The following is a 138,649-nucleotide window of genomic DNA, read 5'->3' as shown; positions in this document are numbered from 1 at the left end:
CCTCGCCAGTCTGTGGTGTGGATCACAGCCATGTGTACCTGGAAAGCGAAGCAGCGCTCATCCACTGGGGAGGGGGCCAGGCACTGCTGGGCAGACACCCTCTCAGGACAGCAGCTCTGTCTGTTCAACCACCAGCCCACCCGCAGTCCCCGCAGCCAAACTGGGAGCAGCCACGTCGGCAGCTCTTCAGTGTGCTAGCCCTGCCTGGCTACCAGGGAGGCCCCTCACTTGTCTTGGCTTCTTCCTGGGGTCTCATCTGTGAGCGGGGTGAAGTGACCTGTGCCAGCGATCCTGTGTTGGGCCACACCATGAGGTCAGGCAGCCTCAGCGCCCCTGCGGGTGGCTCTGTGCAGGGTGCCCCTCCAACTTCAGTGCACGTCCCAGTCATAGAGGCCTGTGCTTACGGTGCGGGTCCTGGCCAGCAGGTCCTGGGCAGGGCCCCTGCCAGGGGAGGCCTGAATGCCTACAACACCCACCCCATTCTACAGATTGAGAAGCTGAGGCTCACAAAAAGCAAGCCAGGCCAGTGCCACCCGGCTGAGGGACAGAGTGGGCGGGTACTCAGATCCTGTGGACGCCACTCTGGAACCCTAGGTGAGCGAGCTCCGCTCAGCCCTGTCCCATCCCTTCTCTGAGCCTCATCTTCCTCTGTGAGATGCAATGATGAAGGGTGTCACTTTTTAGCGTAAGTATGTCCTGTGCAGTATTTGTGATACACTAAAAAATTATTCATTGTTTATCTGAAATTGAAATCTGGATGGGTGATCTGCTTCTTGGCTAAATTTGTACGCTCTCTTGCTGGGGTGTGGCCTCCTCCAGCGAGTCTTGCTGACTCCCCGCCTGGGCTGGACACCCTCTTCTTTGTGTCCGTAATACTGCCTTGACCCCACGACGCTCGTCTCTGGGCTGCTGTCCACCCTGGCCGGCGAGGCCTGGAGGCAGGGGCCATGCCAAGTGCCTTGCTGCCCAGCCGGGACTCCTAAAAGGATCAAGCTCTTCCCTGAGACTATCCCTGGTGCCTGAGGCTCTTAACTATTTCCAGTTAAGAGGAAAAAGATGAAAAGGATGTACTGACCAGGCTGGACTCTGCCCCCTGACACAACAGCCTGGACGCACCCTACATGTCCCCTCTGTGACTCAGAGTGGAGACTGTGGGGCTGCCCCAGGCTGGGGCTGGTTGCCAAGGTTGTTGGTTTCTGGTGAAGTCAGAGGCCCATCCCTTCCTACACTCATCTGCTCCCTGGACAGGGGCGGTTCCCCCACCTGTGGACCCTGCTTCCGACCCCTTCTTGGGGCTCCTTTGGGTCCTACAGCTCACCATCTGACTCATCGGCCCCAGATTAGGAAGTGCAGAGGTGGTGGTGCCCAGAGGGACCACCATGGACAGGGGCCCCCATGAAGACACCCACCCAACTCACAGGGCTGGTAAGAACATGAGGAGCCACATGATGCTTGTCAAGTAGAGAATAAGCATCTAGGTTCAGCTTTCCAGACCTTGTCCCCACTTGGCCTGGACACCTGGCTCCAATCCTGACAGCCCCCACTTGGTGGTCTGGCCTCTGTGTTCTTAGCCCTGCCCACATCTTGGCGTATTGAGATCTAAGATCTTTTCTGGGTCCTGGAGGTGGGCCAGAGGTGCTTAGGGAGGCAGCAGTGAGGGGCAGATTGGGCTGCCCACCTGTCCCTTCCAGGGAGCCCTTGGGAGTGATCTGGGGTCTTGTCCATGGAGGAGTTCTATAAAGCAGACTGCTGGCCTCAGGCCTGGGTCACCCTCTCCATGGGCCTGCAGGCCCTTCCCCACCTCAGCAGGGCCTGGAGAAGCAGCTTCCCAAGATGTCCCCACCAAGAAGCAGGGACAAAGGACCCGACAGCCTGAGTGCTGCTGAGCTCCAGGGACAAACAATCTAATGTGTTCACTGAAATGTGTAGATTGGACCCTTCTATGTATTAAGGATCCCTGCCCCCTGGAACCAGGAACTTAGCCTCCAGGAGCAAAACACACAGAAGGCAACAGGTGAAGTGCCGTGATGGCTGGAGCAGGGGAAGCCATCTGGGCTCTGGGGTGGTGATTGAGGTCCCCGCCCTCCCCCCACTGATGGAGGATTTGGCGTGAGCGGTGAAGGACTGGCAGGATTTGGGAAAACTTGGTGGGGGTCACAGCAAAGCTGGGAGGAAGGGACCAGCAGGGTTGCATGGAGAGCAGTGAGCAGATTAGTGGGCTTAGCAAACACTTCCATAGGCCTGTGGTTCTTGGGACGCCCGGGGGCCTCAGGGGGTTAAGCATCTGCTTTCAGCTCAGGTCATCATCCCAGGGTCCTGGGATGGAGCAGGGGGCCCGCTTCTCCCTCTGCCTGTGGCTCCCCCTGCTTGTGTGTGCGCGCTCTCTCTGGCAAATCAATCAGTAAAATCTTAAAAAAAAGTGGGAGGACAGTGCTTCTCAACCAGGGGTGTTACGCGTTTGCAGGGCATCTGGCAAGGAGCGGAGGCAATTTAGGTGGTCCCTCTGGGGGGCGGTGCCACCGACGTGTACTGGGCAGAAGCCAGGGATGCTGCTAAAACCCTCTGGATGCCCAGAGCAAGCCCCGCGCAGGGACACCTGGCTGGGGAGGTTGAGGGCCTGCAGAGCAATGGTAGCGGGTGCGCTGGAAGCCAGGCGGGAGGGGGCGGCGGTCTCCCCGCATGTGACTTCGGAGTGCACACAGCTGCAGTGACAGACGCCAGATGGCAGGCGGACACGAGGGCTGGCTTCTTTCTCAGGTGTCCGGAAGGCTGCAGACCGTCACTATGCCATCAGAGGCCCAAGTTCTTCCATCTCCTTTGCCATCTTTTTTTTTTTTTAAAGTGGTAAAATATATATAAAATAAAATGTATTGTCTTTTATCATTTTAAGTGTGCGGTTCCGTGGCATTAAGCACACTCACGTCGCTGTGCGGCCTCACCGTCTGTGTCTAGAATGTTCTCATCTCCCCAAACAAGCTCTGTCCCCTTGAAACACTAGCTCCCCGTGCCAACCCCTGGCACCCCCCACTCTGCTCTCTCTGTGGATCTGACCGCTCTGGGGACCTCATGCACATGGAGTGTCCTTCTGTGACCTGCTCTTTGCACTCAGCCTCACGTCTTTGAGGTCCATCCGTGTAGGAGCTTGTGTCAGAACTTCATTCTGTTTTGTGGCTGGGTAGTAGTCCGTGGCATGTGTACGCCACATTTTATCCCCTCAACTGTTGACAGCCACCTGGCTTGTCTCTGGCTTTCGGCTGTTGTGAATAATGCTGCCACGAATGTTCTATGTTGAACCTTTTAAGGACCTGCCACACTGCGTTGCCACCAGCAGTGCGTGAGGGCTCCCCTTTCTCCACGTCCTTGACAACGCTTAGTATCTTCCATTGCTTTAGTAACAGCCGGCCTGATGGGTGTGAGGCAGTGTCGCCCTGTGATTTGATTTGCATTATCCTCATGACTAATGATGCTGAGCAACATTTCACATGCTCACTGTCTTCTCTGGCAAGAAGTCTGTTCAAGTCTTTTGCCCGTTTTTAAACTGAGTGGGTTGTTTGGCTGTTGAATTTCAGGTCTTCTTTATATATTCTGGATATTAATCCCTTATCAGATAAGTGTTTTGCAAATGTTTTCTCCCGTTTTGTGGGTTACCTTTGCATTTTCTTGATGGTGTCGTCTGATGCACAAAGCACTTCAACTTTGATGAATTCTAATTTATTTTTTCTTTTGCCTGTGCTTTTGATATCCTAGCATAGAAACTATTGCTAAATTCAGCATCATGAAGACATCCCTTAGGTTTTCTTCTCAGAGTTTTATAGTTTTACCTCTTTCATTTAGATCTTGATCTGTTTTGAGGTAGATTTTGTCTGGGCTGAGAGGTAACAATCCAACCTCATTCTTCTGTATATGAACATCCAGTTTTCCCAGCACCTTGTGTTGAAAAGCCCATCCCTGGTCTATATGTCTGTCCTTCCAGTGCCACACTAATTTTGAGAACTGTAACTTTGTAGTAATTGTTGAAACAGGAAGTATGAGTTTTCCAACTTTGTTCTCGTTTGTCAAGATTGTTTTGGATGTTTGGGGCACCTCAGGTTTCCATATGCATTTCTGCAAAAGTGTCCTTGGGATTCTGAAAGGAACGGCATTGAATCTGTAGATCACTTTGGGTGTCTGGACATCTTAACAATAGGTCTTCCAGTCAAGGAACATGAGATGTCTTTCCATCATTTGTGCCTTCTTTAATTTCTTTCGTGATGTTTTGTAGTTTTCAGTGTATAAGTAATTTACCTCCTTGAATTTATTCCTAAGTATTTGATTCTCTTTGATGCTATTGCAGATGGAATTCTGTTCTTTTTTTTTTTTTTAAGATTTTATTTATTTGACAGAGACATAGCGGGAGAGGGGAACACAAGCAGAGGGAGTGGGAGAGGGAGAAGCAGGCTTCCCGCTGAGCAGGGAGCCCGATGTGGGACTCAATCCCAGGACCCCGGGATCATGACCTGAGCCGAAGGCAGACGCTCAACGACTGGGCCACCCAGGTGCCCCTGGAATTCTGCTCTTAACTTTCTTTTCAGATTGTTTACTGTTGGTGTATAAAAACGCAACTGATTTTTGTGCAACTGATATTTTCAGTACAGCTTCGCTGCATTTGTTTATTAGCTCTGGTAACTTTCTTGTAGGTTATTTGAGATTTTTCTATATATAGGATCATGTCATCCGTGAATAGAGATAGTTTTACTTCGTTTTTTCCAGTTTGGATGCCTTCTGTTTCTTATCTACCTGATCTGGCTGGAACATCCAGTACAATGTCAAATAGCAGTGCTGAAAGGCATCTTTGTCTTGTTCCTTATCTTCGGGGGAAACTCCCAGCCTCTCACCATTACGATGTTTGCTGTGGGATTTTCATAGATGTCCTTTATCATGTTGAGGAAGTTCCCTTCTATTTCTAATGTGTGGGGTTTTTTAAAAAGGTTTATTTATTTATTTATTTATTTATTTATTTTAGAGTGAGTGAGAGAGAGAGAGTGTGTGTGTGTGTGTGATGGGGGAGGAGAGGGAGAGGGAGGAGGAAAGAATCTCAAGAGGGAGTCTTCCTCTCTGAGCGTGGAGCCCAACATGGGGCTTGATCTCATGACCCTGAGATCATGACCTGAGCTGAAATCAAGCGTCAGATGCTTAACCAACTGAGCCACCCAGATGCCCCCTATTTCCTGGTGTTTTTGATGATGAAAGGGTCTTTGATTCTGTCAAATACCTTGTATGCATCAGTTGAAATAACTATGTGACTTTTCCCCTTTATTCTATCAATGTGATATATTATACCGATTGATTTTCTTATGTTGAACCACCTGTGCATTCATGGGATAAGTTTCACTTGGTCATGATGTAACAATCCTCTTATGTGCTGTTGGATTTGGTTTGCTAGTGTTTTGTTGATAACTTTTGCATTTGTATTTATAAGGGATATTGGCCTAATGTTCTTTTCTTGTGATGCCATTGTTTGGCTTTATTATCAAGGTAATGCTGAACTCATAGAATGAGTTAGAAAGTGTTCCCTCCTCTTTGGTTTGTTTGAAGAGTTTAAGTAGGATTGGTTATAATTCTTCTTTAAATATTTTTTAGAGTTCGACAGTAAAGCCATCTGGTCCTGGGCTTTTATTTGTTGGAAAGGCTCTGGTTACTGATCCAATCTCTTAACTAGTTGTAAGTTTGTTCAGATTTTCTATTTCTTCATGATTTAATCTGGCAGGCTATGTGTTTCTATGAATTTATCTATTTCATGGAGGTCATCTAATCTGTTGTTTGTAGTATGCTCATATTACCCATTTTATTTCCCTAAAATTTGTTGTAATGTTTTCTCTCATTTTTGACTTAATTAATTATTTGAGTCATCTTTTTTTCCTAGTCTGCCTAAACTTGTATCAATTTTATTGTTCTTTTTGAAGACCTAACTCAGTTTCATTGATTTTCTCTACTGTTTTCTGTTCTCTATCTTATTTGTTTCTGCTCTAATCTTTATTATTTCCTTCCTTCTGCCCGTTTTGGGTTTAGTTTGTTCTTGCTTTTTTTTTCTTTTCTTTTCTTTTTTTTTTTGTTCTTGCTTTTCTAGTTCCATAAGGTATACAACTAAGCTATGGATTTGAGATGTTTTTTTCTTTTGAAATCTTTTTCTTTTTTTTTTTTTTGGTATGCATTTATAGCTATAAAATTTCCTCTCGGCACTGGTTTCCCGTAAGGTTTGGTATATTGTGTGTTCATGATGTGGGTCTCTGTATTTATCCTACTTGAAATTCATTGAGCATCTTGGATTTATACATTCACATCTTTCATCAAATTTGGGGGAGTTTTCAGTCATTTTCCTTTGAATAGCCTTTCTGTCCCCCTTCTCCTTCCTCAACTCCCATGATGCATATGTTACTTTACTTGATGGTGTTCTGAAGTCCCTTAGACTGTGTTCACTTTTTTTCATGCCTTTTTTTTTTTTTTCCAATTTCTGCTCCTCATGACTTGTTTGGTTCAATTGTTCTGTCTTTGAGCTCATGGATTCTTTGCTCTGCCTGCTCATACCTGCTGTTGAACCCTGTAGTGAAGGTTTCATTCCAGGTGTTGTATTTTTCAGCTTTAGAATTTCTTTTTGGTTTCTCTCTAGGTTTTCTATCTTTTGTTGATAACATCATTTCATTTATATGTGGTTTTCTTGGCTTCCTTTAGTCTTTGCACCTTTTTCCTTTGCCTCATTGAGTGTATTTTAGATGACTGTTTTAAGTCTTTGTCTATGGGCTTCCTTGGGAATAGTTTCTATCAAGTTATTTCTTTTCCTTTGAATGGGCATATTTTCTTTATTTCTTTGCAGTCATTTTTTTTTTTTTTGAGAACTGGACATTTGACTATTATAATGTGGTAAGTCTGAAAATAAGATTATTCTTCTCCAGCATTTGCTTTGTGTTTGTTTTTATTGTTGAAGGCTGCAGTAGTCTGTTAATTTTGATACTTTTCCAAATTGCGTTTGCAAAGACTTTTCCTTGTGTGTGCTCACTGTAGTCTCTGCTCCTTTAACTCATATTCAGCCAATATTTGGCAGAGGTTTCCTTAAGTACCAGGAACTGAACAAACAAAATGTGTGCATACACGCGTGCACACACACACACACAGGAAAACAAACAAACCCCTTCTTTCCCATCCTTTTCAGATTGGCTCAGTGCTGGAGCTCTCCTTTAACATTTAGTGAGGCTTGCTCTGAGCCTCAGGATCAGCCAAGGTGAAAGCTCTAGGTCTTTGCAGGTCTTTGCTGAGTATTTGTCTTTTGCTGTGCGTGCATGAGGCTTTCTAAATACCCCTGTATACACAGCTGCTTTTGAATGTCCTAACTGTCCAAGCTTCTCCTCTGGGCTTTAGATAATCCACTGTATGTCTCCACCCATAATCCCTTGCCCCAGGTGTCTTTTATGAACAGCGGCTGCTGCTTTGCCCACTTGAGTCCTGCATCAGGTAAAAAAGAGATGAGTGCCTTGCATCAGTCCTTTAGGTTACTGCGACAGGGGAGAACATATGTACACAATAATGTGCAAAGAAGGCTGTCTCTGCTCCCTCTGATTAGAAGGAGGGAATTAGATAATTGTGCTGCCATCAAAACCAAGGCCTCCACCAAGCCAGGGAGGGACTGGGGCAAGGCTGAGCAAAAACACCACAAACTTTCCCACTGTTTTGAAGATGTTATTTTTCTAGGTTGAGCCTTTGCTTTTTGCTTAGACTTTTGATTGTTTTTCAGAGCTCCTGTGAGGGTGGTTCTGACAGTTCTTATTGTCTTTTGAGGGGAGAAGGGGCAGAGGGAGAGAGAGTGAGAGAGAATCTTAAACAGGTTCCATGCTGAACATGGGCTCGATCTCACAACCCAGAGATCATGAGCTGATGTGAAATCAAGAGTTGGGTGCTTAACCGACTGAGCCACTCATGTGCCCCAACTCTGTTTTTTGTTTTTTTTTCTTTTTTTCTTTTTCTTTTTCAATGTTTCTGTGGGGAAACAAGAGCTTGGAGCTTCCTAGTCCACCACTTTGCTGATGTCACTCCCTCTGCAATCTTCTACGTTCTGCCATTTTCTTCATATTTGATGCCTCAGGACCACAAGACGGTTGCTATTGCTCCAGACATCCCATCTATGTGTAGGGCTGTGAGAAGGGAGGAAGGCTAGAGTACTGGGCCAGCTGCATACATACCTTTTAGTGAGGAAAACAAAAGCCTTCACATTGGGCAAAGAGGACTCTGGGAAGATGGTGCAATTGGACAGTTGCACTGGCAGAATCTTTCCGATGTAACTTCCGTAACTCTGGACTTGGTTGAAAGCTTGCAACTTCCAGAGGAAATTTGCAGTTAATTTGGTCAATTTCAGCTCTCAGCACAGTAGCATCTACCCATCTTGCACTCCTAGACCCCTGGCAGGCATTATGCACACAATCCGGGAGCAGCTTGCACACAGCTTGTGGGAGCCACAGTGGGCAAAAAGAACCCTGTCCTCCAAATATCAGGGATCTCTGCTCTGACAGCTATTGCTGCTTTGGATCATGGCCGGTTATCGCTGTTGCCACCCCTCCCCCATTGTTGAGAGCCTCTCCTGTCCAGCTGAAGTGACTTCCAGGGGATCTAGAGGGCCAGGGCACCTTCATTCCTCCACTTCATTTTTTGCTTTTTCCCCTTTCAAGAGCTAGATGTTAAGAATTGGGACATTCAAAAACAAGTGCATATACAGTGCACATGCCCAGGGAAAGCCTCAGAAAAGACCTGAGCAGACATTACATTCTTGCCTCAGGCTGATCCTTGACACAGAGACAGACTACAGTAATCAAACAAACCAACCCCAATAAAAAGAATAACAAACCCAATAAACTCTGTAGAAGGGAAAGAAGCTGATTTCCAGAGTTATCTGATTATTAGAGTCAAATGTCCAGTGTGCAACTACAACAAAAATCACAAGGCATACAAAGAAACAGGAAAGGATGGCCCATTCAAAGAAGAAAAAATCAACAGAAACTGTCTCTGAAAAAGACCTAATGGAAGACATACTAAGCAAATACTTTAAAACAACTGTCTTAAAGATGTTCAAAGAACTAAAGGAAGATGTAGAGAAAGTCAAGGAAATATTGTGTGAACAAAATGGAAATACCAATAAAGAAATAGAGAACCTAGAAAATAATTCTGGAGCTGAAAAGTACAGTAACTGGAATGAAAAATTCACTAGTGGAATTCAAGGCAGAAGAAAGAATCAGTGAACTTAAAGACAGGACAATGGGATTTACTGTGTCTGAGGAAGAGAAAGAAAAAGGATTGAAGAAAAGCAGGTGGAACCTAAAGGACCTGTAGGACACCAACAAGCATACTAACACACCCATCATGGCAGTCCCAAAAGGGGAAGAGAGAAAGGTACAGAGAGAATATTTGAATAATGGCTGAAAACTTCCCAGACTTGATGAAAGGCATGAATGTAAACATCCAAGAAACTCAGTGAACTCCAAGTAAGATGAACTCAAAGAGACACACACCAGGACATGTTACAATCAAATTTACAAAAGCCAAAGAGATAATCTTGAAAGCAGCAAGAGAAAAGAAAATCATCTCATACAAGGGATCCTCAAAAAGATTATCAGCAAATTTCACATCAGAAACTTTGGAGGCCAGAAGACAGTGGGCAGGTATATTCAAAATGCAAAAGAAAACCAAGTAGGAACAAGAATCATATCTGGAAAAACTGTCCTTCAAAAGTAAGGGAGAAATTAAGACATTCTCAGATAAACAAACCCTGATGGAGTTTGTAACCACTAGACCTGCCCTGTGAGAAATGCTCAGTAAAGTTCTGCAAAGTGAAGTGAGGTCACTAGACAGTAACTTAAAGCCATGAGGAGAAATAAAGGTCTCAATAAAGGTAAATACAGGGGTAATTATAAAAGCTATTTCATTGTAACAATGGTTTGTACCTTCACTTTTTGTTTTCTACGTGATTTAATAACTAATAAATTTAAATTAAAAAACAATTATTAACAATTAAAAGTCAGAATATCTTGTCAACACAAATCTTGTTTTCTGCATAATTTAAGAGACTAAGGCATTTTATTTTATTTTTTTAAAAGATTTTATTTGGGAGAGCGCATGTGAGAGCAAAAGCAGGGGGAGGGGCAGACAGAGCGAGAGGGAGAAGCAGACCCCCCACCGAGCAGGGAGCCAAACCCGGGACTCGATCCCAGGACCCCGAGATCATGACCCGAGCCGAAGGCAGATGCCCAACGGACTGAGCCACCAGGCGTCCCTAGAGACTAAGGCATTTTAAAGAATGATAAGCTTATGTTTTGGGCACATGACATATAAAGGTGTAATTTTGTGATATCAGGAACTGAAAGAAGTGGGGGAGAGCTGCAAAGAAGCAGAGTTTGTATATTATTGAAATTAATCTGGTATAAATTCAAATCAGAGTGTTATAACTTCAGAATGTTAAGTGTAATCCCCATGGCAACCACAAAGAAAATAGCTATAGAATATACAGAAAAGGAAACGAGAGATGAATTTAAACATGTCACTATAAAATAAAACCTAAACACAAAAGAAGACAGGGATGCAGAAAATGAGGACAAAAAGCTATAGGGTATATTGAAAACAAATGACATGAAGTCAGAATGCACAGTGACAGACGTAAGTCCCTCCTTTTTTTTTTTTTTAATTTATTTGAGAGAGAGCATGAGCTGGAGGTGCAGAGGGAAAGGAAGGGAGAGAATCCCAAGCAGACTCCATGCAGAGCATAGAGCCGGACACGGGGCTTGATCTCATGACCCTGAGATTGGGACTTGAGCTGAAACCAAGAGTCGGACGCTTAACCAACTGCACCACCCTGGTGCCCAGTCCCTCCTTTTTAAGTTACTACATTTAAAGTACTTACTTTAAATGTAAATGAATTAAACTGTCCAATAAAAAGTCAAGAGTTGACAGAATGGGTAAGAAAACATCCAACTCTGCTGTCCAGAAGAGACTCATTTAAGATCCAAATAAACCCACAGGTTGATAGTGAAAGGATGGAGAAAGATATTTTATGCAAATGTTACCAAAAGAGTTGAGGGGTAGACATACTAATATCGGACAAAATAGACTTTAAATCAAAAAGATTACAAGAGGGACGCCTGGGTGGCTCAGTTGGTTAAGCGGCTACCTTTGGCTCAGGTCATGATCCCAGGGTTCTGAGATCGAGCTCCTCGTCAGGCTCCCTGCTCAGTGGAGAGTCTCTGTCTCCCTCTGCCTCCGATCCTCCCCCTTGCTCGTGCTCTCTTTCTCTCTGACAAATAAATAAATAAAATCTTTAAAAAAAAGATTACAAGAGACAAGGAAGGACATTATATATTAATACAAGGTTCAGCGCAGGAAAGATTAGTGTGTATAAACATTTATACACCTAATGACAGACCATCAAGATCTATGAAGCAAAAATTAAAACTGAAGGGAGAAATAGGAAATTCTATAACAATAGTAAAAGAGTCCAAGACCCCCTCTTAATAATGGGTAGAATATCCAGACATACAGTAAGAAAGGAAATAGAGAATGTGAACAACACAATAAACCAATTAGATCTGACATACAAAGCACTCTGCCCACCAGCAACAAAATACACATTCTTCTCAAATATACATGCAATCAGGTCACAAATTAAGTCCCAACATTTATTTACTTTTTTTTAAAGATTTTTTTATTTACTTGTCAGAGAGAGACACAGCGAGAGAGGGAACACAAGCAGGGGGAGTGGGAGAGAGAGAAGCAGGCTTCCCGCCGAGCAGGGAGCCCGATGTGGAGCTCCATCCCAGGACCCTGGGATCATGACCTGAGCCGAAGGCAGACGCTTAGCAACTGAGCCACCCAGGCGCCCAAATCCCAACATTTAAAAGGATAGGTATTATATGATATATCTTCTCTGACTACAACTGGCTAAAGTTAGAAACAGAAGGAAAACTGGAAAATTCAAACTTGCGGAAATTATACTTCACACTCATAAACAACCAATGGCTCAAGGAACAAATCACAAAGTTAGAAAATACTTAAAGATTGGTCACTCAGTCACTTAAGAGTATGACTTCTTGATTTAGGCTGTGGTCATGATCGTGGTCATGGGGTTGAGCCCCGTGTCAGGCTCTGTGCTTAGCAGGGAGTCTGCTAGAGATTCTCTCTCTCCTTCTCCCTCTGCCCCTCCCTCAACCCTCTCAAAAAAGAAAGGAAACGGGGCACCTGGGTGGCTCAGTTGGTTAAACATCTGCCTTCGGCTCAGGTCATGATCCCAGGGTCCTGGAATCGAGCCCCGCGTCAGGCTCTCTGCTCAGCAGGGAGCCTCCTTCACCTTCTCCCTCTGCCTGCCTCTCTGCCTACTTGTGCTCTCTCTGTCAAATAAATAAAATCTTAAAAAAAAAAGGAAGGAAGGAAAGAAGAAAGAAAAAGAAAGAAAGAAAGAAAAAAGGAAAAGAAAGAAAGAAAGAAAGAGAAAGAAAAGAAAGAAGAAAATACTTAAAGATAAATGAAAATAAAAATACAGCATTGCTAAGGGGGAAATTTTCAACTATAAATGTTTACGTTAGAAAAAAAAGATCTGAAATCATCATCCTAACTTTACAATTTAAGGAACTAGAAAAAGAGGAACAGACTAAACCCAAAGTTAGTAGGAGAAAGGAAATAATAAAGATAAGAGCAGAGATCAATGAAATAGAGAGTAGGAAAATAGTATAGAAAATGAATGAACCCTAGGGACGCCTGAGTGGCTCAGTCAGTTAAGCGTCTGCCTTCGGCTCAGGTCATAATCCCAGGGTCCTGGGATCGAGTCCCACATCGGGCTCCCTGCTCAGCGGGGAGCCTGCTTCTCTCTTGCCTCTCCCTGCCTCTCTCTCTGTCTCTGTCTCTGTCTCTCTCTCTCTCTGTCAAATGAATAAATAAAATCTTTAAAATAATTGAAGTGGAGAAAACACTTTTAACTTACCTTAAAAGGCTAGCATTCCCCTGATGCCAAAGCCAGACAAAGACACTACTCGAAAAGGAAACTACAGACAAATATTCCTTGTGAATACTGATGCAAAAATCCTCAACAAAATACTAGTGAACAGAGTTCAGCACATATTAACAGGATTAAACACCATGACTAAGTAGGATTTATTAAACAAATGCAAGGATGGTTCAACATGCAAAGTCAATTGGTGTAATACGCCACATCAACAAAATGTAGGGGGAAAGCCCATCAAGTTTCCTATTTATAACATCTCAGTTGATGGAGAAAAAGCATGTGACAAAATCCAACATGCTTTCATGATAAAAATACTCAAAAGACAATGAGTAGAAGGAATATCTCAACAAATAAAAGTCATCTAAGAACAACCCACAGCAAACGTCATACTCAGTGGTGCAAGACTGAGAGATTTTCCTCTAAGATCAAGAATAAGATAGTGATGCCCACGTCACCACTCCCATCGAGCGTAGTACAACCAGAACAGTTAGGGGAGAAGGAGAAAAAAAAGGAATCCAAACTGGAAAGGAAGAAGTGAGATGATCTCTGTTTGCAGATGATATGGTCTTATATGTAAAAAACCCTAAAGACTTCACAAAAATACCTGTTAGAACAAATAAATTTATGGGGCACCTGGGTGGCTCAGTCGTTGGCCGTCTGCCTTCAGCTCGGGTCCTGATCTCAGAGTCCTGGGATCGAGCTCTGCATTGGGCTCCCTGCTCCGCGGGAAGCCTGCTTCTCCCTCTCCCACTCCCCCTGCTTTTGTTCCCTCTCTGTGTCTCGCTCTGTCAAATAAATAAATAAAATCTTTGAAAGAAAAAAATAAATGTATTTAGCAAAGTTGCAAAGTCAACACACAAAAATCAGTTGCATTTCTGTACAAGAACAATGAACAAACTGATAAGGAAATTGAGGAAAAAATTCCATTTGCAATAGCACCAAAATGAATAAAATACTTAGGAATTAACTGCACCAAGGAAGTGAAAGATCTATACACTGAAAATGAGAAGACATTGCTGAAAGAAATTAAAGGAAATGTAACTGGAACAGAACCCCATGTTCATGGACAGGTTGGAATAGTTGATATTATTATCCAAAGTGAGCTACTGATTTAATGCAATCCCTATCAAAATCCCAATGTCATTGTTTGCAGAAATGGAAAAAATCTATCCTAAAATTCATATTGGAATCTTAAGGGACCTCAAATAGTAAAAAACAAACAAACAAACAAAAAAACCCCAAATTCTTGAGAAAAGAACAAAGTTGGAAGACATCACATTTCCTGACTTCAAAACTTACCACAAAATAATAGTAATCAGGGGCTCAGTTAGTTAAGCATCTGATTCTTGATTTTGGCTCAGGTCATGATCTCAGGGTCTTGAGATCAAACCCTGCATCAGGCTCTGTGCTGGTTGTGGAATCTGCTTTAGAGTCTCTCTCTCCCTCTGCCCCTCCCCCTGTTCTCTCCCTCTCTAAAAAAAAATATAGCAATGAAGACAATGGTGCTGGCATAAGACAGTCTTATGGACCAATGGGATGGCACAGAATAAGCAGCCTCTAAGCAAACCCTTGCATATACGGTTAAATGACTTTCGACAAGGCTGCCAAGACTGTTCAATGGAGAGAGGACAGTCTTTTCATGAAATGTTTGGAAAAGTGGATATCCATTTTGTGAAATAATGAAGCTGGACGCTTACTAACACCATATGCAAAAATTAACTCAAACTGGATCATAGATTGTAGGGGTGTCCAGCTGGCTCAGTTGGTGGAGCACACAACTCTCAATCTCAGGATCATGAGTTCAAGCTCCACATTAGGCATGGGACCTACTTAAAAAAAAAAAAAAAAGCTAAAACTATAAACTCTTAGAAGAAACCAGGACAAAAACTTCGGGCCATGGGATTTGTCAGTGAGTCATTGTCTATGACATCAAAGGCACAGTTAGCAAATCAGCAAATTTGACATCGTGAAAGTTTTAAAATTTTGTGCATCCAAGGTCACTGTCAATAGCATAAAAAGGCAACCTACAGAACAGGAGAAAACATTTGCAAGCCACATAACTGATAAAGGATCAATATCCAGATTTTATAGACAATGCCTAAACGCAACAGCAAGAAATAATCGAACAAAACACCCAGTCTGATTACAAAGTGGACAAGGATCTTGAATAGACATTCCTCCAGGGAAGATGTATGAATGGCCAGTGAGCATGTGAAAGATGCTCAACATCGCTGATCATCAGGGAACTGCAGATGAGAACATCACGATGGCTGCCACCGAAACAGCAGCAAGCCGCCTGTGGAAGGTGTGAAAAGGTGGGGGTGGGAAAGGGTGCAACCACTGTGGGACACAGTATGCTGGCTCCCCAAAAAGTTAAAAATAGAGTTGCCAATTGACCTGGCAATCCCACGTCTAGATACATACCCCAGAGATCTGCAGCAGGGTCTGGAAGGCAAGCTGCACACCCGTGGTCATGACATTACTCACAGTAGAGAAGCAGTGGAAGCGCTCAGGCGTTCATCGGCACCATGTGGTCTGTCCACACCACGGACTAGCATTCAGCCTTAGGAAAGGAATTTCTTTTTTAAAGATTTCATTTATTTTGACAGAGAGCGAGACAGCAAGAGCAGGAACACAAGCAGGGGGAGCGGGAGAGGGAGAAGGAGGCTTCCTGCTGAGCAGGGAGCCCGATGCGGGGCTCGATCCCAGGACCTTGGGGTCATGACCTGAGCCGAAGGTGGGCACTTAATGACTGAGCCACCCAGGCGCCCCAGGAAAGGAATTTCTGACGCCCGCTCCAGCAGGGATAAAGCGCGAGGACCTTCTGTCCGTTCACAAGAAGGATGAGGACGATTTCAGCGAATGGGCCCCACTGATGCAAGAGGTTAGTACCGGGGGCTGTGGGCACATGACGGAGTGTATGGGAACTCCTGTAAACAGAAGACTGCTCCAAAAAAAAAAAAAAAAGACATTTAAAAAAAAAAAAGCCTTCACACTGTCCAGAACCAGATCACAGGGCCACAGGCAGCTGCAAAGGAGGCTGGGAGGGTAGAGAAGCATCTCTTGCCTGCACTGCAGACACAGGCCTTCGGCAAATAGCATCAGGGTTCCAGACCCTAAATCTCACCCTGTAGGCTGGCGCCCAGGGAGTCCCAACAGTGCACCCGGGCTGGTCAGAGTGTCTCACGCACACCCAGCCAGGTGTTGTGCCCGGGCCACCTCTGGCTGAGTGCCACAGCCTGACCCCTACCTCTCAGCCCAGACTTCGGACTCTTCAAAGGCCCCCCTGGGGTGGGCAGGACTTGCCTGGGGCGGACTGCCCGGCATCCGCCAACCTGGACCCCAGCAGGCTTCTCTCCCTGCCGTCTCCTGAGCTGGGAGACTGGCTCCCGTTCAATCCTCTCTGGGCCGGAGCGGGCATACCCCATCTCCCTCGTCACGAAGGAAAAGGGAAACTGAGTCCTCCAGTCTGACAACAGAGACAGTGCACTGTGAAGGCGAGGCTGCTGACCAGGGCGCTTGGGTATTGCTGGTGTCAGCGGAAAGCATTTCAGTCCAGGGGCGTCAATCGTCTGAGCCCTTCACCCGACACTGTGAGCCGTGCACTTAGGGCGTAAGCCTGGCGCCTTTTGGCACACTGATCTCCTCTCTAGGATCTCGGGTCTGAATCAATGCAAGATCGAGGAACTACAGTTGGGCACAAAGACACAAACCCAAAACTAAGGCATCATAATGACATGCTGGCACTGGCTGGCCTCTGGCTCCAGGAGCTGGATCTGTCTCTCTGCAGGACACGGCCTGGCGGGAAGCGCACAGATTGTGGGGAGCATGTCCATCTTCTGCTCAGGGTCCAGGTGCTGCTCTCAGCCTGGCTGAGTCTCAGCTAAGACCCCGGAGACCACACAGTCTTCTTTCCATTCCCTGGCTCATCCCCGCTCCCCCGCTGGGGTCATCTGGGATCACCTGTGATAAACTATGTGCAGTGAAATCCCCATCTCAGGCTCTGCTTCAGGGGGAAGATCCTGGAGCAGGGACAGAAACCCTGAGTGGGGGCTGGAGTCTCCGCATGGGCCAGCCAGGTGTATGGGGGCGGGGCCTGGAGGGGACCAGATGGTGGCACACAGGCAGCCCTGGGCCCTTGACTCTTCTCCCCACCCACGGCTGACTCAGAGCTGACTCAGGGTGGGCCTGAGCCCCCTCGGCTTCTGTCTTCCCTGGCACGTCTAGGGTGGCTCTTCTGAGTCAGGCCAGGGTCCATGAGACACAGGATCTGAGAGATAGCAGGCTTCTTCCTGCAGTTGCCTTGGGTAGGCGGCCACACGGAAGGTGCTCCCCACAGTCTCCCTTATCAGCTCAGCCTTGGCGTGGGGGCCAAGGTCTGGTCCATCCGGTGATAGGGAGAGCCCAAGGGAGGGAGCAGAAGGTGAGTACCGTGCACCTGTGCTGTTTGCGTGGGGCTCCCAGTCTCACTGCCCCTGCAGGGTTGGCAGGGACAGGCCTGGCCCGGGAGGGGGACAGGGTGGGAGAGCCAGGTGGGCAGAGGAGGCTGTGGCTCTCGCATCTGGGATCTCTGTGCACTGTCAGGCCTCGGGGGGCTGATCTTCCCCTCCACCCAGAGGAGGAGATTTGTCACTGGTCACTCCACCCCTAACTGTCCCCTCTGTTATCAGGTTGTTAATATTAATTAACAACTGTTGCTAAGGTTGACAGTGCTAGGGTGTATCCCAGCCACAGCTGGCTTGGTCTTGAGAGAGGGCTGGGCAGAGAGGGGGTCTGAGGCTGGGCAGGGTGAGGGTGGGCAGGGTGGGTGGCTGGGGGTTTGGAGGGCCAACTCTGGCTCTGGGAAGTGGGCCAAGGGGAGACCCCAGCACCTCACCAGGAGGCTCACTGAGAGAGTGGGACAAAGGCAGGAGGGCAGAAGAAGGTGGATCATTAACTAGTTGGGAGCCGGGGGAGGTGTGAGGCTCAGCCCCATTGGCCCCAGCTGAGTCAGGCCAGGCTGTCCGTAACGGGGAGGCTGCCTAGCTGTACACCCCCAGTTTCAGCACATGAGCCATCCAGACAAGCCCTGTGTGTCTCCAAGAGCCGGCCCTCGGCTGTCCCCGGCTGTGCCTGTGGCCTAGCCCCACTGCCCTCGGACCCCTTCCCCTGCGCTGGGATGGCGGAGGCCGGCCTGAGGGGCTGGCTGCTACGGGCACTGGTCCTGCACTTGGTGAGTCTGGGTGCTGGCGGCCCCTCCGCCACTGCCTGCCCGGGGGGTGCTGTGGGGGGGGCGGCGTGGCCACGGCGAGGAGGGCCTGGAGTCTGAGGCGCTGGTCTGTGGACGGATGAGGGATCCCAGGTGGCCCCAGCAGGGGTGCAGGTAGGGGTCCCGGGGACCGGGGATGACGGGGTGCCTCCCCTCGCTGGTGCGCCATGGACGTCCTGGCCTGAGGTGGGAGCGCAGGGGTGAGGGAGGGGCCCGTCCTGGGCTGCTGTGGGGTGGGCTCAGGGGGGGGTCACCTGACGAGGATTTAGCATCTGGAGGCCGGGGGAGTTCTGGTGCTCTTGCCTCGAGTTTCTCCGTCGCTCGCATGTCCCTGAGGACGGGCGAAGGCTTTCGGCCCCAAGCAGGTGAGGGCAGGGCAAGCTCTGCACAGAATCTCCAAGAGGGGCCCTGGGCCTCCGAGCGCGGGCTGCAGCTCCGGCAGATGGCGGGACCTTTGAAGGCACAGGGCCACTTGGATTCAGCCCCCGACCTGCCGGGCCACCGGGTCCCGGCAGGACCACGCCACAGCCTCCAGGGTTCTCCCAGCCCAGTCCGTTCTCCCCACCTGCCCCCTCACCCTCCGCCGTGACCTTGCTAAATGCAGGTCTGTCCAGCCACCTCCCTCTCCAGTGACCCCCGCCACTCAGGATGAAGGCCCGGCTGTGCCTGCCCACCCATCGCCCCCAGACACAGTGGGAGGCACCCCACCTCTCCCTGGGTCCCCCAGCGGTCCACCCCACGCGTGCCCCTGCCCTGGGTCCTCCCGCCCGCACTGCCCGCCAGCCTCCCGAGGCGCTGCCTGGTGCTGGGGCCCGTGGTGACGTAGCCCTGCCCCGTAGGCCCAGGGAGTGCTGTACACGCCGATCCACCAGGCTGGCTACTGCGCTTTCTATGATGAGTGTGGGAAGAACCCGGAGCTGTCCGGGGGCCTGGCCCCTCTGTCGAACGTGTCCTGCCTGTCCAATACGCCCGCCGTCCACGTCACAGGTGACCACCTGGCCCTCCTGCAGCGCATCTGCCCCGGCCTCTACACGGGCCCCAACACCACCTACGCCTGCTGCTCCTCCAAGCAGCTGGTGTCCCTGGAGGTGAGCCTGACGGTCACCAAGGCCCTCCTCACCCGCTGCCCTGCCTGCTCCGACAACTTCGTGAACCTACACTGCCACAATACCTGCAGCCCCGACCAGAGCCTCTTCATCAACGTGACCCGCGTGGTGGGGGGCGGGGGCAGCCGGCCCCAGGCCGTGGTGGCCTACGAGGCTTTCTACCAGAACAGCTTCGCCCAGCGGACCTACGACTCCTGCAGCCGGGTGCGCATCCCCTCGGCTGCCACACTGGCCGTGGGCACCATGTGCGGCGTGTACGGCTCCGCCCTCTGCAACGCTCAGCGCTGGCTCAATTTCCAGGGGGACACAGGGAACGGCCTGGCCCCCCTGGACATCACCTTCCACCTGCTGGAGCCGGGCCAGGCCCCCGGGAGCGGGATGCAGCCTCTGAACACAGAGGTCAGGCCCTGTAACGAGTCCCAGGGGAATGGCATGGAGGCCTGCTCCTGCCAGGACTGCGCTGCGTCCTGCCCGGTCATCCCCCGGCCCCAGGCCCTGGACGCCACCTTCTACCTGGGCCGGATGGCGGGCGGGCTGGCCCTCGTCATCATCCTCTGCTCTGCGCTCGCCCTGCTCACGGCCTTCCTGGTGGGGACCTGCCTGGCCTCGGCCCGCCGCCGGGAAAAGACGCCGGGCCCCAAGGCGGGCATAAGCCTGTCTGACAGACTCAGTCTCACCACCCACACCGTCCTTAGCCGGTGCTTCCAGGGCTGGGGCACGTGGGTGGCCTCGTGGCCGCTGACCGTCCTCTTCCTGTCCATCGCAGTGGTGGTGGCCTTGTCGGGAGGCCTGGCCTTTGTGGAGCTGACCACGGACCCCGTGGAGCTGTGGTCGGCCCCCAGCAGCCAAGCCCGCAGTGAGAAGGCGTTCCACGACCAGCATTTCGGCCCCTTCTTCCGGACCAACCAGGTGATCCTGCGGGCCCCCAACCAGCCCAGCTACCGCTACGACTCCCTGCTGCTTGGGCCCAAGAACTTCAGCGGGATCCTGGTCTCGGACCTCCTGCTGGAGCTACTGGAGCTGCAGGAGAGGCTGCGGCACCTGCAGGTGTGGTCGCCCGCGGAGCAGCGCAACATCTCGCTGCAGGACATCTGCTTCGCGCCCCTCAACCCGCACAACGCCAGTCTCTCCGACTGCTGTGTCAACAGCCTCCTGCAGTATTTCCAGAACAACCGCACACGCTTGCTGCTCACCGCCAACCAGACGCTCATGGGGCACACCTCCCAGGTGGACTGGAGGGACCACTTCCTCTACTGCGCCAAGTGAGTGCCCAGCCGGGGCTGTGGTGGGCGCCAGGGCCTCGCAGCCCCTGGGCTGCCGCGTGGCTCAGCGTCTCGGTCTCAGGGGCTGCACCACACCCTCTCCCCCCAAGCCTCCCCCACGGGCCCCACTCGCTGTTGCAGATTTGCAGGGGGCCATCTCGGCCTCCCTGGTTCCGACTCCACTCGGACATAGCAGTGGCACCCTTGCGCGTCCTTGCTTTGTGTGTTACAGAGCAATGTGACAGCCCCACACGTGCGTGGGCTTCTGTGCGGGCCCCTGAGGCCAGCAGGGTCCCCCGCAAGGTGCTCTCGGGCCAGGGCAGGGGCTGGGGCTCATCTCAGGTTCCACGCACCTGGGCTGGGTGCCCCTGTGCAGGAGGCAGCCACACAGCCTGGTGCTTTCTGGGTTCGGTCCCCAGCGGCCTCCACTCTGCCGCAGTGTGAACCAGGATGCTGAGGCCTCTGGGCCTCGGGGCTGGGAGTGGGGACTCCCGGGCCACCACGGCCTGGAGGGCAGCAGGTGGGCAGGCAGTGGCTGAGGCTCTCTGAGGCTGCAGCAGGCAGAGGTTCTCAGCGTCTGGAGAGACCCAAGTCCCCACAGAGCTCTAGACAGAACACAGGTTCTATCTACTGACACCTCCCACACGAGAAAGCAAAACTGAGAAATGAAAAAATCTGTATTAGTTCTTTACAAATCACAGTAATGAGCCCATTGCATGTCCACAGAGGTAGCATAGTGTCTCACTTAATAGAAGACAGCTGGATCCTGGCATCTGCATGTGGTCTGTGGGTCGGAGGCAAGTGAGAACACTTGACCTCGCCCCTGTGTGGCCAGATGAGGGAGGCATGTTGCGACAGCCTTCGACATACCTGGGGTTACCTTTGATACTATGCCAGAGTCAGCAGGTGGTTGTTTTCTAGACGTTAGTTGCAATATGGAGTCTGAAGCCATGTTGGTGAACCGTCTGTACCCCTTATATCCGAGGGCAAATGAGGGGGAAAGGCAAAGAGCATCGTAGTGTTATCATGAAAATAGGTTTGGCCTTGCAGACCCTGGGCCCTGACGCCACACTGAGAACCACTGGATTAGAGGAGAGAGACCCAGGGCTCCACCCCCTGGGGAAGCCCATGGTTTGGGCCACTTCCCAGAGTCTGTGCCTCGGCCCCAGCTGGCCCTCAGAACTAGCGGGTCAGGGTGGAAGCTCTGGCCCCAGGCGCAGTCCTCATGTTGGCTTTATTTTGGTGTTGGATGCTCACAACAGCTCTTGGGTGGCCTGATGATCCCCATTCGAGACAGGAAAATGGGCCCAGGGGTGTAGTGAGCTGCTCCAGGTTACAGGGCAACCAGCACGCCCAGGACAGCTGGTGCCCGACGTGGTCACTTGCAAAGAGCACTTTGTCCAGGTGCCCAAGGTATGCTTGCAGGAAGGCTTAGTAGAGACGTGCCCAAGGTCCTGGGCTGGTCACCTGTCCGCAGAAAGAAGGATCTGAACTCAGGGCCTGGAGGGTTCCAGGCTGGCGAGGGAAGAGGCTGAGCAGTGCGAGGCCCGGGCAGCTGTCTTGTGCTGACTCCAGGGGCGAAGTCCTGGGGTCCCCCCAGGGGGCCATGTATGTGATGCCCACCCACCTTGTCTGGGCTGTGTCCCTGAGCCCGGAGCCTCGGGCAGGTGTGTGGGGAGAGGGTCCACCGTGGGCTGGGCCGCATGAAGTCCTTTGAGAGAAATGGTTCTGACCACGGGGGCAGGTGCCGGTGCTAACAGCCTGGGGCTGGGTGCCGGGTCTGTCAGCGGGCACAGGGCCGGGAAAGATCCTTCCTTCTGCCCCCAGCGCCCCGCTCACCTTCAAGGATGGCACGGCCCTAGCCCTGAGCTGCATAGCTGACTACGGGGGCCCGGTCTTCCCCTTCCTTGCCGTGGGGGGTTACAAAGGTAAGCCTCTTGGCCCCAGGGCAGGCCAGCGAGGGGGCAGTATGGGGCAGGAGGAGTGGTGGGAAGGAATGGTGATGGGATCTTGCTGCTTGGGGGTGGCCACCTGCTCTTGGCCGAGAGAGGGGGGTCGGGGGAGGGGTTAGACAATGACTTGGACACGCAAGGTTGGGGAGGGGAGCAGGGGTGAGGCTGGAGTGGGGAGGGGAGCAGGGGTGGGGCTGGAGTGGGGAGGGGAGCAGGGGTGAGGCTGGAGTGGGGAGGGGAGCAGGGGTGGGGCTGGAGTGGGGAGGGGAGCAGGGGTGAGGCTGGAGTGGGGAGGGGAGCAGGGGTGGGGCTGGAGTGGGGAGGGGAGCAGGGGTGAGGCTGGAGTGGGGAGGGGAGCAGGGGTGAGGCTGGAGTCGGGGAAGGGAGCAGGGGTGAGGAAGGAGGGTGGCTGAGCATTTCTCATCCCAGGGAAGGACTACTCTGAGGCAGAGGCCCTGTTCATGACCTTCTCCCTCAACAACTATGCCCCTGGGGACCCCCGGCTGGAGAGCGCCAAGCTCTGGGAGGCGGCCTTCTTGAAGGAGGTGAAGGCCTTCCAGCAGAGTTCAGCTGGCAGGTTCCAGGTCGCGTTCATGGCGGAGGTAGGTTTCGGGGTCCCTGGCTCTGCGGGGGCGGAGGACCCCGGTGTGGGGGGTACCTCAGGTGGGTTCCTCCCCGTCCCGCAGCCCCACTGGGTCAGTGCTGTCGGGCTGTGTGTCCGCAGCGCTCCCTGGAGGACGAGATCAACCGCACCACGGCCCAGGACCTGCCCATCTTCGGGATCAGCTACATCGTCATCTTCCTGTACATCTCCCTGGCCCTGGGCAGATACTCCAGCTGGCGCCGGGTGCTGGTGAGAACTCGGGGGGGCGGGGGCACGGCGGGGTGGCTTGTCCAGACATCCAGAACCTTCCCCACAGGGGCTTCCCGAAGGGTAATGCTTTTTGGAGGTGTCCTGCTCTCAGACAGGCCGCCCTGGAGCAGACGCAGAGCTGAGCTTTAGAACACCCAACAAGGCGTGCTGCGGGAGAGGCGCAGGCTCCCGCGGGGTGCAGCCCGGAGGCTGAGCCTGGTCCCGTTGCAGGTGGACTCCAAGGTCACGCTGGGCCTGGGCGGGGTGGCGGTGGTGCTGGGAGCAGTCACGGCGGCCATGGGCTTCTTCTCCTACCTGGGCGTGCCCTCCTCCCTGGTGATCCTTCAGGTGGTGCCTTTCCTGGTGCTTGCCGTGGGGGCCGACAACATCTTCATTTTTGTTCTGGAGTACCAGGTGAGAGGGCGGGGGGGCGGTCTCCCCCTCTCGCAGGGGCGGCCCTGCACCCCCCGGGCTTCTGGCCAGCTCTGCTCGTGCATGCATGTCCCAGGTTCCTGTAGAGATCAGAGGGTTCCGGGTCACTTCACGGCGCCTGTGTCCCCTGCACTCGCTCTCCCTCGAGCCATCATGCCCTCTATGAGCGTCACGGCCTCCTCCGTGGCATGCCACGGACGCACAGTCTGAGTTGATCTAGGCTCTCCTGTCGGTAGACATTGAGGGACCTGCGGATATGTTGGAACAAGCTATGGACGTCCCCAAACGTGCCAAGCGTGTCTCTGGGCCAGACCCCGCAAAGTGGATAAGGCAGAGAGCAGAGCATTCGAGGGATCTGCTCCTGACGGGGGTGGGGTGGGGTGGAGCACGGGCACGGGCCAGCTCCCTGCCCATGGCCGGCTCTGGACCCTGTCCCTGATGTGCCCACTCAGAGGCTGCCTCGGAGGCCTGGAGAGCGGCGAGAGGAGCACACTGGCCGCGCGCTGGGCAGAGTGGCCCCCAGCATGCTGCTCTGCAGCCTGTCTGAGGCCATCTGCTTCTTTCTTGGTGAGCCTGGGCAGCCCCTCCCCGCCAGGCCACAGGAGGGCTGGGGGCACTAGGTGTGGGCAGCCCCCTTCCCTCCACTGCTCTGAGCAGACGCCTCGCCCTGAGACTCACCCCTGCACCCCCAGGGGCCCTGACCCCCATGCCAGCTGTGAGAACCTTTGCCCTGACCTCCGGCTTTGCGATCATCCTCGACTTCCTGCTCCAGGTGTCCGCCTTCGTGGCCCTGTTTTCCCTGGACAGCAGGAGGCAGGAGGTAGGGGTGGTGCAGGACCCAGGGGCCTGCCTGGCCTCATCTCTGTGGGGATGGGGGGCAGGGATCAGAGAGTGGGGCTGGATGCAGGGAGAGCATGCTGGGATGTGTGGGCCACGAAGCCCCCAGGGCCCCAGAGAAAAGGTGATTTAGGGGAATATGATCAAACCTGCAAAGTACAAAAGGTCTAGAAAAAAATGGAAGTGAGATGTTGACGGGGAGCTAGTGTTTCTGCGACAGTGCAAAGTTTAGAGGTGTTTAATCAAGAGAGAAAAACAAACAACACAGCACTCTGGCACATCCCCTTGCAAGGCACTTCCACGGGGCGGGGGTGGGGGTGGGGGGAGGCAGTGCCCGGGGCTGCTTTGGGGCCACCCCGAGGGACTGCTTCGCTCTAGGCCTCCCGGTTGGATGTCTGCCCCTGCGTTGGTGCCCCGAAGCTGCCCCCACCTGACCAAAGCGAGGGGCTCCTGCTCCGATTCTTCCGGAAGTTCTATGTCCCACTCCTGCTGCACAGGGTCACGCGCGTGGTTGTGGTGAGTGGGGTGGGAGGCGCGGCTTGGGGGTCCTCCCACCCCTGGGGCAGCGGGGATGGGAGGGTCTGCTCAGCCTGGCCCCTGGTCCTGCCTGCCTGCGAAGGGGTCGACAGCTTGCCCAGGCCCCGGGGCTCAAGCACAGGGGTGGCTGGGATTCAAGTCTGCCCAGCTCCAGAATATCCCCCTACCTCCTCAGCTACTGCTGTTCATGGGCCTGTTTGGAGTGGGGCTCTATTTCATGTGCCACATCAGCGTGGGACTGGATCAGGAGCTGGCCCTGCCCAAGGTGAGCTGCGCCTGGTGACCTCTAGTTGGTGGCCTTGCTCCCCTGGGGTTCAGGAGGGTCAGCGCACATGGCTGGTGGACGGCAGGGGCCAGGGGCTTGGTGGGCGGTACAGGGCTGTTCACAGTGCTGACCTGGGGAGGGAAGCTGAATCAGTTCGTGAATGCCCAGGCCCCATGGGGCTCTGTGGGAGGCAAGACTCTGTGGCTCAAGGAGTTGGAGAGCCTCGTGGGTAGAAGAGAGGTGTGAGGGGCTGGAGCACATGTAGGATCTGAGGGGGACAGCATCGAGGATGATCCCACCTGCCTGTGGACACCCACCAACCCCCCTGTGGTCCCCCTGCACTGGTGCCCACCGTCTCCTCTCCGTCTCTGTGGATTGGACGCCTCTCAGATGGACATCTGAGCTCCCAGAATGGGAACCCTACAGTGTGTCCTGTGTGTGTGGCTCATTCCACTCAGCATCGCGTCCTCCAGGTTCATCCACGCTGGAGTAGGTGTCAAGAGTGTCCTTCCTCTTCCAGGCTGAGGATTTTCATACACACGCCCCACATTTTGTTTATCCATCATTTGTCTGCTACGGACACGGTTCCTTCCGGGTCTGAGCGGCTGGGAATGACGCTGCCGTGAACACGGGTGCACAGCTGTCTCTTCCAGAACCTGCTTTGGGATGTGTTCCCAGAGGTGGAACTGCTGGAACAGATCATAATTCTAATTTTAGTTTTTTGAGTACCACCATACTGTTTTCCACGTAGCTGTTCTGTTTTATGATCCCCTCTATGGCTCTCCAGGAGTCCGATGTCTCCCTGTCCATGCCAACACTTGTTTCTGGCTTTTTTCTTTTTCTGTTTCAATGGCAGCTGTCCTGACGGGTGTGAAGGGGCATCTCATTGAGGTTTTGATCTGCTTTCCCTGATGAGCAGTGATATCGAGCATCTTTTCATGTGCTCATTGGCCATTTGTGTGTCTTCTTTGGAGAAATGTCTGTTCAAGTGTTTTGCCCATTTTACAGCTTGCTTTATTGTTGTTGTTTTGTTTCTTTGTTGAATTTTGGGAGTTCTCTAGATATTCTGGGTAGTAATCCCTTATCAGATACATGATTTGCAGATGTTTTCTTCATTTCTATCGGTTGCCTTTCTACTCTATCAGTAGTGTGCTCTGATAAACAAAAGTTTTTAAGTTTTGTGGTGCCTGGCTGGCTCAGTGGGAAGAGCATGTGACTCCTGATCTCAGGGTTGTTGAGTTCAGGCCCCACGTTGGGTGTAGCAATGACTTAAAAATAAAATCTTTAAAAAAAAGTTTTTCATTTTCATAAAGTACAATTTGCCTATTTTTCTGTTTGTTAACTGGGCTTTTGGTGTCATTCAAGAAATAATCACCAAATCCAGTATCTTGAAGCTTTTCTCCTATGTTTCCTCTAAGGGTATTACAAATTCAACTCTTAAGTGTTGGATCCATTTTGAGTTAATTTTTGTACATAGTTACATATATTTTTTTCTTTCCTTTTTTTTTAAGTAGGCTCCAAACCCAGTGTGGAACCCAGCATGGGGCTTGAACTCATAACCCCGAGATCAAGACCTGACCTGAGGTCAAGAGTCAGATGCTCAACTGACCAAGCCACCCAGGTGCCCCAGAGTTGTGTATAATTTTTGTATTGTGATTACATTTTTAATGTAAAAAATTATCATACCTGTGTCACAAACACTTCCTTATATAACTGTTTTTCTTATAGATTGCATAGTTGCTTCATTATCTGACTAGGATGAGGCACACAGAAATCAAAGCAAGTTTTACATTAGTAAAAGTTGATCACAGAAGAAAATGTACTTACATAAATGAGATAACACATTAGAAAGAGTACAGATCTATATTTGTAAAGAGATATAGATATTTTGATAATCATTTAATAGTATATAGCCAAAATTATGTATATGTAATTATATACATATATATAACATATACATATATATATTTTTTTAATTTAAGCTCGATTTGGTTAACATACAGTGCATTAGTTTCAGAGATAGAGTTCAGTGATTCATCAATTGCATATGATACCCAGTGCTCATTACATCACGTGCCCTCCTTAATGCCTATCACCCAGTTACCCCATCACCCCACCCACCTCCCTTCCAGCAACCCTCAGTTTGATTTCTAGGTTAAGAGTCTCTTATGGTTTGTCTCCCTCTCTGATTTCATCTTGTTTTATTTTTCCCTCCCTTCTCCCGTGATCCTTTGTTTTGTTTCTTATAATCCACATGTGAGTGAGATCATATGGTATTTGTCTTGCTCTGATTGACTTATTTCATTTAGCATAATACTCTCCAGTTCCATCCATGTTGTTGCAAGTGGTAAGATTTCCTTCTTTTTGATGGCTGCATAATATTCCATTGTATATATGTACCACATCTTCTTTATCCATTCATCTGTTGATGGACATCTGAGCTCTTTCCACAGTCTGGCTCTTGTGGACATTGCTGCTATAGTTGTGTATATTTTTGAAGGTCCAACTTCATTCTTTTGTGTGTGGATGTCCCAATGTCCCAGCACCATCTGTTGAGGAGACTTCTTTTCCCCACTGAATGGCCTGGGCTTCTTTGTCAAATTCCATGTCGCCATATATGCCCAGGTTTATGTCTGGGCTTGCTCTTCCATTTGGTTGTTCTATGTGTCTGTCTTCATGCTGGCACCTCACTGCTTTGATTACTGTATTTTTGTGGCAAGTTTTGAAATCAGGAAATGTGAGTCCTCCAACTTTTTTAAAAAAATTATTTATTTATTTATTTATTTGAGAGAAAGAGAGAGAGCGAGCGAACGTGGGGAAGAGCAGAGGGAGAGGGAGAATCCCAAGCAGAGTGCCCATTGAGTGTGGAGCCCAATGGAAGGCTGGATCCCATGACCCTGAGATCATGACCTGAGCCAAAATCAAGAGTCAGACTCCCAACTGACTGAGCCACCCAGGCGCCCTGAGTCCTCCAACTTTATTCTTCTTTTAAAGATTGTTTGGGCTATTTGGAGTCCCTTGTGGATTTTAGGATGGATTTTTCTATTTCTGCAAGAAAGGTCATTGGGATCTGGACAGGATTGCACTGAATCTGGAGACTCTGTAGCGGACCATAGTCAGTTTTCTGGCCCATGAACGCAGATGTCTTCCCACTTATTTGTGTGTTCTTTAATTTCTTTCGGCGATGCTGTGTGGTTGCCAGCGTGCAGTCCATTCACCCCTTGGGCAACATTAATTCCTAAGTACCTTATTCTTTTTATGCTATTGTTAACTAGGCTTTCCCTAGTTTCCTGTTTGGGTTAGTCAGTGCTCGTGTATAGAGATGCGACTGATTTTTATGTTTGATCTTGTAACTTGCAATCTTGCTCAATTTATTTACTAGTTTTAAGGGGTTTGGGGTGGAATTTTAGAGTTTCATGTATGTAAGATCATGTAATCTATGACCAGAAATTTTCATGTAGTCCTCGTACTTTCCAGCTCCAAGATTCCTTTCTGGATTCTGTTTTATTTTTTCTATTGGTTGATCATTCCATTTTGTCCATACTTTCTTTTCTTGGCTTTGTCTGGATGCTCTTTGAGCATCCCTAAGATAGGTGTTTTAAAGTGTCTGATGAGTGTCTGGGATGGTTGTTGTTGAGAAATGGACAGTTGAGTCTTATCGTATGGTAACTCTAAAGATCAGATTCTCCCCCTTCCCAGGGGGTTTGCTTTAAAAAAAGAAATGTGATTGTTGCTGGTGTCTCTGTTTTGAAGATTAGCCTGAGGAGTAAAATTAAAGACTTATCAGACCTTTTCTGAGCCTGAGCCTTTCCCTGGTACTGTAACATGCGGTGACTTCTCTTGTATTTGTGGTTGCTTCTGAATGTCCCATTCCTTCTACATCTGCCTGCCAAAAGGGAGAAAAGGGAAAACATGGTGAGGAAAATTAATAAACCTATCACTAGTCACTTAAACATCTCAGCAGGCTTGCCAGCTCGAGGAGGGGGCTGACGGCGGCAGCCCGACTCTGCACCACTGAAATCAGAGCAGCACTCAGCAATCAGAGTGCAAACCCGTGATCTTTAGGGGCCGGGGTGCTCCTGTCCCATGCTGGGCCCCGCAAGCCGTGTGCAAAGTGCCCGTGTGTGGCCGGGCAGCCGCTACCATGCTGAGCGCTGAAGGCAACTGGCATTGACCACTATTCAGCTTCTGGGCCTTTCCCTGGGAGCTGCAAGCCCTCAGCAGACCCCTGAGCTCCAAACTATGTCTATCAGACAGGTGCCTCTGGCGCAGGGGTGTCCAGGTGGGGGGATGGGTGCCTGGTACCTTCTACTCCGTCCCCTCAGGATTCATACCTGCTGGACTATTTCTTCAATCTGAACCACTACTTTGAGGTGGGAGCTCCAGTCTACTTTGTCACCACGGGGGGCTACGACTTCTCCAGCAAGGCGGGTATGAATGCCATTTGCTCTAGTGCGGGATGCGACAGCTACTCCTTAACCCAGAAGATACAGTATGCCACCGAGTTCCCTGAGGAGTGAGTGCCCCAGCCAAGCCCTGTCTGTGCCCCCCACCCCCCCTTCCAGACTCCTTGACCTCACCCACCTGTCTTCCCACTGCCCTGTGCCTGGGGGGGGGGTGGGCCCCGGGAAGGACTCACTGCCTGCCCAGCAGGTCCTGCCCCCCCAGCGTCCTCTCCCCTGACCCTCAGGTCTTACCTGGCCATCCCTGCCTCCTCCTGGGTGGATGACTTCATAGACTGGCTGACGCCATCCTCCTGCTGCCGCCTTTATGCCTTTGGTGCTCATAAAGGCGAATTCTGCCCCTCGACCGTCAGTGAGTCAGGGCCTCTGGGGGCTTCCGGCCTACCACAGCTTGGGGAAACTGAGGCAAGCGAGGGGAGCATGGCTAGGCCCTCTTAGCCCCTCCCGCACTCTCGCAGGGTCAGTGAGGGTGGGGGCACAGGCTTGGGGCACCTGTGGGGGTGAGCACCCCCCGAGTTGTGATCTCACGGGTGGTAGAAGGGGGAGAGCCGAGTGTAGCATGTGGCTCTGGCCCCGAGTAGCTGCATTTGTCGGTGGAGTGGGGAGGCCGAAGGGGGTCGTTTCTTTGCCCTACACTTGGCTTCCTCACCTGCTATAGTTGCTGGTGGTTTCCATGACCGAGAGGGGAACCCCTCCTCCTCCAGAGCACATGTGCCACATGCGTGCTGCATGTTTCGGGGGCGGCAGTGCCTGGGCACCTGGATGGCAATGGGGGGCTGCCCAGCCCGGGGGGGGCACTGCCCAGAGCCCCCGCTGTCTTTGCAGACTCCCTGGCCTGCTTGAAGAACTGCATGAACTTCACGCTGGGCCCTCTCCGGCCCTCAGAGGAGCAGTTTCACAAGTACCTTCCCTGGTTCCTCAGTGACCCGCCCAACATCCGGTGTCCCAAAGGGTAAGCCTGGGGTGGGAAGCACAGACGGTCTGCGAGGGTGGCCGAGGTCCCTGATTAAGCCTTTGCTCCGGCCTTGCAGGGGATTGGCAGCGTATAACACCTCCGTGCATTTGGGACCCAATGGCCAGATTTTAGGTAAGTGTGGCCTCACCCGGCAGGGAAGGTCAGAGTTAGCGGCCCTGGGGGTCACCACAAGCCCCAGGGAAGAGCCTCTCAATCTGCAATCTTCTCCCCTTCCTCCTTCATTGGGAGCCTTCCACCTGCCCTGGCCCTGTCCTCAGAGGCCATGTTACCCAGCTCCCCGTTCTCAGACTTCACCCCTGTCTGCCCTGCTTCCTTCTCCCGCCCCCAAATCCTCAGTCAGGGAGACACTCCTGGACGCTTCCAGTGCTGGGGGGTTAGCCACACCCCTTACTCACATGCACAAATCACCGCAAATGTGGGCAGCTGGCTAAACGGAGGACGATTGCCCCTGCCCTGCAGTCACCCTATCCGCTGAACCGCTCCTGCATTTCTGCCTCTCCTTCTGGATCTTCCCTCTAGGAAGATGCACATTGGAAAAGTAATTGACTTAATTTGAAAAAATCCAATGCGTGTTTTGAAACCCTAGAGCACAGCAGCATCTGGGTTTATCTGGGCGGTGTCTTTAGGGGTCCCCCCGGCAGAGGCCGGCTGGGCCCGGGGCTCCCGCGGGGGCAGGACCGGCTGCAGGGCTGCAGTGTGAATCCCGCAGGCTGGGCCCCTTGCTCACAATGGAAGAATATTCCATCGGGGTGGCCTCCCCACCCTGGTCGCAGTCGGGTGTGCCCCAGGGTCTGAGGGTGCCTGCAGGGGGCTCTGACCTTGCCCTTCCTGTGTTCTTCCCCCCCCCCCCCCCCCCCCCCCCCCGCGCGGGCGCAGCCTCGCGGTTCATGGCCTACCACAAGCCGCTGCGGAATTCGCAGGATTACACGGAGGCTCTGCGGGCGTCGCGCGCGCTGGCGGCCAACATCACCGCCCACCTGCGGCAGGTGCCGGGCACCGACCCGGCCTTCGAAGTTTTCCCCTACACGTGAGGCCCGGCGGTGGGGGCGGCGAGGGCAGCGGGAGCAGAGAGGGTCCCCGGGGCGCGCGGAGCCCAACACGGAGGCCACGCGCCCCAGCGGTGACAGCGCTCCGCCCCCAACAGGATCACCAACGTGTTCTACGAGCAGTACCTGAACGTGGTCCCCGAGGGCCTCTTCATGCTGGCCATCTGCCTGCTGCCCACCTTCATCGTCTGCTACCTGCTGCTGGGCATGGACCTGCGCTCGGGCCTCCTCAACCTGTTCTCCATTATCATGATCCTCGTGGACACTGTGGGCTTCATGGCCCTGTGGGGCATCAGCTACAACGCCGTGTCCCTCATCAACCTGGTCACGGTAACCCGTCTTCACTCGACACTCTGCTGCCTTCCGGGGCCCGCGCGCTCCGGCCCTTGCCTAACGCCCCCCCTCTGCCCCCAGGCGGTGGGCATCTCCGCGCTCCGGCCCTTGCCTAACGCGCCCCCCTCTGCCCCCAGGCGGTGGGCATCTCCGCGCTCCGGCCCTTGCCTAACGCCCCCCCCTCTGCCCCCAGGCGGTGGGCATCTCCGCGCTCCGGCCCTTGCCTAACGCCCCCCCCTCTGCCCCCAGGCGGTGGGCATCTCCGCGCTCCGGCCCTTGCGTAACGCCCCCCCTCTGCCCCCAGGCGGTGGGCATCTCCGTGCTCTGGCCCTTGCCTAACGCCCCCCCCTCTGCCCCCAGGCGGTGGGCATCTCCGTGGAGTTCGTGTCGCACATCACCCGCGCCTTTGCGGTCAGCACCCAGCCCACGCGGCTGGAGAGGGCCAAGGAGGCCACCGTCTTCATGGGCAGCGCGGTGAGTGGGCCCGCCGCCCCCCTACACCCCTCCGCCCGTCGCCCCGGGCCCGGCCTCACGCCTGCCTGTGACCCCCCAGGTGTTCGCTGGCGTGGCCATGACCAACCTGCCCGGCATCCTCGTCCTGGGCCTGGCCAAGGCGCAGCTCATCCAGATCTTCTTCTTCCGCCTCAACCTCCTCATCACCGTGCTCGGCCTGCTGCACGGCCTGGTCCTCCTGCCAGTGGTCCTCAGCTACCTGGGTGAGTGCCCAGGCGCCTGCGCACGGGGGCAGGGCCTGCCGCACCCCTGCACCCAGCAGGGCGCCTCCCACACGGCGGCCCCGCCCCCTGCCCCCCCCCCCCGCCCCAGCCCAGCAGGGCGCCTCCCACACAGCCGGCCGCGCCCCTCCTATCGCCCCCCACATCTGTCTTGCAGAGCGGATCCCCGCCCGCCTGCGAACCCCTCTCTCCTTTCTTCCTGGAACGTCCGGTGGCAGCACCCAGCAAACCCTCCTTGCTAAGAGAAGCCGTTCCTCCTGCCGCTGACAGACTCAGGGCAGGGAGGAGCCTCCTGCTCAGCGCATGGCCCCCTGACCGCCGTCCTCTGTGGCTGTTCCCCTGCAGGGCCTGATGTCAACGCAGCTCTAGTGCTGGAGCAGAAGCAGATGGAAGAGGCTGCCAGGGCCAGGATGGCCTCCTGCCCGAGCCACCCGAGCCCGACATCCACGGCCAGCAGCACCTACGTCAACTACGGCTTCGAACCTCCCGCCAAGAGCGGCCTTTACGGTTTTCTGCCCCGCAGTGGACACGAGTTCTGATGACAGCGGGGGCCACCCGGGTCCCCTCGTGGGGGCCTCTTGACTTGTTCTCCCACACAGGGTCTGGGAGAGGCTGTCCCCACGGGGGTGCCTGTGGTGGGACCTTCTCTGGCCACCGGGTTGTACCCATGAGGACACGATTATGCTGAAGGTGGCCAGCGGCAGCGTGGGGGTGACCGGTTCCTGTCTCTCGAACTTGGCGTGTGTCCAGACCCCACAGTGGTGGAGCGTCCTCTTCTCAGCAGACCCTTCCTCCTGCGAGTTTTTAAACTTTAATTCCATATATCTGTATGTAAACAATATATAGTATTATTTCACATTTTAAAATGTTTCATAAGTGGAAGCATACTTGGCGTCCACTTTCACAGCGCGTTTCCCAGGCCACACGCATGTTAGATTTATTCACAGGGGGCCCGTAGACCTTGCCCAGTGGTCGCGGTGGCCCCACCGGACTCCCCTGTGTGAACCCACACGGTGGTTTTATCCCTCCCTCTGCTGGTGGGCACAACGCCCCCAATCACTTTTCCACTACACCTCGATAATCACTCATATGGAATTTCCAAATCCCCAAATCTCTGAAAATCTAGTTTGTTGTCTTTTTCCTTTGTTAGTTTGGGACAAACTCATTTGGTGGCAAAAACTGACCAGACAAGATGTGTCTATTTATATGTTTCATGAATGGGCTATTTATACCCTTTGCTGTCCTTGATGGGAGTGGCCAGACATTTGGCCCGTTGATGAGTCTGATTACATTGTGTGCAGGCACAGGCACTGATGGGGTGTATTATCTAAAACAGCATAAGCATCATATTACTTTTCTAAAAACCTAATTCCTGAAATTTATCTCACGTATGGGATTTCAGGTACAGAGCAGGAAACTCTATGAGGCTGAGCATGTATTTACAGGTCTCCTGGTGTATATGTGGGAGAGCTACCTGGAGGTGGTGTTGGCAAGGTAATGTACGGGTACAAACAAAGACTCCCCAGAGCTGCTCCCCTCTTCACACTCCTGCCAGCAGTGGATGAGGGGGCCTCCCTCCCTGGACCAACACCAACACAGTACATCTCACTTGCTCTTTGGGGGAAAGGGTAGGATTATGGATGATTATCATTTTTTTTTTAAAGATTTTATTTATTTGACAGAGAGAGACACAGCGAGAGAGGGAACACAAGCCGGGGGGAGTGGGAGAGGGAGAAGCAGGCTTCCCGGGGAGCAGGGAGCCCGACGCGGGGCTCGATCCCAGGACCCTGGGATCATGACCTGAGCCGAAGGCAGACGCTTAACGACTGAGCCACCCAGGCGCCCCTGATTATCATTTTTTTAAAATACATTTTTAAAAAGCAAACTTTTTAAAATTTTAGAATAGTTTTAGATTTACAGAAAAATTGCGAAGATAGTACAGAGTTCCTATAGACCTCACACCCATTTTACCCGATGAACATATTATATCAGCCTAGTACATCATCAATGCACTGTTCATAAACCAGTATTGATAATGACTACTCAAGCCCATGCTTTATTTAGATTTCCTTAGAGTCTACCTGGCATCCCTCTTTCTGTCCCAGGATCCCATGCAGGATAGCACGGGACACTGTTGTTATGTCTACTCAGGCTCTTAGCTGTGACAGTTTGTCAGACTTCCCTTGTTTGCGATGACCTTGACAGTTTCCAGGAGGACTGGTCAGGCATTTGGTAGAACGTCCCTCAAATGAGGTTTGTCTGGTGTTCTTCTCCTAACTAGACTGAAGTTATGGGTTTTTGGCCGAGACCCCACAGAGGTGGAGCGTCCTTCTCAGCAGATCCTATAAAGGGTGCATGCTATCCCCCTGATTTCCCACTGCTGGCATGGACTCTTGTCGCCTGGCCGAGGTCATGTCTGTCACGCGTCTCCTCGGTACAGTTACGCTCCCACCTTCCATGCTGTTCACGTGGTGCTATTTGGAGGGAAGTCACTATGTGTGGCCTACACTTAGGGAGTGGGGAGCTATGCTCCACGTCCTGGAGGGCAGAGTACTTACATAAATTACTTGGAATTCTTCTCAACAGGAAAATAGTCTATTTCCCTCCGTATGTTTATTCCTTCAGTATGATATGTACTGTATGGACCCATGGATATTCATTTTGTAGTTTGGGTTCTAATATGATACTACTTCATTGTGTTGCTCAGATTGTTCCAGCTTGGGCCATTGGGAGCTCTCTCTGTTGGCTCCTATGTCCCTTTGTCATACTCCCATCATGGAATGTTTTTCCTTTTTTCCTTGCTCCTTGGTGCTACTATCAAGTTGGTCCAGGTTCAGCTTGTATATTTTCTGTCCCAGTCCGAGAATCGGCCATTTCTCCAAGAAGTCCTGGCCCTTCAGTTGGAGATGGGATTCAAACCCAGGATCTGGCACTCCGTGTGCACTTTGCTGCTGGGGCATTGCTGCTCTTGGGCTCTCTCAGCCGGGAGAGCACTGAAATATATGTGTGTAAACTGACACACGTATGTATGTGCCCATTTCTATAAATATCTATACACATAGCCATCTGTAGCTAGAGGAAGCTTAACTTAGGTTCATGCTGATGCTTCCAGCTCTAATTCATCGCCGCACGGAATCATACTGGACTCCTCCCTGGCTTCTCTGTAAGTAAGCTCCCATGCCAGTAGTGAGAAGCCTCATTCCACCACCCGCACAACTTGCTTGATTGCTCACCTCCCTTGTATGTGGGTAGTATTTTCACAGATGATAGCCCACACCCCCACGGGAAACAACTTTAGGATGAAGCATCTCTTTTTAGCTTCTTTTGCCTTTAGTCTTAGACTCCGTTCATTTCCAGACGTACTTAGGTCAGGCTTTTATCTCCCAGACCCTTCAGTGAGGCTGCTTCACACATTTGTGATGCGATTTGTTTTGCTACATTCTGCATTCCAGTCTGGTGTTACAAAATCATGCCTGTGAAAGATCCATTCAAAGTCAGGACAGACCAATGGGTATTAATGTTACAATTATGAAACACTGATTGATGTTTCAGGTTCCATATTACAGCTCTTAAGAAACTACCACCTGTTCAACTTTGGTTACAAAAAATAATGCTTTTATTTGAAAAGACAATGCAAATACTCCTCTCATTTCCAACTACAATCTGTTTAAGATGGGGTTTCTTCATGCATTTCCATCAAAACAACATATTGCAATGCAGTGAACGCAAAAGATGCGAGAATCTTGCTATCTTCAATGAAGCCCAACATTAAAGGGATTTGCAGAAGTGTAAAACTATGCTACTCTTCTCAGTAATCTTAATTGCTTTGTTTTTTTTTTTTAAAGATTTTATTTATTTGAGAGAGAGAGAATGAGAGATAGAGAGCACGAGAGGGAAGAGGGTCAGAGGGAGAAGCAGATTCCCTGCTGAGCAGGGAGCCCGATGTGGGACTCGATCCCGGGACTCCAGGATCATGACCCGAGCCGAAGGCAGTCGCTTAACCAACTGAGCCACCCAGGCGCCCCAATCTTAATTGCTTTGAAGAACATTATTCCTTCATAAAAATGTTAATATGTAATGTGCTTTTCATGGTTATTTAAAAATGAATAAGTATGTAAACATTTTGTCAGTTTTAATATCTGATATGGTAACTATAAGAACGACCCACATAAAAGGTCTTCGCAGTCTTCAATAAATGTTAAAGTGAAAATGACTCCAAGAAGTTTCAGAACCACTGCCCTACGGCAATTCATCTGGTTCTGACTTTATTTACAATTAATTAGAGCCCCTAGGTTATGAAGATACCTGTTCATTGGTAGATCCTAGTCCAGTCGAGATGCAAAGCATTTCTATCCACTAGAGAAGTTAACGTACAGTTTTATCATTTTGTAGGACACCAGCCAGCTTTGTACAACCTAACAATCTTACTGTTTGTCCAAGTGTGTATAAATACCCAGTTCCTCCAAATGCTCTCGGACCCAGTCCTGCTATGTCACTGCTTCCTTCATTAATTCAGCCTCGTTGAACGGCATCTTTGGCATGTGTTCACTCGGTGTCTGAACGGGCGTTCCGTTTGCACCTGGGCGGACACCGAGGCTATCACGTGCGCCGTGCGTCATGTAGGCAGACGACGCACACGCCAGAGCACGCTACCCACGCGTACAGGTGTGTAGCTCACGACGATGGCACGGCAGAGTCTCCACTCTGCGCCGAGCTCTTTCCGCTGAGTATTCGTGCCCTCGTCACCGTGCATTCACTCCCGGCGCCGTGAACCGGACACACACCGCCCGCTGCGGGGACCCGGGCCCCCGGGCCCCCAAGACCGGCTCTCTACCCAGAAAGGGGCGGAGCTCCTCCCACCACGTGACAACACCGGGGCTCCCGTGACGCGGCCCGAGCCGCCCCTTCCGCCCGTTTGCAACATGGTTGCTGGGCGCTCTCGGTCCCGCCGTCCCGGGCCTTCTCGCGCCTAGGAGCCACTTAGGGGCTGGCGTGGGGTTCTCCGCGAGGCTGCCCGGGAAAGCCGGCGCGGGGCGGGGGCGGGGCTCGCGGCACGGGCGCCCCGGTGCCTCCCGGCCGGGCCCGACGGGCGGCGGCCGGGCGGGCGCGGACCGGAAGTTGCGCTGGCGGCGGAGCCGTTACCGCAGCGTGCCGGAAGTGGCCGTGGGCCGGCGTCCGGGCCGCGCCCGCAGTGAGCAGCGCCTCTGCGGCCGGCGACGCCATGGAGCCCGGGGCGGCCGAGCTGTACGACCAGGCCCTGCTGGGCATCCTGCAGCACGTGGGCAACGTCCAGGACTTCCTGCGCGTGCTCTTCGGCTTCCTCTACCGCAAGACCGACTTCTACCGCCTGCTGCGCCACCCGTCCGACCGCATGGGCTTCCCGCCCGGGGCGGCGCAGGCCCTGGTGCTGCAGGTAGCGCGCGGCGGGCGGGCGGCCCCGGGCTCGGGGTGCAGGGCAGGGGGAGCCCTCCTCTCCCGGCCTCAGTTTCCCCCTCCGACGCTCCCCCGGCCCCGCCTCCCGCGGCCGCGCCCGCGAGCTCGCCGTGGCGCCGCTGGAGTTCCTGGCCTGCGGGAGCGGGAGCGGCCGGCGCGCGGGGCGCTCGGGTGTGGGCGGGAGCCCGTGGGCGGGCGGGGAGGTCAGGGGTCCGGCCGTGGGTGCGAGGCCAGGTCACAGCCGTCCCCGCGGGGCGCGCTGCCTCCGCGCTGGGGACGGGGGAGCGGGCAGGGTGCAGCGAGCAGGTGTTTACCGACGGTGTGTGCGTCGTCAGCCGCCGCACGCATCGGCCGAGCACCGGCGATGAGCCTGCTCGGGGACGAGTCTCTTCTTGGGACGTGGTCGCCGCGCGTGGTCCCGACACGGTGACGGAACCGCGCAGGGCCGGCCAGGGAACGGGGTAGAAGCGGTGGTTTGGAAGTCACAGAAACGTCTTGCGGGGCAGGTGGGGTTGAGCCTGTCGGTAGGAACCTGAGAAGATAGAACTGCTGGTGGCACCTCGCACAGCTCCGTAGCGCTTTATAGTTTGTTGGGCGCTAGCCGATGGTGTCTCCTGAGGTCTTGCCGCAAGCTGCGGTTGGTCGGGTGTCACGTTCCTCAGTGCTTGTGTGTGGAGACGCAGAAGCTCGGGGTGTTGGAGGGACCACCAGAGATGATAGGCTCCGTTCCGGTGCTTCAGCGGCCGAGTGCCATCCCAGTGGTCGCAAAGTGTCGGAGGGCTTCTCAAAGGCCCTTAGGGAGGTCCCGGTGAAATAGATATGGTCCAGCCTTCTGTGGCAGATGAAGTGCCTTTTCAGCAGGGTTAGGTGATTTCACCAAACTGCTCACGGAGCTGGAACGCAGAACCTCATCTTTAGGATTCCGGATCTTTCCGCCCTATTATTTCGTCCATAGCAGGGTGGGAGAACATCAGTAGCTTGCAGGAAAGATGTGGAGAAGCAGAAAGAAGGTTACTGAGCACCTAGTATGTACTAGTTGCCACCTCAGGTGTTACTGTATTTAATCCCACGAACCTGAAAGGTTGGTCTTTGCCCTTGTTTTACAGATGATCTGGTCACAGTGTATGAAATGGCTGTTATGTCTCAGGCTTGGTGACCAGTTTAACGAAGGCATGAGTCGGAGATGACCTGTGGTTTCAAACCTGGGTGACTGAAATAATGATAATGTCACTGAACTGTGCCCCGAGTTGAGGGGGAGAAGCTTAGTGTTAGACAAGTTAGAAAAGCAGACGGAAGTCCCTGCTCGTGGGCTGTTGGAACCATGGGACAGGGTGCTGTGGGAGATGAGGAACCAGAGTGGTTTCAGGGGAAGAAGAGCTGACCGTGGAGGGCAGCACCTAGGGGATGATCCAGTGGAGGGATGGGAGAAGCAGGGGGCTGCATGCGCGGCTGGGGTTGGAGGGAGTGGGCAGGGCAGAAGGGTGCACAGAAGCCCCGGGGCCGCTTTCCAGCGTTTCTGGAGTTGGTTCTCCGCAGTCTGCGGTGCCTGAGGACCTTTAAGAGAGCAGACGTGCCCCGGATGTTTTGTTGGGCAGCTGAGGGCGAGTCCCGGGGAGCTGTTGTTCTCTGTTTGATACCCTGTGCTCGTCCTGGGTCCGGTTTGAGAAGCCTGCTTAGTGAGGCCTGTTGCCCAAGAATCAGGAAAGATGGCTCCATCTGGGCCTCATTGAACCTGCTGGGAGAGTCCTCTGTGTCAGCAGAGAAGGTCGACCGGAGGTCACAGACATCTCTGTCAGCCCCACAGAGCTGTGGTTGCAGAGCGTGGAGCCACGGGAGAGGCAAAGCAGGCGGCAGGTTAGAGGATAGAGGAGGGTGGAGGGGGGCAGAGTCGGCAGATGCCGTGGAGCGTCGGGCCCTGCGTCCAGGGAGCTCCCGGGGCTGAGGGGACAGAGTTAGGATGAGTGGCTCTGCGGGTGCAGTCAGGTGCTATAAACACGGGGCTGGGAGGTGTCGTGTCCGGGGCTCAGGTTCCCGGAGGGAGTAGACACGGGTCTGGGATCAATGCCTGGTTTCCGCCTTAGCATCACATGGGTCTTCCTCTGCGTGTGTGGCCTTTCTGTGGAGTGCCACTTGGATGACTTCTTGTATTCCTCTTTGGCCGGCGGGACCTCCGGCGGTTCCTTAGCTTCTCTGGGCTTAGTTTTTCTTCATCTTTGAAACATCAGTGCTGCCTCGCTCACAGCATCTTCCTGAAGGTTTTGAGAGAACATGATAGCATTTGGCGTAGTTCAGTAGTTCGTGACCTTTTGTTTTGTCTTCCTGCTCTGTGCAGGGAATGGGACTATTTGATAGATGTGTGCATTCTAGCCTCTTGGAACGGGGCTCCTACCCACCTGTCACCGTTTTTTTAGAGCAGTTTTAGGTTCAGGGCACAACGGAGGGGCAGGTACAGAGTTCCCGAGCACCTTCTGTCTCCACCAGAGGGGGCCTTTGCTACAGTCCATGAAACCGCGCACCTTCCACCCCGGAACACCCAAGCCCTGGTTGGCTTTAGCGTTCTCTCTTAGTGATGCGCATTTTCTGCGGTTTGGACAAACATATGACGACAGGTATGCACCACACAGAGTATGTTCCACTGCTGAAAAAGTCTCCCGTGCTCCACTTACGCATTCCTTCCCCCCACCCCACCCTGGCCACCGTGGATCTTTACCATCTCCGTCGTTTCACCTTTTCCAGAATGTCCTAGAACTGGAGTCATGCAGAATACGTATAGACTTTTTTGATTGGCTTCTTTGACTTAGTAACATGATTTCAGTTTCCTCCAGGTCTTTTCACGGCGTGATAGCTCATTCCATTTTAGCAGAGAGTGATAAATATTCCCTTGTCTGGATGGACCGTTCACCCACAGACAGACACCTTGGTTGCTACCGACCTGGGGCATTTATGAATGACGCTGCTGTAACACCCGTGAGCACGTTTCTGTATGGATGTGTTTTCAACTCCTTTGGGGACATAGCAGGGAGCAAGGTTGCTAGATGGGGTGTAACACTTGTCCCCCCCCAGCCCCCCAAGGAGGCTCTCCCAGCCTTCCTGCCTCCAGCTACCGTAGATGGCCCCACGTCTCAGAGCTGCGGCATTTCCTCCGGTAGTCTTCTGGGGAACATGCGCCTTTCTTCATGGTCTGCTGCAGAGCCCCTTCCTCCCAAGGAACTTTCTTAGATTTCCGGGACTGGAGTGTGCATCTGTATGCTCATCGTGAGGGACCACAGCTGCTCCTCACGCCCTTCCTGTTGGCACTGCCGCGAGTGGGTCTGTGTCCGTGAAAGGTGCACACAAAACGCCATGCTTCCAGTGTCCTTTGTGAGTGGAGAGTCCCAGCGCTTGTATGGATGTCACTGTGTCTCAGGAAAGGGTAAGGGCTGGTCCTCACACCACAATGTCGAGTTCTTCGAGGGTGGGAGCTGTCGTTTGGATTTTTTGTGTTCCTTGCCCGCTGTAGGCACATGGTTGTTTGTGGAATTGATTGCCAAGTTCTCTTTCTTTTTTTAAAGATTACATATTTATTTATTTGTCAGAGAGAGAGAGCGCATTAGCAGGGGAGAGGCAGAGGGAGAAGCAGACTCCCTGCTGAGCAGGGAGCCTGATGCGGGACTCGATCCCAGGACCCTGGGATCATGACCTGAGCCGAAGGCAGACGGTTAACTGACGGAGCCTCCCCAGGCGCCCCCGTTGCCAGGTTTCTGAGAGCCACATGTCCCCTGCACCTGTGCAGTGTGGGGAGACAGCAGCAGCCTGGTTCTCCATGCTTTGTGGGTTCAACTCGATTCTCATCTTGAGCCTGAATTGTTGGCACCTTTACAGCTCTTGGTACCAGGACGGTGTGTTCTTTCCGTGGCACACGAGTCTTACTGGGCGCTGTGAATAAAAGGAGGACAGAGAGACCACATAGTGACGCGTCCTTTGGTCCCCGGAGTTGGGCTCGTGGGCATGTAGGTATCATGGCTTACAGGGGTTCACTTCTGCTGATACTGGAACGCCTGTTAAAGATTGCTTGGGAGCAGCTGCAGGTGAAGCTGAAGTGTGTTTGCGTTGTGCTAGTGGGAACGCGTTGTGGTCTCCTGTTTTGTCATTCTCTTCTGAGCTGCGGCACGTGTGGGCTAGTACTGGGCAGCCGAACTCATTGCTGGATTGCTGTTTGATTTTAGGTATTCACAGCCTTTGACCACATGGCCCGTCAGGACGACGAGAAGAGGAGGAAGGAGCTGGAGGAGAAGGCCAGGAGGAAGGAGGCAGAGGAGGCTGTGGCGGCTGCCGCCGAGCAAGAGCCAGTCCCAGCCCCGGGACAGGAGGTGGAGGTCGGCCCCGGCGCAGACTCGGGCGGGCCTCAGGGACCACCGGGCCCACGGGGTGCCGGGCCGGAGGTGGTCCCCAGCTCGGGGGAGGCAGAGCCTCCGGGAGCTCAGGCGGGTGCCGCCGAACTTCCGAAGGAACCCCCAGGTCTTCCCAAGTAAGAATTTCTACTTTGCAGTTCCTTTCTTGCTTGGCAGCTGGTGGTTGGGTTGGTCCATTAGTGGTTCTCACGTGGTACCACTCCGACTCTGTGTCTGCATTTATGTTTGTAAACCACGTTACGGTGCTTTGGTCACACGGGACGGGAGGTCAGTTGGCTGCTGTCTTTTCCTCCCTCTAAGGCAAGGTAGTAAGCTGCCTGTCGTACGGCCAGTTCAGAGCCACAGTTAGAGCCCTGGGCGCCCAGAGGCCTTCCCTGAGACCCGCCTGCCTGTGTGGCGGCTGTGGCTCGGGGTTTCGGCTCTGTCCTTTCTCGCTAGAGCACTGCTGGGGCCTCCAGTCCTGTCGGTGGGATGGGTGACCGTGGGCCCAGAGTCCCCTTGGAGACTGCCCCTTAGTAAATGGATTACCTGCCACGCAGTGTTACCTGTGGCTTGGTTTTGTCCTTCGTAAAGTGGAGGTGAGAGCACCGGCACCTGCCTCAGGCTGCTGCCGCTGTCACTGGGCCCAAGGCCGTGCGGCTGGCGCGGCACCCTGGTTGCCGGTCCTTCACTGCCCCGCGTGGGCGCGCAGGTATCCTGCTCGCTCCCTGTGCGGGTGCCGTGGCGGGCTCTGAAAGGCAGCCTGATGCTCCCGGCCTGCTCCGTTCTAGCACAGTCCACCGTCTTCCGTCTCGGGTAGGACTGCGCCCGCCGTTGTCCCCGTCTTAACTTCCCTGTGGGTCTTCCTTCTCTGCGCACTGTCTCTGACTGACCCCTTCTCGTGTTTCTCTGGTTCCTGGACGGCGCAGCAAAGCTGACAGCCTGCAGCGACATAACACGCAGAGTGGAGGGGGGCTACATTTTGTGAAGCTGATGTGAGGCAGAAGTGCAGAGGCGAGAGGCCAGGCTGGACCGAGGGGCTCAGAGACCGCGGTGTCGGGTGCACGAGTCGGCCGGTGCCGAAGAGCAGGGCGTGGATATGGAGCTCGGGGCAGGAAGGGGCAGAGTAGGGTCGGGGGCCTGGGTGTGGGCCGGCTCTTGGGCAGAAGGCAGAGATCCGACAGTTTCTTTCAGCCCAAAGAAGTTTTTCCGACGTTTCCTGTAGTGTAGTGTGGGTCTGCTTCTGAGGCGTTCTTTCAGCTTTCGGTTGTCTGAAAATGTTTATTTGATCCTCGTTTCTGAGAATGTGTTTGCTGTCTCTAGAATTCTAGGCTGACGCTTCTTTTTCAACACCTTAAAGAATTCTGTTGTCTTCTGATAAGAAGTGAATGTTCTTTGTTCCCCTTTATGGGTCCCCCGGGTGCTTGTAAGGTATTTATGATTAGTTTCAGCGATCTGGTTACCACCGGTTTCGGGGTGGTGTTCTCCAAGTATGTACCGCTGGGGTTTCTGGGCTTTGTTCTGCCCCTGTTGTGTGTACCCCTTTTTAAGACTCTCTTTGTGCCTTCTTTGGAGCAGTTTTTATTGCCCTGTCGTCATCTTTATTATCTTTTCTCCTTTAGTGTCCAATCCTCAGTTAAACTCCTCAGTATGATTTTATTTCATATAATGGAAATTTTGGCTTTGCATTTCCTGTTGGTTCTCTTCTATGGCTTTGATCTCTATCTTCATCCTTTCCCTTGAAGTTGTTTAATATGTTTATAATAGCTGTTTAAAGTCTTGATCTGCCAGTTCCATCATTTCTGTAATGTTTTGTTTTGTTGGCTGTTTTCTCCTGATTTTGGGTCACATTTCCCTCCTTTACATATCTGGTAATTTTTTTTTTTTTAAAGATTTTATTTAACTTGAGAGTGAGCCAGTGTGTGCGTGTGCAAGTAGGGGGAGAGGGACAGAGAGAATCTCAAGCAGACTCTGTGCTGAGCGAGGAGCCTGACTCGGGGCTTGATCTCAGGACCCCGGGATCACAACCTGAACTCAAATCAAGAGTCAGACACTTAACCCCACTGAGCAACCCAGAAGACCCATATTTGGTAATTTTTTATTGGATGCCTGCCATTGTGGATGCTATGTAGCTGCATCTCTGGGTTTTGTTTTCTTCCTTTAAAGAGTTTTGTTCTCAAAGGTAGTTATTTGCGGATCAATACGATCTTTCAGAAGCTTGTTTTTAAACTTGTGGGGGTGTGTCCAGGGCAACTTTAATTCTACAGCTAGTTCTCCTTGTTCTAGAACATGGCCCTGTTGGCTTCTCCAGAATGTTCTGTTGTTGCTGCTTGAGACGGGAACACCTTCCACCCCTTTGTTAGCTTTGGGGTCATGCGGGCTAGTTCCCAGGAGTGCCTGCCCTCCCCGTTGCGTCACACTCACATGGGGACAGTTGACTGCAAAGACCCAGAGACGCTGTGCAGTTTTCTGAGTTCTTTCTGTGTGTAGCTGCCCTCTTCCAGGGGTCTTTGTGTAAAATATTTAGATATCAGAATGAAGACTGAGCATACAGTTACTCACTTTAGTTTTATTTATTCTAGCATTATTTGTTTCAGCACTATTTTGGAAGAAGTGCTGCATTTTCATTTGGGGAATGGTTATGGACATTTATAAACTGTTTTAAAAAAGCTGACCGATGTGGGGATTGTGACGGTCCATTTTCTGTGGCAGCCTGGCCGGGCCCCATCCCTGGGTGTTGCTGTGAGGGTGTTTGGTGGAGGTGCTCAGCGTCCACGACCAGGTGGCTTCAGGTAAGGGTCATCATCCTAGGTGACCCGAGTGGGTCTTAACCGTCAGTTGAAGGGCACTGAAAGCAGAGCCAGGGCTTCCCCGAAGCAGAAGAAATCCACGCCGTGGATGGCAGCTTCACGCCCCTCTGGCCTGCCCTGTGGATTTTAGAGTGGCTCAGCTTTGTCCACCACGGCTACGTGAGCCTGTTGCCGACGTGAGTCTCTGAATGTGTGTGCGGGTATGCTGCCGGTTCTGTCTCTGGGTGAGCCCTGATGTACGCAGATACTCTTGTCCTGGAATGTTGTCTGACCACTGCAGTTTTCAAAGTGATGATGAATTTGAAAACATTTGAGGTTGTAGGCCTGCAGAGGAGAAGGCCAGCAGGAAATCGGTGACGAGCAGTGGTTGTCAGGACGTGGTGGGTTTGGGTCTCATTGTCCTCTCCCCCCCAGTACTCTGTTTCCTAATTTTCCTGCAGTGAACATACAGTTTATTTTACTGATTTTTTTTTCATTTTTTTATTATTATTATTTTTCAAGATTTTATTTATTTATTTGACGTGGGGAGGGGGGAGAGCGAGCACAAGCAGGGGGGAGCGGCAGGCTCCCCGCCGAGCAAGGAGCCCGATGTGAGACTTGATCCCAGGACCCTGAGATCATGACCTGAGCTGAAGGCAGACGCTTAAGTGAGTCACCGAGGTGCTCCCCCCTTTTTTTTGCATGTTAAAAATAATTCCTGCTGGAGCAGAGAAGAGCAAACGGTCTTCGTCTCGGAGCGTTGACCCCCTTGCCTTCTCTCTTTCACGGCAAAGTTCAGGGTCATCTTTCACCCGTTGGTAAAAGGATGGCTGGCCGTTCCCGGCACGAGAGTGGATCTTGTGAGACAGTCATATGTCCCCATTACGTTACAGAGGAGATTGGCTTATCATCCAAGGTCTTATCTTGTCTCATGGAAGAGGAAAGGAAAGTGAGCAAATTATTGAAAAAATGGAAGAGTGGCTTAAGGCTCTATGCCCAGCATGGAGCCCAGTGCACGGCTTGAACTCATGACCTTAAGATCAAGACCTGAACTGAGATCAAGAGTCAGACACTGAATCAGCTGAGTCACCCAGGCGCCCCAAGAGTGACAAGAATTTTCAACAATGAGATTATTTTCTGACAAAACTAATAACTGTACTTTGACATGTATACATAATTTTTAAAATCGTTTCTCATCAATTATGTTTGCTGTTCATGAAGTCATGGCTTTCTTACTGCTCCCCGATGCTACCTCTAGGGCATGGGAAACAGGCCTAAAATGACATTAAAGAATTTACATCAGTAGGAATAATTTTTATTACAAAATTTTTATTTTCTTGATGATATTAAAAAGTCAAGTCTTTGGGGCGCCTGGGTGGCTCAGTTGGTTAAGCGACTGCCTTCGGCTCAGGTCATGATTCTGGAGTCCCGGGATCGAGTCCCGCATCGGGCTCCCTGCTCAGCGGGGAGTCTGCTTCTCCCTCTCACTCCCTCTTGTACTCTCTGTTTCTCATTCTCTCTCTCTCAAATAAACAAATAAAATCTTTAAAAAAAAAAAAAAGTCAAGTCTTTGTCAAAAAAAAAGAATTCCTACAGTCCTTCTTCGAAGAGAGGATGTGGTTTTGGTTCCCGGGTTAGGAATGGCTGCCTGTTGTTTCATGGGGACCTGGTTTTTCTATTCTTGAACCAACAAGTTGTGTCCTGGGCTAGAATCAGAGCGAGCGGCATGTGTTTGGTGCCAGCGTGGGTCCAGAGTGACGGGGTGTGTTCCGGGAAATCTGGTGCCACAGGACTGACCCTTCCCAGCACGGGCACCTTCTTTGCCTTCTGGTTGTCACTGGCTTCCTGTGAACACGGCAGGAAGTCGTGCCTCCCATGTCTCGTTGCAGCGGCTGGGCGGTGTCGTGCAGGGTCTGGAGACTGGTGCTCCCTTTAGTGGTACCCTCATGCCTCCCGTCCGTGCCCAGGATCGTGTGTCCTATAAACTGTAGCTCTCTGGGGCCCCGCTGACTGAATGACGTAACGGGGGGGCTCTGTATGTGAGCACACAGAAGCCCTGCCTCTCCTGCCCCCCCGCCCCCCCATCCAGAAGCGGCTTACCTGCAGTCTGGGCCTGAGCTGGCTGATTGCTGCTACTCCTGTTTGCCACCCCCCTGCTGGTGGTCCTGCCCCGTCAGCCGGGAGAGTCGCACGTACGCTTCTTGGATCTAAACAGGTTCAGCCTGCACACCAGGGAACGAAGTCAGACAGTGCAGGTGTAGGTTTCTGTGTCCTCTGCGTGCGTCTGTCATCGGCTGTTTGTTGTGTGCAGTGCGGTAATGGGGCGTACTTAAGCGTGGCGTGCCTGTCTCCAGACAGACGGGGCTCCGTAGGCCAGGGTCCTGCTTGCCTCTTTGGAGTCACCCTGTCCCCCATCCAGGCCTTGCCAGCCATAGCTCTGTTTTCTTCCCCAGAGTTGGTGCAGGGTACACTTTCTTTTGTACGTAATTATATACTGATTTTTATATTAAAACCACACGTACTAGTATTTTGGGGGTCATTGAGGGGATATTTGAGGGAAACTTGAATTGGGTCTAATTTTCCCATCACTGTGAATTTCATTCTGCGTCCTGCCCTGCTGTCATTGTCAGGACCTTTCCAGGGAAGATGGGGAATGGGGCCCGCCCCACTGCTTCAAGTGCTCAGTTTTATTTCTTAGAGAGGAGATGGAGTTTGGGCACACAGAGTTCCCTGTGCACACAGGGTGGCGTTTGAGGACGTTATCTGCATGGAGTCGTCCACAGCACACACCCCCACCAGGTGCTGCCTCGAGTCCCAGGCCACAGGCTCAGAGGACTCCTGGGGTGCTCGGACGCTTCCAGAACTGCTGCTCAGCATCACTAGTACCGTGAAAGGAGAGGGGGACAGAAGCCAACAGCATCAGAGGCCCCGTCAGGCCCCTGTCAGAGCTCGGTGGGGCTCCCCTCTTGTGTTCCATGCTGGGGTTCTTGTTCTGCACGGTGGTGGTGGGGGGGCGCTCCTCCCTGGCCTGGGGTCCGGTCCGCGCCGTGGCCGTCGGAGTTCCTGCAGCCCGCCTCTAGGCCGGAAGGTGTCGCTGTAGGTAACGCGGTGATAACTGCACTTGCTGGTGCCGGCCTGTCTGCCTGAATCCCCAGAGGCTGTTGTGCCTTGTCTGGCTTTTGCCTTCGTAAGTCACAAACAGAATTCTTTAAAAGAGAAGAAAGAGAAAGGAGAAGCAGCAGAGAGTACATTATGACGTGGAGGTGGTGTCTTTGCCCTGGGAGCTGTGCTGGACGAGGGGCAGGTGCTCCCATGCTGCTGGTGTTGAGCAGCGGTGTGTGCTGGGTATACCCGGGCTGTCCGCCCCCTGCACAGGATGGGGTGTCGGGGAACCGCTGGCGTGCTGACCCCCTCCCGGAGGCCTGGGAGAGCACAGGGTGCCAGGCCGCTGCTTGGTGCTTTCTCTGGTTTTGGTGGCATGGCCTTTGTGTGCAGCTGCTGGAGGGGTATGGCTGCTTCCTGGGCAGGGGCGGCGTGGTTTGGAGGGGAGGCTTCGGGCTTCCCAGTCGTACCCTCCGCAGAGGCTTGGTCCTCGTCTCCTCCTCCCCGGGCCCACTGCCTCGCTCCGCAGTGCTCCTGTCCGCGCCCACCCCTCAGCAGAGCCTTGCAGCGCCTCCAGCCCGCCCTTCTCCTGCAGGTCGCTGGGCCTCCCCCGAGCCCGTGTCGCATCTCGCCGTCCGCTTGCGCTGCCCGTTCCCACGTGTTTCAGTGCTGGGGCCGAGAGCTCCTCTGCCCTGTGTGAGGGGGGCCCCTGATGGGTGCTCAGCACCTCTCCCTCGGTTCTGGGCCCTCGATGGCCCTAGGGAGGCTGCCAGGAGAGCAGAAGGTGCTGCTCCCTGCCGGGGCATCTGCTGCCTAAGAGCTGGGTTCTTGGGTTTGTCTCTCAGCGGGTCCTTTGCTTGTTGGTCCTGGCCTTTTCAGGTGCCTGTGGCAGGAGGCCCCTTGATAGAGTCACGCGGACATACCGAAGCGCCACCCCGGATTCCCACCGCATCGGCTGATGCAGAGGATTGGCTGAGGTCCGTGCGTCACGCCGGCGGAGCGTGGTTCCTGGTGCGCAGGGAGCACTCACGTGGGTGCGGGCTGCTGTTAACAGTACTACTGCTCTTGAACGAAAACAAGCCGTCCATTTCTTTTCTAGTTATGCACAAGGGAGATTATTTGGAAAATACAGACAGGTGTCTAAAGAATAAGAGCACCCCGCTGTTCCCTGTTAACGTTCTGGGAGATTTTCTAGTTTCTTCTGTGCGTGTGAACATGTGTGTGTGTTAGCGTACACACACGCACACATAGGAGTTTACACGGTCGTATTACGCTGGCTTCTTTCTTGCTGAACCTTGTATGCCGAGCCTCCCTGCCTCCCTGTTGCTGATCTGAATTCGTGTCATCCACTGTCGAGCGTTGTGCCGTGAGGAGGCTGTTGTGCTCACACGAGGGTGTTGGCTGTCATCCTGCGCTCGGAGAGCAGTGGCCAGGAAGCCAGGACCGTGGGCATGTCTGCCCGCCTTCCCTGTGGAGGCACTCTTGCCTGCTCAGGGGTCAGTGACCTGTGGCCTCTGGGGTAGCAGCTGCTGCCTGGCCCTCTGAGCACTCGCTCTGAAACTGCCCCTTCTCTACGAACTTTGGACCTCCGAGCCCTCCACAAGCTGTGATCTAGATCCCGAGGCAGGAAATCCGATTTCGGTTGTCTGTTACGAGTACTTACTTTCTTTCTAGAAGCTGCGTTTTTTTAATTCTGCAATGCATTTATAGCTGACAGACTTCGTTTTTAGAAGGGGTTCGCCTGCACATCTTACAACAGTGACTTCTGTTGCCTGTATTCAATACTGAAAGTGTGTGGGAGCAATGACCTGGCGTCCTAGCCTGTAGGGTGGAGGGCTGCGGGGGGTGCGCGTGTGCGTCGGAGGGAGGGGTGTGGGAAACCTGGGGAGCTCGTCCCCCTGGAAGTGTGTATTTCAAGATGGAGGACCCAGTGTGCTGCTTTTTACAGGGGAAGAGATTTGCTTAAAATCATACAGTTAGGAGTTAGGGCCAGGGTTATGGGGACTCAAGCAAGAGTTCGTGTGCTCAGAGGCCTGAACTTGGATATGTTTGCTTCGCTGTGTTAAGAGAAAAGCAACTATTACCAGAACTATCTGACAGATGCTTTTTAGAAGTAACAGGACCTGCTTGTAGTTAAATGTTTTTCTAGAACGTTAGAGAATGTAACTTTGTATGCTAGCTTGTTTCTTTTTCATTGAAAAAGACATATATGCATCTTTCAAAAAATGCATTAGGTAGAATTTAAATACAGAGGAGAGCAGTGCTCTGTGAACCCCCATGTGCTCGCGTCAATATTTAAAACCAGTGTTTAGGGGCGCCTGCGTGGCTCGGTTGGTTAAGTGTCTGCCTTTGGCTCAGGTCATGATCCCAGGGTCTTGGGATCAAGCCCCATGTCAGGCTCCCTACTTGGCGGGGAGCCTGCTTCTCACTCTGCCTCTACTCTTCCCCCTGCTTGTGCTCTCTCTCTCTCTGTCAAATAAATAAATAAAATCTTAAAAAAAAAAAAGTAAGCTTCCAGTTTTTTTTCTGTATCCTACTTAAATAGTAATAAAGATTTGTTGAAATCTACAAGTAAGGCTCCAGCCACACATCATTTATTTCTCTTTTATTTTCTCACAATGTATTTGTTTAAAAAAAACCCCAAAAAACAAAAGAACAAACCCGGGGCGTCTGGCTGGCTCAGTTGGTGGAGCATGTGAATTTCGATCTCGGGGTCGTGAGTTCAGGCCCGATGTCGGCATGCAGCTCACCTGAAAGAACATCATGCTGTGGTATGTTGAGTTTCCCACTATCTGATTCTTATACGGTGAAGTAAATTGGCAGTTAAATTTAGGGTATTTTTGAAAGTTACAAGAGAGTGTAGTGGAAGTGAGTTCTCCCTAAAGGGGACCATTGTGCATGCTTTCTTTTGCAAATGTTATGTCTTATACAAATTTTATTTTTCATATTTGCATGTATAGTCTCTCTCCTGTCCCCCGTTCTGTACACTGTGTTGTGTGTGGACTTCCTGTTACACCTCCGAGGGTGCTGGGGGGTGTCCTGGTGCATCTGCTTTGTTGTGTCCCCCGGTGCCCTGGTCAGGTCCCCATGCTGCAGTGAAGGACCCGGCCTGGCTGTGTTGGAGAATGTTGGAGAGGAGCAGTGGAACCGGGGTTGGCCTTGAAATCACTGGGGCTTTACAGTGCTGATTCCTGCCCCCCCCCCACCCCCCCCGCAGCAGTCTGATTGCATTGTCCTGGGTAGGCCATGGGTCAGGATTTTCAGAAGCTTTCCAGGTGACTCTGTAGTGAGATTCCTCCCAACAGCCTCCCAGTATCCCTTGGGCTGTGGCGTCACTGTTTAGAGTGTGATTAGGTTGTTTCCGGGCTGCTGCCGTCACAAATGATGCTGCACGTGTGTCTTGGACAATGTGTGTGAGTATCTGGGGAACAAATTCCCGGGGCAGGAGTGACTGTTTACCAGGGCTTTATTGTAATGTGGTGGTGGCTGTTTTGTTTTGTTTTTTAATATCTTTTTTATTTATTTGGGAGAGAGTGAGAGAGCACAAGCAGGGGAACCTCAGAGGGAGAGGGAGAAGCAGACTCCCCGCTGAGCAGGGAGCCTGCTGTGGGACTCGATCCCAGGATGCTGGGATCTTGACCTGAGCTGAAGGCAGACGCTTAACCGACTGAGCCCCCAGGCGCCCCAGGGGTGCACGTATCTTTTCAAATTAGCATTTTCATATTCTCTGGGTAAATAACCCAGTAGTGGAATTACTGGATCATATGGTAGTTCTGTTTTTAACTTTTTGAGGAACCTCCATACCGTTTTCCACAATGGCTGCACCAGTTTGCATTCCCACCAACAGTGCACAAGGGTTCCTTTTTCCCCATATTCTCACCATATTTCTTGTCATTTTCATTTTAGCCATTCTGACAGGTGTAAGGTGGTATCTCATTGTGGTTTTGATTTGCATTTCCCTGATGATCAGTGATGTGGCGCATCTTTTCATGTGTCTGTTGGCCATCTGGTTGTCTTCTTTGGAGAAATGTCTGTTCCATGTCTCCTGCCCATTTTTAAACAGGATTACTTGGTTTTTGGGTGTTCACTTGTATAAGTCCTTTATATATAGATTTTGGATACTAACCCTTTATCAGGTATGTTTGCAAACATCTCTCATTCCATCGGCTGCCTTTTATTTTGTTGACTGTTCCCTTCGCTGTGCAGAAGATTTTTATTTTGATTGAAGCCCCAATAGTTTATTTTGCTTTTATTTCCCTTGCCTCCGGAGACATATCTAGAAGAATGTTGCTGTAGCCGACGTCAGACATTACTGCCGGTGCTCTCTTTCTAGGATTTTTCTGGTTTTAGGTCTCACATTTAGGTCTTTCATCCATTTTTGAGTTTATCTTTGTATGTGGTGTAAGAAAGTGGTTCAGTCATTCTTGTGCATGTTGCCATCCAGTTTTCCCAACACCATTTGTTGGAGAGACTTTTTCCCGTTGGATATTCTTTTCTGCTTTGTCGAAGATTAGTTGACCATAGAGTTGTGGGTCCATTTCTGGGGTCTCTGTTCTGTTCTATTGATCTATGTGTCTATTTTTGTGCCAGTACCATACTGTTTTGATCACTACAGCTTTGTAATAGAGCTGGAAGTCCAGAATCGTGACGCCACCAACTGTACTTTTTCAAGATTTCTTTGGCTATTTGGAGGTCTTTTCTGGTTCTGTACAAATTTTAGGATTGTTTGTTCTAGGTCTGTGAAAAACACTCTTGGTATTTTGATAGGGATTGCATTAAATCTGTAGATTGTTTTGGATATGTAGACATTTTAACAATATTCATTCTTCCAACCCCACGAGCATGGAATGTCTTCCCATTTTTTGATGTCCTCTTCAGTTTCTTTCATGAGTGTTTTATAGTCTCCAGAGCGCCGGTCTTTCACCTCCTTGGTTAAGTTTATTCCTAGGTATTTTATTATTTTTGGTGCAGTTGTAAATGGGATTGTTGTCGTAAGTTCTCTTTCTGCTGCTTCATTATTAGTGCATAGAAATGTAACAGATTTCTGTATGGTGATTTTGTATCCTGCAACTTTACTGAATTTGCCAGTTCTAGTAGCTTTTTGGTGGAGCCTTTAGGGTTTTCTATATCTAGTGTCATGTCATGTGCAAATAGAGTTTTATTTCTTCCTTACCAGTTTGGATGCCCTTTATTCCTTTCTCTTGTCTGATTGCTGTGGCTAGGACTTCCAGTACTACGATGAATAAAAATGGTGAGAGTGGACTTCCCTATCTTGTTCCTGACCTTAGGGAGAAAGCTCTCAGTTTTTTCCCATTGGGTAGGATATTGTAGGTTTTTCATATAAGGCCTTTATTATATTGAGGTTTATTCCCTCTAAGCCTACTTTGTTGAGGGTCTTTATTGTGAATTGATGTTATACTTTGTCAAATGCTTTTTCTGCATCCCTTGAAATAATCATGGTTTTTATCTTTTCTCTTACTGATGTGATGAATCACATTGATTGAGTTGCAAATTATTGAACCACCCTTGCATCCTGGGAATAAGTCCCACTTGATCATGGTGAATGATGCTTTTAATGTATTGCTACATTCGGTTTGCTAGTATTTTATTGAGAAGTTTTGCATCCGTGTTCATCAGCGATATTGGCCTGTAGTTCTCTTTTTCAGTGGAGTCTGTCTGAATTTGGTATTAGGGCAATGCTTTTGGCCCTGTTTATCTTGTTCACCCTACATCCCAGCGCCTGGAACGTGCCTGGCACATAGTTGGCACTTGGTGCCAGCTGAGTGCATGAATGATTCAGGTTTAAAGTCGGGTCAAAAAATAACCCTTTGAACTTGAGCACACCTAAGGAAGGCTGTGACCTAGTAACATTCTGCGCCCCTTGAGTTTTCAGAGTACTGCCTTTCACACTGGCATCTGTTTTGCTTGTCCCTGTCGCCTTTTGGGGCAACTCCATGTTCTTCACACTCCCTAGCCGGGCCCTGAAGCTGCTGTGGCATTTCCCTGAGAGGTCAGTTGCTCGGGCTCCCTGGCAGCATGAGCCCCAGCGGGACAGAGCCCAGGACTGCGTGCCAGGGCCCTGCTCCACACAGGCCTCGGGCTTGCGAGCCAGATCGAGGCGGTGGGAGTAATGTGGACTACGCACCTTGTGCCTAGAAGTGGAACCCTCTGGGACGCCTCCAGTGTATGACAGGCAGAGTTTGGGCGTCTGCCTGATGGAGGGCTGGGGCCTCAAGCAGGGCCTGGGTGCTCGAAGCTTGCTGTGAGGACCCTGGGAATCACATGACTGTGCGTCGGCGTGTCTGCTTGGCCATGAGCCGAGGAGCCAGGTGTGGAGGCCTGGATTTGATCTGCTGAGCAAGGCCGTTATGTACTCTGTCTTGTTCCTCTCAGCTTCTTTTTGTTTGTGCTCTCTTAAAAAACTTCTTGTTTGTAGATAACTCAGGTCTGCAAAGAAAAATGTTGCAAAGATCATACAAAGAATTCTCGCGTCCGTGTAGCCAGGGGCTGCTGAGTGTCTTCTGTAGCCAGGGGCTGCTGAGAGCTCTTCTGAACCTGGTTCCCATGTCACCTGTCCTTCCTGTAGTGTCCCTAATCCCAGCCCGGGGGCGACCCATAGTCATCACTGCATCCGGGGCACAGTTCCTCCGTCTTGTCTCTCAGGACCTTGGCACTTGTCAGGAGCACAGACTCCATTTTTCCTGGCGGGATGTCCCTCGGTGTGGTTTTGCTGGTGTGCCCCTGTGACCAGCCGAGGTGGTGGCCGTGGCCGCCGCGCTTCCCCGCTGAGGCGTTCCTGTGTGCCCTTTGTCACGCCGTAGGTCTCTTGTCGGAGCTGTGTTGACACTCAGTGTGCATCTTGTTTCCCTGTGTACTTTTGCCCACGAACCTTAGCAGCCATTGATTGTTCTCGCCTGTGACCGTGATTGGTGAGGTGGCCGCCGGGGCGTGATTCTGCTCCCATCCTTGCTTCTGCAGTTACAGATGGAGATCATCCCGGGAGCAGAGGCTTCTCTCAGCTGTGTGTGCGATTGTGTGTGCTCATGTGTCCTCACTGGTGTCCCCTCCCTGGTTTTGTTACTCGCAGTGCCCCTACCAGTGGGCACGTCCTTTTGACGCATGGGCGTTGTTCCTGGGCCTGGCTCCATGTCCCCGCACCACATGACGTGCAGGTCCTCCCGCAGGCAGGTGGGCAGCCTGGGCCTTTGACTCGAGAACGGGGGTCTGGGGCTGGGCTCCAGGCCTGTTTTATGCCCGTTTCCTGGGCTTTTTTGGTCACCCTCTGCAACCCTCCTGCTTGGCTTTTCACTTCCTGACTGCAGCCTTCTTTCCCCTTGCATGAAATGTGGGGTACAGATTGGAGTAAAGAACCCTGCATTCACGTGCCAGCTCTGAGTCACTCAGCCGCTGGCCTTGGGGCCGTTGTTTTCCCACCTGGCAACTGGGGGCGGGGTGGGGGGTGCTCTGGGCTTCCAGGCTCAGCAGGGTTGTGTGAGGCAGTGCAGGGACAGTGTTGGCTGGAGCCGAGGGTGGGGCCTCTGCTTCCGCCCAGCGGTGCCCAGCGGTGCCCAGCGGTGCCTGTGTCATTGGACTCAGGGCCTGGGCCAGGCGGCGGGCGGGAGCGCCAGCCTGCCGGGGCCTCTGACCGGAGGCTGTGGGGAGAGAGGGGTGGGCGCTCCTCCGTCGCCCATGATGCAAGCGGCGCTGCTTCCTGTGGCGGCACCGTCACATCGTGGGGTCCGAAGGAGCTTCTCCCCTCCAAGGGCTATGCAGTGGCTTCCGTCAGGCAGAGCCTGGGGGGCGGCGAGGGGCCGTTGGCTGGAAGGCGGCCGGCGCCCTTCAGGGGTCCGCAGCAGTGGCCCCCCGTGTGCTTGGGCAGCATCTTCTCCACGGGGGGACGGGCGCGCTCCTCCCGGGACCTGTGGGGGTCGGGGGAGGCAAGTCTGCGCTGGTCCCCCAGCGGGTCCAGTCCTTCTCCGCGCACGGTGCTCCAGTGCAGGCAGGCTCCCCGAGAGCCTTCTGTTCCGCTGCTGCCCGAGCTCCGCGGTAAGTGGGTGGGAGGACTGCCTGTGACCTAAAAACACTTGAGCGTGTTCCAGGAGTCCCTGGGGAAGCTGAGTACAGTAGGAGGGCTGTCATTTCAGATGCTCGGGTCCTCCCAGGAGAACGCACTTCCCGGTCCTCGTTTCCTCCCGGTGCGGACGGCAGTGCTGCTGACGCCATGACCCGCTGCCTGTGCCCCAGCTGGAGGGGGGCTGCACGGGCTGGGCGTGGCAGTTACTGACTCCCCGACTTGCTCCGGGGCTGCTTGCCCACCCCCACCCCCTCTCTCGGGTCCCTCGTAAGAACAGAGCGAACCCTGCTGCACCGCAAGGAAAACAAGCCCCGAACTCTTCAGACGGCAGAAGCAGCAGACCCCACGTCAGAGTCAGGAAGGAGGGGAGCAGCCCCCCATGAGGGCCCACACATGTAGCTGTGCTGTCTGCTCCAGCAGGTCAGTGGGGCCTCTTCACGACCGGCGGAGAGCTCGCTGTTACTAGCCGTGGTGTTCAGGTTGAGGATGCGTGTGCTCGATGACAGGGACGTCGCGAGGACCTCCGCTGAGGGGGCCCTGGGACGGCATGCTCAGTTGGCCTGGCGGCCCGTCCTGGCTGCGGGCTAGCGGCTGCCCACCCGGGTCCAGTGGTCACTGCTGCACACCGCCTCTCTGCACCAGCGTCTCGTCCCCGTGCGCTCTGTCTGGTTGGGCGCCTTGGATTTTGCTGCTGCAGCCCGTATTTAGATCCGTTTCCATGGTAGCTCTCCAGCCTTGGAGCTTCCTTTTTCCCCCCAAGTGTTTTTTTTTTTTTTTTTTACTGGCGTTTTGGAAATGCTGCCTGCAGATATTTGAAGAGATCGTGGCAGTGGGAAAGGGGGTGCGGTGGATCTTCCGTCTCCTTCACCAGGACCCCTGCCTCCGTCTCTCCTCGGAGAGGCCTTTCGGGAGAAGTGTGAAGGCAGGCGGACGCTGGGTCGCGCCTCTTCCTGCTCGCCACGGGCTCCCGGCCCAGGTGCGCGGGCACAGTTCTCGCACACCCCTGCCAGCACTCCAGGTCTCCCCACGTGCCGCCGCACTTCCCTGCTGCCCACGGTTGGTCTGCATGGCGGTGCCGTGCTGCGTACAGAGTGCATCGTGCACACACATCCACAGCAGCCTCGCTGGTGCTGTGTGTTCTCTGGAGCAGCTTCCCAGGGTGCCCTGCCGGGCTGTGCCCACGGCTTGGTGTCTTCTCCACTGGCCTTGTTCTGGAATCACGGCCCAGCGTGGACCGAACACTTGACCATGAGGTTTCCCAAAGCGGCACATGTTCATTGAGGAAAACTAGGAAGTACACGTTCAATCAAGACGAAAGGATTAAGAGTGTCCCCTGAGGGCCGCCTGGTGGCGCCGTCCGTCCGGCTCTTGGTTTCGGCTCAGGTCGTGATCTCAGGGTTGTGGCATCGAGCTGCGTGTACGGCTCCGCGCAGGGAGTCGGCTTGAGATTCTCTCTTCCCCTCTGCCCCTCCTCCCATGCTCACACGCACGTATGTGTTCTCTCTAAAATAAATAACTTTTTTTTTTTTTTTTAAGTGTCTCCTGACACTGGGAATGACCGTTGTGTACCCTGTGGTCGCCGAATTGTGCCTGGCTGGGCCCCACTGAGTCTGGGCCCCTCTGTCCTGCAGACACTTAGAGTTAGAACCAACTTTCCCTTCTAGGTGCCGTGAGTCAGCTGCTGTGGCCGACACGTGCCCTGCTGGCAGGGGTGGAGCTGCGCAGTCAGAAGGCAGGGGTGGGCCGCGCCTGTGCTGGGAGAGAGCCAGCACTGTTGGGGTCTCTGCAGCCTGAGGGCCAAGAGGTGGCAGTGGTCCTCTTTCTGGATGACCACGGGTGTGTAGGTAGGAAGGAGTGAGGGCCGGTGTGCACATCTGGCGGTGTCCGCGGCACACAGTACTGTGACCCTTGCTGCCGAGGTGCCTGTCACCCAGCGACCTGTGAGGTAACCCCCATTTCCCATGTGAATTGGACCATGGGGTCTTTTCTTTCCCGGTTAGCCTGCTGTCATCTTGAGGGACTATTTTCTGGAGGAACCTAAAAGGTAGTAGAAGACCTAAATCCTTCTGATTTCATCTAGAAAGTGTGTTTTGTTGCGATTTTTCATTATTCTTTGCACCGGTGACAAAGACACTCATGTGGAACCACAGACCCGCCCCTGGTTGTGGGCGCTCCCACAGGTCCTGACTGTTCTTGAGTTCAGCTTCTGAGCCGTGCTGTTTCCATTTCAGCGAGCATGGCTTGCACTTGTTCAGACAGCGGCTGATGCATTTGTCTGTGTCCCTCCCCAGTGTCCCCCGTGACCATGGCTGCCGTGGCGTCCTGCGGCTTCAGCCTCTCCGGGAAGCTGGCTTTCTCAGGGTTTGGTGAGCTGCAGCTGTGTGTTCCAGGTTCCCGGGAGCGCCAGTGAAGGCCGTCACCTTTTTCCGGGACTGCGCTCTCCAGCCCTTGGGGGGCGACCTGGGGGCCCATGCCAGCCACCGTGCTGTGGGAGTGGAGCCCTGGCGTCTGTCTCCCAGCTGTGCTCTGGGCTCTGTGCCGCCTGGTTCAGATGTGTGTGCGTTCGTGTGTGTGCGTGTGTGTGTGCGCGTGCGCACGGTGCACAAGCGTGCATGCATGGGAAGGAGCCACATGCACAGAGCTGGGCTTGGAGTCTTTGCCCCCCCCCCCCCCCCCGGGCCTGCTCACTCGCCTGAGCGTGCAAACAGGCTGCCCCGTGCATACGCGTGCACACACGAGAACATGTGCACGAGCCCGGCAGACACTGCCTTGTGTGTGGGGGTCGTGCTCTGCCTTCTCTGCAGGCCCTGCGCCGCCTGTGAGCGGTGCCACTGAGCCCGTGCCTGTCGTGCGCCTGATGGCCGGGGCTGCAGCCCTGTCGAGCCTTGCATGTTGTCCTCAGGCGTCTTCTGACTGACTCAGAACTGCGCGGGAAGGGGATGCGGGAAGATGGGCCCCCTTAGCCAAGATGACATGCCACCCACTTCTGACGTGGGTGTAGCTTCAAGTACAGCCTGATGTATTCCTACAAAGTGAACGTTGCCCTAAGTCACCACCCAGAACGAGATATTCCCAAATGAGAGAGAAGTGGAAGCTTCCCCAGGGCCTCCCCCCATCTCCCCCTGTTCCCTGTTCTGTTAGGTAGGCCACCCCAGCCCGTGTGGACAGCTCTGCAGAACGAGTGACAGCCTGTCCCCACAGCTGGGCTGGGGGGCGTGCACTACGCTTTGGAAGTCGTGCTTGCCCAACAGAGGGGCGCCCTGACGGTTGAGCGCTTACTTCTTGTGTTATGTGTGACGTTGTATTTTCACGCTGTGCCTTTTTTTCTGAGGATGCTCTCTTTATGTCTTCTGCCCATTTTCTGTGGGAGTTTGTTATTTTGTCCTTCAATTTTTTAGAGCTTTCTGTATATAATGGGAAAATTAGATCTTTATTTGTAATATATTTTTTCCAGTTTATTTGTCTTTTTTTGTCTTTGATATTGCTTATGATTGTTTTTTTTTCTCCGAGCAGAGGTGCTTTTTATTATAAAATGTATCATTAGTCTTTTACTTATTTATTTTCTTTTGCATCTGGATTTTGAGTTAGAAAGGTTTCCCTACAATGGGGTTATGAAGGATTTCTCCCGCACTCCTACTTTCCTCTACTCGTTCGAGGTGGCTGGTTCTCTAATGTCCTTCGGGTAGAGGGAAAGGGTCACCAGGCGTCAGGGCTGAAAGCTGTTTTTTCTTCTTGTGGTTTTTTTTTTTTTTCCCCTTGGTTAGTGTAGCTTTGGTGGTGGCAATACTCCATACACCGCTGCTTACTGGAAAGGGCTTGTGGTTGAGGGTGGTGTGCTCCGCAAATAGGCTGTGCGGGTTTGGGGGGGACTTCCTGACTGCTTGTCCCGGGAGAGTTGCCGGGGACAATGAGTGGGCTTTCGGTGGTACTGAGACCTGCATGATGCTACCTTAACGCTTAGTTTGTGCCACTCTAATGAGAAGAGAGATGAGGTTTTCGACACCATGATTTACCCATGGTGTTTGCTTCTGTTTGTTGCTCCAGCGCCTGGATTCTGGCCACTGCCCTTCTCTCGGGTTTATAAATAAAGTTCACGTGCCTTCTTGTGCATTGCTTTCCTTTTTCCAGTTGATCCCCTGAATTGTGTGGGGATTTGATCATGTGTCTTGTCTTCGGTGATTTCCTTTGTTAGATTTTAGAAAGTTCTGTCTCCCTTCACGCCGCAGAGCGGACATACCATTCTCTTGTCTGTGAAAGGGGTCAAGACTGTTCTTTAATGTTGTTTGATTCCTTTAAAATGAATGTGACTTCACATGGTTAACTTCTGTTTTTTATACCCTTGCGGTCTTTAGTTGATGTCATGGTGAAACTGCATCTTAACTTGAGGAATATTACTGAATCTCCTCTCATTTACGGTGCTGTTGAAATCATTGCATTGTTTGTGGCTTCCTTTTCTTCTCCTGTTATATTCGGGTATGGAAAGTTACCCTGGAGAATTCGATACAGATTTCCTGTGTCCTGAGATGAGTTGATAACTATTGTGTGTTGCATTTAGGAATGGCATCTTTCCCACTATGTTACAGCTTGTGACAGGGAAGCAGGTAATTAATTATACAAGTAATAAAAGCAAGGTCTAGAAAATTTGGGAAACAGAAAATTGTTCAGGTTTCATCACTATTGGTATCTTGTTGAATTTCCAGTTAAAAACTTATATTTGCGGGCGCCTGGGTGGCTCGGTTGGTTGGGCGACTGCCTTCGGCTCGGGTCATGATCCTGGAGTCCTGGGATCGAGTCCCGTGTTGGGGGTCCCTTCTTGGCGGGGAGTCTGCTTCTCCCTCTGACCCTCCCCCTGCCATGCTCTCTCTCAAATAAATAAAATCTTTAGGAAAAAAAAACTTATGTTTGCTATTTGTTAGAGCATTTTAACATTAGAAAATACTTGGCCACAGTAACAGGTGAGTTACAAATACCTGTGTGTAAAAATAAGTTCTCTACCTAATTCTGTAGCTGATGTTATACAGCATGGAGAATCTCCTCACATACCTTTTTCATGCTCATGCATGCGCACACACAGACAGCTTTTAAAAATGAACACATCACCCAGGCACTGTAGAAGTCCTCTCTAGCGGGTACAGTTAAGTGTTTCTAGTATAGTTAAAGGCTGCACAGCCCTCACCACTGGCTCATTCCCGCACATCATTATTACCCCAAAAAGAGCTTCCCTCCCCATTTCCCCCCTAACTTCCCAGCCATAGGCAACTGCCAGTCTACTTTGGTGTCTGTAGTTTTGCCACTGTGACTTTTTTTTTTTTAAGATTTTATTTATTTGACAGAGACACAGCGAGAGAGGGAACACAAGCAGGGGGAGTGGGAGAGGGAGAAGCAGGCTTCCTGCCGAGCAGGGAGCCCGATGTGGGACTCGATCCCAGGACCCTGGATCATGACCTGAGCCGAAGGCAGACGCTTAACGACTGAGCCACCAGGTGCCTATAACTTGTGACATTTTGTATGCTTGGAATCATGCCATCTGTGGCCTAGTGTCCAGTTTCTTTTACTCAGCATTGCGTTTTCTAGATTCAGCCTTATTTGTAGGAAGTATCAGGACCTTGTTCCTTGTGCTGGCTGAGTCAGACTTTGTTGTGTGGATGCACCACCCTGTTTATTAAGTCACTGGTTAATGGACATTTGCCTTGTCTGTATGAGGAACGGTGCTGTGAAAATTTGTGCACACGTGTCTGTGTGGACACACGTTTCCTTTTCTCTTGGACACACCTAGGAGTGGATTGTGGAGTCCCCCAGTAGCTCTGCGTTCAGCCTTTTGAGGAGCCGCCAGACTTGTGCAGAGCAGCTGCCCCCCCTTGCGCACCAGCACCGCGGAGGGTTCCATTTCTCCGCAGCCTCGTCGGTGCTTGTCAATGTCTGTCTTTGTGGTTGTAACCATCCTAATGGTTCAGATGGCATTTCCCAGTGACTAAAAATGTTGCATATTTTTTTCATGTGCTTACTGACCGTTTGTACGTCTTTGGAGAAATGCCTATTCAGACCTGTCACTCATTTTTTAATTGGGTTGTCATTTTATTGTTAGATATAGAAGAGTTCTTTATGTATTCCGGATACGAGGCCCTTATCAGATAAATGATTTGCCAGTATTTTCTTCCATTCTGTGGGTTCCCATTTCTCTTTCTTGACAGTGTCCTTTGATGCACAAAAATCTTTAATTTTGATGAGGTCTGATTTATCTCATTTTTCTTTGGTTGCATGTGCTTGTGGTGTCGTATTTAAGAGACTACTGCCTAGCCCAAGATTGCAATGATTTACTCTTGTATTTTCTTCTTACAGTTTTATATATTTTAGCTCTTGCATTCTCTGGCCCTTCTGAGTTGATTTCTGTGTGTCTGAGGCTGTGGTCCATGTGGATATCCAGTTGTCCCAGCACCATTTGTTGGGAAGACTGTTATTTCCTTGTCCAGGGGACTTGGCTTCCTTGTTGAGAAGCAACTGGCCATGAATCAGAGAGTTTCTTTTTGGACCCTCAGTTTTATTCTGTTGAAGGTCCATGCCTGTCCCACACTGTCTTGGGTACTGTGGCTGTTACAGTTAGCTTTGAGATTGGCAAGTATGAGTCTTCCAGTTGGTCTTCCTTTTTCAAGATTGTTTTGGCTTTTTTTTTTCTTTTTTTTTTTTTAAAGATTTTATTTATTTATTCATGAGAGACAGAGAGAGAGAGAGAGAGAGAGAGAGAGAGGCAGAGGGAGAAGCAGGCTCCCAAGGAGCAGGGAGCCCGATGCGGGACTCGATCCCAGGACCCTGGGATCATGACCTGAGCCGAAGGCAGACGCTTAACCATCTGAGCCACCCAGGCGCCCTGGCTTTTTTTTTTTTCTTGAGAGAGAGAATGTGAGCACTGTAGGGAGGGGCAGAGGGAGAGGGAGAGAGGCTCTCAAGCAGACTCCTCACGGAGCACAGGTCCCAACACGGGGCTCGATCCCAGGACCCTGAGATCATGACCTGGGCAAAAAATCAAGAGTTGGGCGCATAACCGAGTCCCCCAGACACCCCTGTTCTGGCCTTGCATTTCCATGTAGGTTTTAGGATCGGCTTGTCCGTTTCTGCACAGAAGCTAGGTGCAGTGGTCGTGGATCAGTCTGGGGAGTCTTCCAGCCCATGAGCTTGAGGTGCCTTTCTATTGTATTTGCTCTTCTTCAGTTGTTTTCACCACGTTTTGTTGTTTTTGAAGATTCAGTTTTGTAGAGGTTTTTTTTTGTTTGTTCCTCAGTATTTTATTATTATTATTTTTTAAGTTTTACTTATTTAAGTAATCTGTACACCAAACATGGGGCTCGAACTCAGGGCCTTGAGATCAAGATCGCATGCTGTACGGACTGAGCCACCAGGCGCCCCTTTGATACTGTTGTAAATGGAATTGTTCTCTTAATGCCTTTCTTAGATCGTTCATAGCTACTATATAGAAATACAGTTGATTTTTGCATACTGGTTTTGTAAGCTGCAACTTTGCTTAACTCATTTATTAACTCTGTTTAAATATATAATAGATTCTTAAGGATTTTATGTATTTACACAAGGTCGTATCGTCTGCAAATAGAGTTTTACTTCTAGCTTCCAATCTGAGTGCCTTTTGTTTATTTTCTTGCCTTGTTGCCCTGCCTGGTGCCTCCGGCACAATACTGAGTAGGAGTGCAGAGAGCGGGCCCCTTGTTCGGTCACCAGTCCCGGGGACAGGGCTCAGACTCAGCATTAAGTGCAACGGGATCTAAGGCCCTTGCCCTTCCCCTGTCCCTGTTGGGAACGTCCTCTAGTGCCTTGCAGAGAAAGTGGCCCTGAGAGGAGCTGTTGGGACCTCAGGCTCCCTGATTTCCCGGGATTCCGGGGGTCATGGGATAAGGGACTTTCACGGTTTGCCCATGACCAGGTGGGACTCCAGTGCTGAAAGGAGGAAAGCCCGGGAACCGCGCGGGATGCCTGGGCCTCGCCTGTGCGCGGTGGACACTTTGGAGCTGTGGCACATCAGGCTGGCCATGACCTCTCAGGCGGTGACTCTTGCTCTGGGCGGGCAGCTGTCCCTTCCCGGGTCCCCCGAGTGCGCAGGTGCTCCTGCAGTTCCGACGCCCATCCTGCGTCTCCACAGACGTTCCTTCGTTCTTTCTGGTTCTCGCCTCCCTTCTGTTTTCTTTATTCTTCAGCTCCCGGTTCCAGTGTCCCAGCTTCTTCCTTCTATATTCTCTCTTTCTGTTTTTGTTTTTTTCCTGGGAAATTCCTGCATCTTTCCTCAGCTGTCTCTGCTGGTCCTCGTGTCGAGTTGGCTCTTCCTTTGCTATCATTACTCATTGCCACACGCTCTTTGTTTTCTGAGAGGGATCGTTGCCGCTGTTCTGTAAATAATATGCTGTCCTCATATCCTGGCTCAGTGTCGTCTTGCTGTGAGAGGCTGGACGCGCACAGATGCGTCTCTACCTCCGGTGCCCTTGGTGGTGTGGAGTGGGGATGGGCCCCTCCTCTGGACACGGTCTCACCCCTCCCCGTACCCAGCCCACCTTTCTCTTCTTGAGGGGGCTCGTGTCCCGATTCAGCAGTTGGGGATTCTGTGGTATAAATTGGTTGCTTTTTAAGTCTGTTTTTCAATTTAGAAAAGAGTTTTTAAAACTTTGTTTTAACCTTGTGATAACAGAATTTGAACTAAGAATTCCTGACTTAATTTTTTTTTTATTTTTAAAGCCTGAGTTAAACCTTTTTCCTGCTCTTGAGTGGGTCTTGTTTCTTTATTTGTTTCTAATGCTTATGTGTCGAGAACTCATGTTTTGTTTGCAGAACGAGATGAAATCCAGGCAAATTTAAAAACAGGGTATAACTTATTTCAGGATAATTGACTCTTTTTCATCTTTGTGGGATTGTGTATGAAGGAGGTTCCTCTACCACTAAGTACGGTGGTTGTTAACTTGTGCTAATCCTGGAGAACATGTTCATTTAATAGAAACCTTGTAGTTTCTCGTGTGCTTTACAGAACGGTGATGTGTGTGAGGTGAAGGAGGTGTGTGCCCAGGGGTCCAGATGGAGAACCAGTCGGTCATTCCAGGTTATGGTGCTCGTGCAGACGAGGACCAGGTGACACAGCTGCTTGGAGAGCGTGGAGGCTTCCTGGGGGGCGGGGGGTTGGATCGGCATGGATGCCCTCTTCATGCCAAGTGCTCGGCTCCCCGGGCCCCCGGGCCTGCTGTGCTGAGGTCCTCTGTCTGTTCAGAGCCCTTCTGCAGGGCTGCTGTTGGTAGGATCCGTCCGTCTTCGGAGGATTCGGCTGCTGACCCTGCAAGGGTGAGGGGGGGCTGCCCCCACGGCACGAAAGCTGGGGTTTCGACGCAGGTGGTGAGGGCCAGGCGGGGAAGACAGGGGACATGTGTCATGTGACGCGGGGGACACGCGCTCCATGTCGTAGCACACACACTGCAAGGAGGACTGCTTGTCACACGCATTGGGCAGGTGTGCTTGGCATCAGGTGTGCGGGACAGCGATGACAGCTGGTCAGATGCAGGGCTGCCGCAGACCTAGACGGCAGGGAGTTGCAGTGTGTGGGAAGCGCCATGGGACTGAAGCGCGGTGGAACGACACGAGGTGCCGGGCCTCTGTGCCCAGGTCTTCCTTGCCCGTGTGGCGCAGACCTGTTGGCGGCAGCCTTTCCGTGACCGCCAGAACCCTGTGCCCCGGCCTCGTCCCCTGGGTTCTCACGGCTTCCCTCCCGCCCCGCTGTGCCCACGCTCCCTCCGCCCGGGCCTCCCTTCCCCGCCGCAGCCCTCCTCAGTCCAGGGCAGCCTGTGCCCAGTGCGCCGGGACGCATGTCAGCAGCTGCTTCTGTCGGCGGGACGGAGCCACCCCGCCCCTGCCTGGGCCAGGGAAGGCCCACCACTCGTCTCAGCCTCTCAAGCTTCCTTTTCCCCCAGTTCTTTTCTGCTTCACCTTTCATAAAAGTGACACCTGCTCCGGCTCTTCCATCGTGGAACTTTCTGGTTCTCAGACCGTGGCCCACCGGCAGCAGGCTGTTGGGTCGGCGCCCCGCCGAGTCCTTCCGTGTGCGTGCGTGTGCACCTGGTGTGTTCGCACACGGTGGCCCCAGAAACCACCACGTGCCCTGCCGGCCCGACACCGCTGACGGCGGCTCGCCTCAGGGACAGCTTCTCAGAGGTCTTCCGGCGTCAGAGTGTGGGCAGGAGGGGGTGCCCCCGGGCTCCCAGTCTGAGGAGCGGTTTGGAGGGTGCCTATAAACAGGGGTGAGTGTACGTCTGTGGGAGAGTGGATGGCTCTGGGGACACCGCTGTCCGGAGGGCGGGGAGAGGCCGGGGCAGCACCGGGCCTCATACTGGGGCTCTCTGGTTTCCTTGTCGCCCTGACTGGGCCTCCTGCCGCCGTGGTTTCTCTGCGTGTGGTGCGCACGTTTGGCCCCGGGGCTGTGCCGCGGGCCACGTCCCTCCGGCGGGTGGGTGCGGGAGTCCTAGTGGTATCTCCTCGAGTGCGATTGCTGCTCGGTTGGGCGGTCTGTTGAGAGCTGCAGCAGTAAAGCTGGTCATGATGCAATTGATCTTGGATGCTGAGGGGAAGAAAACTGAGTTGGGGTCAGAGTTCAGTGTTCTTCACTTGGCGTGTTTGTGGCACAGGTTGTCTCGCTTTTCTTGGAAGATGTCTATTTCACAGTCACGTGCTTGTAAAATGTTTGGGATGCTCTTACCCTTGTTCAAGTAACGAACGTGATTTAAGAAAAAGTCTCACTATGACAGACTTCACCTTTCGGTGAATGAGAACAGCGTGCGGTAAATATCGACGCTGTTTGTGTTGGCTGACTGTCCGTACAGCTCGTCACGGGTATTCCCGCAATTTGCATTAAAACCTATCAAATCGTTCACGGGCGTATTATGACGGACTTCATGAACCTTGCCTCTTTTCTTTTAGGTAAAGAATCATCTCATTCTTTTAGGTAAAGAATAATCGTGCTACGAAATTAGAATGTTAAAAGCAGATTGTCAAAATATACTTGTTACAAGAATTTTGTATTAGGTCCTGACACCGGTGGGCAGAGTCCCCACCAGTCATTCTGGGCACCTCAGCCGCATGCTCTCTCTCTTCACACGGGCTTCTGGTATGACTGGTCAGGGCCGAAGCAGGAACACATGAGAGCAAGGTTGGACACAGGCTGATGACTGTGGGGCGTAGGGATCAAAGCCCAGGAGGGGGCCCTATAGGCCACAGGAGCGACCCTGGCGAGGGAGGGCCCCAGGAGCCATTTGATTCCAGAGACGGGGCTTGTGTTAAACAGATGTCATGAGGAAAGTATGAGGACCGCTTACACACCGGGAGAAGGCATTTGTGAACTCTGAAGCCGACAGAGTTCTCCCCCCCCCCATCATAGGGTTCTTGTGCAAACCAGGGAAAGCACCAACAGAAGCCGTGGCAGGAGCATCACAGAAGTGAGAGGATGTGGCCAGTAAGCGTGGACACACACGGGAACGTGAGTGCAGGTCGCATTGAGACACTCTTTTCCTGTGCGCTCAGTGGGCAGGGGTCTTGGGGGTTGCAGGACGCCACGTGGGCACGCTGCAGGGGCTGGGTCGTGCGGTGGCCTTGGAAATCCACAGGCGCTCTCTCAGTGGGACGCTTCCCCCCACAGCCCGGGCCAGCAGGCCCCCTGCCGGGTGCACAGCCAGGACAGACCCCCCCAGATCTTCACAGTTCCACGAAAGGAGAGAACCACACCAGCAGTGCCCACGAAGCTTCCCTCTGCTTCCTCACCTGGCATTCTCAATCCCTGTTCCGTCTTTCCCTACCCCAGACTTGTTTTGGTTTTGGTTTTGATAGGACAAATCCAGAAATCATGAAATTTCACCCATACATACTTCAGTAAAAATAGAGGACTGAAGCTTACTGTAATTGTCGTGGATTTCTTAGGGTCACCTAACGCCCAGTCCATGGCCACTTCCTGATTGTCTCACGGAGCTTCCTCACAGCTGGTTTTTCAGATTCGCATTCCAGCAGGCCCCAGTGTGGCATTTGCTTGCGTCTTCTCAGCCTCCTGATTTAGAATACTTCCCCTTCCTTCTTTAATCTCTTGCTGTTTATTTGTACAGAAACTTGGAACTTTGTCTGTTAGACTTTCCCACGTTCTGGACAGGGCTGCCAGTACGTTCACGGTTCTGGTGACCGTGTTCTCTGCTCCTGCCCACGTGCCCTGGCGGGATGCAGTGGGTTTTCGGCCTGGTGTTGGGGACTGTCACAAAGGTGGGGACATCGCAGGATCGTGCCTGGTGTCTAGCATTGTGGACTTTGGTGTTCTGGACCTTTCTGTGGGCAGACCCCGCCCCCCGCCGTCCACCCTGCTGCCCAGAAGCAAGTTTCCAGTGCAGGTGACAAAATGGTGACTTTCTCATGCTGGTCTGCCTTCTTCATTGACTGTCTGGAGTCCTGATAGAGGGACTTGGCTTCCTGAAATTCTGGTTCCTGCACAACCGTTCTATTAATTTTCAGGTGGAGCTGTACTCTGGCCATCAAGGGGACTGATGGGCTTTTGTTTCATGAGCTTATGGACCTTTGACTACATCACATGCTTTAGTCTTTTGTGGACGTTGTTGTTGTTGTTGTTGTTTTGTTTTTGTTTTTGTTTTTGATGCGGGGGAGGCCAGAGAACCCTGGGCAGGCTCCACATCCGGCACGGAGCCTAACAGGGGGTTCAGTCTCACAACCCTGAGATCCTGACCTGAGCCAAAATCAAGAGGTGGACGCCCAAAGTGATTGAGGCACTCCTGTGCCCTGACGTTGTTCTCTTTTGAGGTTCAAATTGTCTCGTCTGGGCTATAGCTCGTGTGTCCCTTTCTTGGGGGTTCAGTCTCACAACCCTGAGAACCTGACCTGAGGCAAAATCAAGAGGTGGACGCCCAAAGTGATTGAGGCACTCCTGTGCCCTGACGTTGTTCTCTTTTGAGGTTCAAATTGTCTCGTCTTGGGCTATAGCTCGTGTGTCCCTTTCTTGGGGCCTCCTCATTTTGAGTGGTGCCCTTGCTCAGGCTCTGGTCCCTGTGTGACGTGGGCCGCTCCCGTCTGGGAAGGGCTGGTGGTAGATGCTGAATTGGTGATACTAGGTGGAGAGAAAATTATTGAAGCTAGATTTTAGAGAAGGGAGAGGGTAAAGTATAGATTTCTCAGGCAGGATGTGCAGCTCATCTCCCCAAGTGCCCCAGAGGGCCAGGTAGCCTTCTTTCCTCGTGAAAGTGGACCGAGAAGCCTGTGTCCTGAGCCAGACTGTCTTTCCAGGCGGGAACGCACTGAAGAGGATGGTGACCAAGTGTGAGGGCGACAGTGACCCTGGGCAGGAGGGGATAGTGGATGTCAGGGAGGCGCCTGGACCGCATGGAGCTGGTGTGCGGGTGGCTGGGCCTGGAGCAGGGCACCCGATGCTATGGGCTTCTGCTGCTCCAGGAGCTGGGAAGAGGTGGCCGCTGGAAAGGAACCTGTATGTGCGGGGGGGGGGGGGGCAGGAGGGCGGGTGGGTGCTGCTGGGAAGGGAGGCCGTGAGCGCGGTGGGCCTGCCTGGTACAGAGCCCTCTGGGTGGGTCACTGTGCACACACTCTGCAGTCGGACCCTTCCTTTCCAAGCTGCACAGTGAGTGTGGCAGTCACATCTCGGTGCTGAGATGGGGCCTGTGGACCTGCTTCCAGGAGGGCATGGTTGGCGTGAGGCTCTGAAGCAGGGCATTCGCCTCCAAGGGTGGGCTCACCTCTTCCAGCTTGCGAAATGCAGAAACCCAGAGAAGAATCCCTGCATTCGCACCTGCTATGGCTCCTGTCTGGGGGCCGGATGTGGTGGGACCAGTGAGCAGGAGGTCAGTGGGAAAGATGGAGATGTCCGGGAAGGGAGAGATTTAACTGCTTAAACATGCACACGCTCAGGCCCTGGTCCCTCCCACTGGGTATAGTCGGGGAGCCACCCACCGTCCCAGAACCTGGGGAGGGGCCTGAGGGCGGCCCCTGTGCCCCCGGTTATACACCGGTCCCTATTCCCCATGCGCACTTGAGCCTCCTGCACAGACGCCTTTATGTTGGGTCTGTGACCCCTTTACCCGCCACTTCTCGTCCTGACCACTACTGTTCTGAACCCAGGAAGGAAGGAGGCCCCTGGATTCCTGCCACGCACAGGGGCATGGAGGGAGGGGCCGAGCAGAGCTCCCACCGGTGCAGGTGCTGCTGGCTGTGGCGCCCGCGGCGCGAGGAACCTGGCCTGACTTTTCCTTTAACACACGGTCAGGACGCTGTCATGGGGCTGATGGGCTCGTTGGACGTGGGCGCCACAGGGAGGCCTGCCTGCCGCCTGCACCCGGGCTGCTGACTCACGCTCCTCCCCTCCCCTCCCCCCACCCCCAGTGTGCTCGCTGGCAGCTGCAGGGGCGTGGCTCCAGGCCCAGCGGGGATGACAAGGCGAGGGGGGCCCAGAGCACCTGCACATGACAGGAGGCTTATTTTTACACATTGTTGGCTGGAAATAATCGACTTTATTTAAAGAGAATGTGGATTCCAAGTGTTTAAAAAAGCACCCAGCAGTGTGCCTGGCTCCGTGGGGAGGAGGCTGCGGGTCCGCTCGGGGTGAGCTGGCTGGGTGCCTTCCTGGCCGCCCGCCCTGCAGTGCTGTGTGGCCAGAGCCCCTCTTGTGAGCACCCAGCTCTGGGACAGCTCAGCTACTTCGACACAGCTCCACGGGCAGGTGGCCCCTTGAGCGTGGCCCTGTGGCGTCTCTGGCGGCGTGTGCTGCGTGTTATGGTTGAGGGGTCGTGTGGACCCCAGCTGATGAGGGCTCCGTGCTGGGTGTGGGACGCAGACACCCCACCACTGTGAGAGGTCCCGCGGTTTATTTCTCGATTTCTGCCCGTGTTGGCCTTTATTTTGTGTATATCTTATGTATGTGTTTCCGTATTGTTGATGATTTTAAACAGTTAATACACACAGTTCAGAAGGCCGTGCAGTGAGGATGCGTCTCCCGGCTTCATCCTGGTCGGCTTTGCCGGAGCTGTTGTCTGCACATTCGAGCATGTCCATCTGATGTGAGCTTTCAAGCTGCAGTGGGTGCTAGAGCGGGTTGGGGGTGCAGGTGCCGTCTCCCCGGGCCCCGTTTGAGGTGTGGAGATGCTTAGCAGGCTGGTGTGGTTATGGGAGAGCTGCCCGTCGGGGGGGCCGCAGGGCGGATTGCCACCTCCTGTCTTCAAAAGAGCTGTTTTTCTCTTGATCAAATGTCTGTATTGTGAGGAACTTGGGTAATGCCTAAAGGTACAGAGAAGAAAGGCAAACTGCTTGTTGCTCTTCCACCGGAGACCCCACAGAGACTTAACAGGCATGTCCCTGGGCACGGACACACGTGTGTGTTCCTTCTTAGGGAGCGGGCCTGGGCCGCACTCAGCCGTACGCCGGATGTTTTGCTCCTGGTGCTGAGCAGCCTGTGTACGGGTGTGTGTTGTGGCCTCTGTGTCCAGCGTGCCTGGCCTTGACCTTTCCTGCCTCTTCTACCCTGCTCTCTGCGGCGCTCTCCCGAGCTCCCTTCCAGACTCTGGGGAGGGTCCTCCTTGCCCCTTTTAGCTTCTGCGGAGGCAGACAGCCCTAACCCCGCGTGGCCCCGGCCGCACGGCCGTGTCCACACCGTCATCCCCCTGAGCGCATCCTTTTTGTCCTGGTGCCCCCTTGTGAAGGACACAGATTGGATCACGACCCCCGATGACCTCATTTTAACTTGGACGTAAGGCACATTCTGAGGTGGTGGAAGTTAGGACGACATAGGATTTTGGGGGTCACACTTCAGCCCCTAACAGCAGCCACTTGGCGGCCCCGACGGCTGGGCCGTGGTGGATGCCAGCCTCACATCTGAGGCGTGTGAGGCATGCGCACAGGAGGTAAACACGTTCTCGTCCCCGTGCTTCAGCCAGTAAAAATGCCTCCCCGTGGACCAGCACCTGGCAGAGGTGAGGGGCTGGCGGCCTGCATGCGCTCTGAGCCTTTTCCACGTATTTTCGTGTGCACCAAGGAAGACCTGCATGATGCCGTGTCCCCCACGGAGTGTCTGCTGGGCTTCCCTCCGGAGGCCTGGAGAAGGTGGCTGAGCTGCACGTCCATCACTGGGCTTTTGTCTTTACCTTAGGTGTTAAACTCACCGTAGTGGGCTTGTGAGTCCATACTTTTATGAAGCTGTTTTTGCTGTTATTAGCACCGTTCCATTTAACAGCAAGCATTTTCTCGTGTTTTGTTTGTGCCTTCCGCTGCGTGGCCAGGCGTGTCCGCATCTGTGCTGGGTTGGCCCCGCAGGGACAGGCGGCGTGGCGGGTGGGTTTTCCAGGCGGCCTGTGCTTTGCTGTGTCGCCCTCCCTGTGCGCTCCTTACCAGGAGAGAGCCAGGGCTGTGGAGGGTTAGGGTGGAAGCCAAGCAGCTGCGGGCTGAAGTTGTTCTGCTGTCTTGTGGAGCTAGGCCCTGCCGGGCAGGTGGTGAGAAAGCAGGAGCCCCGGGACTTCATTACTGCCACCCTTTGGTTGAGCGATGGGCCTGGTCTGTGAGCTTTGGGAAGCCCGCCAGCAGGCCCGCCGTGTTGTGGAGCCGGGCTGTGGGCGCTGTCCCCAACCCGTGGCGCTGCCCTCAGGGGCTTCTCTGCGGCGTCCTTTCATCCCCGTGCTTTCCCAGGAGGCCTGAGTAGGAGGGTCAGGAAGTGCGAGACTCAGCTTCTCAGATGCTGGAGATGTGTGGGTGTGGGTATGTGGCCAGGGCCTGGGCGTGCGGTGGGGTCTGCTGGTGCGCGGTGGGGGCCGGGCGTGCGGTGGGCGCTGGGTCTGTGGTGGAAGGCCGGGCGTGCGGTGGGGGGGGGCCGTGGTGTGCGGTGGTGGGGGGCCGGGCGTGCGGTGGGGTCTGCTGGTGCGCGGTGGGGGCCGGGCGTGCGGTGGGGTCTGCTGGTGCGCGGTGGGGGCCGGGCGTGCGGTGGGCGCTGGGTCTGTGGTGGAAGGCCGGGCGTGCGGTGGGGGGGGGCCGGGCGTGCGGTGGGGTCTGCTGGTGCGCGGTGGGGGCCGGGCGTGCGGTGGGGGCCGGGTCTGTGGTGGAAGGCCGGGCATGCGGTGGGGGCCCGGGCGTGCAGTGGGGGCCGGGCGTGCGGTGGGGCCGTGGCGCTCCTGCGTATGGGCCCGGGTGCATCTCACCTGTTGCTCTTCCCCAGGAGGCAGGAGCAGTTCCAGAGAAACCCCGACAGCTACAACGGTGCCGTGCGTGAGAACTACACCTGGTCGCAGGACTACACCGACCTGGAGCTCAAGGTGCCGGTGCCCAAGCACGTGGTGAAGGGCAGGCAGGTAACCGAGGGGCGCCTCCAGCTTCTCTGCTCGGCTTCTGTCTTTGGGCACAGGTGTCAGGGACAGCTGTGCCGGAGCCAGGCTGGCCTGTCTTCCAGACGTGCCCTCCCCCAGCCTTGCTGTGCTGCGCGGGCACACCTGGGGGCTGGTGGTTCATTCCACTGTTGTCCTGTGGGTCATTGCTCGGCGTCTTCACGGAAAGCTCCACAAAGGAGGTAGGGTGGTCGATATGCTCGTTTCACAGATGGAGAAGGTGGTGTCCCGAGCAGGGGCCCCTGGGCTCTGCAGTGGCATGTGGACGCCCGGTCCTGTGCTCTGTGAGGCTCCCCCATCGGAGCAGGGGCCACATCAGGTGGGAACAGTGGCACTCACAGCTCCACTTGGTCTCTCCACCTCCGTGAGCGTGAGTAGAAATTTAATCCTTCAGTGGGAGAGAGATGTTTACTTTTTCTAAGTAGGTAGGCTTCACTTTAAAGGAAAAAGCCCCATGTGGTTTGTGAAACTTACAATCCCTTCAACGTAAAGAATTCCGATACTTGCGGAGAAAGCGCCCTCCTCTCATCAGCCTTCACAGGAGCCTGCAAATCAAGCCACACCTTCCATGTCCGTAGGCAGGAAAGTGAGGCCGAGGGGTTGCTCAGCCTCCCGAGCTGACACAGCGAGCTCACCGTGTCCCCCACTCCTGCTGTGCCTGGACACTGAGCGCCCTCAGAGTGTGTCTGGGTGGCGATGGGTGGATGAGGCCATGGTTGGCGCAGGGGTGTTAGCCCCCGAAGCTCAGGCTGCTTTCCCACTAGTCAAAGACCAGCACTGCTGGCTTCTTTCCAAGAGCAGGTCCCACAGTGCGTAAAATGGAGCTCGTCCGTGAGCTCTTGTACATTTTCTGGAAACGGCCGCCACGTGAAGTGGCACCGGCTCCTGCTGGTCTGGATATGTGTGAGCGAGAGCCAGGCTGGGCGGTGAGTGAGCCCCTCCGGGTCCCCCATCTTGAGGTGCTGACCCCAGACTGCCCACGCTCTACCTGGAACAGGCCCGTCTTGTGCGTTGATGAAGGCGGCCCGTTCTGCCGCATAGGCTTTGTGGCTCCGTGTCTGGTGTGTGGCTGGCTGTCATGACACCGTCCACTCGTTTCCCCCTTTACCCCTTTTCCCACCCTGTCTGAGGAGATCTCACTGGCGTCCGTGACCCCTGGTCAGGTGGACTTCGGGATCCAAGGCAAGACCTGGTGACTAGGGGTCATCCCCCCGGGATCTGGCTCCAGTGACCATGTCCCCTTTGGTGCTGGTAGGGTCATGGCCGGCTGGTGCGGGCTGACCTTCCTGGGGGAGTACTTTGCCCGGCATCTTCTGGGGTTTTATGGGGCAGGTGTTGATTTAGGGCTTATTTTTTTGGTGGGATTGCTTTGTGCGTAGGTGAAGGAGTTACGAAAAGTGTTGGCTGTGGACTTTGCTGGTCTACTGTCTGCCTTCTAACTTGTCTATGAACTTCTGGAGCTTTCTCTAGAAGGACTTGTGTCATACCCAGCTCAAAACTAGTAATTTTCTCTTTGACTCTGGAGACCCAGGTGACCTGGCCTCTCCCACTGTCCTTTCTGCCCGGGAGGCGGACATGCTGGTGATGTCAGTGTGTCTTCTGACTCTGCTCTGCCACGAGCACTGTATCGTGGGGTCCTGCTGCCCTTCATCACATCGCCGAAGGGACAGGCCATCGTACCAGGGGGTCAGATCCACACTTCCCTCAAGTGCAGGTGTCCTGGTCTCTGGGAGGATATGCCCTTGCTTTCACCCAGTGCAGCCCTGGGTTTTGCTTGTTTTTGCATGAGACATTTACTGGGCACGTGATGGTCCCCAGGACTCGGCCGGGATTGCTGCTCTGGGGCTGACGCCTGTGGGGCTCGGGCAGTGACCGTCGGCACCATTAGGGCCGCTCCGGGGGGTGGTAGGTGGCGTGTGGTGCATCAGCTGGTGGTCCGTTTGCTCGGGCCCTGCCCGGCCCCCTTCTTTCCAGCCCTCCGAGGCATCTGTGGCTCACACTGGAGGCCGTGGTGGAGAGTGACCTGTCCAGGGTCTCCCGGGCTGGCGTGCTCTGGGGCCAGCGCTCCCGGCACGCAGAGGTGTGCACGCAAGCCTGGGTGTTTTCGGCGCCGCACTGGAGAAACCGTGTTCCGCGTGACCCCTGCGGACCGCGTCTCTGCCAGTCTGGCCTCATCGCCCACGTGAGGGAAGCCTCCCCCTCCTTCAGTGGTGTCCTTTGTCCAGGTTACTGTGTTGTTTGGTCTTTGTAGCTGAGGTAAGGTGACGTACTGCTTTCAGGTGCACAGCCTGGCGATTTGATCCCCCTGTCTGCGGGAAGTCTGGTTAACACCTGTCACTGCACATAGTAACGGAGTTGTTTCTCTTGGGACGTGAACTCTCGGGATTTAGTCTCTTAGCAACTTCCACGTTCCCTGTTATTCCCACGCTGCAGCCTTCTAAAATTTTGTGGTCTCTCATTTTTTTTAGTGATCTAAGCATTTTAGCCATGACTCACTTAAAACTTCGGAATAGGTTTATTCTGTGTGTCTTGGCTTTTGCCGGTCTAAGCGTTTTTTCTCAGAGTTGCCGCATTCTTTGTGGACTGGCCCCCTTCCAGCTCTTCTCTGAGGTGCCTGAGGTGCCTGTCCCAGCTACCCATCAGCAGTGTTGATTTTTGGGATTTGTCTGTGGCACCTGTCAGATGTCATCGTGTTGGTAGCTGCGGTTGCAGGAGCATGGTGACAAAGTCACAGATTGGGGGTGTGTGTGTGGGGGGGTGTGCGGGGGGCGGGCTGCATGCTGACACAGGGCCCCTGCGCCCCCGCTTCTCCAGCAGCAGAGCATCGCCTCTGGGGCCGATTTTCCTAGAAGCGGACTTGCCCCTTGGGTGTCGAGGAGGACAGGAAAGAGCATGTGCGCAATGCCTCACACAGCCTTTTTGCTGTTTATCATTCTGCTGGAGAATCTGAGGAAACACTCGCAGGGAAGCTTTGGTCTCCTGCATGAGGGAAACGTGGTCAGCTCTTTGCTCCGTCCACTCTGCTGAGGAAGGCAGCCAGGTTCTCCTTCCTGTCCTCAGTGCGGGCACTGAGTGGTGTGCTCACCACAGAGGTGTTGGCGCGATCCCCAGTGTCACCTGGGGCTGGTTGGGAACCTGGCATTTCACTGAACCCTAGCATTTTAATGCTGGGACTTTGAGAGATTTGGAGTCTAAACCTGTTGTTTTGCTGATGACAGGGCCGCAGACTGTCTGGTAAAACGGTGGCGGAGCAGAGACCAGGACCCGGCTGCATTAGCTCGTTGCCTTTCGGGTGGACAGTGTCATGATGTTGCTGCAAAGTCATGGCCGAGTACATTGGACGACAAGCAGATTTCTCTCCTCCTTGGTATGCTGCTTCCTGCTGGAGTTGTGGGTGGTCTGTGCCAACCTGCTGGCTGGTGGGCTCACAGCCGTGCCTCACGCCGCCTGTGTCTTCACCACAGGAACCTTCCAGAACAGCACCAAGGCTTCTGAGCATGTCTTGTACAGCAGTGCTTTGCCCCTGAGCTTGATGCAGCTGATGGAGTTTGTCTGAAAGCTCTGTACCACAGGGTTCCCTTCTTAGAAGGTGTTTAGAACGAATGTCGGCCGGAGCTTTAGAGAGGCAGCTTCTGTAACAGGAGGTTCATAGGCTCCATGTCTGCTTCGTACAGTGTTTGAATGCTCAGGACGTTGGTCTCTTCAGGACTGTAAACACTGATGGCAGGAAGTGTCTCTCCTGCGTCTGCCCTCTCGTCCTCTCCCAGCCCCCGCCCTGCCCCCAGCATCATGTACTAGCTGCCGGGACGTTCTGGCAGATAGACGCGTTTGTGATCAAGTATGAGCATGTACCGTCACACCCCCCCTCAGCACGATGACGCGTTCGCGCACCTCTTCCCAGTGTTGGCCACACCGGGGCGGCTCTGGTCTCTGGCACTGGCTCCTGTGTCCCCCGTGCCCCAAGCGTGCCTGCTCAGGCTGCCAGAAACCCAAACATGCAGGTGCCCTGAACCCCACGGCCCCTCACACCCAGGGCTCCCGTCTGCCTTTGCCCCGTCAGGCAGCAAGCTGGTTACTAAACGAGTCCCCTGCTAATTGGCACTGAGGTTGTTTCCAGTCTTCTGCTGGAAATAGACAATAAAACAGTAATGCCCTTTAATAAATTTTATCTTGGGGAGCTGCTGCGTGGCTCAGTTAAGTGTCTGACTTTGGTTTCGACTCAGGTCATGATCTCAGAGTTGTGGGATCGAGCCCTGAGTCGGGCTCTGCACTCAGTGGGGAGTCTGCTTGAGATTCTTTCTCCCCCTCTCGCTGCCCCCCCCACCTCACACACACGCGATTTTTTGCTCTCTCTCTCTAAATCAAATCTTTTTATTTGTATTTTTTTTTTTTAAAGATTTTATTTACTGGGGCACCTGCGTGGCTCAGATGGTTGGGCGTCTGCCTTCGGCTCGTGCCATGATCCCAGGGTCCTGGGATCGGGCCCCACATTGGGCTCCCTGCTCAGGGGAGAGCCTGCTTCTCCCTCTCCCTTTGCCTCTCCCCCTGCTAATGCTCTCTCTCTCTCTGTGTGTCAAATGAACAAATCTTAAAAAAAAAAAAAAGATTTTATTTATGTGAGAGAGAGAGCAGAAGCTGGGTGAGGGGCAGAGAGAGAAGTAGGCTCCCCCCTGAACAGGGAGCCCAATGCAGGACTTGATCCCAGGACCCCAGGATCTTGACCTGAGCCGAAGGTGGACGCTTCACCGACTGAGCCACCCAGGTGCCCCATAAATAAATCTTTAAAAAAAAAATAGATCTATTCAAGTCCTTTAACTTTTTAAACATTGGAGGTTTTTTATTGTTGAATTTTAAGAGTTCTTTTTAAGTGTAGATACTGTACTCTTGTCAGATAATTTGCAGGTATTTTCTCCTGCTCCATGAATTGTCTTTTTGCTTTTTTTTTTTTTTTTTAAGGATTTTATTTATTTATTAGAGAGAGGGAGAGAGTGCATGTGCATGAGCTGGGGGCAGAGGCAGAGGGAGAAGCAGGCTCCCCACTGAGCAGGGAGCCTGACGCAGGGCTTGATCCCAGGACCCTGGGATCATGACCTGAGCCAAAGGCAGGTGCTTCACTGACTGAGCCACCTAAACGCCCCTTTTTTTACTTTCTTAAGAGATGGTGTTTTTTGAATTACAAGAATCTTTAGTTTTGATAAGGCCTAGAATTTACTAATTTATTTTTGGTTGTTTGTGCAGATCTAAGAAACCATTGCCTAATCCAAGGACATGGATAATTACATTTTTGTCTTCTAAGAGTTTTATAGTTTTAGCTCTTACATACAGGTTTTTGATCCATTTTGAGTTAATTTTTGGATAAGGTATGAGGGAGTTGTCTAACTTCATTCTTTTGCATGTGGATATCCATTTGTTATAGACCCATTTATTGAAAAGACTGTTCTTCCCCTCATTGAATTGCCTTGCCACCCTTGTTTAAAATCAACTGACTGTAAATTTATGGGTTTATTACTGAATTTTAAATTATATTCCATTGATCTGTGTGTTCATCCTTTTGCCAGTACCACACTGTTTTGATTATTGTATCTTTGTAGTAAGTTTTGAAATTTTTTGTTCTTTTTCTCCATGACTGCTTTCTTTTATGTTCAATAGAAATTTTCTAGTGTAGTATTTTATTTTTTACTTTTATTATTATTATTTAAGATTTTTTTCTTTTAGAAGAGAGAGAGAGAGCATGCCAGGGAGGGGCAAAGGGAGAGAGAGAATCTCAAGCAGAATCCCTGGGAGTGTGGAGCCCAAGTGGGGCTTGATCCCATGACCCTGAGATCATGATGTGAGCTGACATCAAGAGTCGGGCGCTTAACCGGTTGAGCCACCCAGGCACCCTGGGTAGTATTTTAATTCTTTCTCTCTTTTTTTTAAACTATATTTTTTGGGATATTGTCTTAGTGTTTTTTCTGGGATTACAATCTATTTCAGATCAATACAACTTAATTTTAATGTGTATCCGGAATTGGCTTTTATATGATAACTTCTGTTCTCTGCTCCTTTGTGCTGCAGTTGTTTTAAATTAAATAGAGAAAGAGAGTTAACAAAAGGTACACTTATACTGTCTTTTCTATTTATCTTTACCAGCACTCTCTATTTCTTCATGCGGGTTCAAGTAACTATCTAGTGTCCTTTCATTTCAGCCTGAAGAACTCTCTAGTTTCTTGCAGGGCTTGTGTAAGAAAAGATAGGCCTGTTAGGGATGAATTCTCTCAGGGTTTTGTTGTTGTTGTTGTTGGTTTTTAAATCTGTGAATGTCTTAATTTTTCCTTCAACTTTGAAGGATAGTGTTGCCTGATATAGAATTCTTTGTTGACATGCCTTCCCTTCACCCTTTGAATATTCCCACCCACTGCTTACTAGCCTGCATGGTTTCTTTCTTTCTCTCGTTCTTCATTTTTTTTTTTTTTAAAGATTTTATTTATTTGTTTAAAAGAGCATGAGTGGGGAGTGGGGGGGGGGCACACAGGCAGAGGGAGAAGCAGGCTCCCCGCTGAGCAGGGAGCCCGATGCGGGGCCCGATCCCAGGACCCTGGGACCATGACCTGAGCTGAAGGCAGACACTTAACGACTGAGCCACCCAGGCGCCCCATCATTTGTCCTGTCTTTAGATTTTCTGATTCTTTCTTCTAGCTGCTGTGATTTGCTTTTGGACCCTCTAGTAGATTTTCTGCTTCAGTTTTTTTCCCCAGTTACTTTTAAATTCCAGAATTTGTATTTTTTTTTTTTAAAAGTAATGTTTATCTGTTTATTGATATTCTTCATGAGATATTATTCTCATACTTTCTTTTAGTTATTTGCACATGGTTTTCTTTAGCTTTATGAGTATATTTACAATAGCTGACTTACAGACTTTCTACTAAGCCCATGTCTAGACTTCCTTGGGGACAGGTTTTATTGTTTGCTTTTGTTACATGTATATGGACTCTCTTTTCTTGTTTTAGTGAGTCCTATAATTTTTTGTTGAAAATTACGGACATTTTAAATAACAATATGGCAACTCTGGAACTCAGATTCTCCCTTTTTCTCATGGTTTGTTGCTGTTGGTACTTGATGTAGTTGTTCTTGTTTGTTGGATGACTTTTCTGAGCTAATTTTCTAAAGTCTGTATTCTTTATTGTGGTGGCCAGTGAAGTTTTTACTTGGTGAACTTAGTGATCAGCAAATGATTGGACAGACTTTCTTAAACACCTAGGACCAGTGAATTTCTTTCCCAGGGAACTCCGTGTATGTATTAGGGGCTGCCTTTAACACTTAGCCTAGCAGTTGAAAGTTCTGCCTTAGCCTCCACTTGCTCATGCAGAGTCTCAAAGTCACCCAGTGGTGAGAGTTAGGGCCTCACCGAAGGGTTTTTTTCTAAGCCTGCACATTCATGTGTCCAAGTTTTCAAAACCTCCACGGACATTATATTCCACAACTTTTCCTTTTGTTTGCCTCAGCTGTTATCCACTGTTTCAGTCAGCTGTGAAGTTAAAATACTTGCCTCTGATTGTTTTCAACAAACACTCCCTGGGGAAAAGGCTTTTCCAAGTCCATTTAAAAACAGCCTAACAAGTGGGGTCTTCTGGGGAACCATACCACAGGTCAAGTAATCCGAGTTCTTGAGAATGAAGTTTTGGAGGAGCTCCAGCTCCTCTGTGCTCCCTCTGATGGCTGCCAGGCTGTGCTGGGGATGTGGGTTACCAAGGGGCTAGAGAGTGAGAACGGGCCCAGGGTCAGCTAAAATGTCATAAAGCTTGTTTTTCTTGACTCAATGCTCTCTGGGTTCCTGCAAACCTTTGATTAGTTCTCAAAGTTCAGAAAACGTACATATTGACAATTTTTATGTTCTTGTTGCTTTTTGAAAGAGCTTTTTTGGAGGTGTTACTCTATAATTTTCACTTTTGGATTAGGAATTTCTTGTGTAGCTTTTTGTTTTCCTGGTGTGTCTTTTTAACTTGTAAAAAATAGTATCTTTTCATCATAATGTCCGAATCACCTAGACGCACTAGTAAAGAATATTGTCTAGAAATCGCTTTCCCTAAGGCCCTCTCACCTCTGATTCCCACCTGGACCAATTATGGTTCAGTTCTGCTGTATAGTTTCCATCCTGGAGCTCCCTTTCGCTGTACTTCTGGATTAAATTCAGTGTTTTGGACCCCTTTTGGATCTCCCTCCCCACCCCGCTCAGTTTTATTAAGGTGTAATTGACATATGACAGCCTTTGAGCTTCGGGGGTATAGCATAAGGCTCTGATACCTGTATTGTACAGTGGTCACCAGGGTAGGATTAGTTACACTTGTCACCATACATAGTTAAGGTTTCGTGTCTGTGTGTGTGGTGAGTGTTGGCGTTCTCTCTTAGCAGCTTCTTCATGCCCGGTACCGTGTTGTGAGCTGCGGTCACCGTGCTGTGGAGGAGGTCCAGGCCCCACTGACCTTCCTATTGGACGTTTATGCCTTTGACCCCGTTCCCCCAGGATCTTCCTCTGGTTTGGTTTTTTTTCCTCATTTTGCTGGGCTATAGCCTCAAGGAACTTTCTCAAGGTATGTTGTAAATAAGGAATTCTTGAATGTCTTAAAATGTAGTTATTTTAAACTTTCCGTTATTTCATGGTTTGGGTGTGTATGGAAATCTAACTTTAAAAAAAGTTCTCCCCTTAGAAAATTGAGGACATTGCTTCCCTCTCATCTTAATGTCCAGTGTTAACTGTTTCTAGAGATCTCTTCTGTTCAGGTTCTTTGTGAGTAAACTTTTATCCCTGGTCTTTGGAATTTTTAGGGCCTTATTTTGAATTCTCGGTGTTACAAGTCCACGAGTTTGTGTGTGTGGTGTTTTACTCCTTCTGCACAGCCCTCAGTGGGGTTTTGTCCGAAGGCATGTTTTCCTCGACCCCAGAGCATTGTCTTGTTGCTGCATGGTTTCCGGCACACCGCCCCACAGCCTGGATGGGTCTTTGTCTCTACCTTGATGTTTTTTGACTTTGTTTTCCAGTCTTTCTGTTACAGATTCTATTTTAGCTTCTGTGTGTTTAATTCTAAGTGGTGTATGTGTGTGATTGTTCTATTTTCATATTTCGTTTTGGTTCCATAGTCACACCTCTCACGCCTCTCTGAGGATATATACTGGAAATATTTTAGAATTTCCTTTTTTCCTATTTGCTCTGTAGTCTTTGTTTTTTCATGCTGTTGCTTTAAGGGTGCCTTTCTTAATTTCCTGGTAGTTTTTTTAATTAAACGTATTTTCCCCATTCTTTTGAGGAGGGGATGGTGTTGATGGTGTTCTCCATTATGTGGCTGAGGTCTGGTCGAAGCCGAGGGGCCGACCGGCCAGCCTTCCGTACAGCACGTGGGGCCGACCGCCCCCACCGCCCCTCAGACTGCTGCTCCGTGTCTCGAGCCTCGAGCGCTGCCCCCGTCGGTCTGTACCACAGCGGGGTCCTGTCCCCTCCGGTGGGGCTTCCGCAGCTGTCCCAGGGCTGGCTCTGAGCGGCTCTGCTCCCGTCCTCCCTGCCTGCTGACTGTCAGCTGGAAGCCCCACGCCCAGACGAGCAGACCACTCACTCGTCCCTGCTCCATGCTGTCTGTCCCCACACTCTTCTCCTTTGTCTCCGCATTTCCTCCTCCTCCTTCCTCCCTTTTGCATTGTCTGGGGTTTTTCTCTTTGTGCTTTGTTCCTGTCGTTTCTGTGGGTCACAGAGGCTGGGGCACGATCACCCTTCCCAAAGTGACATCTCGAACTGGAAGCCTCTCCTATCTGGGTCCCCTTCGGTGCTTTGGCTCATCCCCTGTTGTGCAGGCCTCGCCGTGTGAGAAGCTTGCCCAAATTTGGAAATTATCGTGTTATGTAAAGTTGGCTGGGAGGATTTTATTAAAGTGAGCTTGCTCCTGTGGCGCCTCCACCGCACATCCAAGTTCATGGTCAGGGACATCGTCTGGGAGTATGCCAGGCTGCTGCCAATTTGGCCTTTGGATGCCGAGTAAGCCCGGGTCGTGCCCGTGTCTTTGCGGAGCCGGGCGAACAGGACACCCCCAGAGGTTGGGTGTGGGCATGTGTGGGCTGTGGGTCCCTCTGTCTGTGGCTTTTGTCCCCTTCCCCGGCTCCTGCACCCCCGGCTCAGTTCAGGGATTCCTCCTCTCTTGCCCGAGAGCTGCCTGATGGTGGGACTCTGGAACAGCACCCCTTCCGCTGTCCATCTTTTTTTTTTTTTTTTTTTAAGATTTTATTTATTTATTTGACAGAGAGAACGAGGGCAGGAACACAAGCAGGGGGAGTGGGAGAGGGAGAAGCAGGCTTCCCGCGGAGCAGGGAGCCCGACGCGGGGCTCGATCCCAGGACCCCGGGATCATGACCTGAGCCGAAGGCAGACGCTTAACGACGGAGCCACCCAGGCGCCCCCCACTGTCCATCTTTTACTCGAGGGTTTTTACAGTACAGTTAGGTTACAGGAGCCAAGCTCGAATGTTCTGTGACTTTGAGAATTTCTGTTCGATGCTTTATGAGCGTTTAATGAGCACTTACAAGCCATGTGGGGGGGGTCGTCTCCAAACAAAAGCAGATGGAACCCCACCCTTAGGCCTGAGTTCTCCCCTCCAGTGTCTTTTCATTTAATGCACGCATTATGCAGATGCTGTCATAAAAAGATTTTGCAGTTTAGACACACATTTTAGAGTTTAAAAAGAATTGAAATGGAATAAAAACAGGAGTTCTGTGTGCTTCCCTCTTCCAGTTACTGATCTGATGAACCTCCAGGGGTTCACGAGCTTTGGAGGCTGCAGGCCAGGGTCCCAGCAGGTCCCAGTGTGGTTGTGGAGACAGCTGGGGGGGAGAGGGGAGAGACTGTCCAGGACAAGTGTCCCCAAGGAGAGAATGGTGGGCTGAGAGGCTGGGTTTCTTGAGAACAGGGGAGCCAGCCTCACTGTCCCTGGGGAAGGCACAGCGGCTTGCGGACGGAGGCAGAGTGGGCGTGTGGGGGCTCAGCCCTCCTGGGCATCCTCCGGAGCTGTGCTGCTGATGAGGCCCAACAGCGAGATGGGGGTGGGGAGGCACAACCCCACCTGCGCCGGCCATGCTTGCCTTCAGCCATGGCCATCAGTCTCCCCTGATGGAGAAGGGATTTCCGTGGAACACCAGTAGTTTTCCCTGCGTCATCACTACGCACGTTGAAACGGGACTTCCAGTACGTTTACTTGAAGGAGATGGCGGTGCACGGGCTGCTTCCAATGTCACCGGGTCGGTAGGATTCTCTTCGTCCAGAGTGCCTGTGGACCCCTAGGATGGCCTTGCATCTTGCTCTCCCGTGGTCTGTGGCCAGGTCCTGCTTGGGAGCGTGCTAGGCGCCACCTTCCAGCACAGAGTGACTCCCTTCTGCTCGGTTCCAGGTCTCGGTGGCCCTGAGCAGCAGCTCCATCCGGGTGGCTGTGCTGGAGGAGGGTGGGGAGCACGTCCTCATGGAAGGGAAGTTCACCCACAAGGTCAACACGGAGAGCTCTCTCTGGAGCCTGGAGCCTGGCAAGTGCGTCCTGGTGAGTGTGGGCGTCGGTGCTTGAGCTCCGGGAGGGGGGTCACACCATCTGTGGGGCTTTTCCTCGGGCTGTGGGGGTGTGGATTCCTGCTGTCTGGGGCACAGCTCAGGGGGCACCTTTGCTGGCCTCGGCCCCTTGGGGTCCCACCAGTTGGTTCTCTGAAGCAGAGCATGAACTCATGGTCCTCCGCCCTTGTGCCCACATGGTGACCGCACGTGGAGACCGCACCGCAGAGGAGCTCCTGCGGGGTCATCCCCAGAGCATGGCTGTGCTTGCCAGCGACCTGGTTACATCTGAGGCAGAACCACATAAGTGACAAATTGGAAGGCAGGTTGAATTTCACAGATGTCCTACTGGAGGATGCAGAGTTAATAGATCCAAACAGACCGGCTTATTTGACAAAGGGGATCTCAGCTGGCTGAGCTCCTTGGGGCTGCAGAAGCCAAGCCACTTGCTCTGACGCTCCCATTCCTGGCGTCCTCAGTGGCTCCTTCCCCCTCCTCGGGGCCCTCGCACCCGGTCTGGCAGGGGGTGCCCAACCAGGGTCTGGTGAGAGAGTGCAGTCAACAGGAACAGACCAGGTCTGTGGACAGAACTCAGCATTTTACACAGACCCATTCTTCACATGTGCCCAGAAGGAAGGAGGAAGAATGTTCCAGTTTCATGTTCGCAGGATGGGCACCAGTGGGCCAGCCTGTGTGCGCTGACCGGAGGGCTTGGCTTGAGAGGGGTCTGTCGTGTGGGCTGCTAGGGCGCACTCACGGGGCCCTCTGTGTGATGGGGACACCGGGTTGTGGGGCACAGGCCAAGCTCACCCAGCTCTTGTTCTCAACCTTGCTTTGCACCCCCCTGCTCTTCCGAGGTTCCTGCTCCTCTCCGTGGGATTGTGACCGTTGTCATCCTGGGGCTCAGCCCCTCTTCCCATCACGCTGTGCCTCCCTGTCCCCCAGTGCACCTGAGCCATTCCCCACTCTCCGGCCCCATTGCAGAATGCCTTCCTGGTCGTGGCCTTACTGGTGCTTCACGGGGCTGTGGGAGGTAAAGTCAGGGTCTCACCACCACCACCCCCAGCCTCCCAGCAGCTCATCCTGTGCCGGTGGAGCTGTGAGAGCCTGCGGACAGCGTGGGGGGGTGGCCCTCGAGCAGCGCCCCAGCGGGAGTCCCACCCGGGAAGCACGCAGTCTGCCTGACGCCCCCGCCAGGATGTGTGTGCCCGCATCCCTGCGTGGACAGGTTGGCCGAGGGCTCGCTGGTGCTCTGAGGGCTCCCAGCCGCTGCCCTGGCGTCCGTCAGGGTTATCGCCCGTGTAGTTTCCGTGTCCGCTGTGGAAACGTGATCCCTGAGCCCGTCTTATGGGGGCTTCAGTTGGTAGCCGTGACTGACATCCTCACAGCCACGTTGCCTTTTTGTGTGTTCTGTGTGCGAGTGCTTGAACACGGCTGTGGCTCGTGGCAGACTGGTAACTCCTTGTCATAGGCTGCCATTTGTGAGCACGCTCAGGGCCCCTTTAACTCTCCAAAGCTCGTCCATGGGACGTGACTCGCCCGAGGCGGAGCCCCACGCCTGCCCCAGAGCCCGCCGGCTCCCTGCCTCTCCGCCTCCCAGCTGCGGGGTGCCCTGGAGGGGGTGGGGGGGGAGCACGTGTGCAGCCTGTGGGAGGCCTCCCTCCCGTCCGCCCGCACCATGCCCGCTGCCATTGACTTTCCTAGTTTGCCTTTGCCACGCCCCTGCCGCTCGGTGAGTTCAGCTGTGCAGAGCTGGCCGCGGGCGGAGGTGCACTTGGCGCTGCCCGTGAACATGGCTTCTGGGAGTTTTCCCGCTGAACCCCTGCCAGCCAGGTCCGTGTCGGAGCCCTTGGGTCCGTGGGTGCCGGACGAGTACTGCCCGCAGTGCTCGGGGCGGCTTGACCATCAGCAGCTGGTGTTACGTGGGGAAGGCTCTCGCACGCCCTCCCCTGAGCTCACCCGTTGGCACAGCCAGCGTGCCCTGCCCATGGGGTGTGGGGCTTCCCCCTGCCTCCCCTCCCGACCACGGGCCATGTTCTGGGCGTCGCGGTTCATGTGACGTTTGGGGTCACGTATATCTGAGATGATACTGCAGCCGAGTGAGTGCATTGCCATGACGCATGAAGACCCTGGTCGCCTTTGCTGCTGGGGGCACACACCACGTCCCTTGGGCCTCCGCTCCGCTCGGCACTGCCTGGCTCGGGTAGTCCCATCGGCTGCACGGGAACTGCATTTCTGACCCTTAGGGTGAGGCTGAAAGCCTTGGCTGGTCCAGCCCCAGACGTCTGTAGGTTGCTGACGGTTCAGGGCCAGGCCCTGTGCTGGGCACCAGGGCGACTGAGGAACACGGTCAAGGGCGCATGTCCCAAGGGTTGCAGAGGGCCAGAAAGGGCTTCAGTGTCCTCGCCAGAGCCTGGAACCTGCGAATGGGACCTTACGAGAGAGCGAGAGGGAGGTTGGAGACAGAGGAGGACACACAGGCAGGAGGAGTGACGTGAAGACAGGCAGACGCTGGGGAGACACAGCCACAGCCGGTCCCCGGAGACCTCCGGAGGGAGCCCAGCCCTGCAGCACCTGTCGGCCTCCAGACGGAGAGAATCAAGGCCCCTGGCTGCCCCAGGGCACCAGGACAGGCCCTGAGGGGTGAGACTGCTCTGAGGGCCTCATGGACCATGAGGGGCGACCCCACAGCTGCCTATCACCTCCCCAGAGTCCTTGGTCTGCGCCTGACCTCCCAGCGGGTGATGCCACTGGCTTCCCAGCCCCCGTCGTCCCCTGAGGGCGTGCGCCTCAGACGCGCCCAGCAGGCGTTCAGAGCGGGCAGGGGTGGCAGCTAAAACCGGATGACAGCTCTTACCTCCCTCCCTCCCACACTCGAGAGTGTTAAACGAGGCTCCTTGTCTCTCAGGCAGGCTCCTTTCTCGGCTAAGAGACGGGGAGTCAGCGCCTCCCCCATGCCATGCTGTCCCAGAGGTGCACCGGCGCCCTGTCCCTGCCCAGCCCCCCCTCCCCCCCCCCGCGGTGCTGACGGCCCCCTCTGCCGGGGCGAAGTGTTCCTGGGCTGGTCCCTGCCCAGCTTAGCACTCCCCCGAGTGTGTGCGTGCGGGCTGTGCCCCCGCATCCTCTCCTGGAGTTCAGTTCTCAGCAGCCGGGAGTTGCAGGCTCACCGTAGTCCTTGGCCATCTGCCAGGGGACGCTGTCCTGCGCCCTGTGTGTGTGCGGCCAGGTCCTCGTGTGGCTGCCAGCGCGGGCTTGCCGACCCAAACTCACCCTGGCTGCCCTGCTCGCGCTCCTTGCTCTGTCCCTCTCCATGTGCTGATGAGGATGTGTGTTTCCCGCGGAGTCACAGCGCATCCTCCATCCCAGCTGCGGGCTCCATAACCTCAGTGTTCTGGCAAATGCCGGAAGCCTGGAAGCCAGTCTGTGGAATGGCCTTTGGCGCTCTCATCTCCCAGGACCCTGGGCGTTTCTTGGGACGGTCAGCACTGTGGCGCTGTCCCTGGGCAGTCCCTGAGTCCCAGCAGGGAGGAGTTGTGGCTCTGGGGGGCGAGCGGCAGGAAGGTGCCGGGCACTACCAGTGGACTATGCTCCCAGGGGACGCAGGGTCGTCCCTCCGTCCTGGGGCGAGGCGAGCACAGACAGGGTTCCCCACCGGCACAGCCACGCCCCGGCCCTGTTCTGTCCGGCCCACACAGTGCTCTGACCTCTGAGCTTAAAAAGCTCGTTGACGGCACAAAACACCAGGCGCTTGCCCGTCGTCCTGCTGCGCCTGGTTGGCTCCGGGGTCGGTGGTTGGATGCAGACCCATGTCCTTCCGGAGGTGCCTGCAGGGAGCAGGTCCCACCGTCTGCCTCGTGGCCAGCACCGTCCTCAGCTCTCACGGTGTCCCCTCGTCAGGCAAAAGGCCACCCTGCTTGGACGTGGTTCTGCCAGGCAGGGGGGAGGGGGACAGAGGCTGCTGAGTCGTCGTCGGAGGGGAGGCAGAGGCTGCTGAGTCATCGCACAGGTTGTGCGGGTGCTGAGCTCACTCACACGGGGTTGGAAGTTTCTGCGAGGACGCTTTGGGAAACTGATTTGAGTTCTGGGATCACGTCGATATGAGGGTCCTGGAGGGAGGCCAGGTAAGGTGGGCGGCGAGTTAGGATACTCTCAACACCTGCGTAATGAGGGATGGGAGTGAGCGGGAGCCACCAAGATTTTGGGCACCCGGGAGTGGGTGCTGACGGCGGTTAAATGGCTCCACCGTGGGGGAGGAGGGCCTTGCCGCCATTGTGGGGAAACGGGCTCAGGGGAGGAAGCCGGTGGATGTGGTGGAGTGACACCCTGGACGGGGCACGGCGTCACCTGTGCAGTACGCTCTTGGGGGCGCCTTCCTGAGCTTAATCAGGAGGAAACAAGACGAACCCCAAATGAAGAACGGTCTTTAAGTACGAGGCCATGGAATGTTCCAGATGAGCGGGGACAGGACCACTAAGGTGCATTTGGGACCCCAGCCTGGATCCTCTGCAGGAGGGAAAGTTCTGCGAAAGAAAAGAGCATCCCTGTCCCCAGGAAGAGGCGCACGTTGAGATATCGGGGTGGTTCCGGGCAAGATTGTGTAACTTACTGTGAGTTATGCATGTCATCCAACGCACGTGCCATGACGGAGCAGGGGTAGCATGTTGGTGGGGGAGCCCAGGACAAACACACGGGTATGTTTGAAATTATTCCAAATAAAATGTTCAGAAAAACATGATGGTAAATGAGCACACGGAAGGATGGCGTTGTCTTTGGTCACGGAACCACGAAGCAGAGCCACAGCAGTAACGCCACCTCCTCCCACCTGCTGGGCGGCGTGGACGTACCATGGGGACAGCACGCTGAGTGCAAGAAGTGGGGGCTCAGAAGGACACCTGGTGTGTGCAGTGGGGAGCCGGGAAGCATAACGACACTGTGGGGAGGGGCTGGTCGTGGGCACGGGGCTCCTTTGGGGTGAGGACAGTGCTCTGAAGCAGATAGTGGTGGTGGTTGCCCAACACTGAATGTGCTAAATGCACTGAATTGTTCACTTTAGAATGATCGACTGTGTTACATGAGTTTTCCCTCAAAACACAGTGTTTCTATTTTATTTTTAAAGATTTTATTTATTTATTTGACAGAGACACAGCGAGAGAGGGAACACAAGCAGGGGGAGTGGGAGAGGGAGAAGCAGGCTTCCCGCCGAGCAGGGAGCCCGATGCGGGGCTCGATCCCAGGACCCTGGGACCATGACCTGAGCCAAAGGCAGGCGCTTAATGACTGAGCCACCCAGGCGCCTCTCAAAACACAGTGTTTTTAAAAGTGATGCTCAGCTCATCTTGATTTTTGTTGGGTTTGCGAAGGGCTCATGTGGGTAGCAAGGCCCAGTAGCTCCTTGTCTGCAGGATCAGCCCGTCCTGCCCAGAAACCCTGTGTGTGGTTGGCGGTTCATGTGGAGGGGCGGGCGGCAGCGCCCCTGGTGGTGCGGGGCTGACCCCTGCTGTGCCCTTGGGGGAGGGGCGCTGATGGGCCCAGAGTGGCTCTGCCCTTGGCCCTGCGGTCCGCTGGCTCCTGGGTGTGTGCAGAGCTCCTCCGTGGTGAGGAGGTCCTACAGGTGGGAAGGGCCTGAGGGTCTCTGTCCCCAGAGGCAGAGAGACCTGTAAGTGCCTCGGAGCGCTCTCCAGGAATAACGGGGATATAGGAAGACCGGGAACACCCTCCCCCTCGGAAGGTGCTGCTTGTGTTGGAACGCAGGTCCGCACCTCGGCGGGGGTGGGCCGCGCTCTCGACATGGGGGTCTCAGAGGGCCAGGTCAGGTCCCCGCACACCAACTGGGGAGCAGAGTCCATGAGAAGCAGCTGACCGGAGCATCTGGAAACCAGATCTACCCCAGACGTCAGCCATGGCGTTGGCAGGGAGAAGTCCTTCATCTCCGAGCCTGCGGTCTGGGCCGCCCCGTCTTCACGCCCCCCCCCCCCCCCCCGGGGTAGTCGGCTGCGGGGAGGCTTATTTCCGTCCTGCAGATGTTGACGCCATGCTGTCACCCAGACACCCTCTCACCGTGCGGCCTGCCCCGTATCCCACACCCCGAGTCCTCCGGGACCGGGCTGGAGCCCTGCTGTGCTGGGGGGGGCTCAGGCACGTCTGGTCCTCCCAGACGTCACTGGTGGGGGCCGGTCCCGGGTCTGTGGAGTCATGATTACGCCCCGGCCAGGAGCCCTCTGCTCGGGGCGGGGTGGGGGTGGGGCTGCTCTGAGTGAGAGCTGCTCCGGCTGCAGGCCCTGCCTCCTGGCCTTCGGGGTGTGACTGGGGCTTTTGTGCCTTTGGAGACTAAGTGGACAGTGTGAGGGACTGTGGTCCGCCCACCAGTCCGTTCTCAGCCCCCCGAGGAGCTCCGCCACCAGCCCACAGGGAGGCGTGTGCCGTCTGGGCCCCGCCTCCCCCATGCGCTCCCCTGACCCCGGGCGGGGCGTCCTGGAGGCAAGGGAGGTCCTTGGGTGTGTGGTGGGCAAGCTGGGGAGGGGCGGGCAGAAGCCTGTGGACAGAGGCTCGTCTCCCCGGTGGTGCAGGGAGGCTGCAGTGGGGGCTGGGCTGGGGTCCTGGCTGCTGAGCGGGTGTGGGGCGCTCACACATGTGGGTCCTTGGCCTCCGAAAGAACCTGGGGTTGTGGGGGATGAGGGCTGCCCCCACACAGAACACTGTCTGCCCGTGTGTCCCAGGTGAGCCTGAACAAGGTGGGCGAGTACTGGTGGAGCGCTGTCCTGGAGGGCGAGGAGCACATCGACATCGACAAGATCAACAAGGAGCGCTCCATGGCCACGGTGGACGAGGAGGAGCATGCTGTGCTGGACAGGCTCACCTTTGACTACCACCAGAAGCTGCAGGGCAAGCCGCAGAGCCACGAGCTGGTGAGGAGGCGTGCTGGGCGGGGGCGGTGGGGGACACTGCGAGCAGGGGGAGTCTGCAGCAGGGTCCTCGCAGGTGGCTCTGGCCTGGTCGCCTGTCACCCTCTGGGGTGGGGCACTGGTTCTGCCCCTGTTCAGAGCCCAGGTGGCAGGGCTGTGATGTGCAGCTGGTCCACACAGACGTGGGACGTCGCACGTGATCGGGGCTCTCCGGGGCTGTGGGGCGGGGGGAACGGTGCCCAGACAGCCCCTCCCCCAAACCTCCGAGGACCCTCGGCAGAGTTGTGGGGAGCCAGGCCCAGCCCTGCTGCAGGGCCCATGGGAAGAGAGAATCCTTCCAAGTCACCTGGGAACGTCCGAGGCCAGAGAAGTCCGGGTGGCCAGCGGGGAGGGGACATGAGGGTTCCGCACGGGCAGAGGTCCGCACCGCGCAGCACGTGCTGGGGAAAGGAACGCAGATTTGCCGGGCGTGTTCATTCTTCTTTGTGCTCAGTGCTCCCAAGAGTGTCTGTTGAGGGGAAGAAGGGTCAGTTTTATCAGGTTAATTTTGGTTCCCGGGTGTGGTGGGCACCGGCCAAGTCAAGTCTTGGAGGGGAGGGCGTCGTCTTTGTTCCACGTGTGTTGACATGGGAGCCCCCCCCGATGCCATTCGGGGTTCCGAGGCGTTCTCATTGGTCTTCCCTCCTGCTGCCCTTTCCTCAGGCCCCACGCAGACGGCTTGCTCCTGCGAGGGTCACTCAGGGAGCGCTGACGGCCCGCTTGTCGGGCAGGGCTGGCTGGGTCATGAGAGGAGCATCGGGTGCTGGTGCCAGCTCACGGTCAAGGTGGCTCGGGCAGCAGGGCTGGGGCCTGAATCCCAAGTTGGTCCCTGCCTCTGTCCTCCTTCCCGAGTCTCCAAACCTACCCTCGGTTGGGCTCCCTGACCACCTGGGCCTACAGGGCTGGGGGGCTGAGGTGGCCTGTGTCTCCGGCTGGCGCAGCCGAGCTCGCAGTTGGGGGCCTCGCCTTTGTGGGCGTTGGGTGGCAGCCGCGGTCCATTACGGGGCAGCTGCCTGTGGCCACCAGAAGAAAATGTGTGAGCTTGGGCCCCACGGAGGGGCTCGAGCGCCACCGCCTGGGCACCCAGGCCCGCATGGGGAGCAGGAGACCCTCGCCAACGGGCCCGGGGACAGACAGCCGATGGGGACATATCCGAAGAAGAGCTTTAAAGATGCTGCAGTCTTAACAGACGGGCCTTTGTGCCTCGAGTCGGAAGGGACTCCGGAAGGACTTGCCACGTGCTGGGGGACAGCGTGAGGCCCTGGGGGACGTGAGTGCTGGGCCGAGCGGTGCTTTCTGGGCACTTTGAGCAGACATGCAGGAGCCAGAGGCTGGGTGTGCGCCTTGCCCGGGTGACCTGCCCTTGAATGAGCGGCACCAGCACTGCTGTCCAGGACTCCTCTGGGCTTGGCGGGGCTTTGGGGAAGACCGTCTTCACACACAGCTGTGAGGGAAGCGCCGTGTGGGGAGTGGGTTCGGACCACGAGAGCGTGAAGGCAGGAGGACTGTGCCGGGAGCTGGTGGTGAGGGAGCCAGATCTGGGGAAGCTCAGAGGTGCTGAGGTCACATGGCTGTGGACGCTCGAACAGGTCCCCAGGAGGAGGAAATGTGGGGCTAGGGGGTCAGCAGGACCGGCTGGTGGCTCCCGAGGAGGCAGGGCCTGTGTGGGGAGCAGGAGTTGACGGCCCTGGACGGCCCTGGTACACAGTCCTCACCAGCGGTCAGGGCTCGCACGGGGCTTCTGTCCGGAGAGGAACTGGCGGGGAGGGGGCTTGGAAAGGGGCGGCAGGAGTTGGAGAGGAGGGGTGGGTGGGGCGTGTGTTGGGCGGGGCTGGTTTCTAGGCCCTCGGCGCAGGCTGTGCCATGCGCCCCAGGTCGGCAGTGATCCGTTAACCGGGCCCATGTCCGCCGTGCTCGCGGCTGCACCACTGGGCTTAACGCCAGGGGAGAGGGGCCGCGGGCAGGAGGGACAGCAGGTCCTCGTGCGGAGGAGGCAGAGTGAGCCCTGCTTTGGGCCCTGCGTTAACCTCTGTGTCTGTTTTCTGTTTGTAGAAAGTCCATGAGATGCTGAAGAAGGGGTGGGATGCTGAAGGCTCTCCCTTCCGAGGCCAGCGATTCGACCCGGCCATGTTCAACATCTCCCCAGGGGCTGTGCAGTTTTAATGCCCGGAGGAAAGGAAGTGCCCGCCGGCCGGGAGGCGGGGTGGCGGCCGTGCCCCCGGCTCCCTCCTGCCAGGGACTCGTTGGCGGGTTTGCCCTTGCCATCCTTTCCTTCAAGGGTGAACCCGCGGCACCCGGCCCTGCATCTCCAGACTGCGGGGAGCAGTGCGGGGCGAGCGGGACGCCGGCCACCCGCTCTCCTCTTGCTGCCGTGCGCACGCTCTGCTTGCTTTCCTCGTGCTGGGGGCGGGGAGTGGGTGCTGGGCCAGCTGCTGACGTGCGGGGGGGCGGGGAAGCCCTAGCCTTGACCTCTCCCTGCCCACATGCGCGTGTGGTGTCGCTTGGCGTTTGTATGCGTCCTCTGCCTGCTCAACCCCGTCAAGGAGCAGCAGAAAGCGGGGTCCTGGTCGCCGCTTCTGGATGTGGGGACACAGCCCCGAGGGGCCCCAGGCGCAGCAGGAACTGGCCTCGACGTGTTCTCGTGGGATCCGGTTCTTGTCAAAGAGCTGACCGGGTGCCCCCAGGAGACCAGAGCGCGGCAGCCCCGCCCCTGCCCTCTTGGGCCGTCAGACGGCAGGTCTCCCGGGACCTCCCCTCGTGACTCTGTCCTCGGGGCGGACAAGGACTCCTTTCTGGGCGATGGTCCCTCCGGAAACTGCCCCCCCTTCACCTGAGTAGGTGGGTGGAGGCTTGTCAGTCGTGTGGGGGCAGGTTTGTGGCTCATGGAGGCCTGAATACCCAGTCCCTGGGAAGCATGGGGTGGCTCCGCTGACATCGAGGGAGGTGCAGACACCAGGTGGCTGGTGGGAGCATCGCTGGGTGGGGGGCGTGCAGCCCTGTACCCTGTAGTTGGCACTGAGGCTGGTCGTGGAGCTGTTGAGACTCGTCCTCGGGGGCCCCCAGGATGTGCACACCTGTCCCACGTCACCAGCGTCTCGTGTGAGAACTGTTCTTGATGGTCTCGGGCTCCTGGGCCACGCCGTGAGGGTCTTCTGGTGTGATGAGGGGGGCTGTGCACCTGCACCCCGGCTACTTGGGAGACCGGGGAGCCGTGGACTCTATGACCATTGTCTTCCTCTGCCCGACGTCATTTTCAGTGTTGTGTTTCTGCCCTGCCCCGCCTGTCGTGATAGCGGCTCACCAGCGTCTGGGAGTGGTGGGCCGGGGCCAGCTCCCTAGTCCGTGCTGCTGATGGCGGGCTGTCCTCACGGGCGTCCTCTGCCCCTCGCCGCCGGCCTGGGCCCTGGAGCTGGTGCAGCCTGCGTGTTTTCTCTCTCTAGACGCGGCCGCTGCAGATTGGCCACTGAGCTCCGTCAGCCGAGGTCCGCGGAGAGCAGGGTGCCCGCCTGCGAAGTCCCTCTCCAGTGTCGGTTTGCAATAAATCTGTATTTAAGCACTTCGGCATCCGTGTGTGTCATCAGCTGCTGAGGCTGTTTTTTATGTGTGCGTGCGTGTGCGTGTGGACGTTTCTGGAACTCCAGCCACGAGGTCCCTGGCTCTCATACAAAGCAAACCCCAGAGAGGGGGATTCCTGTGTCTTTTGAACTATGCTTGTCTCAACCTGTGGTTTTCAGAAGATCAGAGCTTTTGATCAAGAAGAACGACGGACTGTGGCTGCAGAGCCCACATGGGTTTCCAGCAGGTCCTGAAAACCCAAGGTGAGCACAGGATCCTGAAGCTTCTGCCAGAGGACCCTCCGCGCCCTGTGTAGTGGTGCTGGCCCCGCGGTGCTGCGCTCACCCATCTGCCTGCACCCTCCCGGGCACAGTGGGTCTGCCGCGCCCCCGTCCCCGGGGACTGTGCTCGGTGGGCAGGACCTGGTGGTGCTTCCTGAATGAACGGAGGATGCAGGGCGGTGTTAGCGCACAAATGTCTGGGACCAGAAACAGCTTGCCAGGGACGAGAGGCCCCATCTTTAACAGTTTGCCCTGAAGCGTGTGGGAGGGCAAACAGTCTCCGTGTTCTGTAGGGAAATGTGGCGGGGAGGCGGCTGCCACCATGCAGACGTGTGTGCCCGGGCCTGCCCACCTCGGGACAGACCCAAGGCCACCCAACCTGGGTCTGCTCCACAGGCGGGGGACGCTCGTGTGGACATGGTCGGGCGCCAATATCCTGTCCCTTCAGGCTCTGCTGGGTGGGGACCCAGCCGTCTGCTAGAGCCTGGTGGTGGTCTCAGTCGTCGTGATTCTTCACGACTGGCCTGGCTTCCGGGGTCTGCTTGCGTGCCGGGCCTCAGTGCTGGGCGCCGCCTCAGATCTGCTGTGGACGGCGACAGCCCTTGCCCATCGCTTGCCCTGAGGGGTTGGGCTGCTGCCGCCTGCCTGGACAGTGTCGGGGGACAGGCCCGGGTTCAGGGACCCTGTAGCCGGTGCTGGGAGAGTCTGCCCCCCCCCCCCCACGACCTGGGACGGTCACGCCCCGGCTGTGGACAGCCTGCCCAGCAGCCTGGCGTGGCTGTCCTGGGTAAGTGGTGTCCCGCGGGCTGGCCTGAGACCGTGTTCCCTGGAGAAGGAAACCAGGCTAGGCCTCCTGCATTCTCTGTCCTGCCGCTTCCCGCGCTTTTTTGCCAGGGTCGGATGGACCTTTGGGGATGTTTTGACCCAAACACTGTGTGAGGGCCACAGAGGAAGTGATGCCCCTGAGGCTTGAGCTGGACCCTGTTCCTGCCCCAGTGGGGCTCCCCTGCCTCTGCCATCCGCGTGGCACAGGCCTGGCACTGGCGGACGCTCTGCAGGTGGGGGGGTAGGACCCCGGCGTCGTTTGCCAACTGAACCCAAACAGCCCAGGCGCTCCTCTCCAAGGAGGGGCCCTGTGTGGGTGTAGAGATGGAACGGCTGGAGGCTTGGGGGAGGTTCCTCCACAGGGCAGCCGAGCCCACCCCTTGCAAGGCACCTGCCCAGGTGGTAACCTTCCAAAGACTGGGGTCAGGACCATCCCGTGGCTGGCTGAGTGTCTCCCGGGGGCTGCGGCAGGGGAGTAAGCAGCCCTCCAACGTGTGCTTGGCCCGCAGGGGTCTTGGGTTTGCAGGAGCCTGGACATGGGGTGGGGAAGGTGCCGTAGCCCCCCAGCCACCTGTCAGCTGTCAGGACTGAGCAGGCCACGGAGGGGCCGCGGGAAGCGGGGGGCCGGGACATGGAGGAGAGAACTGTTCTGAGCCCCGCTGTGAAAGCAGCCACAGGGCCCGGGGAGAGGTCCCACATGCTGCCACACAGCTCCGTGGGCTACTCCCTCACCCAGACCGGGTGCTCCAGACCCCTCCCTGCTTAAACCCCCAGGTGCTTGGGCGTCTGGACCCTGTGTCCAGACCACCCTCCTGCTAAGATGTCGGATGTAGGGTTTGGGTGCACACCGCTGGAGACCTCTCTGGTGGGGAAAGTGGCGGGGCTCACCTCCCACCTCCTGGGGACCCTGACTCTCTCTGAGCGGCAGCTGCTGTGAAGTCTCCCTTGGGGACACCTGGCTGGCTCAGGACTGCCCCCACGGGCCAGGTGTGTCAACCCCTCAGTCAAGGGGAGGCAGGCAGTGTTTGTGGAGCACCGGACGCATCATCAGAGGTCACGAAGGGCATCCTGGGTACCCCCTTGGCCTCAGCGGGGATTGTCAACGCCCCTGATGCCAGTCACAGACAGTGCGCACCCCCGGCTTACAGCTGAGGTAAGCGGCCCAGTCACCAGAACCCCGGGTGACCTGGGCTAGTGATGGGATTGGGGGTGGATTCAGCAGGCCACGCAGAGCCCCCAGTGCCCTGTGCACCCCAGGGCCGGGACGGGGATTGGAGAGGTCCAGCCAGCTCAGGTCTTGAAGGTGAGGGTCAGGCCTTGGCTTTGACCCCAATTCCTGAAGTCTCCGGCAGGGAGCAGCTTCTGATGTGCACTGGAGAGGAGCGGCCCCTGCCTGGCGGGAAGGTGTAGGGCAGCACCCGGGTGTGAGGGATGGCAGGTCCTGCAGAGGCACCTGTCGACCCCTCTGGGGGTGCTGTAACCCCGCAGACCTCCACACCGGAGAGCTGGGCATGCCTGAGGGGCTCCTGACCTCACCCCGAGCCGGAGGGCACCATGGAGGTGTGGAGAGGGCCTTCTGCTCCTCTGTGTCCTTGGCTGCAAGATGGTCCCACACAGGGGCCTCAGGAGCCAGACCCTGCAGACCCCTGGCCCCCACCCTCCTCAGCCGTGTCTTCCTGACCCAGCCACCAGAGTGTCTCAGCTGTCACCACCAGCCCTCCTTCAGTGACCTTCCCCCTCCCCACTTCTCAGGCCTCCCTTCCTCCCCCATCTCAAGGCAGGAGGTGACCTGGGGGCCTCAGCTGCAGGAGGCCCACACCCTTTAAGAGACTGACACGGGGTACAAAGTGACGTTCAGGTGCATCGAGCACATTTTCATGGTGCAGCCGCCGCCGCCACCGTCCGTCTCTGGAACCATCACATCTCCGCAGAGCACAACTCCATGCCCATTAAAGTATCTTTTCGTTGGTTGCTAGTGTTGAAAACGAGATTTTACCGAAGTTCCAATTTCTGGGCTCTCTTGTAAACTGGGGAGCCGGCCAGCGCTGGGGGATGTGGGGTGGAGGGCCCGGCCGGCTGTGGCTGTGACGGGGGCAGAGCTGACCCCCACGGCCCCACCACGCCACTTGCTCACCATGGGCTCCCCTATGACCCACCCACGCGGGGCTGAGCCAGGAGCCCTGGCGGAGGGATGGCCCAGGCTGGGTCCGAGGGCAGGAATGTGCTTGGGGCACAGGGGCCAGAGGGAGGGGCCTCGGATGCCAAGTGCAGACAGGACTCTGCTCCGGGATTTAGGTCCTCGGCAGAGGGAGGGGCTGGGCCAGACATTGGTGGCGGGTCCCACTCTGCAGCCACAGAGGCTGGAGCTCCGTTTCAGGTGCTGTTGGTCCTAGCTGGCCACCCAGGACGGGTGAGGGGCCGCCCAGAGTGAAGAGTTGACTGGGCCCTGCATCTCGGCCCCCACGACAGGGCTGCAGGGGGCGGTGGGTCTCCGGGAGAGGTCTACACCGCCTGCGCAGAATCTGGATTGTGTCCCCTTATGTGGTAACGGACTGCAGACCACGGGTCCTCACTGGCGGCCTCTTAGGGGCCGGAGGCTCAGGGTCAGAGAAGGGGACGTGGCCACAGAACGGGTGGTCGGGCGATGTGCCCCGAGGGTGGAGCAGGCAGCGGAGTGCCCCCCACCTTGATGTCAGACTTCCCACCTCCAGAACTAAGGATAAATCTGTGTGAAGTCCCTGAGCCTGTTGGTTACAGCACCCCCAGAAACTCCTCCGGGGGTGGGCTGTGGCTTTGGGGGCACGAGGGTCATGTCGTGGAGGGATTGCCCCCCATGGCGGTGGCTTCTGCCCTGGACCCCGTCTTGCCAAGTCCCAAGCCGGTGAGGCCCGGCCTGTCCAGTGGTCGTCCGCTGACCCAGGACTGAGGTCCAGACCCCCACCTGCCCCGTGGCCCTGGCCGGTCTCAGCTCAGTCCCGCGGAGCCTCCATCAGTCCAGTCGGGTCCCGAGAGCCTGGGGGTGTTGACGGGGGTGTGGCAGGTGAAGGGGCCCTGTGGGGATGGTGAGGGAGGGGCGGCTCCAGCAGAGCCTGTGTAGGGGGACCCAGGATGGGGAGGGGGCCCCGGCCACCCTCACCCCCCTCCTACTGGCTGACCCCTCCGAGAAGCAGGATCCCAGCGTCCATGCTGGCCAGCTCAACCTCACTTGAGCAAACGGGGTCCGGGATAGCTTCTGGGATCAAACCTGTGTTGTTCAGGGGTCAGTGGTAGAGTCAAGGAAGTTGTGAAGTGTCCCCGTTCCCTGTGGCCAGCCCGACACCCCCCACCAGCCCCCCGTGGCTGCAGGACAACGGCAAGCTAGGGGACAGACCCCGGGACAGCCCACAGAGCTCATTCAGAGGCTGGTTCTCCGGGCCCCCAGCGGGTGTGCACCTGCTGCCACCGTGGAGACGCAGAACCGCGGGGTCTCCCTGGGCGTGCTGACCCTGTTCCTAACCCCTGCAAGTCCTCATGGGTTCCCCGCCCCTGCAGTCCCGTGCAAAACGAAGGCCGTGCTCCCGGATTACGCTGTCCGTGTCTTTGAGGTCGGGTTTCCACTCATGTACTTGGAGGTTCATCCGAGCTCAGGGCGTGTCGGTTGCTGATGCCTGTCCCTGCCGGCTGCCAGGCCCAGGATGTGAACGGGCCGCCCACCATCCCAAGACACTTGGGTGGTCTCCAGTCTGTGTCTGGTACAAATAAAGCACTATGAGCATTCACGTGTAGGCTTTTTGTGTGAACCTAAGTTTTCCTTTCTTTGGGTTAAATGCCCAAGAGTGCAGTTGCTGGGTCAGGTAAATGCACATTTAACTTTCACAAGAAACAGCGAGGCTGCATCATTTCATGTTCTCACCAGCCGTGGAGGAGAGATCTAGCTCCTCTGTGTCCTCGCCCGCATTTGGTGCCATGACAGGCAGAATGAGGGCCCCGCGATGTCCTCAGAACCCAAGAATAGGTCGTGCAAGGGGATTAAGGTCACAGGTGAAAGGAAGGAGGAATTCCTTGACCTAAGATAAGAATATTCTGGATTATCTGAATGGACCCAACGTAATCACAAGGGTTTTTAAATCCTAAGGTGCAAGGCCACGGCTGGTTTTGAAGACAGACAGAGCCGTGAGCTAAGGAGTATGGGCGCCTCTAGAAGGTGGGAAAGGTGAGGAGAGGGGTTCTCACCCCGAGCCTCACAAGGAACCAGCCGTGCGGACACTGACTCTAGCCCTCTGAGACCCGTCTCGGGCTTCTGCCCTCTGGGACGGTCAGCTAGGCGCCCTGGGGCCAGTGGGCCCCGTTACAGCAGCAGGACCCTGATGCTGGGGACCTTCCTGACCCGCGTGTGCTGGCACCTGGCCAGGCTGTGATCTACATTTCCCCAGTGGCCAGATGGTCAACCTCGTCACAGCCTTTGCCAGCCAGCGTGTCTTCCTCAGTGAGATGTCTGCCCCGTCCTTGGCCTGTTTCCTAATTGGATTGATTGTTTTAATGTCAAGTTTTAACTCTTTAAAATATATGCTAGATAAAAGTCCCTTGTAAGGCGTGTGATCTGCAAATCATTTCTTGCAGTCTGTAATTAGTCTTATCCTTTTAACTTAACTTTTAATGTCTTGAGGTCCAACGTCTTAAACTTTTTTTATGAATTATGCTTTTCAGCGTCTCCAAAAATCTAAAAAAATCTTCATGTAGATCTCAAAGATTTCTCCAGTTTATTTCTTTCAGAGTCTTATGGTTTGTGTTTCGCTTAAGTCCATGATCTATTTTGAATTAATTTTTGTGTAAAGACTGAAGTTTAGGGTCAGGTTGACCTATGATTGACCAATTTCTCCAGCAACATTCATTGAAAAGACTGTCATTCCTCCACTGAATTGTTTTTGCCCCTTTGTCATAAATTAATTGGACACACTTTTGTGGATCTGCTTCTGGATTTTCATCTCTGTTCCACCGATCTACGTGTCTGCCCCCCACCCGCACCACCCTGTCTTCATTCCTCGAGCTGTGTGGTTAGCCATGACACTGTGGATGTTATTCATCATTGTTTCAGTGATTCTGGAGTCTTTCCCTTTTCCTAACAGCCCCTCTGTGTCTACAAAAACATCTCACTGGGCTTTTGGTAAGAATTGCATCAAACCTATGGATCAATTTAGGAGGAACCAACCTCTTTGCCATGTTAAGTCTTCCGATCCATGAACATGGTATGTCTCTCCCAAGCATTTAGATCCTTCATCTCGTTCATGAGCGTTGTGTAACTCTCCTCATGTAGACTCTGTACACGTTTTGTTAGGTTTATACCTAAGCATTTTGTGTTCTTTGGGCCAATTGTAAGTGGTACTGTATTTTTAATTTTGGTTTCCTCTTGTTTGTTGTTACTATATAAGATGGAATTGACTTTTGTTGGTCTTATATTCTGTGACCTTACTAAATTCATTTGTTAGTTATAAGAGTTTTTTGTAGATTCCTTGGGATTCTATTTTCTTTGTGTTCAATCATGTCATCTACAAATAAAGATAGTTCTATTTATTTATTTCCAATCTGGGTGCCTTTGATTTATTTTTACTTCCTTATTGCAGTGTCTGTGCTGGCTGAAAATATGCTGGCTAAGGGTGGTGAGTGCAGACTTCCTTGCCTCATGCCAGAACTTAGAAAAATGTCCAGTTTTTCACCAGTGAGTATGATGTTAGCTTTAGATTTTCGGTAGATGCTCTTTATGAGGTTGAAGAAATTCATCTTTGTTCCTAGTGTGCTGAGGTTTTTCTTGAATGGGTTGTGAATCTTGTCAATTTTTTTTTTTTTTGCCTAAGTTTATATGATAATATGATTTCTCCTTAAAGCCTGTTGATACGGTGTGTTACAATGATTGGTTTTTGAATACTGAACTTGCCTTGCATACTTGCAATAAATCACATTTGATCTATACACTGTTGGATTCAATTTGCTGATATTTTATTGAGAATTCTGTTTATGTGTAGCAGTTCATGAGAGATTTGTCTGTGGTTTTCTTGTGTGTGTGTGTTTAGTTTTTTAAATGGTTATAAGACTGTTTAGGTTGTCTATTTGATATGAGTTTTGGTGGTTTGTGAGTTTTAAGAAATTGATCCGTTTCTTCTAAGTTGTCTAATTTCTGAGGGTAAAAGTGCCCACACCACCCGCTTATTCTCCTTTTAATGGCTTCAGGATCTGTCATCATATCCCAGTTCATTCCTAACACTGATGATTTGTGTCTTCTCTCTTTCTGTCTTTGTCAATCTTGGTAGAGGCTTATTAAGTCTCTTGGTTTTGTTTTTTTAAGAATTAGCTTTTCATTTCATTATTTTTCTCTATAGTTTCTGTTTTCTATTTTACTGATTTCTGCTATCTTTTGTACCTTCTGCCTCCTGCTTTCTTTAGGCTTGTTTTGCTCTTTTTCTAGTTTTTTGAGGTGGGAACTTAGGTAATTGATTTATGATCTTCTTTTCTGATGTAAGCATAATGCTATAAATTTACCTCTCAGCACTGATTTAGTTGTATCCAGCAACTTTTGATTTTTTTTTCATTCACTTCTATATATCTTAATTTTCCTTGAGATTTCCTCTTTCAGAAACGCGTTGTTAAATTTCCAATCAAGCGTTTGGAGATTTTTCTGTCTTTCTCTAATTGGTTTCCACTTTAATTCCATTATTGCCTGTGTGATTGCAATTCTTTTAAATGTGTTAAGGTTTGTTTTAGGACCCAGGGTATGGTCTATGTCAGTGAGCGTCGGTGGGCACTTAAGAAGTAGGTGTATTCTGCTGCTGGGTGGAGAGAGTATTCCATAAACATTAATTCAGTCCTGATGATTGATGGTGTTGTTGTTCAACTCTGCTCTATCCTGGTCCATTCTTGATTTTGTAGCATTATCAGTTGCTGAAAGTCCCCAACTTTAACTCTGGATTTGTCAGCTTCTCCTTTCCGCTGTCCTGGTTTTGCTTCATGGATTCAGAAGCTCTGTTGTTTGGTGCACACACATTTAGGACTGTTGTACCTATTGGATAGATTGGTCATTTTATCCTTATGTAATGTCCGTTCTTGTCCCAGGTAGTTTTCTTTGCTCTGACGTCGACTTTACCTCAACGTAACGTGGCCACTCCTGCTATATTAACATAAATAATATTTGTGATTAACGTCTACATGATATATCTTTTCCCAGCCTATTACCTTCAGCCTTTTTGTGAACTGGGTTCCTCGGAGATGGCACATATTTAGGGCATGTTTTTATCCATTCTGCCAGCCTGTCTTTTGATTGGTGTATTTAGACTACATACATTTAAAGTAATTATTGCTATGTTAGGCTTTATTCTGTTGCTTTATTATTCGCTTCCTGTTTGTTCTCTTCACATCTAATTCCTGTTTAGTTTTCCTTGCCTTCCTGTGGACTTCTTGAGCCCCCCCTTTTTTTTTTTTTACAATTCTCTTCTGATTTATCGGTCACGTTTTTAGTATATCGCCTTGTGTAGTTTTTTGGGGGTTGCCATAGGCATCTCCATATACACATATGACTGCTGTCACTTTGAGTGAGTGTAGAAACCTTACTTCTGTTAATGTCCTTTAGCCTCCAAAATTTTGAAGTATAGCTGTTTTCAGTTCTGTAGTTGTCTTTGTTCTCTATTGAGGAGCCCCATCAGATGGTGTGAGAACTTCAGTCTTAGGACAGGATTACAGAAATTCATGAAGGGAAGCTGTCTATTATGTATGCCTTTCATTTCATGCTTTGATCATTCTTTCCCCAAAGAATATTTGTCTGGGGACCTTCCCTCAGCCATTCTCTAAAGATAAGTCTGATAGACTTCATCTGGGAATATTTTTATTTCCCGGCACTCCCTACTTTCACTGGCTTGTGGAGTGTGTGATTGACAATTCCTTTCTTTCAACACTTGAGGAATGTTGGGCTACTCACTTCTCCCATCCAAGTAAGTGGGCCTGACCCTGCTTAGCTTTCGAGATTGGATGAGACTGGGCATGTTCAGGGTGGTACGGCGCAGACTAGGCTACTCACATCTGACCACCATGGCTCCAGGGGACAAACCTGCCATCATTTGAATGGTGCTTCTCTGCTAGAAATACAACTCTGTCTAGCCGTTTTTATTTTTTTTTTATTTTATTTTTTATTTTTTATTTTTTAAAAGATTTTATTTATTTATTTGAGAGAGAGAGAGTGAGAGACAGACAGCACAAGAGGGAAGAGGGTCAGAGGGAGAAGCAGACTCCCTGCTGAGCAGGGAGCCCGATGTGGGACTTGATCCCGGGACTCCAGGATCATGACCTGAGCCGAAGGCGGTCGCTTAACCGACTGAGCCACCCAGGCGCCCCAGCTGTTTTTAAGATGTTTTTCTTCTGTCTTCAGTTTTCAGAAGTTGTTTTGTATTTTGGGTTTTTTTTAGGACGGGAGGGGCAGAGGAGAGAGAGAGAGAGAATCGTAAGCATGCTCCATGCCCACCAGGAAGTCTGACTCTGGGCTCGATCTCATGACACTGAGATCATGACTGTAGCTGAAATCAAGAGTTGGATGCCCAACCAACTGAGCCACCCAGGTGCCCCTGGTTTTCAGAACTTTAATCATGATGCGTCTTAGCGTGGATCTTTTTAGGCTTCCCTGTTGGGGTTTGCTCAGCTTCTTGAATCTGTAGGTTTATGTCTTTTGTCAAAATTGGGGCATTTTCAGACATGATTTCTTTAATTATTTTTCTGGCTCCCCCCCTTCTTTCTACCTTCTGGGACTCTGCTGATATGAATGTTGGATCTTGTGTTCTTGTTCTACGATCTCTGAGGCTCTGTCCATCTTGTTTCTCAGTCTGCCTTCTCTCCGTTGTTCAGAATGAGTAAACTGTGTCGGTCTGTCTTCAAGTTTACTGGTTCTGTCTCCAAGTTTACTGGTTCTGTCTTCTGCCATCTCTACTCTGCTGTCAAGTTCGCCTGGCAACGTGTTTAACTTCTTTAGTGTATTTTTCAGTTCCATTAATTTTTACTTTATAGAACATTTTTTTTTTTAGAGAGAGAGAGAAGAAACATGCAACTTCTTTGCTGAGATTTTTTATGTCCTCATTTGTTTCCAGAGAATTTATAATTGCTCGTTGGGGCATTTTTGTAATGCCTGCTTTAGAACCCTTGCCCCGTCATCCCAGCATCTGATCTGTCTTGGCCTTGGCATCAGTGGATAATCTTTCCTCATTCAAACTGTGCTTTCCCAGTTCTGGTGGGATGCAAGATTTTCCCTTGTATCCTGGATATTTTGGTTGCTATGTGAGGACAGTCTTCACTATTTTAGCAAGGCAGCCCCCCTTCTCAGCTTCTACATGTGGGTTTTGGCCTCCTTTTGTGGGTTGTGGTCCTGGTGTTTGGTTTTCAGAATCCTTGCCATGCTGCCGCCTGCGGGGGTGGGCGAACTCCTGCTGGGCTGGGCCTGGGGCTCCCAGATGCTGCCTGCCCTCCCCCACTTCACCCAGAGCAGCTTCTCCTGTCCTCTGTTTGTCTTGTGGATGCCTGGTGGCAGCTTGGGGTGCAGGCCTCTGTGCCCAGCACCACATGGCACCCGGTTCTCAAGTCCCGAGGCCCCCGGCCTGTCTGCCTTCTCTTTTCTATGTCAGGGTCCATTTGTAGTGTCTGTTGGATTGTGTACAGGGAGGAGGAGCTGGGAGCACTGCCTGCAGCACCCTCTTCTAGAACTGGAAGTTCACGGTATTTTCTGTGTTCCTGCAAGGCAGCTTGGCGGATGCAGGCCACAGCAGTGGCAAGAAGGAAGGCAGTGGGTGAGGAAGTGCTCCAGAGCATCCTGCAGTGGGATGAGGCCCCCAGCCCCACAGACCCCTTGTCCATGGAGCACAAAGTACCGGGGCTGTTGTGACACTGGGTGGGCAGTGCAGGAGGCTCTGGGCTGTGGACACGGGGGCTGAGGAGTGGGAGGGGAGCAGGGCAGGGACCTGGGGGCTGGCATTCCTCTCTGGAGGCTCTCGGGAACCCCCTCCGCATCCTGGGACTCACAGATCCCCACCAGTGAAAAAGGGAGGCAGAGCGGGCATGGGGCCAGGAGGAGTGTCTGGGGGGCGGGGTCCCCAGGTGGTGCAGTCCCCAGGTGGCGCAGGAGGAGGCCACTCGTCTCAGCCGTGCCAGTCCCCGAGATAAAAATAACAGTTTGCAAAATCAGCTGCTAATCTTGTTGCTAGGTAGAGTTCAACCCCAGAACTGCCATTTTGTGCTAAGTGTGGCTGAACGACTTTTCCTGAGAGACGCTCAGCTGCGGGCCCAGGCCCTAGAGGGGGGCACAGGGAGACCGGCGTTTGGCTCATCACCTTTCAGAGGGACATCCTGGTTATTTTTCCCTATCAGACAGGCAGGGGCACGTGTCTCATCCAGATTGGCCGGGTGGGCTAGGGGCAGGGGACACCACACTGAGCACCCCTGGGGGCTGTGTGTTCCAGCAGAGGTCCTAAGGCCAGAGGGACGAGGCAGACAGGTGCACACCACTGAGGGAACCTTCTAGAAGAAAGTGCTCCTGCACTCAGCCAGTCAGTGTGGCCTCTGCACAGGGCCTGACCCCTGCAATGTTCAGGGTGGACGGGGGCAGGGAAGGTGCACCAGGCGCTGTGCCTGGGAACCCAGCCTGTGCCCGGAGGGGCTGGTGCTTCCGGTCAGGAGCCCTGCGGGGGGGCCGCTGAGGTTGCGGTGCTTGTGGCTTCAGCACAGAAAGGCCAGGAACTGCCGACGTGGCCACAGCAAGGGGAGGCATCTTAATGACTGCAATTAAAATGCCAAGGCAGGTCCATAGCGGCCAGCCGGTTGCTGAACCCAGATGAAGAGCAGCAGGTGCTTGGAGACAAAAGACACAGAGCCAGCCTGGGGCTGGGGACAGCAGCCCTCCCCGCTTCTCCTTTCTGACCTCACAGGCCTTAAGGGGCAGTTTTAGGACCTCCTCCCTGAGCCTGCATTTGCACCACCTTGGAACCTCACCCTGCTGGGAGGCAGGACGTCTGAGACGATTCAGAACCCCTGGGGCCTGGCAGGGAAGTGCCCAGCTAGGCTGGCTCGGGCCCTCTGCTCCCACCCCAGGGCCTCTGCCACGCCAAGAGGGTCAGTGTGTGCCCGGGGCCATACACGGTCTCTTGGCCACAGTCTTCACCCAGCGCCCTAGCTCCTCCTCTCTAGCCCTCGTCAGCCTCCTCTTCTCAGGAAGCCACCAGTGTCACCTCTCCAGGGCTCTGCTAAGGCCCGGGGCGGGGGGGTGGGGAATGCCGACTCCTGCCCAAGCCCCCGCCCCTTGAAGTGCAGGAAGGTGGTGGGTTGTCCGTGCCTTCGACACCCAGGGGCTGCACTGTGCCCTTCACAGAGAGAACTTCCCATCCTCCCACCCCCAAAAGCACCCACAGAGAGGCCTCATGCAACTGACCGGTGCAAGTGCGGGCTCCCGACCACAAATCCAAATGCTCAGAGCCCAGTTGGAACTCAAGGTGGCCTGGTCACAAACTGAACCCACGCCCAGTCCCAGGCTGCCCTGGCAGCAGGAAGACAGATAGCTCACCAGCTCTGTTCACGGCCGGGGACAGACTGAGTCCCAGCCCCGCCTTGCACAGATGGGTCACGGGGCCCAGCCAAGCCTCGCCTCACCCAGGAATCCAGCAGACCACCGGTGCCCCTGCCTTTCCTTCAAGACTCCATCCACGCCCCAGGAAGAGAGGCAGGCACGGGAGCGGCTGCCTGTGGCCTCTTTCACTCTCTGGACTGAGTTGCCAGGATAATGGGGCTGACAGCATTTGGGCTTGGGGCCAAAGTGGGAGGAAAGTTCATGAAAGAAGACCCTTTATTGCCTGACATGTGGCACTGAGGAGGAGGAAGACTCGGGCCTGGGCCACGTGTTTGGTGTAGGGCAGGAGCCTGGCCGGCAGCCACAGGGGCCACGGGAGGGCAGCATGTCTGCTCCCCTGGAAGCAGGAGGTGGGGCTGCCAGGCCTGTCCCCTCCTACGGGCCACCAGCTGTTCTATTTTGTTTGTTTGTTTTAATAATAGCTTTATTGAGGTATAATTCACATGGCATAAAATTCACCCTTTTAAAGTGTACAATTCAGTGGTTTTTAATGTATTCACGGAGTTATGCAACCATCACCACTGTCTAAGTTTAGAATATTTTCATCACCCCCCAAAAAACCTCACACCCATCAGCAGTCTCTTCCCATCACCCCATCTACCTACAGGCCTGATCAACCACTAATCTAATTCCTGTCCCTATGAATCCACCTGTTTCATAGGATGAAGTTGGACCCCTACCTCACACCACACACAAACATTAACTCAAAATGGATCAACCACCTAAATATAGGAGTTAAACCATGAACCTCCTAAAAGGAAACATGAATCTTCCTAACTTTGGATTTGATAATGGCTTCTTATATATGCCAACAAAAGCATAAGCAACAACAATGACAAATAGAATAGACTTTATTAAAATTCTTGTGCATCAAAAGGCATTATCAAGAAAGTAAAAATACAGGGGCACCTGGGGGGCTCAGTGGGTTAGCATCTGTCTTCGGCTCAGGTCATGATCCCGGGGTCCTGAGATCGAGCCCTGCATTGGGCCCCCTGCGCAGCGGGGAGCCTGCTTCTCCCTCTGCCTCTGCCCCTCCCCCTGCTCATGCTCTCTGGTTCTCTCTCTCTCTCTCAAATAAATAAATCTTAAAAAAAGAAAAGAAAGTGTTGGCAAGGACCTGGAGAAATCAGGACCCTTGTGGGCTGCTGGTGGTGAAAATGGCGCAGCGTTGTGGTTCCTCCAAAAGTTAGACACAGAGTTACCCTGTGACCCAACAACTGCACTTCTAGGTTTCTACCCAAATGGACCGACAGCAGGGACTCAAACTGATGATCACACATCATTGCTCACAGCACTAGTAATTACAGTCGCCCAAAGGGGGAAATAACTGAAATGTCCATCAACTGATGAATGGAAAGACGAAACGTGGTGTAGACATGCAATGGAATATTGCTTAGCTATAAAAAGGACTACGTTTCAGACACCTGCTGTGACATGGATGAACTTTGAAAACATTGTGCAAAGGGAAATCGGCCAGACACAAAGGGACAAATGTTGCATGGTTCCACTTATCCGAAATATCTAGAACAGACAACTTCATAGGGACAAAGTAGGTTAGAGGCCCCTAGGTGCTGGGGGGATGGGGGAAGGGGTGAGGAGTTTCTGTTTGAGGCAAGAAAAATGTTTTGGAAAGAGGTGGTGGTGGTGACATGACACCGTGAATATACTTACTGTCACTGAACTGCACACCTAAAAATGGTTGAAAGTGCGAGTTTTAGGTTACATATTGTTTTATCACAATAACAAAGACTTTGAAATTTTTCCTGTGTATTTTGGCTCTTGGGAACAGACAGACTGCCTGTACAAAATAATTTACCTTGCAGTTTACACCTCTGTAAAATGGGAACAGATGTATTACCTATTTCATGAAGTTACTGTACACATCAAATAGCATAGCACATGTAACCACTTACACAAAGTCTGTTATGTGATAAGGACACCATAAGAACTGTCATTATTATTATTATTATTATTATTACCATTTTTTATTTTTTTTAAGATTTTTAAATTTTTTTATTAGAGAGAGAGAGTACAAGCAGGGGGAGCGGCAGGTAGAGGGAGAGGGAGAAGCGGACTCCCTGCTCAGCAGGGAGCCCAACATGGGGCTTAATCCCAGGACCCCGGGTCCACCTGAGCTGAAGGCAGACGCTTAACCAACTGAGCCACCCAGGTGCCCCTATTATTATAATTTTTTAAAGATTTATTTCTTTTAGGGGCACCTGGGTGGCTTAGTCTGTTAAGCATCTGCCTTTGGCTCAGGTCATGATCCCGGGGTCCTGGGATCAAGTCCCGCATTGGGCTCCCTGCTCAGCAGGGAGCCTGTGTCTCCCTCTCCCTCTGCTGCTCTCCCTGTTTGTGCTCTTTCACTTTCTCTCTCTCTCAAATAAATAAGTAAAATCTTTTTTAAAAAAGATTTACTTCTTTCTGGGGGGCGGGCAGAGGGAGAGAATCTTCAAGCAGACTCTCCACCTTGCATGGAGCCCGACTCAGGGCTTGATCTCACAACGCTTGAGCCAAAACCAAGAGTCGGACGCTCAACCAATGGAGCCACCCAGACGCCCCTATCATTTTTATTATTTTTACTCTGTCTAGACAGACATCCAATTTTGTGTTATCTATAAAATGACCCTTCCTTGAGTTTCCATTTCCAGTTACGGTGGAGTAGTTGGGCTGATCACTGTTTCCACAGAGAACAACTAGTAAACCCAGATGAGAAAAAAAAAAAAATTGGTTTAGATAATCAGACAGCTGCAGATGATCAGGAGTTGAGGAGCCCAGTTTCCAAAGAGAAGAGAATTGGAGAGAGGTGAGTGGACATTTTGCACACTATCTACCTCTCCGGGTGTTTACTGATTCTTAGAGAGGTAGGAAGCTGAGCCTAGGGCTGCCCCTGCAAGACGTAAAGAAGCCAGCAGAGCTTGAGCAAGTTCATGGAGGAGGAGAGATGATTTTAATTACACTGCTGAAATGGCCAGGACTGAAGAGACTGGAGGCCCCAAACTCAGGCATTTCTCCCCCAAAGCCTTCACCTGCATATCAAATACACATTATAAGAAGCTAATAAGGTAGCCGATGAAAAGCTGAGTGGTGTTTTCAATGATTTCATGCTTTTGAAGAGATAAAAATTGGAGTTCAGGAACTGAGTTGGGACCTGGGGACAGCTACACATTAGGGAGGGACATGAGCCATGGACAGACTGAGACATCAGGACTGCAGTCCTGCCTCATGTACCTGGATTGAGGGAGTCTGCCCACACCCAGCTGTGCCTGGAGGACGAGGTGGACCCTCTCTGGAGAAAGCCTCTGTAATTTCTCATGGACACTGTCCACGTTTCAATTATGAATTACTAGACACACCAAGAAAAAAAACAGGGGAAAAAATTCTCAGATGACACAGATAACTGGAGTTATCAGACAGACTTTAAAATAATTGCTATTAATATATTTTTTAAAGATTTTATTTATTTTGACAGAGAGAGACCCAGCAAGAGAGGGAACACAAGCAGGGGGAGTGGGAGAGGGAGAAGCAGGCTTCCCGCCGAGCAGGGAGCCCAGCGTGGAGCTTGATCCCAGAACCCTGGGATCACGACTGGAGCCGAAGGCAGACGCTTAACGACAGAGCCACCCAGGTGCCCTGCTATTAATATTTTAAAGAAAATAATAAAATGAAGAATTTCAATAACATATATTCTAGAGCTGAAAACAGTAATTTATATTTAGAATGCAATGAGTGGTTTTAAGATGGGACTGGAGGAAGTCTCAAGGCTGATGGCATAGAGATGGAAGAGAGAGAGAAAATATGGAGAAGAGTGTAAGAGATCGTGGAACATGTTGAAAAGTCCTGGGTCCCAGAAAGAAGCAAGAAAAGAAAGATTTCTTCCTGGAGCAGAAGAAATGTTGGAGGACATAATGGTTGAGAATTCTGAAAACCAGAGAATGCCGTGAGTTCACTGATTCAAGAAATTCCATGAACCCCACCAGGAGAAGCACAAAGTTGTCTCAGAGGAGCTAGAGTGACAAGAAGAACTACAAAGCAGCCTCAAAAGAGTAACAATCAGCTCAGACTCTCCAACACGAATGCATAGTCAGAAGGCAATAAAATGACACTTTTTAAGAACCAGGGAAAAACCCTGACAACGTACACTTCTGTAGAATTCTGCAGCAAAAATATTCTTCCCAAAAGTGGAGGTGGAAATTCAGGAGGGAATAAAGAGCAGCAGACAGAAAGGGTGAACAGGGATGAATATTGATTCTATAACAATAGTAATGCCGCCTGTGGTGGAAAATATGTAAAAATAAAATGTGTGACACTAGCAACAACAGAAGTGAGAAGGATGTAAATGCAGCCAATAGAATGTTCTAGGGCCTGGGAAGAGGTTAAAAAAAGCATGCCGGCCTGTGGCAGACCCTAGTAAGTAAAGGGTGCATGTTCTCATCTACCACTAAGTGAGTAGTAAAAGAATGTGCACAGTAGGTAGTGAAGTAATAGCAAAGGGGTGCATAGCTATTAGGCTACTAGTTGGGGGGTTGGAATAATAAAAAACAATCCAAGGAGAGGCAGGAAAGAGGATTAAAATATAAAACGGGTGAGATAAATATAAAACAAGCACTCACAGTAGGTGTAAACTCAAGTATATCAGGAACAACATTAAATGTAAGTGGACTAATTACTTTCAATGAAAGGCTGGGGACAGACTGTATTGGAACAAAACTAAACAGTGCACTGTGCGTTGCTATGAGGGGCCACCCTAAATAGAAGGCGCAGAGAGGTTGGCAATAAAGGGGTAGAAAACATGAGCCACATATGTCGTGGCTCCTTCTGTGTATGTCTCGATGAAATTCTGAAAATGTTCCCCCTGAGATTCACGATGAGATTCTTACCATTACTACTCAACATTGTTTTAGGGAATGTAGCCAGTGCGAAAGGAAATGTAGGAAAAGACCAAAAGTTTGGAAAGGAAGAAATAAAATCGTCATTACTTGCAGATGACATTATTGTGTACATAGAACACCCCTAAAATTTTAGGCAACTTATTAGGGTATGTGAAATTAGGAAGGCTGCTGTTTATAATGTAAGTCTTTTGAAATTTTTATTTACATGTACCAGCAATAATTATAAATGTGTTAAGAATTATTGATAATAGGGTGCCGGGCTGGCTCAGTTGGTACAGCGTGCAGCTTTTGATCCTGGGGTCATGAGTTCGAGGCCCATGTTGGATGTAGAGTTTACTTAATTAAAAAAAAAAAGGAATTACTTATAATACGATTTTAAAAATGTAAACTACCTAGTAATAAATCTAACAAAGATGTGCAAAACCTCTACACAGGAAATTATGAACTTTACTGAGGTAAACTGAAGTTCACTTAGATAAATGGAAGGGTATATCCCAGGCTTGTGGATTGGAAGACTCAATATGGAAATAATTTTAATTCTCTACCACCTGAGCTAATTTAATGCACACTACTCCCCCAGAATACTGGCGTGTGTGTGTGTGTGTCTCCGTGACAAGCTGATACGAGGATCTACCTGACACTGCAGAGGACCAAGAATAGGTAGGATGGATTAGGGGGTAAAGAGGAACGAGAGCCGCTCAGCTGAAGGCCGGGGGCGGCAGGCATCGCACAGCAAAGCCACAGTGATTTACAAGGCGGCACTGGTCCCTGGTCAAGGATAGACAAGAGACCGATGGAATGGAATCCAGACGTGGGCAAAGCTGACACTCGCTTATAACTGGGGAAGAAGTGTTTTTTGCAAAATTATTGAGTACATGTGTGGGAAGCAATTCTCGAGCCGACTCTTACTACACACCCATGCACACACATGGGCACGCACCTCGTTTGTAACGGTCACAGAAGTCAATAGGAGGCACAAACAATAAAGCAGTAGGGAAAACACTTAGGAGTGTCTTTAACGGGCGCCTGGGTGGCTCAGTCGTTGAGTGTCTGCCTTCGGCTCAGGTCATGGTCCCAGGGTCCTGGGATCGAGCCCTGCATTGGGCCCCTGCTCAGCGGGGAGTCTGCTTCTCCCTCTCCCACTCCCCCTGCTTGTGTTCCCTCTCTCGCTGTGTTTCTCTCAGTCAAATAAATAAATAAAATCTTTAAAAAAAGTGTCTTTAAAGACCTAGAGGACAGATAGTAGGTCGGTAGATAGAACATACAAACGCAGTGCCAGTGAGGAAAACATTGGTGAATTTGATCCCATTGAAATGAAGAACTTATATATGTCCAACAGTGACTCATCATGTGCAAGCGGGTGAAAAGGCAAACCACAGAGCTGGGAGAAGCATCTGCAGTAGATACATCTGACAACTGTCTCTGATCCACGCTATATAAAGAAGTCATACCCGTCAATAAGAAAAAGAGAAACGGACGCCTGGGTGGCTCAGTTGGTAGAGCATTCGACTCTTGATCTCAGCTCGGGTCTTGACCTCAGGGTCGTGAGTTCAAGCCCCGTGCTGGGCGTGGAACCCACTTAAAAAAGAAACTGGAAAGCCTGCTTCTCCCTCTCCCACTCCCCCTGCTTGTGTTCCCTCTCTTGCTGTGTCTTTCTCTGTCAAATAAGTACGTCAGCTTCACTTCACAAAAAGGCCCGAATGGTCCAAAACCGTGAGAAGGTGCTCACCCTCGAGTTATTGGGGAAATGGAAGCTAAGATCGCCATGTGACATATACCTGGCTGAATGTCCCAACCTCGGCAGCGCCAGGACTCACGGGCCAGACGGTGGGGTGGCCGGGACGCCCACACTGTGTTGTGGGAACGTAACCCCGTGCCACCGCTTCGGGAAGTTTCTGCCGGGTCAGTGAAAGGTGAGCACACTCGTGCCCAGCGACCCTGAAATCTCACACCTAGATGTTTGCACATGTGTGCTCCCTGAGACATGAGCAAGGATGTTCCCAGCAGCACAACGGATGCATGAATGTAGTCACACGATCAGGCACTTTGCACCAACACAAAAATGTTGCGGCTCCTAGACACAGAAACACGTCTGCATGTCATGAACATAACTTTGAGGAGGAAAAGCCAGACACGAGAGAAAATGCAGTTCCAGTTGTTCAGCTCTCCCAGACGGGACCAGCAGGCGGAGGGTCAGTGACTTGTGCACTCGTCTGTGCAGACGTTAGACCTCAGCAAAAATACCCTTCTGTGGCCCCTGGTCCATTCTGTTGCTGTCTCTTCTTCCTTCTTGCCCCAAGGAAGCTGCTGCTTTGTGAAATGCCTTCTTTTGAAATAATCTCAAATGTATAGGAAAGTTGCAAATGCAGACGAGCTCCCATATGCTTTTGCCCCAAACCCTCCAACTGTTAACATCTCCCCACATTTGCCCTGCAAGTCCTTCTCTCTGTGGGTGAGCATTTCTCTGACTCATCTGACGATGAGCTGTGGGCATGACGCCCCATTATTCATTCACGCCCTCGTGTGGGACAAGGGTCCTCTCCCTTATAAACACAGTACAAGGGTCAAAATCGGGAACGAATCTGGCTCCGCTATCGCCATCAGCTCCGCAGACCCCACGCCAGGATCAGTGTTGCCTTCACTGTGACCTTGACAAGCTCAGCTTTCAGCCCAGGACCCCGCGCTGCACATGGCTGTCCTGTGAGTCAGCAGCTGTCCTGGCCTCGCGGGCCTCATGGGCTTTGAAGGGCGGAGGTCAGCTGCCTAGTGGACGAGTCCTGTTTCACGTCCCCCGCGTTTCCTCATCAGTGGTGGTATTGTCCCTCTGTCTTGCTCCCAGCGAAGTTCCTTCCCACAGGTGCACCTCGAGCCAGGGCCGTCCGCGGCCTGGACTGCACTGCCCGCTTAGTACCTTCTCTTAGCCTCCTTTATGTCAACCTTGCTTTTTAGGGACATTTTTACTGGATGAGAACTTGGGGGGCACTGGGAGGATGCCCTGTTGTCACCATCTGGCTTTGGCGGCTTCTGGTGAGAAGTCAGTTCTGATTCCTACGGATCCCCTGGGAGTGATGCGTCTGTTCTCTCTGGCGGCCTCCAGGATCTTCTCTGCTTTTCAGAACTTTCTGTGACTGTTGTTCTTTTTATATTTACCCTCACTGGGGCTTGTGGAGGTTATTAGATATGTAAATGCATGTTTTCCATTAAACTTGGGAAGTTTCCTAGACACAGTGTCTTCAAATATTTATTCTGCCTCAATTTCACACTTTGGAGATTCCAGGGACTCTCGCATGGGACCGGGTGACCTTGTTTTTCAAGGTCAGCCCGTGTGCTCCTTCATCTGCAGGTTACATCATTCCCACTGATCTGTGTGGGGGCTGAGATTTCCCACCCGTTCACTAAGACTGCAGCTTCTCCAATTCTTCAAATAGGTTTGTAACAATGGCCTTAAAGTCAGCAAAGTCCAACATCTTGGTCATCTTGGGTTAGTGTCTCAGTTTCTGTAGACGACTTTCTTCTTGCCTGGGGCTCTCAACTTCCTGTTTCTTTGTATTCCTAAGTGATTTTTTTTTTTTTTTTAATTGAACAGTGTATGGACGTGGTGGCTGAAACGTTGTGAAGCTCAAGATTCTGTTAACTTCCTCTGAAGACTGTTGATGCTTGCTTTTGTAGGTAGTTCAGTCCTGGCTGATGACCTTGAACTTGGCTCTGTGCTTTGTTCTTGCAGATCCCAGTAAATTTGAGATGCTTCCCGGGCCCTGTAATTTGGCGCAACCCAGATCTACCTGGTGTATGGGCAGCTGAGAACTCACAGGTCCCCACGTAGGATCTGGGGACCCCGCCCACAGCTACCCTTTCCCCGGTGTCCTGCCCCTCACAACCCCACTGCTGCCACGTCCCCTCGTCTGGTCCTTGTCTGGTCCACGGTCCACATGACCTCTGCCCTCCGGCACTGCGAGCCCCCCCACTCCCCCGCCAGGGATTGGCCCCAGGCGACAGCATTTGTAAGTTGCCCCCCCCTGGGTCCCCCAGTCGGGCACTGTCTGGCGTTCACGCCTGAAAGCAGGGATCTCCTGCATTCTGCCCGGGTGATGGTTCCCTCCCGCGGGAGGGCCAGTCTGGTACCAGCGAATCCGTAATGTCTGTAAGCGAATGTCACGCGTCCGCTTCGTGCCGGAGAGGAAAGTGCTCTGTGTCCACCCACTGCCCCATGCGCCCTGGACCCACTGCGCCCCAGCACCGGCCCCACCGCCCAGAGACGCCTCCGCCTGGCCTCCCCGTGCACGTCCATCCTGGTTCCCTCGTCCTCCATCCGCCCCTTCCTGCGGCCTCGCCTCCACGCCAGCTTCCCGGGCACCCCCCCTCCTGCTGGTGGCACCCAGCGCTGTGGCTCCTGACCCCATGCCCATGGTCCTGTGCATCCCTTTGCTTCCCATCTTCACTGCTCTCTCACCACCCCATTGCCCAAAGCAGGACCCCACACTCACTGCTGAGCTGCACAGCCCCCAAGCCTTGATTCCAAAGTACAATTCCAGATGGATCCTTCTAGGCACCCCCTGTTATTAGTCTTAACAGCAGCACCATGAAGGAGGTGAGGGCTGCGGTTTGCAGGCCGCCCGCCGGTTTCCCTCAGGGACAGGGGAGGGTTAGGGAAGGCAGGGAGCGTTCAGGAGACCCTGGGTCCCCGCAGAGGTCAGCAGCCGGGCAGAGAGCCCTGCCTACACTGTGATAGAGGCCTGACCGTGGGGGCTAGGGGCTGCCCCTGCCCGCCAGGCCCAGGAGCCGTGGTGCTGTGACGGCAGCTGGCTTGGGGGTGATGGCAGCAGGGTGGCCCCCGGTCAGGACTGCAGAGCGACCCCTCCAGCCGTGTGCGGAAGGGCTGTGTTGTCACCTTCCCAGGGAGGCCCTCCTCTTGCAGCTGTGCTGTGTGGCACCTGCCAGGTAGGGGGGTGCGGCTGGGAAGCTTCCGCTGAGCCCGGGGGGGAGGCCAACTGCACGCAGCAGCCAGCAGAGGCCGAGACACCTTGGCTGGGGTCCACCTGCCGGGCCCTTCTCCACCACGGCCCTCAGGACCCCTGATGGACGCATGTCCAGAAGCCTGCAGTCCCTGGGTGAAGACGGTCAGAGCAGAAACTCTGAGCCTGGGGTGCCCCTCAGAGCAGGGGGAGTTCCAGCAGGATGTGGCGGGGGGGGGGTGGGAGACTCTCCACGGGAGCCTCAAGTCTTACCTCCTCTCCTGCTGCTGGACACCCACCATCCCCATTGCCAGGGAGGCGGCGGGGCGCTCAGAGGCGGGCGTTGCCTCCCTGAGCCGAGGCCCATGATCTTAACTTCTGTTTCCGTCGTGTGCAGCCCTTGCCGGTGGCATGCTGCACAAGCCGCTCGCTGGCCTGCCCGTGGCTCGGCTGGGGCTGCCCGGGGCACACCGCCGGCCTCCCACGCCCCCTGACCCGGCCTCTTAGAGCCCCGTGTCCGCCTCTGCCAAGCGGCGAGGTGACAAGGTCCCTGCGGGCCGAGGGCCGCCGCTGGAGCTGCTCAGGCTGTTTTCGGCTCGGCCTTGGCCTGACACCTGTAAGGCAGCGCAAGCCTGCAGTGTCCCGTAATTACGGTCGCTGTGTGCAAACTGCATCATATTTGGCTCCCCCCACGCACGAGGCTCCTGTCGCCACTGAGCTCCCCCTCCCCACGCGTCACGTGGCCAGAACCTCCTTCCCCCCCTCTGTGGATCTGCCAGGCCAGTCCCTGTGGGGGCGATTTGGGTTGTTTCCAGTTTTCCTGGTTATAAATAGCACCTCTGTTCATGTCTTTATTACAAATCCTTTTTTCCTCTGAAACCCTGAATAACTGAGCCCTCCCCCACCCGCCCGGGTGCCTAGGACTCAGCGAGCGCAGCTTCCTGGCCCTTCCCTCCCGCGCTGTGCGGACCCCTTGCGGTGCTGGACCGAGGTGGGGGGCCAGGAGTGCAGGCTCTTCCAGGTTCATGGGCACACGTGGCCGTGAATCAACAGTGAAGGAGAAGCACCCCGGGTCTGCTGACGTTGTACTCGTCCACGTTCAGGAGAAGGTCACGGCGCCCCTGGGCAGAGGCCGGGCTCCCTCCTCACAGCTGCAGGCTGTCCGGGCTCACCTCCTTCATCCACACTCTCCACTCTTTACAAATATAATAAGTGAAGACATTCTTGTGGTGCAAACTTAACGGCTTCTACATTCTTCTACGGCATTTTACTCTTTTTGAGTCAATATGAGTATTTATATTTTCCTAGAAAAATTTCCATTTCAACTATGTTTTTTCCCCCACTTATTGGCAAATGCTGTGCATAGTGTTGTTTTATAATCTTCATCTCTTTGTTTTGCTTTTGCCCCCCTTTTCATACCTACTTTGGGGGCTTATTTTTGTTACTAACCCGACTTGTCCAAGATCTATTTTACTGTTTAAAAATTTTTTTCAGGGGCTCCTGGCCGGTTCATTTGGAGGAACGTGAGAGACTCTTGATCTTGGGGTCATGGGTTCAAGCCCCACGTTGGGGGTGGAGATGAGTTAAAAAAAGAAAAGCTTAAAAAAAATTTTTTTTTCCCCAAAGATCTAGCTTTTGGTCTTAGAAGTTCGCTGTGCTATTGGTTGTTTTTCATTTCACTAATTTCTGTTTGGTTTTATGAAACTCCTCCCTTTACCTTTCTTGGGGTTATTTTGTTATATTTTCCCAGTTTCTTCAGCTGTAAACCTTGGTTTATTTTCAGTCTTGCTTGTTTGCTACTAAGTCAAGCTGGCTTGTCGCCCTGAGTGGGGCGCGGCTGCGCCCCCATCACACATGGCGCCTGGTGGTCTCGTTTGGGTCCGTTCCTAAGTTACATTTTGATGGTTTCCAAAGTTTGAAATTTAAATTTCCTGTTGGGTGGATTTATTTGGCTTCCTTTGATTATTTATTTTTTATTTCAATGCGCGATTGTCACTGATGCCTGCCTTTGTAGGATTTTGTGAGATTTCCTTTGTCTCGTAATGCCAGGCCAAGCACGGAGCGTCCTCCACGAGACTGGGGGGAGGGCTCTCCTCCGCAAGGGACCCCGACACCGATGCAACCGGCGTGTAAATACACCTACACACAAACGCACCCACCGTACCTGGGCGGCGTGCTGGGCTTTTGACAAACGTATCCACGTCGAAAACACAGCGCATTTCTCCCATCCCAGGAGCTTCCCTTGGGCGCTCGGGGTCAATCCCAGCACAGCCCGAGCCCCTTGTGGGCACAGCCACTGTTCCGAATTCGGCAGCCACGGCTTATCCTGGAATTACGTGGCAATGGGATACTGCAGTGTGTGGTCTTTGTGTCTGGCTCCTTCTGAAGACTCACCCGTGTTGCTGTGTAAGCCAGGAGTCCTTCTTTCTCATGTATGTACACCGATTTGTTGAGCCACGCACCTGTTTACGGGCACTTACCTCGCTTCTGGTTGTAGCTACTCTGATATACAAATTTCTTTTTTTTTTTTTTTTTAGATTTATGTTTTTACTTCTTTCAGGTAAATACCTAAGAGAGGATTTAGTGGGTCGCGGGGAAGGTATTTGTTTAGTTTTATAAGAAACTAGCCAATGGTTCTCCAGAGAGGCTGTCCCGTATTGATGCACGTCTTCTTTATCATGTGTTGCATCTGTCCACATTAGTAAATGCTGACAACGCGGAGTCTCCTAACTGGGGTCAGGGTCAGAGCCCAGCCGGCTGTGCGCAGGGGTGCCACCTCTGTCGGTCTCATAGAAGCCCCAGGCCGATCCGCATGGGGACCCCCTGGCCTGCAGCCCGAGCCCACAAAGCTTGAGGGTGGATGGTGAGCAGGTGGGCACGGGGCAGGGCCTGACTCATGCCTGGAGGCAGTTCCCACGACAAGTCCCTGGTGTTCATGGTGAGGGAAACAGCAGCTGGGGGTGCGTCCCTGGCCCCTCCTGGCCATTGGGGGCACCCATGCCATGCTGCCTGTCTCTGCTGGCCTAAGCAGCCCCGCTTGTTGGGGATACCTGTGCAAGCTGGACACCGGGTTGGGGCACTGGGCTGGGACCATCCCTGGCCTTCTGGGGCCCAGGGCCTGAGGCATTTCTAGGAGGCTGGCAGTGGCACCAACTAGAAGGAAATTAGACAAGAAGGGCCCCTTGCTGGGGGCCAGCCAGAGGCCTGAGAGGGGTGCCAGGAAGCCAGCAGGAGCAGGGCTACCCCCTGGCCTGGGAGTGGGCTCAGTAGGAGTTTGGGGAGTGATGCCCTCTGCCCAGAGAGTGGGCATCTTTCCGACACACGGTGCCACCCATCTTGTGCTCGGATGCCTCGTGAGGCAGGAGGAGGTCTGGAGGCTCTGTGCTCTCTGGGCCCTGGGCAGAAACTTTGTGCAGGCCCAGGGAAATCGCCCATGTCCTGCTGGCTTACTGGCTAGCTTTGTTTCTTTGCTCGTCAGTCGCTCAGATGGCTCACACCCCCTTGCAGGACTCAGGTGCTGAGCAGATGGACAAACGGCAGGGTGTGGTACCTTGGCAGCCCCCTGTTCACCTTCTTCATTCCTGGTTCCAGCCACAGGGCCTTTGCTCAGCTGCTGCTTCTGCCTGCAATGCCCTTTCCCCTCACCCCTTCTCTGTCACTCAGATCTGAGCAGAAATGTCACCTCCTCTGAGAGGTCCCCCTCTGCCCCGGCCCCAAGCACCCACTCTCAAGTTGCCACCCTGTCAGAATCTAGCAAACCACTCTGTTTTAAATCTACATATGACTACTCAATGGTTTCTGACTTGCGTCTTGTTGGTCTTGGGCGTAAGTGCTGCAAAGGCAGCACACTTGTCCACCTCATTCCCTGGTGTGACCCGGTGCCTGGGTAGAGCCGGTAGCCACACCAACAAAGCCGGTGGTCACCCATGAGCAGAGCACAGTGGTTAAAGCACCAGCTATAAAGTCATGTGGATCTGAATGGCAATATTGGTCTTGCCACAGCCTGGCGGTGTCACCTGAGCCCTGTTACAGAGTCCTTCTGTGCCTCAGTTTCCTCACTTGTAAAAGGAGGTTAAATGATAACCGTATCTTGCTATGAAGTTTATATGAAGTGGTGGGTGTTGAAACTTTAGAAGTTTCCAGCATGTAGCAGGTGCATTGTAAATTGTAGCTGTGGCCTTCATCATCCCCACCATCGCCATCATCACCATCACTATCATCACCATCATCATCGCCATCATCATCACCATCACCACCATCATCACCACCCCCATCGCCATCACCATCATCGCCACCATCACCACCATCATCACCATCATCACCATCATCACCATCACCATCACCACCATCATCACCATCATCACCATCACCATCATCACCACCATCACCACCATCATCACCATCACCATCATCACCACCATCACCACCATCATCACCACCCCATCATCATCACCACCACCATCATCATCACTATCATCACCATCACCATCATCACCACCCTCACCACCATCATCACCACCCCATCACCATCACCACCATCATCACCACCCCCATCATCATCACCATCATCACCACCATCATCATCACCATCATCACCATCACCATCATCACCACCATCATCATCACCATCATCACCATCATCACCACCATCACCATCACCATCATCACCACCATCACCATCATCATCACCATCATCACCACCATCATCACCATCACCATCACCATCATCATCACCATCATCGCCACCATCACCACCATCATCATCACCATCATCACCATCACCATCATCACCACCATCATCATCACCATCATCACCATCATCACCACCATCACCATCACCATCATCACCACCATCACCATCACCATCATCACCACCATCACCATCATCATCACCATCATCACCACCATCATCACCATCACCATCACCATCATCATCACCACCATCATCACCATCACCACCATCACCACCATCACCACCACCCCATCATCATCACCACCATCATCACCACCCCCATCATCATCACCATCATCACCACCATCATCATCACCATCATCACCATCACCACCGTCTCCATCACCGTCACCACTCTCACCACCATCACTACCATCATCCCTCCACATACCTGCCGTAGCGTCTTGCTGCCATGTCAAGGGCCAGGTGATTGGAGACTGATGGATTAGGGTCTTCCTGTTCTGGGAAACCACAGCCTGCTCTTCCAGGCAGATGGCCGGGCCTGGGAGAAGTGGTGGCAGTGACATCGGTTCCTGGAGGTGAGGGGGACAGGGAAGGCTGTGTCTTTCCTTGGGAAAATGAGCCCCACGTGCAGCACTTTTGGCTCTGCAGATGTGATGCTTGTTGCCATGGTGACTGTCCTAACAATAACCTCCCAGAACTGATATTCCCCACACCCGCCCCAGCTGCCACCTGGGAGGGAGAGCCCTCCTTGCCGATGAGACCAGCTAGAGAGGATAAGGTGGGAGGCAGAGATGATGCGGGGGTGCGGGTGGAAGAGGGCCCTTCCTGAAGGAGGGCTGGGGGGACGGAGCCTGATGACAGGGCTTCTGGGGCCTGGGGCACCAGAAGGAGTCATGGCTGGGAGCCCTTTTCCCTTCCAGCTCTCTACTCTGCTGGGGAGGAGCTCTCTGAGTCCGGAGGCGGAGAGTAGGTTGTTCTGCGAGTGGGGTGGGGGTTGGGCTCTGTAGGCAGGGGTAGCCTGGGCCCCTTTGGTAGCTCAACCACTCCACGCTGTGGTGCCCTGATCAGCCCGCTCTGGCTGCCTTCCTCTGCGTCCTTCCACGTCACTCCTGGAACATGCCAGCCCAGACGAGGGGCTACCTGGGGAAACCCCAGCTCCTGACAGGAGTAAAACAGGGGCCTTAAACCACACCCCTGTAGTGATCCTGACTTCTCGGGAAACTTGGTCTCCGGCAGCCTCCCCAACCAGAGAAAAGAGGGACTTCAACACAGACCACCCAGAATGCTGCTGTGCCCTTGCCCAGGGCTGCAGGACGTGTGCATGTGTGCATGTGAGTGTGTATTCTGTGTATGCATGCGTGATGTGTGTGAAAATAAACAAGACAAGGGAGGGTCTCGGGGGCAGGGGGGGGTTGAGTCCCAGCCACTTCTTGGCTGTGTGACTTCACCTTTGTCTCCCCGCTGTCCCATCTAGAGAAATGGGGACAATAATGGTATATGCCTTGTGGGGTTGAGAATTAAGTGAGAGAGTATGTGTAAAATGCATGTAAGCAAATCAGTGTCAGCTGTCACCATGATTTTGATGTCACTTCATCCTGGCCTGGACTCGTGCTGCAGGAGTGTGTGTGACCTCGGCAGCACAAAGGGTCTAGCGGCAGCCAGGGGGGGAGTCTGATTTGCCGAGGGGTACAGTTCTGTTTTGTTTGTTTTGCTAATTGTATTCTGTTGCGAGGGACTGTCTTCTTCTTCTGGAGCTCAGAAGGCTGCCGGGCATGCAGGTGAGGCTGAACACCCACAGCGCCTGCCTCCCCAAGACAGGTGGACATCTGCCCATTAGGAGGTGCCCGGGTCCCGGCTTGAGGCATGAAAGTGGTCTCCCCTCTGGCCTGGCACCGCTGAGGTCAAGGTCAGGCCCTCCTTCCCCCCGGGTGGCCCCTGCTCCAAGCCAGAGTAATCCTCAGCCTCGGGCCACCTCCCGGTGCCCATTCGTTCTGCAAAACCACCCAGAACAAGGACTGGTTGCCACCAGGTCTGCTCCTCTGCCTGACAGCCACGTGCCCAAGGCCCACGGTTGGGGAGGCCCTGGCTGCCCCCCGCCCCGAGTCCCTTCATCTGATCCTTTACCCAGGAAGCACTTACTGTTGTTTCTGGGGTGAGCCACAGACCACGGTGAGCGAGATGCGCAGGACAGGCCCACACCCTATGCCTGGGGAGCCCACAGGACACTAAGTAGCTCAGATCAGGGCAGCGGCACGACCTAGATCAAGAGCTGGCTGCTGGAAACTTCTGTCCTCAGGGCCTGCCCAGCACAGACCCCGGCTCTGTCGCCTCAGAAGAGTGTGGGCGCCAGAGCCCAGTGAGTCCTCTGCTGGCTCTGAAGTCCCTGTTCTAGACAGCAGCCTGGGTGTGGCCCTAGGGGAAGGCTCTTTTGTGGGAAATGGGGTCAGCCAGCCTCTCTTGCCCCTCCCTCCTGCTCTCTCCGCCTCCTCTGTTCCAGGGTCACTTTCAGGAAGGACCCTCTTCTAGGCCAGAGCAGGGCCAGGCAGGTGGACTAGGCCTGAGAGGGGAGCATGTGTGCCCCTAACTGGGCACAGGGCTGTGCACTCTCACGACTCCTGACTTACTGCCTGAGCGGCCCTATGCCCCTGACTCAAGGGCCCTCTGCCTTCCCTCCTCCACTGGGACACCCCAGCGGCCCCGTCTGCAGGGACCCAGGGAGAGGGCCCTGGGACCACGGCGAGCAGGCAGCCCCCACCCTCTCATCCTACCCGCTGTCCCCAGCGTGTATGCCTGGTCTGGAAGGCCCCTGGGCAGCTCTGCGGGGGGTGGGGGGGGTTGGGGGGGGGACAAGGCTGTGCGGTGTGTGGAGAGCTGGAGACAGGACAGGAGGGTGGCAGCAGCATCTCCTACTGGGGGGTGTGAGGAATGAGTCCTGTGGAGGGTGACACACGTGCCCCATCCACCCATGGGCACCAGAGTCCCCTCCTGCGGTCGGAGCGAGGTGGGCATTCAGGGAAGAGGGGGAGCAGGGCTCATTGTGTGCAGTCCCATGTGTGCTCAAGGGGGTCTCCAGCAGAGAACAGAGAAATTGACTTAGGTGGCTTGTGGTGTGTGTGTGTGTGTGTGTGTGTGTGTGTGTGTGCGCGCGCGCGCATAGGCACCGGCGCGGGTCCGGTCGCAGCGTGTGCAGGGAGAGGACCTGGGTGCAGGGCACGTGTGCGGGCGCGGGTGCGGGTGCGGGAGTGGTGCAGGTGATGTGACCAGTGTGTGTGTTGGTGCAGGGTGCGGGCGCGTGTGCATGTGCGGGAGCGGCGTGGGTGCGTGTGCAGGGCGAGGGCGCGTGTGCGGGTGCAGGGTAGGGGTGCGGGAGCCGTGCGGGTGCGTGTGCAGGGCGCGGGAGCGGTGCGGGTGTAGGGCGCGTGCAGGGCGCGTGCAGGGGCGGCGGGCGCGGCGGCGGCGGCGGCGATAGCCGCGCCCGCGTTCCCCGCGCGTAGGTGTGCGGCGCGCTCCTGGCGGGGACGGAGCGCGCAGATCTCGCGTGCGCTCGCCGCCCGGCGCAGCCCAGCCCGGCCCCCGCCCGGCGCCGCGAGCCGAGGTGTCGCCCGCGCCCGCGCCCGTGTCGCCGCCGTGCCCGCGAGCGGGAGCCGGAGTCGCCGCCGCCCGAGCGCAGCAGAGCGCACGCCGAGCCCGTCTGTCGCCGCCATGGCCACCACGGTGACCTGCACCCGCTTCACCGACGAGTACCAGCTCTACGAGGATATTGGCAAGTAAGAGCCGCGGCGCGTGCGGGCCGGGCGGGGACCCGGGAGGGCGCCGCGCGCCGAGGGCTGGGACCCCGGAGACCAGGACCCTCCGCGCCGCTGGTTCCGGGCGCACTGCGGCCCCGCGCGCCCCCGGCTCCTCCCGGCTCGGGGCCCGAAGCGCACGGCCCCGCGCGGCCCCGACCCCCGGGCCCTGGGCCAGGCTGCCGGACCTCGGCGCGCGCAGCTCTTCGGGCCCTGTTCAGCGCGGCCGCCGGGCCAGAGGCCGGGACTCGGGGCGCGGGGCTCGGCGCCGCGGGGGCGGCAGCAGGTGTCCCCGGAGCGCCGGGCAGACGTGACGCATTTGGCGGCGGGAGGTCAGAGAGGAGCGGCGCGCGGGGGCGGCCGCGGGGCCTAGAGCGCGGGGGAGGGGGCAGCTCTGGCCCGAGGGTCGCCCCTGGCGCTGGCCGCGCTGTCCCCACCCCCACCCCGGCGGCCGGGCGCGGGGGCGGCGGGACTTGCTCGGCGCCGCTCCTCCGCGTGGCTCCATCCGCGCGGGGGGTGCCCGCTGCTATCCTGGCCGCGTGGGAACAGCCTCTGCTGCGGGTCCCCCGTGGAATCAGGGTTTTGGAGGATTTTCCCCCAGATTCTTCTGGAAACACGAGTCAGGAGAGCCGAGGGCTGAGGTCAGCAAGCTTGGCAGGTCCCCAGGGTGGAGATGAGGGGCTGAGGTGGGGAGCCGGATGGGCTCCTGATTTCAGGGTCATCGAAGTCGGCAGGGGTGGATTTCGGAGAGTTATTGGCCCGCCTGCGGGGAGGGGGGAGGGTGGGGGTAAAATGGGGAGGGGCTTTGAAGGCTCTGTTCAGGTAGGGCCTCACCCCTGGGGAACAGGTGGCTCGTGGGGTCTGGTGTGCAGCGCGCGTGGTGTGAGGCGCCTAGACTTCGAGTCCGTCAGGGGCTGCCCTCCGGCCCGGAGTGAATCAGGGTGGCTGCGCCTGGCCTCCCTCGGTCGGGCTCCAGAACTCCTGAGTCCCTGGGCTCCAGCCTGGCGCGGCCAGAGCCCCTCGTCCTCCATCCTCCTCCAGCCCTCCCGCGTGGTGGGGGCGCTGGCGAGGATTCCTTTTACACATCCAGCGGCCGAGCCTTATTTTTCCTTTTCTGAAAAGCGTTTGCGATAGTGCTTGTGTTGGTGAGGGGTGCAGATGGGTGGTAATGGTGGGTACTGATCTGGGAAGAGGGAGGGCCTGTGCGGATTCCCCGGTTCTCCCTGGATGGGGGAGGGTGCTGGTCCGGCCTGAGGGCTGAGGAGCTGGGCCAAGTGGAGGAACGCCCTGGCCTGGGGTCAGGGGCAAAGGCCGTGCCCTGCAGGCCCAGAGACTCCCTTCCATCCAGTGGGTGCTGTCTGGGTGCCTGGCCCTGAGGGTGGTGGGCCTGGAGAGCCGAGCAGACGGTTGGGAGGGTCCAGCACCCCCAGTGTGCGCAGCCGTGAGGCCCTGAACACAGCTGGGAAGAAGCTAGAAGGGGCAGTGGGCTGGGGGTCTTCAGACGGAGGCAAGTAGTTCTCCCAGGCAGAGGGTGGCTGTCACCCTTTCTAGGGGACCTTCTTGCCGTTTCTCTGCTTGCCCAGGAGCACGCAGACCCTAAACCAGGTGCCCCTTCTCTCAAGCTGACGCTGCCTCGGCTGACACCCTTACACTTTTCTGCGAGCTTCTGTGGGTCCCGCACAGCACAGGGTGGCCCACCCAACTGCAGGCCTCCGTCAGGTTCCAGCAGCGGCTGTTAATCCTGGCTACTGCCACCCACACCTACGCCGGGGAGTGGAGGTCTTAACTGCCCTGGGGAGGGGCCGGGAGGGGACCTCGCGTGGAGGCCAGGCTCCTCCCCAGCAGCAGGAGCTGGAGCAGCTTCGAGAAGGGAACCACGTGGCTGCCTGCGGTGGAGCCGGGCCCCGAGGGTGAGTGGGTGAGGTGCCCTAGCCTTCGGGGTGGGCAGGGGCCTGGCAGGGGAAAAGGAACACGCCCCTGGACCTGGGGCCCACCCTCTGGGGCCAGGAGGCTTTCCGCAAGCCTAGCATTCCCTTGTGGAGCCCCTCAGGCAGCGGGCCCAGGGAGGGCCCTGGGGGCCGTCGCAGCCCTCCTGGGGCATCCTGGGTAGGGGAGGCCGAGCAAGTGCCGGGGGAGCTGCGGCGGGGCAGAGAGCAGAAGGCCCGCCCCTCCGCCCAGGGCTGGGGTCCAGGTGGCCATGATGCCCGCTTGCGGCTTGTTGACAGCGCCTGCCCGAGGCAGTGGGTGTTGCTGCCCTGGCCCCAGGTGCATGTGTCCAAGTTTATTTAAAGCTGCAGCCCCTGGCACCAGTCAGAGGACGTGGAGCTCTGTGCCCGGGGAGGGCTGGGCCATGGGCCCACAGCTGCCTGTGTGACGTGGCCACCCCCTCTCCCCTCCCTGCCCCGCTCAGAATCCTTCCCCGGGAGCCCCGGGGAGCAGGGTCCAGGGGAGGGGGCTGTTCTCCGGGGCTCTGCCCTTCCTGGCCTAGTGGGGCAGGGCCGCCAGGCCAGGACTGCTGAATGCCCGCCAGGAGGCCCACCGCCTCGGTCAAGAGCCACCTGGGGCTGGAGGTCCCCAGACAGGCACCCAGCAAGGGAGCGAAGTGCTTGGCACACCGTCAACTGGGCAGCCGTGCAGTTTTCATCGTTTTCATGGTGGATAGATTTTAAAAATTGAGAAAAATTCCAGGAATAACAAAAGAACACTTGTCTCTCTTCTACCAAAAACTGAGAACTCTTACTCTTTTGTCCTTTGGCTTTAAGTTTTTTTTTTTTTATTAAAGAAAGCATGACAAGTAAGTGTTAAGTAATTCCGAGTAAGTTTTGGAGCCCTGACGTCCAGCATGGTGATCCTGGGAAGCAGTACTACGCTGTGTACCTGAAATCTGCTGAGAGGGGGTCTTAAAAATTCTCACGACACGCGCACGCACACACGTGCACACATTGCACGCGCACGCACGCATGCCTGTGGCAGTGACTCCATGAGGCGGCGGACGTGTTAACCGTGATGGGGGTCGTCCCACGATGCGCACACAGGTATCAATCACGGTGTACACCTTGTACTCAGAGTCGTGTGTCGATTACATCCCAGTAAAGCTGGAAAAAGCGCTAAGTAAGCTTTCTCCTGCAACCACTGTCCCGTATTTGCAGGTGATCCTTCCAGACTTTTTGCCTCATTTACACACAGACAGGAGCACCCGAATCGAACGTGTGGGGTTCTGTGGTGTGTCTTGTTGTAACTTTCCAGAACCGTTCTGATCCGTGTTTTCACTCAGCTCCGCGCCCAGCGCACCCGACCACAGTGGCTGCTGGCCTGAGGCCTGTTGTAACCGCCCCCCTGGATGGAGGCCCAGGTTGCTCCCGGTGCCGTGTTCCCCAGGCCCACTGCGAGCTCGCTGGCGCACAGGCGCGACGGCTTCTGCAGGCTTGGTCCCTGGGCGGTGGGGTTGCGGGTGGGGGTCCGTGTCTCCGTGTGCGTCCAGCCCTTCCCGGCGCGCCGCCCCTCGGCACTGGCACATCTCAGCTGCTGGACAGTCGGTTGGGTAGGGAGAGGTCTTTGTGTTCGGGCTCCTGAATCTGCCACTTTTGGGGGTTATCTCCTTTAAAATGTGGGTGATCGCTCCAGAAGAAAGTAGCTCCCACGAGGTTCAGGTTTCAGGGGTTCTGGACGCTCTCCCTGGGGTAAGGTGGCCCCGCTGTAACCACCTCTAAAGTGCATGTCCCTTGATTCGAGTTGACCCGGAAGGCGCCCTCCTGCCCCATTTTACAGACCCAGAACCACGGCTTGGGGAGGATGTGCCCTGTGTCCCAGCAGCGAGGAGGCCCGGCCTCCGGTCCAGGGCACCCTACTCCTCCCAGCTCCCCCTGAACTTTGCCAGGCCCAGAGCTGACCTTGGTGTGTCCTTGACCGCATCCCGCCAGTCAGACGAGAGGAGGCCCTGTCCTGGGGCGTGAGCCCTGGCTGGCGACGGGCCTTTGTCTCAGCCGGTGAGTGACCTGCTAGGGAGTTAATAGATAAACAGGATATTCAGAGCAAATTGATGGTTGAGTCTCCTGAGCTGCGAAGCCAGGTTGCCAGGAAAGGAAGAGAGGGCTGGTGGAGGAGTGAGCTGTTTGCTCTCTTGCCTCCCCTCCAGCGAGCGCTTCCCGCCCCAGAGCCTTATGCCAGTGCTGCCTCCTGCCCCGGCTGCACCCCCAGACACCCCCCCCCGGGGCCCGCCCCTTCCTAGCCCTGCTTTTGGCTGGCTCGAGCCCTCGGCCCCTCCGACACGCGGGCAGCCCCCTGCTAGCCTGCGGGTGGGGTGTAGGCCCCTTAGGCACCAGGCCTGCCCAAGGTGCTCGGGGCTGCACATTCGAAGGAGGGGTGAGCAAACTGACCCCTAGAGCTGGAGTCCCATCCTTAGTGGAGGGTGTTTAGGGAAGAAGTCACACACACGAGGCTGCGGCAGGATGCACATGAAGGTGACGCTCCTTTAGTTACTATTGAGCGGTATTTTTATACCATAACCTACTTTGCCGGGAGCTAAGAATATACCTCGCGCTTGCTACCTGCACTCTTTCTCTCCTGGTAACGGTCCCAGCAGTTAAGTGGTGCTTATTCCATCAGCGTGCTTCATCCGTGAAATCCGCACTGTGACCATTCCCGGTTCACGGCACAGGTGGATGGAGGCGCCGAGATGCTCCATCCGGGGCCGAGGCCGCGTGGACCCGGATTCGAATGTGGACAGCGGGCTCCGGAGTCTGCCTTCTGCTCCTCGCAGAAGCTCGTGCCCCCACTCTGTTCTTTCCACCCGCTGACTCACGTCCCGCTTGTGGTAACTTTGACCCTCGGCTTTTCAGGACCCACCTGTCCTTGGCAGGCCGCTCACCACGCCCGCTGTGCTTCTCCAGGCCCTGGTTCCTTTCTGTAAAAACCGTATTTCCTTTGGTTGTCCTTCCGTGACAACCAACACTCTGCCCCCATTTGGACCCGCAAGGCTTGAGATTTTATTGCATGAATTAAACGAAGCGTAAGGACAATATCGTCTTATAAAGAGAAGTGAATATACACGTGTGTGCAGGAAAAGTGACTCTGACAGTTTCCTCAGCCCGGAGGAGCCCGGGCGGACTAGGGTTGGTGTAAGGACACACGTACTCATGTACATGCAAACAGTACGGGTCACGTATGTACCTGATTTTAAAAACACAGATGGAATCACCATGTATGTGATTCTGCATTTTGTTTGCTCTAACACCTGTTCACAGCGATCCCTCCATTCGGAGCGTTTTCCTACAGCTCGGGGTCCGTCCGTGCTCCTTGTCACACCAGGGTGGGCCGGCCACAGTTTTTAAGCTGAAGATGGGCCCTGTCCTCTGATAAGCATGACGGGGGATGAGAGGGCCTGTGTGTGGTATCAGGGTTCCCAGGCTTTCTTGGAGGGTGTGATTGCTGTGCAGGGAGGAGGGTAGGCATTGTCTTGGCCGGGCACAGGGGCCTCCTTCAGAGAGAACCCAAGACCATATCCCCCCCCGCACCTTCTCTCGTCTAAGGGAGAGATATTGTTTTCCTTCCACCGAAAAAGACACTGTTCCCTTGAGAGTCCGTGTTGACCCCACGGGGGTCTAACAGGTGCTGACCAGGACCAACCGGGCACAGGTGAACGGTGTCTGCTCCTTGGATGCGTCCCGATCCTCCCTCTGCTCTCTAAGGCCCTGGTTCAAGGCATGAGATGTAGCCTTTCTTGAGATTGCAAATATATTTTCAAAAAATTTAATTCCCTCTTCCTCTCCCACAAAAATGGAATCTGATTTTTAAAGCATCTTTCACAGCTGCGAGTCACTTTGTTAGTGGAGAAACATAAAAATGCATTATGTATCAACTTGGTTTTCCAAAAATTATCATATTGGCATATTACATAGAAATGTATATTTTATTCATATAAAAGTCTGAATCTACTTAAAATAAAAGCATCCTTGTATGTTAGAGCGGCAGGACTCACTGCCAAGCCCCGGGGTCCCTTGTCCCCTGGTGTGCGAAGGGTCGCTAGCCTGGCCAGGGGCTGTGCTCCTGCCGCACGTCATCCTTTCGCTTGGACATAACGATCCTGACATAACTAAGGCAACGATTCTTTGTTAAGCCAGATACAGCGTTTGTTGAATTCTGAAACAGATTGCCAATCTCTGGGTGAAGATTTAAGAAAATTTTATGGAGGAAGCATAAACTGCACTGTTCTACGGGGGGCGGGGTGGGGGACGACTAATTTCAGAGCTACCACCTTTCCCACTTGCCAAGCAGCCGGTGAGGGTTTGACCTCAAAACAGGAGAGTCACCAGATCCCCTGATGGAACGCCCTCCACGGGGTGCAGCCCGTCCAGGGTGGTGCCCGTTTCCAGCGAGGAGCTGAGGGGCAGCCCCTGCCTCTCCATCACCCAGCCCACCCTGAATTCCAGGGCTTTGAGCCAGGCACGTGGTAGGTGCCCTACAGAGCAGCCTCCAAGGCTGTCTGCAGGTCCCGGGGATGCTCAGACACCTGGCTTGAGGGGTCGCCTGTCTTGTTACCTGGTGAGGTGTGGCTGCAGGGCGGGCATCTCTGAGGGGCTTGCTGTGGGGTTGACGCCAAGAGTTTGCATTGTTCTTTCCATGTCTTCATAAAGTTCTTCATGTGGGTCCTGTTCTTGTATGTTGAGGTGCTGCCTGATTCTCAGAGTCATTGGCTTGAGCCATGCCATCTGTTTTTGTCTTCCTTCCTTCCTTCCTTCCTCCCTCTCTCCCTTCCTCCCTCCCTCCACGCCTAGCATGGAGCCCAGTGCGGGGCTTGAACTCATGACCCTGAGATCAAGACCTGAGCCCAGATCAAGAGTCAGATGCTTAACTGACTGAGCCACCCAGGCGCCCCTTGCCAGCTTGTCTGTTAAGGGCTCTCTGGGTAAAGAGTGCTGGTCTAGTGAGGAACGAACCTGCCAAAGAGGTGACCAGCGCAGTGGTTCCCAGCCCTGGCTACACAGCGGGGACCCCCGCCCCAGACTCGCTGAGTCAGACACGAGGGGGATGAGGTCTCAGGGGTGTTGCGACGGGCAGTGCAGACACAGACCCGAGGCCATGCCCAGGCTCCTTCCCCGTCCCTGGGCTCTGTATGAGCCTCCCCTGACCGTGGGTGTGGAATTGGCCTTCTTTTTCTGTACACTCAGCCATGTTACTCCTGATCCTGTCTGTCTGGAGCAGCGCTGTCCAGAAGAAACATAAAATTCGAGCCACGGATGTAAGTCACATGTGTCATTAAAATTTTTCTACTAGTTCAACAGAAACAGGTGAAAGGAAGTTTAAGAAATAGATGTATTTAGTTCAGCGTATCCAGACTATTATGTCAACACAAAATTGATGCAAACATTATTGTTAAGCTATTTTATATCTTTAAAAATATTACATATTTGAAATCTGTTGTGCACCTTACAGCACATCTCAGTTTGGACCAGGCGCATATCAGGTTGTTATGGCTGCTTGTAGGCCACGGTCACCCCACTGAATACGGCATGTCTAGAGCATCAGGGTCATTTACTTATTTACTTATTTATTTGGCAGTTTTTCTGGCTTCTTTTGCTCTTCTGTAGACTCGCTCATCCCGTAAGTCTGCTTTCACACTTAACTGTTTACCAGGCTCTCTCTAGGTGCGGGGGGAACAGTCGTGAACAAAGGGTGCTTGCTCCTATAGAGCTTATACTGGTGGGCGAGGCAAGTTCAAACATAAACACTAAACACGTTTTATGATGGGATGGAAGGTAATTAATACCTCTACTCTGGGAATAATTACAGAAACTCTGGAGTGCCATTTAGGAGGAAGGCTGCAGCTGTAAAAGGGGTGATCAGGCCATGTCAAAGGAGAGGAGACTCTAAGTGCTAAAATCAGGGATGAAAAAGGGACAATACACCTGACCCTACAGAAATGAAAAGATGATAGGGAATCCGTGAACAACTGTGTGTCAAGGTGGATAACCTAGATGAAACGGACAAATTCTTAGAAAGACACAAGCAACTGAAATTGACTCAAGAAGAAACAGAAAATCTGAATAGGCCTGTAACAATGACGGAGACTCATTGGTAAGTGAGAAATTTTGAAATGTCTCACTAGGAGAAGCCCAGGCTTCTGGTAAATTCTATCAGACATTTAAAGAAGAGTTAATAGTCCTTCACAAAGTCATTCAAAAAGTAGAAGAAGAGGGAATTTTTTCCCAACTCATTCTATGGAGCCAATAATACCCTGATATCAAAACCAGACAAAGACTCCATAAGAAAGAAAACTATGGACCAATGTGGATGTAGATGCAACATCCCCAAGAAAATATTAACAAAATGAATCTAGCAACATAGAAAAAGGTTATATATTATGAACCAGGAAAGTTTATCCGTGGAATGATGGAAGGTTGGTTCAACATACAAAAATGAGTCACCATAATACAGAGTATTAATGGAATAAACAGAGAAATTCTATAATTATCTCAGTAGATGCAGAAGAGTATTCGACAGAATCTAATATTCTTTCCTGGTAAAAACACTCAACAAACTAGAAATGGGAACGTTCTCAACTTGATAAGCAGCATCTATGGAAAACAGCTAACATATTGAACGGTGAACAACTGAATGCTTTCTTCCAAGGTCAATGTCAGGTCAGGACAAGACAAGGATATCTGCTCTCTCCACCTCTGTTAACGCACTACAGGAAGTTCTAGCCAGGACAGTTAGGCAAGTAAAAGAAAAGGCACCCGTATTGGAAAGGAATGGGTAAACCTATCTCTGGGTTTGCAGTTGACATCGTCATATATATAGAATATCCTAAGGAACTCCCGGGAGGGCTATGGGAACGAAAAATAAATTCAGCAAAGTTGCAAGATACAAGATCAAGATATAAAATTCCGTTCTATTTTATTACACTAGCAATGTTCGATCCCAAGATAAAATTAGGAATTAAGAAAATTCCACTCACAATAATATCTAAATAAAATACTGAGTAATACATTGATAAAAGGAGTGCAAGAACTTGAGCACTGAAAACCACAAACTACTGTTGGAAGAAATTTGAGAAGACCTAAGAAAACGGAAAGACATCCCATGTTCATGGACTGGAAGACTGAATATTGTTAAGGCACTGGGATGCTGCAAATTGACCTACAGATTCCATGTGATACCTGTCAAAGTTCCAGCTGCCTTTAAAGAAATCGATAAGCTGATCCTGAAATTCATATAGACATGTGAGGGGACCCAGAAAGAGCCAGACCATTCTTGAAAAGGAAGAACAATGTGGAAGGACTCACACTTGCTAATTTCAAAACTAGGGGCGCCTGGCTGGCTCAGTCGGGGAAGCATGTGACTCTTGATCTCAGGGTTGTGAGTTTGAGCCCCACACTGGGGGTAGAGAGTGCTTAAAAAATCTAATTATACAGGCACAGCAATCAAGACAGTGTGGGTACTAGCGTAAGGATAAACACATAGATGAGTGGAATAAGACTGAGAGTCTAGTATGAACCCAGACATCTTGTGGTCATTAGATTTTTGACAAGGACAAGAAGACACTTCAATGGGGAAAGATTATGGTCTTTCCCCACTATGGTCCATTCAACAAATAGGCAGCTGGGTGTCCATGTGCAAAAGAATGAAGTTGGAACCCTACCTAACACCATAACACTATGATCTCAAAATGGATCATAGACCTAATCGTAGGACCTAAACCCATTAACATTCTTGGAAGAAAACATAGGATGAAATCTTTGTGATCCAGGATGTGGCAGTGGTTTCTTAGGTACAACACCAAAAGCACGAGCAACAAAAGAAAGAGGGGACATGATCAGCATTAAAAAGTTTTGTGCTTCCAAGGACGCCCTCAGGAAAGCGAGAAGACAGTCCGCAGAATGGGAGAGGATATTTGCTCATCACATCTCCGACAAGGAGTTTGTATTTATACTAGTCCAAGAATACACTATCTAACAGTAGGAAGACAGACAACCCAATTAGAAATTGGGCAAAGGACTTGAATAGACATTTCTCCAAAGATGTCCAAGTGCACGATGAGCGGACGAAAAGAGTCATTTGGGAAAATGCCAATGAAAACCACAAGCGGATACCACCTCACTCCCACCAGGATGGTGAGCATCACGAAGGCTGATGGTGGCCAGTGTCGGTGAGGGTGTGGGGTTGAAGCCTTCACACGCTGCTGGTGGGAACACATGCTGCTGGTGGAAGGCCGTTCCTCCAAATGTTCCATTCCTAGACGTGCACCCAAGAGCTAGGAAGGCCCAGGTCCGCACAAAACCCTGCTCCTAGTAGCCGGAACCCTAACAGCCAGAGAGTGGAAGCCACCCGAATGCCCATCGGCTGTTGAATGGGTGAAGAGAACGGGTTGTGCCCACATGATGGAGAAGCACTCGGGCATAAAAAGAGATGAGGTCTAGTGCATCTGGTGCATGGCCCGGCCTGGGGGAGCATGGAAAGAAGCCAGTCTGGAGGCCCACGTGTCATATGGTTCCGTTACCTGACCCGTCCGGAGCAGGCAGCTCGTGGGCACAGGGGGCAGCGCGGGGTGCAGGGGTGCAGGGGGGAGGGCGGCGGTCGGGCGCGGTGCATCCCCGGTGATGGAAATGTAAGCTTAGCTTACACAGTAAGTGGTGACGGACAGACGGCTCTGTGCTATAGTAACAACCATTGAATTATACACATGAAGTGGGTGAATTGTTTGGTTCATGAATTATATCTCAATAAAGATGTTTAAACCTAAATAAAACCGATGTAGAAAAAAAGAGAGAACTCTAGCATCTGGCTCTCAACCCCCAAATTGCTGGGAAGTGAGATTCACAGGGAGAGTGGCTCTGGCTGGCCGCTCCCTGGTGCTGTCACCGCGGTGCCTGAGGCGGGGCTGTGGCCCAGCCGCCGTGGGCCGCCCCCGTGGCCCTCCGCCCGCTCACTGTCTCCCACACTGGGGCACCTGTGGAGGCAGTGGAGGGTGGAGGCCTAGAGGCTGGACAGAGGCTGGAGCCTCTTGTTCTCCGTGTTTCTGACGCCAGCCCAGCTGGCGCTGGTCCACAGCGGTCTCAGAGCAAACAGAGCGGCATGACGGGGGCCAAGGCCCACGCGCCTGGTTCTGGAAGACACCGTGCTGGTGGGAGGCCTGCTCTCCTGCCTTTGGAGGGGCGGCTCCCCTAGAGGCGGTGGGGAGGGTGGATCCCAGTGGGTGTGGTGACAGGCGTGGGCGGTGGAGGGGGACCTGCTGTCAGCAGGATTGGCCATGACAAGTGGACGAGGGCCGGAGTAGGGCTGGTGGGGACCCCAGAACCCAGGTTCTGTTATTCCTTTTTTTTTTTTTTAAGATTTTAT

General features: G+C 53.8%; 4 protein-coding genes across 6 annotated transcripts in view; all 4 read left to right on the top strand.

Annotated features, from left to right (window-relative positions):
- The window catches only part of DDX56 (DEAD-box helicase 56), a 9,425-nt gene extending 8,673 nt beyond the window's left edge, over positions 1–752 (top strand). The window contains exon 14 of the mRNA XM_028095405.2: positions 1–752. This exon is cut by the window's left edge and continues 2,392 nt beyond it. The gene's annotated coding sequence lies outside the window, so the exon portion shown is untranslated.
- A 17,412-nt stretch (positions 753–18,164) lies between these two features.
- On the top strand, positions 18,165–33,589 carry NPC1L1 (NPC1 like intracellular cholesterol transporter 1). Its single transcript, XM_028095421.2, has 19 exons — positions 18,165–18,218; positions 19,094–20,622; positions 22,450–22,550; positions 23,004–23,176; positions 23,299–23,427; positions 23,659–23,841; positions 24,312–24,426; positions 24,552–24,679; positions 25,075–25,212; positions 25,409–25,498; positions 29,824–30,014; positions 30,189–30,313; positions 30,787–30,913; positions 30,993–31,048; positions 31,814–31,964; positions 32,082–32,313; positions 32,677–32,790; positions 32,870–33,032; positions 33,396–33,589. Exons 1-19 carry the CDS (start codon positions 18,165–18,167, stop codon positions 33,587–33,589), a joined length of 3,993 nt encoding a protein of 1,330 aa, XP_027951222.1.
- A 4,581-nt stretch (positions 33,590–38,170) lies between these two features.
- NUDCD3 (NudC domain containing 3) lies at positions 38,171–96,262 on the top strand. 3 transcript variants are annotated; one of them, XM_028095395.2, is made up of 7 exons: positions 38,171–38,463; positions 42,689–42,990; positions 74,046–74,178; positions 85,617–85,760; positions 92,482–92,670; positions 93,370–93,976; positions 94,759–94,847. In XM_028095395.2, the coding sequence occupies exons 1-6, from the start codon at positions 38,272–38,274 to the stop codon at positions 93,961–93,963; spliced, it is 1,554 nt and encodes a 517-aa protein (XP_027951196.1). In that variant the 5' UTR covers positions 38,171–38,271; the 3' UTR covers positions 93,964–93,976; positions 94,759–94,847. The 3 variants fall into 3 exon arrangements, 2 of the variants coding, with proteins under 2 accessions (XP_027951196.1, XP_027951197.1); XR_003607775.2 differs by lacking the exon at positions 93,370–93,976 and adding an exon at positions 96,147–96,262 and having other exon boundaries at positions 38,187–38,463; positions 94,759–95,544; XM_028095396.2 differs by lacking the exon at positions 93,370–93,976 and having other exon boundaries at positions 38,187–38,463; positions 94,759–96,262.
- A 30,967-nt stretch (positions 96,263–127,229) lies between these two features.
- The window catches only part of CAMK2B (calcium/calmodulin dependent protein kinase II beta), a gene marked incomplete in the record, with an annotated part of 80,771 nt that continues 69,351 nt past the window's right edge, over positions 127,230–138,649 (top strand). The window contains 1 exon segment of the mRNA XM_088018652.1: positions 127,230–127,294. Within this exon segment, the coding sequence (XP_087874778.1) occupies positions 127,230–127,294 (65 nt within the window).

The sequence above is a fragment of the Eumetopias jubatus genome, unplaced genomic scaffold, assembly GCF_037043125.1.
Source record: "Eumetopias jubatus isolate StellerSeaLion01/CBP00866 unplaced genomic scaffold, mEumJub1_p1.0 scaffold_14, whole genome shotgun sequence".
NCBI lineage: Eukaryota > Metazoa > Chordata > Mammalia > Carnivora > Otariidae > Eumetopias > Eumetopias jubatus.
The sequence above is the reverse complement of the archived record's forward strand: the minus strand, read 5'-3'. Positions and strand labels throughout refer to the sequence as shown.

Bases quoted from the DNA above. Each gene is read 5' to 3' on its own strand.
- NPC1L1 (XM_028095421.2), top strand. From the start codon at position 18,165: ATGGCGGAGGCCGGCCTGAGGGGCTGGCTGCTACGGGCACTGGTCCTG. The intron at 30,015-30,188 runs GTGAGTGCCCCA...CCTGACCCTCAG, and splicing joins GCCACCGAGTTCCCTGAGGA to GTCTTACCTGGCCATCCCTG. The intron at 30,914-30,992 runs GTAAGCCTGGGG...CCGGCCTTGCAG, and splicing joins AACATCCGGTGTCCCAAAGG to GGGATTGGCAGCGTATAACA.
- NUDCD3 (XM_028095395.2), top strand. From the start codon at position 38,272: ATGGAGCCCGGGGCGGCCGAGCTGTACGACCAGGCCCTGCTGGGCATC. The intron at 42,991-74,045 runs GTAAGAATTTCT...GCTCTTCCCCAG, and splicing joins GAACCCCCAGGTCTTCCCAA to GAGGCAGGAGCAGTTCCAGA. The intron at 74,179-85,616 runs GTAACCGAGGGG...GCTCGGTTCCAG, and splicing joins ACGTGGTGAAGGGCAGGCAG to GTCTCGGTGGCCCTGAGCAG.